Source organism: Oreochromis niloticus, linkage group LG8, assembly GCF_001858045.2.
Source record: "Oreochromis niloticus isolate F11D_XX linkage group LG8, O_niloticus_UMD_NMBU, whole genome shotgun sequence".
Taxonomy (NCBI): domain Eukaryota; kingdom Metazoa; phylum Chordata; class Actinopteri; order Cichliformes; family Cichlidae; genus Oreochromis; species Oreochromis niloticus.
Window position 1 is genome coordinate 25,020,971 of NC_031973.2, and position 139,944 is coordinate 25,160,914.

Genomic DNA, 139,944 nt, shown 5'->3' on the forward strand with positions numbered 1-139,944 from the left:
TTTAACATACATATTATATAAAAAGTGCGGACCATTAATTCACTTTATTCATTCATTCATTCTTACCACACTCCGTATGTATGTGAGCGTGGGCTGTAGCACAGCCAATCAAATTAACCAGATTTGAAAAAAACAAGAACAAAAACACTCGAGCCAAAAATGCTTCCAAGAGTAATTTCTTTCGGGTACATAAACTACGAAGTAGTCAACAAAAAACGAAATGCAATATGTAAAACATGCAAGAAGAGAATCACAGACAGAGATGGAACAACTTCCAACTTTGTCCGACATTTGAAGTTGCATAAAGAACGGTAGGTGGTGCTTTTTTTTTTTTTTTTTTTTTTGCTACGATGAGACAGCTGACTTAGCTAACTTCATCTTATTAGCAAATGTTCTTCGGGCTACGTTGATGATACTGTTTGGCTTTAACAGGTATGATATGTTTGTCATGCTATTTTAAATCCGGTCCTGCAAGCGCATCCAAGAATAACATGCAACTTGTTAGCTCAGAATTGTCGGTGAATGGTGAGCAGGGTCCGTTTCAGAAAGTGGGTTCTGTAGCTGTACTCAGTCTCTCTCCGTCTCCTCCCCATCATTAACCCCGTAGATTTAACCCAGTTTAGACTGACAAATATTTATTTTACCATCACATCACAATTCAAAATCACTGTGTTTAATTTGCAATTAGTGTATGGTCGTGTTTAACTTTTGCATGTCTGAGCCTGGGAAATTTTTTTTGGTTAGAAAATCTGGCCCACCTTAGTGTGTAATTGAGTAGTCCTGCTATACATGGCCTTTTTCTTCTGTCATTTATGTCAATACATCAAATAAAATACTTTGATCTTATATTATTAGCTGTCGTTTATTTGCAAAGGTTATTCTCAACAGGGATGCTAGACAAAAACGGCGTTTTCTACAGACAGCCTAGCATACGCTCTCCACTTGCGAGTGAAAAAAGAAAAAGAAAAAACACCCCTTCCCTATTGGTGTTAGAGTTTACCATGTCAGCCAATCAAAAAAATGATAAGGCAACATGTGACATTTGGTTGTTTAGGGAGAAGGGGAAGTTTTTAGGAGTGACACCCGCGACGGAAAGCGGGCGAGCGAAAGAAAGAGAGAGAGAGAGTTTTCATATGTGAGACATTAGTGACGTTTAGCGTGTTTGGAGGCTATAGTTAGTTTGTTGTGTAGTTATTGTTTTGTATTGTGTGTCGGTTAGACTGCTGAATTTCATATTTGATCTAAAAAAGCTGTCAAAGGCAGATTCCAGTGTAAACGCTGTCTCCACATAGAAAACTGGACTGTTGCACCTCCAGTTGTCAGACCTGCAGGGTTTAGGCCTGTGGTGTTCTCCTCTGTCTTATACTGAACACAAACTACATTTTTTGGACTGGCACAAATAATTTGTGTGCCTTCTTATTTGATGCAGCACACCTGATTGTTCTGTAAATAGATTTAAATGGTTATATAAAAAACGCCTGAGGCCTTGGCTGCATTTTTAGGTAAATAGTACCATATAACTTTGTTGTTTGCAAAACTTGTGCATAATTTTTAGAAATGTACAATTTCTATTTGCATTTCAAGTCATGAAAATGATTCGTTAAACATGTAAAAAAATATAACTTTTTTCTACTCGGATTCTGAATTTTTTGTCTGAATTTAGATCAAATGTGCTAATATAGTATACCAAAATGAAAAAAATAACTCAAATTTCAGATATTTGAGGTTGTGCTGTAAATAATGATACCAAACAAGGCAAGAAAAACATATTTTAAAGGTGAAATATAGAAGTAAAATCAAAAGTAGTCAAGAACGGCCAATTATACCCGGGACCCCAAAGGGTTAAAAAAAAGACTTGAAAGGACTTGAAATTCAAAGTTTCGGACTTGGGACTTGACTTGACTGTTGTCTGTCTTGACTTGCGACTTGACTCTGACTTGCTTGACTTTACTTGAGACTTGACTTGTGACTTGAGGATAAAGACTTGGGACTTACTTGAGACTTGCAAAACAATGACTTGGTCCCACCTCTGGCAATTTCCCTTGTAAGTGTATTTAAAGAGTTATATTTTTACACACATTTTATACAATTACCATGCTTATAACTGCATGGTAATTAGATACAAATAAAGTGTTTTGACAGTCTTTTGGGCCTAGAGGGAAGCAGAGAGCACCCTTATCTCTGAGTACCTGTCACTGACTTTAAACACTTATACAAGTAAGAAGTTGTGTGAAATAATATTTCATGTTAAAAACGGTATCTTTTGCATGTGATCATAATTCATTCATCATCATCATCATATATGGAAAAAATTAAGTTCCTGAAGTCTCTAAACAAGAAAAGAAAGACACAGATTCTGAGTTTGTCTCATTCAGAAAAGGCCTTCCTTTCTATGATGAAGCATCACTTTAGTGTGATCTTTATTAGTTTCAGACCAAAATACATTTCAAAAGATATTTTAGGGTGAAGAAAATACATTTACAACCTTACAGTGGAATGTATATCAAAGTATCCTTTATTTAAATATATTTAGTGAAATTATAATAATAATAATGATGATGATGATAATAATAAAAGTAACAACATGTTTTATGTACATCTGCAAAACACTGTTGAATTCAAACAAAACAGAGTCAAAGGTCTAGCAAGAATGAGGTTGTTTATTCATTTGCTTACAATATTTCACATTACGCAATATCTCACTATAAAGTAGCATTAACTTGACTTTGAAATTATCTGTCAGTGATACAGTAAACAAGATACAACAACTGTTTATGTACACTTGAGGTTTTTCATGTCTCTTTAACAAAAAAATAAACAAAATTCCCATTCAGAAATCTCTCTTCTATATGATGGTATGTGTGTGTGTGTGTGTGTGTGTGTGTGTGTGTGTGTGTGTGTGTGTGTGTGTGTGTGTGTGTGTGTGTGGCACAGTCCACTTTTTTTGGAAATAGGCTCATTCTCCATCTCCCTCACAGTTAAAAATGCAGCGTCTTCTTTCTAGATCCGTAGGTTAATAGGACTTTGGAGCGGGATCTTAAGGGATGGGGCGTGGCCAGGATTTTTGCTCGAGGCGCCATATTAGCAGGCCAAACAAATGCTTGCTGTGTGGTCCGTTGTACACACACAGACACGCATACACATTTACACACACATACCATCGTATAGAAGAGAGATTTCTGAATAGGGATTTTGTTTTTTGTTAAAGAGACATGAAAGACCTCAACTTAAGGTTAAGTGTATAAACTTGAACTTGAAACATCTTTATGATGCAACCAAAAGAATCATGAATCTAAAAAGCGACATTTCTGGATTTTATTTTTGTCGACTTATGAAGTTATATATGTTGTTTTGTATATTTTTGAAATTTCTTAAGGAGAAGATTGGTGTTTGGCTGATTGGTCCTAACCAATTACTGTATAAAACAGGGGTCCCCAATCCCAGTCCACGAGGGCCGGTGTCCCAGGTTTCAGATGTGTCCTTGATCCATCACAGCTGATTTAAATGGATAAATTACCTTCTCAACATGTCTTGAGGTTCTCCGGAGGCCTGGTAATGAACTAATCATGTGATTCAGGTGTGTTGACCCAGGGTGAGATCTAAAACCTGCAGGGACACCGGCCCTCGTGTACTGGGATTGGGGACCCCTGGTATAAAAGATGAACGACGCGACAGCACTTCCTCCCATTGTGCAAAAATGAAGCCAAAATATTCCACTTGCGGGAGCTGCCATGTTCCACTTTTGGAGCCAGAGTCTGCTCAGTAGTAACTCGTGGTGGAGCGTCTCTGCCCACACACCCACTGGACGTGACCGCGAACACGCCCCCTTACACTTTTTACATAGCCCGGCTGCTCTGTCTCTAATTCTGCAGGGTATGATGACTGCTATTTAAAGCTACTAATTAAATGTTTATTTAGATTAAAATGTATCATACAAAACATGCACTCAAAAAAGTTGCATCTAAACAAACCAGTTTGAATCAACAGGCCTCTGTACCCTGTGTATGCAAACAGTTACAACTTATGTTGCTGGAGAGCACATAGTATACATGACAGATTACACATCCAAGATTTAATCATCATGTCATGCCTGTGGGAGTTACCTGGAATAGATGCAAAGACTGACTTAACATTAGAGGAAAGCATGTTGTCCAACATCGGTCTAAGGTGTGAGCGAACCAGGTTTTTTGGTTGTCACTATGCAGTTTAATAATTTTTACACAAACTAATAATGTCATGAATCGCTGTGTGCGGCCAGGCGGTGAGGACTCAAAATGCAGGACTCGCAACACGGGAATGAACTCAAAAGGGTAGTTTATTGTAGACGCAGGAAAATGATACAACTGATGATGAACTAAACTAGACTGGAAAAATATAACCTAACGTTCCACAGAGAAGCACACAAAGGATCACACAGCATGAGGGACGACGCGACACGGAACAGAGGGAGACTGTGGTTGTATCCCAATTCAGGGCATGCAGCCTTAAAGTATGCAGCCTTAACGGTCCACAAGGGCCGCGTACTGAAAGACAGCTAAGGCCGGAAGTGAGAGGCTTGTGAGATGGGACGGTCTAGCCTCCGTCGCGCTGCCCAGATTGCCTAGCAACCATGACACCAACCGCTGGAAACGTTTCATACAGCATTATTTGACAGAAATGAAGGAGAAAATCTTTTGTTAATTTGTTTGTTTTCACATGAGCTTTGTGTGATTTGATAAGTATCTGAGGCTGAGACCACGGGACTGTAAAAACATGATTGTTGGGCTTCATTTCCTTACTGAACAGTCATTTTAAGATTAGTTAGTAAATAAAAATTAGCTAATGTTGTTCATGAGACTAAAGTCATGGTAAAATGGTAAATGGCCTGTATTTGTATAGCGCTTTACTTAGTCCCTAAGGACCCCAAAGCGCTTTACACCACATTCAGTGATCCACCCGCTCACACACACACATTCACACTGGTGATGGCAAGCTACATTGTAATGTAAATATAGTATGGCCAATATTAAAGTTAGTATCATATTAATCATGATTTATTATTACATCAGTAAACTTGAACTCTGTGTCAAATACTGAGCTTCAGTAAAGATTCAAGTTGCAGTTATTTATATTTCCTATCACTTTATATCTTCACTCAAAGGCAAGTATCTTTGGCAGTGTACAAATAGATATATTCAAGAGACAAATATTGTTCTTTTAATATGTTGACATTACTAAAATTTTGCTCAGTGCTTTTGTAAAAACAAAATGTACGAGCTGTGATAACTGTTTCTGATAGAATGAAGATCAGACTGATATATGAAATATTCCTTTATTGGGTGAGAAAATCAGACCATGTCATAACAGCTTTAAGTCATACAGAATAGATATCAGAGCCTTAAACAGGCTGACTTCTGCTAAATGGGTCAAACTGGGCAGAAAGTATACAAACACATAACATCCTTATAGAATATGATGTAACACTATAGATCAACTTAGCTCAGAATATATAAAGCATATAAACAATTACAGCAATATGATGCAACAAACACAGCAGTGCTACTGATCCAAAATACTCAAAGCTTCATAGAACTGAAACAAACATTTCTTTTTAGCTCCATCCTGCTGCTGATACATACTTTAGGTTTCTGAATATTAAACTTGTTGCTGCCTTTCATAGTGTGTAACTTGAAGGCCCTGAGTACTTTCTCCCACACTGAAAACACTGGGATGATCAAATTATTTGAACATTACCTAATAAGACTGATTCAGGACAGACAATTAGTTATGTTAAACTTTTCTAGCAGTCCTTCACAAACAGGGAACAGTCTGTCTATTCTCTCCATCTGTCAGCTGCTGCTGGCTCTTCCTCCTCCTCTTCCTCACACACTGCTGAGTTTGTCCTGGTGGATCATCAGGGGTGCAAAGCCTGACAGATGATGTGCAGCAGTGGGTCCAAATGTTTTCAAATTCAGGGAAATGAAGGACGCATTTGAAGGCCGCATTTCGAGCAGCCTTTGAATTGGGACAGCCTTCGGCGCGTCGCTTTGACGTAATCGGCCTTAAAATGCGGCCTTTGAGGCTGCAGACCCTTAATTGGGATACAGTCATAGTACCTACGGTTGCAGCCACTTGGCCCCGCCCCGTTGTTGTGACGTTGTTTTAAAAAAATTACAAAAATAAAATATAATAATAACAACACAATAACATAAAAAAATGTAAATAGGTATTGTGTTTTTCAGCACAATATCTTACTTTTCAGAGGAAAATAGGGAAAAATTTGTAGATGGAAAAATCTCCATAAAAGTTCTTTGTGCATTTTGTTTTCTGTTTGTTAGAAAATTTACTATTTACTATTTATTCAAGTTTTTACGGTATCTAATATTTTGACACCTAATTTCCATGATCTAAATATTTTAAGAATTAGATGTTGGTTTGTCAATTGAACGTGTGTAGATCTTGCATTATTATGATTATACATTCAGTGGCATAAAATGGTCTTAAAATGACAATAACATAACTTGTCGCAATTGTTTATGAGGCAATATACCGACCAACAAAAAGGTGTTATCGTAACAGGCCTACAAAACAGACGTTTTTATGATTGATAAACACAAAAAATTAATACATTTAATTTCTCTGATATTCAGTTACAGTTCACACCACAGTTACCTGTACTTGCAGTGCTATACTGTAAATTTAAATCTCTGCATTTAGCATCCAACTAGAAGAGTCACAGTTACTGTGCCTCTTTTTTTTTTTTTTTTTTTATTACCTGTACGATTACTAACACATTTACTGTTTTAATTTTAGCCTTTGGATTCAAATGCAGATGTCCTTAATGTAAGTTGTGCATTTTTATTACATCATATTATTTTTATTATTATGTATTTATTTTATTTTACATTCAAATATCTCAAGCTTGCTAGTAGATAAAGAATAGTTCACCTATAAATTGATATTCCCGATTAATTTCTCACCTCTGATTGAATGCCTTTGTTTGTTGGCCTTTTTTGACCATAACAAGACATTTTTCCAGGATATATATATGGTGAATTTATAAACATAGATACAGTCATAGTGCTTGACACATGCACAGAGCAGTAGATGGAACTAGCTAGAAGGGAAATAATTACAATCATGATGTTGATTGCTGATGTCAGTATATATATTTTAGAGGACTGGTTTTTTTTCACCCAAAATGAACTATATTGCTTCAGAAGAGATTTATTACCCTTACGGATTCTTATATATTGTTCTGGGGTTTTTTGTTTGTTTGTTTTTGTTGTTTTCAGGCCCAAACAGCCACTTCAATGGTGCGCCGTCTTCCCACTGGAGGTTTTGATCCACAGCAAAAGTAAACAGCTTTGAAAGTCAGTTCAAATGGTTAGCTAATAGTATTTTAAAAAGCCTACTTCTCTGTCACCAGTTTCTTTACCAAAAAGTACCCATAAAAGTTTCTCTCAATAGCATATCATTGTAGTTCAAATGTTTAGATGAACAAAGATCAGATTTTTGGAAATCTAAAACTAGTCAGACACTCAAATGTTCATGCTTTATATAGGAGGACAGAGCAAAACGGACATCGGCGCAGAGCGAAGAACTGCCCTTGATAAGGACACTATGACAGCCATATATAGTAAGCGAAGACTTTCTGTGTATCTAAAATTGCATACTGCACAAGTAACTTACTTTGCAACCATTAAAAACATTGCACAAATAGGTGATGATGCATTGTAGTGGTTGATCTCAGACAAAGAAGGTCAACAGATTTATGAATGCTGGAGGGTAAGGAGAGACGACCTAAAGGGGTGTTAGTGTTACTGTAATGTGAACTGGATAGTGTGTGTGTGTGTGTGTGTGTGCGTGTGTGTGTGTGTGTATATATAAATGTGTGCGTGTGTGTGTGTTTTAGAATGTTTAAGTATGTTATGAGAATAAAATTATAAAATGTATGTTCCTTGCTTGATTGATGCTACATGTATGTTTTAGACATCAAATAAAGGTTTTTTTCAGTTGTTACATGTGAATGTGTTTTCTTAGATTGAAATATATGAAGGGTAAAATATATATATTTTTGAATGATTTTAAATAATTTTAATTTGTAATTTGGAATATATTTTGAAATATATTTCAAAATATACAAAAAATGGCCAAAAAATATATGTGCTAAATTACATTTCAAAATATGTTATAAATATATTTCCAGATAACACACACCAATTAGTGTCACAACGGGACTGAACGGACTCACACGCAGGCTCTGAATAGAGAACAAAAGAATCTTTATAGGGCTTTGGAGCGTGATGTCACTGGAGGTGACCCCACAGGTGAGCTCCGCCCAGGCGGAGGGAGGAAGGAAAGAGAGGGAGGGAGAGAGCAGGAACAAAATCAGAACAAAAACACATGTAGCCACACTGAGCCAACCAGGTAGACACAGGGACCCTGACAATTAGTTAAACTGCAGGAATGTCTTAAAGACATAAAGAGCTGGATGGCCGCTAACTTTCTGCTTCTTAATTCAGATAAAACTGAGGTTATTGTACTCGGCCCTGAAAATCTTAGAAATATGGTATCTAAGCAGATTCTTACTCTGGATGGCATTACCTTGGCCTCCAGTAACACTGTGAGGAACCTTGGAGTCATTTTTGACCAGGACATGTCCTTCAACACACATATTAAACAAATATGTAAGACTGCTTTCTTCCATTTGCGCAACATCTCTAAAGTTAGAAATATCCTGTCTCAGAGTGACGCTGAAAAACTAGTTCATGCATTTATTACTTCCAGGCTGGACTACTGGAATTCATTATTATCAGGATGTCCTAAAAACTCACTGAAAAGCCTTCAGCTGATCCAAAATGCTGCAGCAAGAGTACTGACAGGGACTAGAAAGAGAGAGCATATTTCTCCTGTTTTGGCTTCCCTTCATTGGCTTCCTGTTAAATCCAGAATTGAATTCAAAATCCTGCTCCTCACATACAAGGTCTTAAATAATCAGGCCCCATCTTATCTTAATGACCTTGTAGTACCATATCACCCTATTAGAGCACTTCGCTCTCGCTCTGCAGGCCTACTTGCTGTTCCTAGAGTATTTAAAAGTAGAATGGGAGGCAGAGCCTTCAGTTTTCAGGCCCCTCTTCTGTGGAACCAGCTTCCAGTTTGGATTCGGGAGACAGACACTATCTCTACTTTCAAGATTAGGCTTCAAACTTTCCTTTTTTGCTAAAGCATATAGTTAGGGCTGGACCAGGTGACCCTGAATCCTCCCTTAATGCTGCAATAGACGTAGGCTGCCGGGGATTCCCATGATGCACTGAGTTTTTCCTTTCCAGTCACCTTTCTCACTCACTATGGGATAATAGACCTCTCTGCATTGAATCGTCCCTGTTATTAATCTCTGTCTCTCTTCCACAGCATGTCTTTATCCTGTCTTCCTTCTCTCACCCCAACCGGTCGCAGCAGGTGGCCCCGCCCCTCCCTGAGCCTGGTTCTGCCGGAGGTTTCTTCCTGGTAAAAGGGGGGTTTTCCTTCCCACTGTCACTAAAGTGCTTGCTCATAGGGGGTCATATGATTGTTGGGTTTTTCTCTGTATCTATTATTGTAGGATATACTGTACAATATAAAGCGCCTTGAGGCGCCTTGAGGCGACTGTTGTTGTGATTTGGCGCTATATAGATAAAATTGAATTGAATTGAATTGTGCACGCAGAAAAAGGTTTATTTAGAGCAACAGGTGGGATATATATATGCATACAGTGAATGTGAGGAGTGAGCTCCAGGGATTCCAAGGGAAGGTCCAGGGCTGGGGGTAAACTCTCTTAAACTCCTTTTCACTCAGCCCGTGATACGAAACACACTCGGTCCAAAATCCACACCATGCCTTACTCACACTCTAGCTCATCCAGGAGAGGCAAGCAGGGGTCCAGGAAGGTCTGTATGAATAAGATGGAGAACAACAGTTAGGAAGCGAACCAGGGAAGACAGGAAAGATACCCCAGAAAGCACCAGGGCTACACTACCTGAATAAATACAACGATCCAGCGAGGATCAACACTCCACCGGGCCCTTAAGTATTGCCTGAATCAGTCAGCAGAGATTAGCAGCAGGTAAGTAGTGCATGACATTTCCAAACATACCAAAACACAATAAAGTGTCATCCTGCAAAAACAGCACAGTAGGTGCCTTTCACAGTGTACACAGTACTGTCCTGGTGTTGTTTCTGAAAGAAAAAGTTTTTATACAACGTTAATTTAGCATAACCAGAAACAAGCTCACTTGTACCTTTGACACATTTTAAGCAACATATCTGTCTCTCACTTTCCTTCTTCCTTTTGTTTTCCTGTCAGTCATTTTTTTACCTTGGAAGGCAGTTTCACAGGTTCCCTGGGTGTGGTCTCACAGTTGGATAACTGATAATATAATAGATAATGATTGTTTTGTTGGGGTTTTTTTATGCCTCATTCTCACATCCTCTCGGAAGAGATACGCTCTCTGCCAAGTAAGTACTACTGCTTCTTGAATATATTTTAACTAAATCCATGTCCATGCATGTGTTAATTGGCTTAATGTAAGTAGATGTGTTTAGATGCTGCTAAAATAACCTGTAACTAATAGCTTCAGAAGTAACTTTTACCTAAGAAAAGAATGTTCATAGGAAAAATATTAAGTCTAAAAAGCGAAAGTATGCATTACATAAAGTTGCTTTTTTTCCCATTTTAATTTGAAATTTTCATTCAACTCTTTGAATGAGAATACTGTGATCTGTTTATGACACTTTAAATGCTTTCACATTTTTTCATTTTTATTTTTCTACCAAACTGATAATTATTATCAATTTTAGCTTTAAGTCATGAGTAACTTATTTTGGATGGAGATCTGGAGTTTGTAGGCTTTCCATTGTAGCTGTAAGCTGACTCTTTATTGTGACAGCAAATACACACAAGTCGATCAATACAAAGCTGTATTCCTAATAAATTGCGCACATACCTACTACCCAGGTAGGGGAGACCGGGGATAGTTGTAACATTTTTGACATTTCTGTCTGTAAATTGGAGCTCTTTTAAGGTAGTGGATTGAAAATTTAATGCAAAGTATTTACATGTCTCTGCTATTAAATAGTGCAGCTATTTTCTCTGCAGCACAATTACCCATTGCATGGTATGGTCTCAAACACAAAGAGTGAAATGTTACAATTAACCCCATAGTCTGGGTTAGTTGTAACATGTCCTGGGGTGAAATGTAACACAATGAAATAAGGGTACTAACAAAACATTAACATGTAATCTTTGTTTATTCAACACATGAATGCACTTAGAGCCATTTATGTAGCTATGTGTGTGACAGAATGCAGAAATCTAGCTTTTGAACATATTCCAACCCCCCAAAAAAGACAAATGATGGAATTTTCTGCAACTGAATATTTCATTAATTTTGGTTGGTCTTCCTTGAGTTTGGCCTCATTGGCTCAGTGGGCATTATAACCTACAACTCTTGCACCAATTTTGAACATAACAATGAAGCTGAAAAAATGTAGTTGTGCACCAGCATCGCAATTCCATTACTTTTTATCATGGCTTTCCTTGGTGTGGTTTAGTGCTTCAGAAAGATGAGAAAATCTGTTTCTTGCACCCATCCTGATTTATTTCCACTACCAATACTTCCTACTGGTCCATCTCTGACACAGTGGTCTGCATAATGTATGTGTGGGAACACAAACAGTGGAGGAATTGTGTTGCCAATGGCATTAACCGCATATACAAAGGCGACCAGTGAACCTCTCTCTGCTGATGTCGTTGCCCCAACTTGTTTAATATAAGTTAAAGTAATAGTGTGGTAAGTTGTAACATCTGCATTATTGTTACAACTAACCCAGACTGTTGCTGTTACAACTGACCCAGACTCCTATAGCCATGAACTAGCTAACATTACAGCCAACGGCTAAAACATTAGCACAGGCGACCTACACAGAATATATCCCCATAGACATACAAATAACATAATTTAAGTATGATGCATTTAACTGCAAAGCAGATAATGCTATTAGAAATTGAAATAAAGTAGAAAAACTTACTTTTTGGCATAAAAATTACTTTTTTTCGTATTAAATTGTCTGTGTTTGACAAAATGTGCTGATTTTTCACATGTGATAGCAGAACTGAATTGGGCATGCACAGGATGAGTCACATCATTTGAAAATTAGCCCTGATTGGAGAAATTGGAAGTGTTACAACTGACCCACGTTACAACTATCCCCGGTCTCCCCTATCTGTGGTAGGATGTTTTGTAAAATCGTAATCCCAGTAATCATTTGCAGTAGAGGAGGTGTCAGGGGAATACGGAGGTGTAAAGTACAAAACTAACAAAAACTCTAAATGAGCGGAGAGATTATTCTCTTCAGTTATTCCATGTTGTTCATCAGCATCTATAATCTGAACTGTATTAGTGACTATAATGACGGCTACAGTGGAGCTGTTGGCTTAGTCCTTCAATTGTTTGAATTTCCACAGAACACAGTCACAGTTGGAGTGACTGTACAGTGTGGAATGTGACTGAAGATGTATTAATGCCAAACCAAACGAACAAACTATAATTTAAAAAATGACACTAATGACTCACTGACAGCTCATCAGTGTGAAGTTGGCAAACACTGTAATAGAATGCCTTTTATTGTCACTATACACATGTACAATGAGATACAGAGCATCTACTCAGTGCAGACATGTGGGAAAAGAAAAGGGGGTGAGGTGCATAGTTCTGCTGCACTATATACATATGAACAGTATTCAAAAAATATCAGATGTACAAATATACAATCAGAAAACAATAAATATTTACATTGTGGGGTTTGGGCACGTAAATTAAATATTGCACAATGTTTTAGGAGTGAATTAGGAGAAGGTCACTGCAATATGGGTTAATTTTAGAGGATTCTGAAACAGCAGGCAAAAATAAAAGCAAAGAAATACCCAGATGCCATTATGTCAGGTGGAGACATTATTTCTGAGGTTCATTAGCAAACTCAGTCAGGCAGTGCAAACTCAGTCAGGCAGTGCTGTATATACTGTATAGCAGAGGTGGGACCAAGTCATTGTTTTGCAAGTCTCAAGTAAGTCCCAAGTCTTTATCCTCAAGTCACAAGTCAAGTCTCAAGTAAAGTCAAGCAAGTCAGAGTCAAGTCGCAAGTCAAGACAGACAACAGTCAAGTCAAGTCCCAAGTCCGAAACTTTGAATTTCAAGTCCTTTCAAGTCTTTTTTTTAACCCTTTGGGGTCCCGGGTATAATTGGCCGTTCTTGACTACTTTTGATTTTACTTCTATATTTCACCTTTAAAATATGTTTTTCTTGCCTTGTTTGGTATCATTATTTACAGCACAACCTCAAATATCTGAAATTTGAGTTATTTTTTTCATTTTGGTATACTATATTAGCACAGTTGATCTAAATTCAGACAAAAAATTCAGAATCCGAGTAGAAAAAAGTTATATTTTTTTACATGTTTAACGAATCATTTTCATAACTTGAAATGCAAATAGAAATTGTACATTTCTAAAAATTATGCACAAGTTTTGCAAACAACAAAGTTATATGGTACTATTTACCTAAAAATGCAGCCAAGGCCTCAGGCGTTTTTTATATAACCATTTAAATCTATTTACAGAACAATCAGGTGTGCTGCATCAAATAAGAAGGCACACAAATTATTTGTGCCAGTCCAAAAAATGTAGTTTGTGTTCAGTATAAGACAGAGGAGAACACCACAGGCCTAAACCCTGCAGGTCTGACAACTGGAGGTGCAACAGTCCAGTTTTCTATGTGGAGACAGCGTTTACACTGGAATCTGCCTTTGACAGCTTTTTTAGATCAAATATGAAATTCAGCAGTCTAACCGACACACAATACAAAACAATAACTACACAACAAACTAACTATAGCCTCCAAACACGCTAAACGTCACTAATGTCTCACATATGAAAACTCTCTCTCTCTCTTTCTTTCGCTCGCCCGCTTTCCGTCGCGGGTGTCACTCCTAAAAACTTCCCCTTCTCCCTAAACAACCAAATGTCACATGTTGCCTTATCATTTTTTTGATTGGCTGACATGGTAAACTCTAACACCAATAGGGAAGGGGTGTTTTTTCTTTTTCTTTTTTCACTCGCAAGTGGAGAGCGTATGCTAGGCTGTCTGTAGAAAACGCCGTTTTTGTCTAGCATCCCTGTTGAGAATAACCTTTGCAAATAAACAACAGCTAATAATATAAGATCAAAGTATTTTATTTGATGTATTGACATAAATGACAGAAGAAAAAGGCCATGTATAGCAGGACTACTCAATTACACACTAAGGTGGGCCAGATTTTCTAACCAAAAAAAATTTCCCAGGCTCAGACATGCAAAAGTTAAACACGACCATACACTAATTGCAAATTAAACACAGTGATTTTGAATTGTGATGTGATGGTAAAATAAATATTTGTCAGTCTAAACTGGGTTAAATCTACGGGGTTAATGATGGGGAGGAGACGGAGAGAGACTGAGTACAGCTACAGAACCCACTTTCTGAAACGGACCCTGCTCACCATTCACCGACAATTCTGAGCTAACAAGTTGCATGTTATTCTTGGATGCGCTTGCAGGACCGGATTTAAAATAGCATGACAAACATATCATACCTGTTAAAGCCAAACAGTATCATCAACGTAGCCCGAAGAACATTTGCTAATAAGATGAAGTTAGCTAAGTCAGCTGTCTCATCGTAGCAAAAAAAAAAAAAAAAAAAAAAAGCACCACCTACCGTTCTTTATGCAACTTCAAATGTCGGACAAAGTTGGAAGTTGTTCCATCTCTGTCTGTGATTCTCTTCTTGCATGTTTTGCATATTGCATTTCGTTTTTTGTTGACTACTTCGTAGTTTATGTACCCGAAAGAAATTACTCTTGGAAGCATTTTTGGCTCGAGTGTTTTTGTTCTTGTTTTTTTCAAATCTGGTTAATTTGATTGGCTGTGCTACAGCCCACGCTCACATACATACGGAGTGTGGTAAGAATGAATGAATGAATAAAGTGAATTAATGGTCCGCACTTTTTATATAATATGTATGTTAAATTTTAGATTTGGGTAAAATATCAAGTCTTTTCAAGTAAACAGGTTCAAGTCCAATTCAAGTCCCAAGTCACTGGTGTAAAAGTCCAAGTCAAGTCACAAGTCTTACAACCTTTTTTCAAGTCAAGTCTAAAGTCATAAAATTAATGACTCGAGTCTGACTCGAGTCCAAGTCATGTGACTCGAGTCCACACCTCTGCTGTATAGTATTCAGCCAACCCTCAGTTCAGATTTTGCTTCCAAGGAGCCAGACTTTAAAAAAAAAATTATTTCTTCTAAAAAGCGCAAAAGATCTCCAGGCTTTCAACGTTTTTCTTTCCAGATTCTTCCGGGCAGTTTTCTTCATTCATTTTTTACACTTGACCCTTCTGAGAGGAATGTTTGTTTTTGGTAAGCCACTAAATGCTGCTCTATCCAAGGATAAAAAGGCTATGTAACTCAAGGAAGAACCAGTGCAGTGTCTACACATAACAGAAAACTTAACAAAGAACCATTATACATTTTCTGTATAGCCACTTTGTTACTAGCTGCCTGTTGCAAAAATAAAAAATAAAAAGCGGTGAAGATAATACAGTTTGACAGACATAAAACAGTATTTTTGCACCAACAGGGTGATTCCCAAAGAGCCACTAGCCCAAAACTAATCTTGATTAATCATGGTGTGCAGTGTGTCATTGAGAAACAACAGGCCCAAAGACTATCTACAGCAGACTGAACAATATCTAAAAGTCGTGTTCTTAAGAATAGTAAAAAGTCCAGCCAAGACGTGACAGAGGAGCTCAGAAATGCAGCTGGCCCTGCAGTTGAGATGTCCTCTGTGGCAAGAGTAGGAAGGTTAAATGTTTTTCAGTGTCTAATGTCTCCGTGTTCCCCTGATGAGCTTCAGTGAGTAATACAAATTCTTAAAAACCTCTTTCTTTCTGTTGGCAGCAAACAATTTTACAAATTTTTTTATTTTTCTATAAGAATCAATATATGATCCTAAAACAGGACACTTACTCCATACTTGGAGATCTCATATCAAATTTATATGTGCAATAAGCTTAGGACTGAATTCTGCTTTTGTATTTAATCGTAACTAATCGTAACTCTCAAACTCTTAAACACCACAGAGTCTCCAGCTGAAAGAACAAAAACTGAAACTGTTGAGAGCAGGTTGTGCTTCTAGTTTAAATTACCTGAAAGCCCCACATTTTCACTGGTTCACAGCATGTTTAAAGCCTAAATCTTGTCCTATTTGTAAAATTATTGTATTCTATTGTTATGTATTATATTTTTTTTTCTGTTGCCATTTTATCATCATCATCAACATCTGATAGCATGTTAACAGATAAACAGAGAAAGTGGGTAACCACTGTTGTGTAGCCTTTATAGATGTCCAGGCATCTAATGCAAAGAAAGCGTGACTATGTTAAACATTATTTAGGTCTGGTGCACTAGGTGTAAGCAATTATTGGATAACATGTTAGCCTTAGCAGCTATATGTAAGTCTTAGCAGCTATATGTAAGTCTTTACAGCGTTTTGGAAACAAGAATATTTATATTGGTGTTTTTCCTGTTGAGAATGTTTTTACTTAAAAGTACTCAGATATTTTCTTCTTTTTTCCAGTTTCTAAAGACAGTGGCACTTCCAGGATGTTCTGCCTGTGGATATGTTTGAGTGTGTTTTGTGCTTTACCAAGCACTGTATCATCAGATCAAGGTATTTTTTATCCCTTGTACTATACTATTATTAAGACACTGGGACAAATAAACAAGGAATAACATCACTTATTGCTTTTTTCTCTTCCAGGCGTGTCACTGACGTGTAACGAGGCTGTCAACGTTACCGCTGGAGAAAATGTGATTCTAACCTGTTTCATAAATTGGATTTTAGAAGGAGAAGACTGTGTTGGTCACAGTTATGTCTGGCGTAACACAAATGGCACCAAACTCTGTGACAATGGCGTAAAATACGGCTGTAAATGGAATAATTATACCTATGTGTCACTGACCATCTTAGATGTGATAGAAAAGGACGTTGTCACAGTTGAAATCTCGACAACCTGTGGTATGGAGAAATCCCGTCCTATCAGAGTACAGCCAATCAGCAGTGAGTATGTTTCAGCATTTTAAAGTCCCTGTATGCAGAACAAGTTGTATTCAGTGTACCTGTCATGTAAGTATATTGTACTGTATTCTACAGGTGAACCAGCTGTATCAGATCGGTTGCAGGAGGAGTCAGCACATGCTGCAACCACTGCGCTTTGTGTTTTTGCCTCTGCTGCTGTTGTTGTGGTCATTTTGTGTTTCCTATATAGAAAATACAGATGCAGAGTGAGAGGACAGTGACATAGACTGCACCAGGGAGTACAGACGGACAAATTCAGATTGTTTTTATCAGTGAACGGGTGGATATGAATGTGTAAGCTGTTTGTGAAAGCTAGTGCTCACCATTGATGGCTCTGCTCCTAAACCGTCCTGTTGTCATCATTGTTTTGTCATCCGTTTCATTTTTAGTCTTTCATGAAATTCTTTCTTGTGTTTATGCTGACTGAGCAACATTCACATGAGGATTTTATGTGATTAACAGAGTGCTCTACATGACTTTCAGTCATGTCATATAGTTAAAAGAGGAAAATGATGATGAACCAGCATTGATGTAGATGTTGCACTGTGCAGTAAAGACTCTATGTTGGGATTTTTTTTTAACTTTCTGCCTTTAGTCTCTTATGTCTAAACACTGGCACGGTGTTCTTGTTTCTCTGTTTCTAAATTAGGTTTAATTGCATTTGCAAGAAACTTTTTTTTCTTTTAAGTTCTTCCTTTTTGCACAGTGTTGACATGAATTTATTTCCATTTACACTTCTTCACTTAGACCGTTTTAAAATATTCACTTATATCATATGATTTTGATTCAGCGTGGACCTTCACATATTTAATTCTGGCTCAGCAAAGCGTGAACCATGGAACTGTGAAGTTTAGTAGGTCATTCTTACTTTTAACCACTTGGGAAAGCTGTCTGTATTTGAACAGCCTGTGGCTCTGAAACTGATGACCTGAACCTGTGGAAACTGAAGGAATTTGAAGAGTTTAATGATTCAGAATCTTAGTAGTCTAATATGAGAGTATTTCAAATTCCGTGTGACGGGATCATACCAAAAGAGTAGGGTCTCAGACCTCAAAGTTTGCTGGTGACACTATTGTGTTTGGAGTCATTGCTGACAGGAATAAATCAGCCTATAGGTGTTAGGTGGAGCAGCTGTCCAGGTGGTGCAAAGACAACAACTTGGTCTTGTCCTCAGACAGATGATTCAAGCCTATGAAACAAGGATCAACCTGTGAAAGAACAGGTTAGATTCTGAAGCAATTATGTCAGTTAATGCTGAGTAAAGCACTCAGGCCGCAGTTTTCAACAGCAACAGGAAGGGAATGTGCAATATGTTGAAAGACAAGTGCATGAGATGATTTCACTTACTATCAAAAAGAAAGAGGTTATGTTTTTGTTGGCATTTGTGTGCATACAGGCATGTTATCTTTCTTTATCTGACAAAAACTTTGTAGGTGTGTCGAGCTGGGTCATGTTAATGATTTGGCTTAAAATTTGGCTTACATCCAGCAAGATCTTCAAGGTCAACTTTAATGATTTATAGGTTGAAAATTTACAAAAAGATTGTTAACTTAGAAACTATCATTCTTTTAAGTGTGATGTAAATTGGTAACATATAGAAAGTACTGTATAAAGATGTAAAATATCAGGTCACATTTGCCCCTCCATGAGTCTCCGTTTTACCATGGTGCAGAGGTTTGTGTGCCAGGGGCTAGGTTTAGTTTAAAATGAATTGTTTTGTGCTGTAATTCTGTATCTATTTATACTCTCGTTAGTTCCTTTTCCTTATTTTGTGCTTGTATTTCCCGCACTGAATACTCTCACCTTTGTTATCCTTCACACATTTTGAATTACTGCTCACTTGCCAGATGTGTTTCTTGTAGTGAAGTATTTTGGGGGCGATTTTTAGTTCTTTCTCTTGTCACTCCTTATGTTGACTTCCTCCTGTGCAACCTTTTGAAGTGTTTTTAGATTTTGGCTTGGCTGTTTATTGGATGCCTTCATGTGCATAACCACTGCCTGTTTTGGAAATACAGATTTTTATTGGTGGACTTTAAGTCTGTGGACATCTTTAGACTACTCCTGCTACCACTGCTACAAAAATAACTATTTAAAACATTTTTTAGTAATTAATCCCAACGTTTATATCTTTTTTTATTTAAAAAAAAAAAAATAATCAGTAGCAACTTTTCATTCATCTTACTTTGTTTATTCTCATATGAACTGTCCCAAGAGTCGATTTGAACGTTAATGTTTACAAACAGAGAGTACCAAAAACAACTGTTGTCATCGGGCACCTTTCATAATGGACACAAGAGGCCAGTTTTGTTTGGAAAACTGAAATAATTTTCATTTCATCAATGTGTTATGTTGTAATCTCAAAGTAGTTCATCTAAACTTCATGTTGAGCAACGTGTGTGCCTCTTACATTCCCTTCATCTCAGCAAATCAGTTATTTTAACTCTGCAGGTAGGTAACTCTGACAGGTGTCCTGTATCAACTCATAGCTGGACTGGCCATTGGGCATACCGGGCATTTGCCCGGTGGGCCGCTGGCGATTTTTTGTTTTTATGGGCCAATGGATTTTTTTTTTTTTTTTTTTTTTTTTTTTTTTTTAGGAAGGGTATATATAATGAAAGGTGTTGGATTGGCCAATTGGTCATGATCGACTCTGGGCTGGACCAATTACAGCCGAGGAGGCCGGATGCACCCTCCCCCTTGTTCAGCAATCTTATAGACGAACTAAAGAAAATGGAGAACAAAAAAAGGAAAGGAGGTGTTTATGAAAATATCACTAAATCTGTCATTTATTAATTTTAATATTAATTAATGATCATGTCTCACCTCTAGTGTTCTTGGTCTTAATTTAAGGTTTCTACCACGTGTTGTAGATAGGAGGTTAACTCGACCAAGCAGTCTATTTGTTTCCGCTATGTACTGTTTAAAATCCAGAATAGGGAGGATGGTGTAGGTTTAAGTTTATTAGATTGATACATATATACCAACAAGGCAGTGTACATCAAAGCAGTTGTTTTCATGCAAAGGCTTTATGGTTTTTCCTATAGCGATTGACAGATGACGTGACTTTCGCACACTGCATGCCAGGAACTCGTGGCAAAACAATCCAAATACCGCATCAAATGCAAGCATTTGCAGCACCGCAAAACGTTCATTCTCCGGTTCCAATACCTTCTTGGTTTTTCTTTGCTGCACAAAAAAGGAATGTACAAAACTAAGGAGAACAATGCCGGTCCGTACAAAGACAGACTCGACGAAAAGGCAAAGAAAAGATACGAGGAAAAAATCAAAGGAGTGAAAGGGTCAGACCCTTACGAGCACACAAAGTGGACAAAAGACGTTAGCGTGCTGCCCAACTTTAACCACGCTCAGATTTATAATTATACGGATCTTGGAGTGAGTGCGTACACTCATGAAGTTTTTAGTTACTTCAGGTCACTGCAACAAGCCCGGGTACAGTTTACCGACGGATGGGTACAGGACGTTGAAATGCACTGTGTAGAACGAAAGACCATCGTACAAACAAAGGTAAGTTTACCAGTCTCACAAATCGTCTTCATAAATACATAATCGTTAACCGTTTATTAATATAACCTTTGAGCTCAACGGTAATTAATTAGTAGTAGAAATAATTTCTGGTGACAATAATATTGTATGTTGTAATTGCACTGGACAATTAGTGATACAAAACAACTGTTTTATCCTGTGAATAAAAGTATATGTTTTTGTCAATGTACCGTGGTAATAACAGAAGTGAAACGCAATATTGTGTCAGGACAATTCACTATTTATGCACAATAAATAAAGAAGCATAGCGTGACAATTTCTGTTCAGCGCCAGACTTGCTTGTAACCTATATCACCAATTATGTTAAGAAAAATGACGTATTAAGTACTACAAAACACTGACCTTTGTGGGAATGCTTGGAGCAGACTAACATGTGAGCTGGAGTGTTCTGAGACGTTATATTTGGTATATCTAGACCATCCGTTGGCTCTTACTTCGGAAACATGGCTTAAAAAATTTCTCTTCAAAGACATCCGATAAAAAAACCCGATCTCTTTACCTGTCGGCTTCCCGTGGCTGTCATGCGACCGGCTATTGCAGTTAATAATACAACAGCTTCTTGCCATTTTTTGGGTTTCTTTTTATCGCTGTGTAACTGAGTTCAATTGAAAGCCTGCGTGCGCTAGTACCTCTTGCCTCAAGTTCCCAGAATCCTTTGCGGTTTTACCCCTGAATGACGTCACATTTTCAATCTCTATCCTGGTGGGCCGGTCTCTAGTCAAAATGCCCGGGCCGATTTTTTGTCCCAGTCCAGCCCTGTATCAACTGGATACGTTTTATTTATATATTTATATATGTTTTTCTAAGTCATTCTCAGATGCTCTCCAAAGAGTTTAGTTCTCAGCTAAATGAGTGTTAGTCCTTCTGCAATAGATGTTATAAATTGCTCCTTTTTCTGAGGATAACTGAATCATGTGCTTGGTTGTACAAGAGTGATGGAGAGCTGTTTATCCAAAAAATATTGTTGTCTTTTTTAACAATACCTGTACATGATCTACCAAGGAGTAGATACTCCATAATCTGGTTCCCCTTTCACAGCTCGATGATACCATCTTCTTTTGGCTAAATCAGTAACTATTTGCAGGGTATCAACATTTAGGGAAGTGTCATGGTTCTGGGTCATTTTGACCTAGCATTTTCAGTTTCTTGCATTTTTGTGTTTTTTTCTGTATTATGGTTTATTTTCTGAGTCTTTAGTTGTCCTGTTTTGAACATTATAATCCTAAAGTTTAGTGTTATTGTAGTTAAGAGTTTTGTCCTTAGGTGTAGTTCAGTGTCTAGTCTGTGCCTGTCATGTTTCCTGTTTTACTTTGAAGGTCTGTATCTCATGTTAGTGTGTCCAGTGTTACTCTCCCCTGTGTTGTCATTGGGCGTTTATCAATATGCGTACTTGTGCGTACTTGCGTTCTCGTGTACTCGAGAACGGAAGTATCAGTCGGAGACCAAGTACTGTTCCAATTCGAAGTACGCATCAAGCCGAGAACGCGAAAAAGTCCCGGATGTGTTCTCGATCCGCCCGTTTTATCGAGCATGCATCGGTGTGGACTTGGGACAGCTATATATCCCAGAATGCATTTCGTCCAAAACTCAAAAGCGGACTCCCGGCACATCGTTTTCAACCTCCCCCCCCGCTCGCGGTCTTCTCACTACTCAGGTTAAAGAAACTCCAGCAGCTGTCTATAGTATTGAGTGTCCACTAGAATAGAAATAAAAGCGTTCTAACATCTCACCTGCTTGTTTTTATTAAGGTATGTACACGTATGTACATGTACACTATTTTTATTAATAGAGGTTTCACTACTGAGGTTAAAAATGATATATAAGTCACTTAGATCACTTCTAAATGTTAATGTTTGGTTTATTTCAGTGTTTTATTTGTTCCTGAGTAAACCGGTTTGGCTGTGATTACAGTTAAGCTTCATAACATGTTACTCACAGTTAAATTAGGAGGGGACGGCAGTAAAAACTCCGGACCTGTGACATCATCACGTACGCAGGTGTTCCAATTGTACATATCGCGAGTCCGTGCTCTGCCTCGGACCGGAAGGCGTTGCAGAGGGTCGTGAAAACTGCCCAGCGCATCGCCGGAGCACCACTTCCTGCCATAAAGGACTTCTACAGGAAGCGGTGTCTGAAAAGGGCTGGGAAAATCATCAAAGACCCCAGTCACCCATCACATGGACTCTTCACCCTCCTGCCCTCTGGGAGGCGCTACAGGAGCCTCCGGACTAAGACCACCAGGTACCGGAACAGCTTCTTTCCTACAGCTGTCAGACTCCTGAACTCTGCCTCCTGACATCTGACCCACATTAAACTCATGGACTGAATATACACACACCCACAACCACCTACACACACACACACACAATGGACAACTGTACCCTCAAACACACAATAATAACATGGACTGAACCACCACTCACAACCACTAGCACTTTATATAACCTCTGTAGAAATTATCCACATATCTCACTTATCTTAACTGCATTACTGTATAGTTCTGTGTAAATAATCATTGTGTACATACGATAATTTTTAAACCTACAACTGTTTATAACTTGCATAGTTCACATTTCTGTATAACTGTATATCTCATATTTCTGTATAGTTTTTTATTTCATATTCTGTGTAGGTTTTTTTTCATATTTATATCCTGTTCATAGCCTGTACATAGCTTGTACTCACTACAGCCTGTACATACTTATAGTTATAGAATATTCATAACATACTTCATACCGTGTACATTATAACATACCATAATAGACCCATTTCTGTAATATACTTACATATCTATATTATTGCTAATATATATTGTAATATATCTATATCATGGCTAAAGCTCTTCTGGATGGATGCAAACTGCTTTCGTTGCCCTGTACCTGTGCATGTGCAATGACAATAAAGTTGAATTCTATTCTATTCTATTCAAGTGCAGCATTCAAGTTGCTGCCATTCAGTGTGATCACTGCCATTTGCTTTTGATTTTTTGTCTTTTTTTTTCTTTTTGTCTATTGATCCAATTAAATTGTCTGTTAAACATGGTGTTGACCATGAAGTAGGCCCGGCTCCAGATAGACCAGAGGTCATCTGGATGTAGCCCCAAACAGAAAGTCACGTGTATTTAATTCTGCCCCAGGGAAAGACAAACCATGGAACAGTGAAATCTCAATAGGTCATTCTTACTTTTAACCACCTGGGGGAGCTTGTCTGTATTTGAACAGCCTCTGGCTCTTGTGTTGAGCCCAAGGGGACATGATGATCCAGAGATGAACAAAAAAATGCTGAGTGAATCAGTAGAGAGACAGACAACCATTCAAACTCACATTCACACCTGTGGGCAATATGAAAATCCCTAGTTAACCTGACCCCATTAATTGCATGTCTTTGGAAGCCAAAGTACTTGGAGAGAACCCAAACAGACATGGAGAGAACATCAAATGCCAGACAAAAAGGCTCCAACCAGATGGTGGATTTAAACCCAGGATGTTCTTGCAATTAGCCAAAGGAATTCCTAATAATCACTAACCCAGCAAACAGACCCACGTGCCCAAAGTGGGCAACACAGGGATGTTGACATGGTGAGAGAACCACAGAGACACCGGCTCCAGTTCTGCCGTAAAATGTAGAGCACATCTCAGTCCAAATGTGGCAACCTATTGATCGGGCTGCCTACACTAAGTAGAGAGGGACCCCCAGTGGAGCCCTGCAGTATACCCACAATATGCCCACACTTAAGGCATGGGCTGCCCCTTCACAAACAAAATGTGGTTTAACAAACATTCCCATGAAAATGGTCAATTACAAGGCCTGGGCTCAGAATAAGTGAAAAGTAACCAATGTCCAAATTAAAAAATAATCTGTGGATAACTATTTTTCTATTGTTTTACTATTCTCTTACTTTTCTTTATTAATGACCCCAAAACTGGTAGCTGGTGGTTTTTTCTTACCTGAAGTGCCCCATTGGTAGAGTTCATGTTGAGCAACCTGTCTGCTTCTTACTTTCTTACTTTCTGTCTGCTTCTTACTTTCTTACTTTCTGTCTGCTTCTTACTTTCTCTTCTTTGGGTAACTCCCACTGGTGTCCTGTGGCAGCTGTGAACTGGATTAATGCTGTCTCTCCTGTTTTTTGAGTCATTCTCAGATACCCTGCAAGGCGATAAGTTCCCTGCTAAGTAAGTATTACTTCTCAACGATTTACTTTAACTGTCTGCAAGAGATGTTATAAATTGCTTCTTTTCCCTAGAATACGTAATGAATGACACGCTTGGTTTTATTAGTGTGATAGAGAGCTGCTGATGCAAACAGATTTGCTTTGATAATTTTAAACAAATATTGGGAGAAATATTTTATATTTAAGAAAAGTGTCTTTAGGTGAGTTTGTGGAAACAAAATGTTCCATATCAAAAGAAAAGTACCACTCTTACCTCTCTAATTAAATTTTTTTATTAATTTAGTCAAATATGCATTGCTTTGATCTGTGTAAGTCACATCCATGACATTTTATTATTTATTGTTTGTTTACTATTTCTTTTGCTATTGTTTGCTTTTATTACTTTTAAAAAATTATGCCTTTAAATTGTAAATGATGTGGATGCATGTGCAGGAAGCTGGCTGTTTACTATGATGACAGATGTGCAAACTTAGGTCAAAGTTGCAAAACGTATCATATTCCAACCATCTTAATGTGGATAGAATAAATGTTAGTTGAGGAGCTGTAACTGTCCGATGAATCCAAAGGTTTAAAGTACAATATTATTCCCTGAAATGGGAACAGAAGTCTGCTTTATTGGGAAATTAAAGAGAAAAAATTATTAAGGATTACTTTGTGCTGCGGAGTATTGTTGATCAGCAGAATCCTGATGAATGTACTGTGACACACAGTGATGTTAGTACAGCCAAAGTATAACAAAAGATCAGGCATCAAATCTTACAGACATGGAGTATCTATCAAGGAATATCTTCATACCTACTTTGGTTCCAGGTTTCTTTCATGGATCAGTTATTCCACTTTCCCTTGTTTTGCAGGCTATCAGCATTCTTAAAATTCTTTAAGGAAGCTGTCGAAACTTGTTACAATTTTTTGTAATTCCTCAGAAAACAATCATGCTTAGTAAAAGTGAAGTGTATTGTGTGTGAACGTTCCTTTTGAGATGCTCACCGATTGCACTGCTTTAAACAAACTAACTTGACAAACACTGAAGGTTGAAAACATGCATTGAAGGAAGTTGTTTGGTTTTAGTCTGAAATATGATACTACAGGAAATACTGGCATTCAGACTTCTGCATCTACAGTCGGGGTGGACAGTTACTTTTCCTAATGATACATGTCACAGCCTGGGCCTCTGACCCAGGGCTCTGAGTTTATTTTTTGTATTAGCTTTGTTAGCTTTGTGATCATTTGTTATTCCTATTTAGTTTAGGTTAAGGCAGCAATTTATTTATTGTTTCCTTGGTTTCCATGTTTTGATTCTTGTCTAGTTTATTGTGTGTTTTACGTCTGTAAGCTTAGTGTTGTCATGTCTAGTTTCCTGTTTTATTTTGAAATAGATGGTGTGTGTGTTCTGTGTTCATGTGGTTAGTTTTACTCTCCCCTGTGTTGTCATTATGTTTAATTCTAGTCAGCTGTGTCCTCATCTGTCTCCACTTCTCCTGATCTCCTCATGTGAATATTTAAGTCCTCAGTCTTCCTGTGTTCAGCATCACGTCATCTGTGTAACCTTCCCAGTTATGGCTAGTCATAGTTGTCACAGTCATAGAATTAGTCTTCAAAGTGTCATAGCTTTATCACAGTTTCATAGTCTGGTATAGTGTTCAGTATCATAGGTTTTTATAGTCTGTTCTCCAGTTTAGTTGTCTTGCCCGCTCTTGCCTTGTTTTTGTTTTGCCCTCTGTCATCAGCCATAATAAAAGCTCGCTTTTTGTTAAAGTCACGTTACGTCTCCTCGCCTCTGTAACAGTTATTTTAGTAACATCCTTTTTTTTTTTAAATCTCATCTCTAAATTGTGAAATAATGTACTGTATGTGCTCCTTGTCATTTTCCTTAATGAACTGTGACAAAAAGTCACAATGTTATTTCAACTTTTGTTAGAGCATTTTTAAATTTTGCTTTCACTCATTGTTTGCATAAATGACTTCTATGGTTGTTTTCTCTGATTTTACGATGATTTTAAATTATAGAATAAAAAAGTAAATTAAAACTACAAAACCCTGTTTCTAAAAGAGAGAAACGTTTCTACTTCCTTCCAGTTTTTAAAGACATTGAGGCTTCCAGGATGTTCTACCTGTGGATATGCTTGAGTCTGTTCTTTGTTCTGCAAAGCACTGTATCATCAGATCAAGGTAATTATACAATGTATCAAAAAAATATTTGATATATTGTATTGCTATTAACAGTAGCCAATGTAAATACATTAAGAAGAAGAAATATATCATTTGGTGCTTTTTTCCTCTTTCAGGTGTGTCAGTGAATTGCAACAAGACTGCAGAAGTTGGAAAAAGTAAAATGTACCTAAAATGTCCCATACATTGGAAAGATGGCTCAAACTGTAGAGTTCAAAATTATACCTGGAAGAACACAAATGGGCCCATACAATGTAACTGGACAAACTACAGCTGTGAATGGGATCCTCAGAAGTATGTGGCTCTCACCATTCAACGTGTCACGAAAGAGGAAAACGTTACAGTTGAAATCAGGTCAGACTGTGGTATGGCTAAATCAGGAGTACAACTACTCCGTATTGCAGGTTAGTAGGTTTCAGTAATATCATCAGAAATATACAGTACTGTGCAAAAGCTTTAGGCAGGTGAGGAAAAAAATGCTGTAAACAAAGAATGCTTTCAAAAATGGAAAAGTTAATAACACAAGTCAATCAACAAAATGCAGTGAATGAACAAAAAAGAAGTCTAAATCAAATCAGTATTTGTTGTGAGCACCCTTTGCCTTCAAAACACCATCAATTCTCCTTGGTACACTTACACACGGTTTTTGAAGGAACTCGGCTGGTAGGTTCTTCCAAACATCTTGATGAGATGAGCCTTTGTCCCTCACGTGGGAAACTAACCACAGATCTTCTGTGGACAGGCTTCCTCACATCCTTCTGTCTCTTCATGTAATGCCAGACACACACAATGATGTTAAAATCAGAGCTCTGTGGGGGCCACAGAGCTCTGCGCAGTACTTCTTGTTCTTTTTTAAGCTGAAGATAGTTCTTATTGACTTTGGCTGTATGTTTGGGGTCGTTGTCCTGCTGCACAATACATTTGGGGCCAATAATGATTTATATTTCTGAAAGCATTCTTTGTTTACGACTGCCTAAGACTTTGCACAGTACTGTACAAATACAAGAAATATGTCTAGGAATCAATATTTTGTATTTTAATTGTATTTCATGCTCATGTTAACTGTACTTTAATAAATGTACTTTACAGGAAATGGAGGAGGAATGCAGGAGTCACATGTGATGGCCATCATACTCTGTGTTTTTCCCACAGCTGTATACATTTTCACTCTATAGAAGTCAGACACAATTTCAGTGACAGATTCTGCACTGTGAATTAAAGGCTGATTGTTGTGTTATATGTGCACATATAGTTGTTGTTTATGAATGTTACTGATCACCACAGCTGGTTATCCACCTACTTCCCAAAAGCATTACAGTCTTTCCTACTCGATAGGTTTATACAAACTGAGCCAACAACAACGAGCACAGCTGCAGCTGAATATTGTGTTCTGTGCTCCTGAGAGGAGCTTTGTTACAAAAATACTGTTTACTTTCATTCAGTGATGTGTGAACTGTTACGTTCTAAGTCTAGGCGTGCCTTGAACGCAACAAGACGTTGGCCCCACTCACGCACCACCCAAGAAAGAACACAAACAGTAGTACCTTTTAAAGTGCTAAGCAGCCATTTATTTGCTTCAGCAGTGAGCAATGCCAAAAATAACACACAAAACTCCCTAAAAGTCCCTATGCTTTCATACACAAAAGAAAAACCAAAAGACAATTCAGTTACCTACCCTTCTAAATGAAAAACAGGAGAAAACTTAATCAAGAAAAACGGCTTCTCACGCCTACTAGCCCGCTGCAGTGAACAATAAACAAATTCACACAGTGAAAAAAAACAAAAAAAAAACAACTGCTACTTAACAAATCTATTTACAAGATCAAGATTGTAACGCCAGACACACATCAGGTTATACTTGCAAATCAACTGGCAAAAACACAGGCTCTTTGTTGGATGGTGGAGGCTAGGAGAGAGAGAGAGTCAGGTGGCTGTCATCTGGTGGTTAAATACTGGAGGTGATCAACCAATTATCCAATCCCAGGACAGGAACAGACTCCACCCAACAACTCAGCAGGCACGCCCCAGGTGTCCACTCCCTAAGAAAGAAAAAGAAAAAACCCACAGCCATCCTCTGGTGGGAGGAGTCAGACATAAAACAAACACTGATAACATTGGATCGTAACAGAACACTGCCTCTGTACAGGATTTATACTGTCAAAATGTACACCCCAACTAACTCCTGTTTTGTGTGAAGCCTACAATGTCTCCAGTTAATATAGGGATAGTGTGACCACAAAAAATTCAATTGTGTAATCAGTTGAATGTATTTATTTATTGTATAATCAATTTGTTTGTTTGTTTTTGGGGGGGTATTTTAAATTTGATTACATGTGGCATAAAACCTGAAAATCTCTCTATTGCCCCCCCCCCCCCACACACACACACACACACATACACACACACACACACACATTACAATCTAGCATCTACATTACCCAAACTGCAACTTGACTAGTGTACAAAGAGATCTAATTGTGTTACTGTAATGTGGCCAGCTGGAAACAGACTCTGATGATCTCACTGGGGTTATCACAGCTATGCTTTGAAAACCTGTGCTGCAATCTTGCTGGTTGTTTTACAAAGATCATAGCCACTCATTAAGCAAGAGGGAGTTATGAGATGTCAGGTAAATAGTCAGTTTTCAGTCTGCTTGGACAAGTACATATTGTTGTACAATATACGACAACAGATAATTCTTCCATTTAGCCACAGCTAAAAAAAACACAGCTCCGTTTGAAGCTGAAGCTCACGACACGTGTCAAAATAAAACCAAGACATATTGAGAGACACAGAGTCAGCGAGGAAGAGAAGATGTTCTGTGATTCCTAAGTAAAAAATAAAACACAGAATAACGTTATTGTATGTTTCTATTTTACTAGTTAACACACACACGTAAAGGAAGCACTGAAAACATGTGGTTATCCTAACTGGGCGTTCATAAAGTCAGCAAAGAGCCACAGAAAAGAAGATCAGACACCAGCGAGGGAGGATAAGAAAGACAGACGCAACAACGTTGTCATCCCCTATGTAGCCGGTGTATCAGAGAAACTCAGGAGAGTTTTCTCCAAGCACGACATCCCAGTGTACTTCAGACCCAGCAACACACTCAGACAGAAACTGGTTCACCCGAAAGACAAAACTCCAAAACACAGACTGAACAACGTGGTGTATGCTGTACAGTGCAGCGAGGAATGCCCAGACCTCTACATCGGAGAGACCAAACAGCCACTTCACAAGCACATGGCACAACATAGAAGAGCCACCTCCACAGGACAAGACTCAGCAGTCCATCTGCATCTTAAGGATAAAGGTCACTCTTTCGAGGATGCCAATGTTCACATATTGGACAGAGAGGACAGATGGTTTGAAAGAGGAGTGAAAGAAGCCATCTATGTCCACTGTGAGCGACCATCTTTGAACAGAGGCGGTGGTTTACGACACCAACTGTCTGCCATCTATAATCCAGTTTTGAGTTCCCTCCCCAGACGACTTAACGCCCACTCACATCCTGGGCCATCTGACCTCAGGAATTCACATGACAAGGTGGGGCCAGGTTTCACAATGAGCTCACCCGAAACCCTGGCTGATTAGGTCCCACACCCGCTTTCACACCTTGGCTCATGTGATTAGAGGATCACCAGGGGGTCCTTTGTCCCTCCTTGGAGGGGATACTCCCACTGGGTTTAAATCTGGGACTCTCGGCCATTTGACCTTAGAACTGAAGAAGCTTCTCGGATGAGAGGTGAAACGTCTTCAAGCAACTTAAAGAAGTCCAGACGCTTTTCTTTGCAAACTCCTTTGACTACGATGACCTGGATGACTGAGAACCTTCACAGACATCTAGCCCTGGATCAAAAACATACATAAAAATACACTATACATAAGAGTTAGAATATAATATATATAAATGCACAAGTCCACAGATTAATTACATAATAATCACGTTGAGGCAGTTACCTAACAGCAGAAGCATAGTCCCACCTGTTATAAGACTGTGTGATATGTTGTTATATATAATGTCATTTTTATTTCATTTGTTTAAAAACGTCAGGAAGTCACAAGCAAAGTCAGACTGATGTCACAGAATGTCACATGATATTAAATATAGGCTGGCAAGTCAGCATCTCTCGAGTCGGCAATCATAATAAAGCAGTTCATTTTAATTTGTGGATTAAAGCTGCTGTTTATATTTTTGGCCACCAGATGTCACCAAAGAAGCATGTGTTAAAAAGCTTCAGTAGTGAACCCTATTTCAATACAAGAGCCAGTGCTTCAGAAAGCTTCATTTGGCCATTACCAACTCTTCACAATAAGAAACAAAACGCCACAAGAGTTCATACCAGGCTTCACTGTTACAGCAAAGAATAACCCTTCCTTATAAAGCAGTCCAGCGAAGCAGGTGTGTGATTCGCACACGGTGTGTGGAGTCCAGTTTCTAGTTGCTAGTTAAGTGACGAGGATGGAGAGAGAGAGGACAAGAGGTTGTGGAAGAAAAGAAAGAACGAGTGAGCACATAGAGAAGTTAGGTGGGAAAAAAACATTGTTTAATAAAATGAGGATTTGTACAGTATGAATTCAGAAACTTAAAAATAATAAAAAGCAACTCTAATACCAGCTTACTTCATGTACAGGTATATTGAATGGCAGCCTGAGTTTCTAGTGTCTGTACTGATTAATGCTACTTTAATTGCTTAATGATTTGTATGTGATTCTGTGTGATTACGAGACTGAAATAATGTTGTGCGTGTATCTCATCTGATCTGCTTTGCCACAAATAGTTCTTTACCTTGAGACTTTGCCTTGGGTATCATAACTAAAGGCTCCACCCTAAAACGGGTGGATGAAATTGAAATCTCTGGTTATTCAGTCTGAATTATTCTTAGACACTACAATAGGTCATCCAACTGATTAGGCAGTTTTTCAAGATAGCATTATAATGTTTATCCTGTTGAATTGAGGTTTGATGATGAGGCTGATTACATTTGCAAACAGCATATTCCATTAATATTAATTACAAGGCACTGCATGCATAAAAGTTTCAACTTATTTGTCATGTAAAGCTCTAAAAAGTATGAACTTCTCATTTCAGTGTAGACCCTGATGATGCTGAAGTTGATGTAGCCACCATGATGTCGCCCATTTGTTTTAGGTTTTGCGTTTTTAGCTTCAGTGCTACCTCCTTGGCCCGCATAAATATTTAGAGGCGAGGCTAGAATGTATGTCATGAGCTAACATTAGCAAGTACCTCAAGGAAATACAGTTTCCTCTTTCATTTCTGGGATCTGCTGCTTGGTTAGCACGAGCATGCGCAAAAAGGTTTTTAGCATCTGGCTTCTACTACAACTCAACAACTTTAGTGCAGCTGGTTTTTACTTGTTTGTGTTTTTGTGCGCGATTTCCTGTCATTAAACTGGCTAACGAATAACATTATTAGCCAGGGTCTACACAAAATGTAGTATTATTACACAAAAAAGTATTATTTCAGTTCCTTCAAACGGTGTTCAGCACAGATTGAGATCGTTGACTGTTGATGTGATTGGCACTCTATCAGTAAAAGTGAACTGAATTGAAACAGTTTGGCTCAGCATCAGCGCTGGAGTCATGAGTAAACGTTTTTATTTTCTCTGTGAGATTTCTTATGCAACACCTGCCAAACTCACAAAGGCTTGGCACCTATTTCACTTATTTAAAAAAGAGGAATGTAAACCCTGCTTCTGTGAGTTCTGTGAGGTTTTAAATGACAAGCCAGCACCAAGGCTTCCTGGAGTTTATTATCACCTTTACCCAGAAAACTGGCTTAGAATCAAAAGCCTTTTCAGTTGCGTGGTTCCGCAAACATTAGCTTCAGCAGCTGTTTTGTTTGTTTTTTGGGGGGGTTTTCCATCAGTCATGTAGATTTATCATGTAGGGTTGTGCACATGTGTCATCCCTCAAGTGAATAATAAAAGGATACATCTAAACTTTGTATCATCGGTTCAAGTGGTTTCTGTATTACAAATGCAGTGAATGGTGGTGCATTGTTTAGTGCTGGCACTGGCCTTTTTCTGCAGAGTTTGTGAACAGGTCAGAGCTGTTGTTTGTTACGTTTCTTTGTTCTCCCTGTGCCTGCGTGGCATTTCCTCCTAGCACTCTGCTATCCTCCAAAGGCATGTTTGGCAGTTTAACTTGTGATTCTAAACTGGTTATGGGCATATTTGTGGGGGTGTATAGTGGTCTGTATCACTCTGTCAGCTTCACACTGTTTTGAGAGGATAAACGGTTAAAAACGTGGACGAATACACTACCAGTCAAACGTTTGGACACACCTTCTCATTTAATGGTTCTTCTTTATTTTTACTACTTTCCACATTGTAGATCTAAATATGTCCTATATTTTAGATCCCTGAAAGCAGCCACCTTTTGCTTTGTTCAGCGCTGCAAACTCTTGGCCTTCTCTCAATGAGATTCATGATGTAGTCACCTGAATTGCTTTTCACTTCACAGGTGTGCCTTGTCGGGGTTCATTGTATGATTGTGACCATCAGATGTGTTGTGAAGAAGTCAGGTTGGTACACAGCTGTGAGCCCTATTTGACAACTTAGACAATAATTAGAATTCAGATTATGGCAAGAACCAATCAGCTAAGTAAAGAACAACAGTCCAATAGTGCTTGCTCACAGGGGGTCATACTGAGAAAACCCTGTTTCTCAGTATGTATTATTGTAGGGTCTACCTTACAACATAAAATGCCTTGAGGCGACTGTTGTTGTGATTTGGCGCTGTATAAATAAAATGAAATTGAAATGAGTTTGATAATTAGTTTAAGAACTGAAGCTCCATGAGTCCGGAAAATTGCTAAAACTTTGAATGTGTCCCCAAGTGCAGTGGCAAAACACAAGGAATGAACATTAGATCGGTGAAAATCTGTGCTTTTGTCTGATGAGTCCAAATTTAAGATCTTTGGTTCCACTCGCCGTGTCTTTGTCCGACACAAAAAGAGATAAACAGATCGTCTCTACATGCATGGTTCCCACTGTGAAGCATGGGGTCTTGAGACTATCTCAGCTGTCTTAGGGCAGGAGGCCTCCCTCCCTCGCAGGGCTAACACAAAGACAATCTACACCTATGGGGAATTTAAAATCTCCAGTTAACCCAACTCTACATCTTTGGACTGTGAGAGGAAGCCAGAGTACACATAATTCCATATATGTTCATTCATAGTTTTAATGGCTTCACTGAGAATCTACAATATAAACAGTCATGAAAGTAAAGTAAAACCATTAAAGTGTGTTCAAACTTTTGTATATATGAAGGAATGAAAAAAACTCAAAGCAAATGCTAATTACAACTAAGTCTGTATGAGTTCCAAGGAAATAGCCTGATCCACACTCTTTTACCTTGAAATTAACTAATAAATTAAAATGAGTAGCATTATCAATAAAAACTACTACAAAAACTGTTTTTTAAATTCAGTCAGGTTTTTTTAATCTACCAACCACGCTAACAGCTGTTATTCAGTAAAAACTAAAATGGTGACTTTCATCATTTACCAAGCTAGTGTTATTCACTGACAAAGTAAAAAAAGCATTTACATCCCATTCATTTGTTCTGTCATAACTGAAAAGTGTCACCTCAGACTCTGTTTTAAGGAATGCATTTGCCTCTACTTTCCATTCTTCTTTGCCAAACAGTCCTTTAATCTTTCCAGGCAGTTACACGTCGCCTGCAAGAAACTCCCCCAGGTGTCGTGTGTCACCTCGACCGGATAATCTAATCTGCCCTGTTTTTTTACGACTCATTCCCAAATGTTCTCCAAAGAGAGACGTTCTCTACCAAGTAAGTATTAATCCTTCTTTTATATATTTTAACTAAATTATTTTCATGTTTGCTTTGTTTGGCTATTCCTCCTTTGAAAAGTCATGAATCATTCATATGGTTTTATATGCATTGCAAATCTAATAATGCAAATTGATAAATTGTATTTAAGAAAAGTAAGTTTAAAAAAAGCAAAATGTAAAAATTCTCATTATTTAAAGAGGCTAACTTTGGGTATCTATTTCAAATATGTATTACTCTGTTATTCTATATAACTGACTAAAACAATGAATTTATTTCCATTTAAAGAAAATTAATTCCATTTTGTTATTTAGTATTTCTTACAATAACCACTAAACTTTTTGCCCTGTTTTTACACAAGATTTGATAAGATGTAATTTACAGGCATTATCTTGTACGTATGTATGATTTCAATAAATATTAGGCAATAACACAGGTATTATGATATTATTGTGTCTCAGTGAACACCAAAAACTACTTTGGGGTACTTTCCACTTTAATCCAAGTGACAGGATTAAAGTGGAATTAACTGAACTTTTAGATCAGTTAATTATGAATCCTCTGAGGACTGTTAGACAAAAGCATATTAATGGACAAAGATAAATGAGAATTCTGCTATACAAAGCCTATACATTTTTACATTAAAAGGGACCAGTGGCATTATTTTAAACAGTCATTAACTCCATTTTGTTTATTTACACACCTGCAAAGTTATTTCAGTATTTTATATTTTGACTCTACTAAGGTTTGAATCTGGTTTCAGGATTGGTGCATGACTTGATAGCACATGACCTACAGTAGCCTCTGTTTGCACCAAACAGGGAGCTGTTGTGGAGCTGTTCAGACTTGTCACTCTCGCAATTGTTTGGATTCCACAAATAACACTAGCAGTTAGTGAGCACGAGTGCACGGTGTGGCATGTGATAAAGAATGCAGTTTTTCAATCCATTAGGACCATGTAAAAACTTCATTCTGCTGCTGTGTGGTGGACTACATTTGTTATTTAAAAGAGAAGAAGAAGAAGAAGAAAGATCACATTGAGTCAGGTGGAGACATTATTAATGAGGCCTATTAGAGTTCAGCCAAACTATATCCATAGCTGGTTTTGAATGGTAAATGAACTGGTTCTTAAATAGTGTTTTCCTATTCTACCTGAGCACTTAAAGCGCTTTATACAACATATTTCATTCACCCGTTCACACAAGCACCTTCTTTTTTCGATGTTTAAGTGCTTTCTATCTAACATTCACACTCCGATGGATGCATTGTAGAACTTGGGGTTAGTATCTTCCCATTAGTTAATGACCAGCTCCTGAGCTATAACCACCCAGTTTTGAAGTTCTTCAAATTCAGATCATTATTTTCATCGATGTGAATTTGCGAGTGCAGAGGATGGCATGGCCTGCTTGCAGACTTGACCTTGAACACTTGTGGGATGAGCTTGGGCGTGCTGTTCATGCCAAAGTGACCAACGAAACCACACTGGCTGACTTGCAACAAATGCTTGTTGAAGAATGGGATACCATCCCACAGCAGTTTGTGGCCAAGGTGGTGACCATCACGAGGAGTAGGGGCAAGGCTGCCATGGCTGTGTTTGGTTCTATTATATGCTACCAAGACCCCTGTTTGTTAAGCAAATCAGTTGTTAAATTGCCCGTATGACTTGTTTCATCAGACATAAAACGAACAAGAGTCAGTACCAGCTGCTTATCATTGGTTGAGAAGATCTGGCAAATGTTTCATGGGCCCAACCCACATGCTCAACTCTGCTGCTCAACCCAAAAATGCATTTGACGTACAAATGTGGCACCATTTATAAACCGTATAAGATTTATTGCCATGAAGCATTGTTACAATATAGATGTAATCAAGCAAACAAATTTTTTCTTTCTTTTTTTTACCTGGATAATTTCTTGGAGAGACAGTCTCAGATTTTGAGATGACTTTTTCATTAAAAACAACTATACAGGCAAAAACCAGGCAAACTCAATTCCTTGATTTTTCTAACACAGTATAAGTTTAGGTGATCCTAATACATTTTTTTTTTCTTTCCAGTAGTTTCAAGTGAAGTGAAGCTTTCAGAATGTCCTGTGTGTGGATATGGTTGAGCCTGTTCTGTGCTCTACAAACCAGTGTCTCATCAGACGAAAGTATGTATCAAAAAGTAAATATCTTACTAAAAGCATGCCCACTATAAATACATAAGGAAGAATAAATGTAATAATATAATAAATAATATTTTAATATTTTTCTCTTTCAGTGGTGTCACTTAATTGCAGTAACCCTCACAATGTTACAGTTGGAGAAAAACTGACTCTAAATTGTTACATAAATTCAAAAGGGGGCTCAGACTGTAGAGCTCTAAATTATTCCTGGATGAACCAAAATCATACCAAACTCTGTGGCTTGCCAGAATACAGCTGTAAATGGGATCCCCCGAACAGCTTGTCACTGACCATCTTAAGTGTCCAAAGAGAGGAAAATGTCACAGCTGAAGTCGTGTTAGCGTGTGGTATGGATCAATTTTCTATCAGCGTCCACTTACAGAGTGAGTATCTATCAGCATCTTAAAATTTATGTGTATGAATGAGTGTACGTTTTGTTCAGACACACATAAATTGTATTCAATGCATCTGTTAGAATAACTGTATTGTACTTTGTCAGGTGGACCAGCTCCAACACTAGGTTACATCATTAGGCCCGAGGAGTCAAAACACGTGACAACCATTGTACTTTGTGTTTTTGCCTCTGCTGTTGCTGTATTAATTTTGTATTTCCTGTATAGAACTTACAGACGCAGAGTAAGTGACAGGACAGGGACATACACTGCACCAGTCAGTAAAGACTTAACAGCTGTCTGACAAATTCAGATTTTGATTTTTGTCAGTATGTAGCAGAACATAAATGCATATATTTGCTGTTTGTGAAAAATTCGGCTCATCAGTTACCGCAGCTGGCTCTGCACATAGAGAATAATTTTTAGAATTCTTTGATGCAGCCTAATATGCATACAATAGTAGGATGTGAATAATAGAGCATTCCACGTGACTTTAGTTTGCTGAGTAGAAGGGAAAGACTATGGGTCAAACTTGGGAATGTGAATTTCCTGCCTGATGAATAAAAATTTAAGAAAAAATAGGACTGTACCTGTATGTGTTGTAAAACTGAGTCTAATTAATGTCCACAGAGTTGACTACTCATCCATGTTCTCATAATGTAAAGTGATGAGAAGTTGGATTACCTACTTACTCTGTAAATCCATTGATGTTTGTCCACCTTGACTTCTTCACATAATTCTGATCACAGCTCACAGTAAAAGTCATCCAGCAGTTGCTTTAGACTGTGATGGGCGGATGGACATTACATATCAAAAGGGGATGTCATGGTGGAAGCATAATTATTAATCAGTACAGTCTACATTTATACACTGAATGCAGCATTGTAAACATGTTATTATGGAAACAATGTGATTCCTCTGAGACAACTCTTCCTCTGTTTCATCTTTTTTTTTACCATTTCTTTCTGTGTATATGTGTCATTTGAAAGTGAAAATCATAATGGAAATAGGAATCATAAGAGAATGTACTGTGAAACTGAGAACTGTGAAAAGTGATTAATATCCTGTATGTGCTGCTTGTACAGATTGACTGTAAATCAAACAGTTTTCATACAATGGAACATCTTTTCAAATAAAGATATGTCAGTAACAAACTCTTCCACATCTTTGATGTAGCACATATGCACACACCCACGTGCAGCTGATAAAATAACAAGAGTCAGTGTCTCATTTCCTCTTTATGCCACATTTCTCTTTGTCACACTCGTTCATGTTAAAGTCAGTCTATCTGTCAGTCAGAGAGCATATGCGCGAGCCTGACTGCATGATGAAAGCCCACTGGTGGAGCTGTGTGCTGGGACTGCTCTGCATGCCTGCGGAGGTAATATTAGACATCGGGAAAGGTGAGTGTGTTTTGGAATTTTGAGATCCACAAAAATCATAAATTCATCTGAAAAAAAAAGTTTTTCACAGGCCTCTCTGCAGTCCTGTGAAAAACCAAGTGCATCCGATGATGTAGGAGCTTGCAGAAGCACTTAAGCAGCACTACCTCGCAGTTATGCTTTGTGTGTGTGATTTTATCAGTCTCTTATGTTCTTGTGAAGAAATTTTGAGCCACTCTTCTTTACAGCATTGCTTCAGTTCACTGAGGTTTGCAGTCATTTGGCTGCAACATGATTAAGCTGAAGTCTGGACGTTGACTGAGTTATTGCAACACCTGGATTATTTTGCTTCTCAGTCATTCTGTTGTAGATTTGCTGCTGTGCTTCGGATCATGACGCAATTTCAGCTACGCTTTGCTCTTAGGCAGGTTGCCTCACATTTGACTGTTAACTGCATTAGTACACAAAACAAGATCATTGTGTGCTCATTAACTGCAAAGTGCCCAGGTCCTGTGGCTGCAAAACAAGCCCAAATCATCACCCCTCCTCCACCATGCTTCACTGTTTAGTGTGAGGTGTTCACGCTGATATGCTGTGTTTGGTTTTCTCAGTGCCGTGCATCATGACCGAACATCCCCACATTGCTTTAACTCTGTCCAAAGTTCATCGTTCCAGAAGTCTAAACCTAAGCTCTTAAGTTTTTTGCCTATTTCTCTGAGCCCTGCACGGTCTGACCTCAGTGTGAATTTATTGGGTTTTCTGCTCATGGGAAAAAAACCCTGTTTTTTACATAACTGTAGATGTCATTGAAGATGAGTCTGAGTCATCTTTTCCTGTTTGTTTGCAGCTTCATCCTGTTTTGGGCCTCTTAGCAGTGTCTCAAAAAACCCATCATTGAAAAAGGTCTTTTTAATCACTCTTTACAGTAAATGTAGTGATGCACGAAAAATATGTATGTAGAAGTTACTTATCTACAAAAAGAAGGCCATTGCTCCGTTCAGTACAGTTGTTGGGGCTGCAGAACGGTAACCACAAAACCAAACTACACCCAGTAACTGTATATAAAGTGGCCTAACCTAGATTTAGCTGCAGCAACGTATTCCAGTCATGTCACTGGCAAATGACGAATTGGATCAGATTGTGCCTTTTCTGCTTTATTGCGATGAAAGATTATTTTCCAGTGCCCTGTGGTGGAGCTGAGGTATAAAGTATCAAAACAAAACAAAAAATTCTGCATAAGTGATTTTTTAAACAATCCATCTCTCCTTTGCAGCTTTCCAAAATCCTTCAACCATCTCTTTCATGAGAGTCAATTCATCTGCTGAGATCATGTGCACCACATCCTTGGCGAATCCAATGGGGCTGTACATGCATAGGCGTTTCCACAAGGAACAAGACGTTGTGTACCTGGACTTGAATGAATTTTCAGTCACCAAGGATACCATATCTAACAAATTCAAAGGCCGAATAAACGTAAGTCCAGCCAAGCAGATCACACAGGAACTACGTGGGTTCACTTTCCAGTTGTCTTTGCTGGAGCTCGAGGACACAAACTTGTATTACTGTGAGTGGATTTACACGGACACCAAATTAAACAAACTGCTCATGACCAGCAACGGCACCGTCATTATCGTCAGAGGTGAAGAGAATCATGCATTTCACTATATCCAATCCACTTCCATTAAAAGTGGTGCAACTTTCAATTTAATTGTCTATAACGTGCTTTTTTCTCTCTTTCACACAGAGGGTGGCCCGGAGGAACAATGCACAAACTCCATACTGGATCTGACCTTGATTTGCTCTATCGTCATAGGATTTACTGTCATACTGTTCCTCATCATTGGAGTGCTGATTATTAGGTGCAAACGAGTAAGTGTGAAGTAGATAGGCCTGCTGTCAAAAGTCAAGCAAAGAGGATGTGACTGTGTTCGAGTGAAAACGTTTCCTTTGTCTTCCTCCAGTATAAAAAGAAATTCAGACCTGCCGTGCCTGAATTACCACCAAGATCGGAGAGGCTTCGGCAGACCTGCTCTTGCCACCATCACAGTGCTTACTTAGTCACATCTCTAAGCACGGATGTCAACACAGACTTCAGGGGTCTCTTGTAATGCTCAGAGACGGTGCAGTGCTAATAATTCAACACGCGGTGATGCACAGTTAATTGCACAGACGGCTTCAGATGGCTGAACTCGTAATCTTTAACCTTTTGCTGTACTGCATCTCTCTTCCTTTTACAGAAATTTGTGTTTTATCTGCAGAAAAGTGATTGAGCTACCACATCCTGGTTTATGCTCAGTGTTCAGGTGCAATGTGTGAAGAGTGTGGGTGAAGAAAAACTGCAGACCAAGCACTTTTTCCTTTGATTTAGCATACACTGGCTTTACCTGTTGAGTTTTCAACAGCTGTGTGTTGTTTTGTTCTTTTTTCTATGTGAACGCTCAGAATATTTTGAACCATAGTTTTCTACCTGATTTGATGTGTACAATAAATCAAAGATATTTTTAACACTTTGCCATTCCTTTGAAAAATCTTTTTGCTTTGTTGTTGTTGTTTTTGTTTTTTAAAGGATAAGGGCAGCTCAATGGGGCTGAATTCAAAGTACTAGTAAAAGTACAAAAGTATTAGCATCAAAATATTCTAGAAGTGAAATAGTGAATAGTCAAAAATAGTGAATAATATTAGTCAAATAGTTAAAGTGCTGATATAATGCAGAAGGATTATCTTCACTGTTGAAACTGTTTCTAACTAATTAGCCTAGTAGACGTTCTACTGGGTAACTTAGCTCTATTAACACAACATTACTTATTAGTAAAGAAAAAAAGAGATGCTTTCAGCTGCTCCCTTGTCACATGGATTGCCAGAGCAGGTGCCTCTGCATATTTGATTTGGCAGAGTTTTACACTGGAAGCCACTGACTTTCAGCTGTGACTAGGAAACAGCTATGCCTACAACAAATATGCTGTCATGAGGTAATCCCAGTCCAAACAGTCCACTATGCAGCTGGAAATGTTCAGGGAAACTGCAGGGGTGGCACTGCTGCCACCTAAAATATGATTCGAAAATGTTTCTTGTCTTTAAAGTGAATTTCTTTCTTCTCCCCAATTCGTCTTATGTGAAAAGTGATGCTGCTCAAGAGTTTAAAACATAATTTTGATTAAGATTATTGTTTAATAAAGTTATTTTTTTAAAGCATTTAGACCTTTTACTTAAGAAAAAGTTATAATGCTGTGTGGCAGGCAAGATGAAGGACTCAAAATGCAGGACTCAGAAACAGGGAGTAATTTAGGACGCAGCTTTATTGCTGGGAAAACTTTTAAAAACAATAAACGCTACAAAAACAAAAACCTCAAATGCAGAACTAGAAACTAGACTAGGAACAGGAAGCTAAAAACTAAGAAGGTCATGGTAGGAAAACCTGACCGGGAAGTGATGAGAGAACACAGCAAAATGAGGGTACGACGTGACAACATGCAGAAATGACAGTGGACTAAAATATACAGCAGAGTAATCAGAAAACAGAAGGGAAACACAGCTGGGACTAACTGGGCAGGACAAGACAAGGGAAGCAAAACAGAACACACTGACATAAGACACGGACCTTCAAAGTAAAACAGGAAACACACCAACTGAACTTACAGACTCAGAGACACGAGCTTCACATTATGATAATACTGACACGGTACAGAGGGAACACAAGGACATGGATGACTAGACAGGACACGTGGGACCAGGGCAGGAACAGAGACACAGACTAGACACTGAACAGAAGGAGTATGGAAACCAAAACCTAAGAACTAAACTCTTAACAATAATTAAACCGAAACATAGGATAATACTAATCAAAACAGCTCAACTGGTGAATCAGAACATAGACCATAATACAGAATAACACCAGGACACCAGAAACTCAAAATGCTGGGTCAAAAGGAACCAGACCCGTGACAATAAGAGTACACTTAAAACACCTAAAGTTAATTTACTCATTATGCAGAATGGCTATTTTCAGATAATTATATAATGTTGGCTAGCTTGACCTATAAATGGTAAATGGTAAATGGCCTGTATTTATATAGCGCTTTTCTGGTCCCTAAGGACCCCAAAGCGCTTTACATATCCAGTCACTCACCCATTCACACACACATTCACACAGACTATAGTATTTATCTGCAAAATAAAAACTGAATAGTAGAAAGGAGATGGGGTGCAAAGCACAATAGTTACAATTAAAAACAGTGGAGTAGAAGTAGGATGGCACATAAATACCTACATAAACAACACATATTTTAGCAATGTATTTGCGTAAATGTTCTAAGTTACATTGTACTGGTACGTACTAGCATAAAAAGCTTTAATAAAAAGCGATTCCTTTTCTCCATTGAAGAAAATAGTTTTAAGCCTTGAACCAGCCCAACCAGCTACCAGCTATAAGGTAAATTGTCAAAAGATTTGAAAGATTTGACTAAAAATACTTTATTTGGATTTAAAATAAATAAATTTTAAATAAATACATACATACAAAAGTAAAAAGGAAACGTACAAGATTTTGCTTACAATTACTTTAACGCTGAAGGAACTAATCATCCCATAACCCACTGCAGAACCTAGACTCCACAGCAAATAACTCCCAAACGTATTGAATTTAGTCCTTTTCATTCTCGTAGTGATGTATTATTATAGTTTTGTATATGTATTATTATAGTTTTGTTGTTTGTGTTGTGTATGTGTAATGCTTTGTTCGGCTGGTTTCTTTAGCTTCGCGGTTACTAAGTATCCTGTTTCACCAATCACTGTTTCAATCTAGGTTTATGGGTAAAATAGTTCTTTTCCGATGCCTTACAAATAACTCATAATTTTTGTTAAGAAAAGGTTGAGATAAATACCATCATTTCACAATATCATAGCTAGACGTAAGTCTGATAGTCGAGGGTAAAAGTGAATGGAAGGCACTAATAAATTTATACTTAATCATGAACACCGTCATTGTGGAACTTTAATTGTCAATGCCGGTTTCCCACGGACTGTTGTGGCCGTAACGCAAGGTACAGCCTTGAAAACAGTTTTGTTATGATAATAATGTTTTACGTGATAAAGTTCATATGTGTAAAATAAATTAATCGCTATTAGCATTAGCTAGCCATTTGAGGGCACGGAGCTTTAAAAATAAATAAATAAATAAATGGCAGAGTAAAGATAAACGTTTTCCACCTTGGCTTTTGAACTCAGAGCTGCTCAGTGTCCAAAGCTCAGAGGAGAGGCAGCTATGCAGAGCTGGTCACCACGGACAAGGAAAGCAACGGAGAGGATTTAAGCGTTTCTTGCTTTAAAACGAGACAGCTCGTCTAAGTCAGGAAACGATGGGCGCTCATAAACTGCTGTTTTCCGAGCTGAAGCTGTGGACCTCAGGAAGAGGTGGATGGATAGCGCGACTTCACAAAGGTGGGCTATCCAGGAAATGTTTACTCGTAATACATTTAATATTCAATGTGGACGCATGCCAAACCCAGAACAAAATTTAGCCAACTTAACGTTCTTGTCGGCTGATCTACACACCTGCTTGAAGAAACTTTAACAGGCTGATTCAACTCAGCAATACGTAATATATCAAGCAACTCTCAGCATCAGTAAAACAAAATACTGTATAAATGCATGCCTTATTCTGCTTTCATTAAAACACTGTAGCTGTACACTACACTGCCTTAGCTTACTGAGACCCTTTTAGCTCACTAAGAGGATTTAATTCAAACTAAGGCCTTGCTGTTTTGCTGCAACTCCAGTGAGTTAGACGTGAACTTTTCCCTTGTCACGTGATTTGTTTTTGCAGGTATTGGCGCCTGTGGAAAGGCTTCATTGTCCTCATGCAGTCCAAAGGTGTGTATTGTCGGAAGCGGTCCAGCAGGTTTCTACACAGCACAGCATCTAATCAAGGTATGGACTGCTTGTTATGATGCACAATACAAGGAGTAATAGTAGGCAATACTGATAAATACCTCTGTGAATGTGTAGTACTGTGCCAAAGTCTTTAGCCACCCTTGATTTCTTTTTAATGTTCTTCCAAGGAGCCAGCCCTTCTTGTCATTTTTAAAGCGGTGCCTTAGTTCTCCAAGGTTTTTAAAGAGTTTTCTTTAAACTCTCATGTTTGGCCCACTTATTAGACCTGAACATCTTCAAAAAGTGCTTTTGTTTGCGAAACCACTTAAAAAGGCAGCTAACTCAAGGGATCGGCCGGCAGGGATGGCAGTGTGTGCAGTATGTCCTTTAAAAAAAAAAAAAAAACTGAGCAAACTCGGCAAAGTGGAGGACAAATGAATCAAAAAATCCACCAAAGATCTGACACAGGACCAGTGGTGTTGGTGAACTTGTTGATCTCGACAAAGAACAAAGCAAAAGGCAGCCAACGTCCAAAGAAGACCTTGGAATGAATGTTTGTGACTAAAAACAGATCTGCAGTATTGCAACATTAAGCCTAAGCAGCCCCCAGTTTTTCCAAAACCACCGATAACAGAATAGTGGCAGTGATGATGCTGCCATAGTTTAACATGGAGACACACAAACAGCAAAGAGGCAGGGCTATTAACAAGGTGGTGAGCTCAGGCGGAGTGAAAGAAGATATTTTTCTTTATAGTAATCACCATAAAAACATTACTGAGGAGAAGCTGGCAGGAATCCTGTATCAAAAACATAATCAACAAGCTCCACTGTGAAGGGAAGGGTATTTTTCAGCTGCTACATCCACCAGTTTGTTTTATATAGCAAACAAAATCTGCAGTAAAGCTCCAGAAGTTAAAAGCGTATGTATGTAGATGAACTCTTAATTTAGTATGCCACAGTGTTTAAATTACACAGCTTGCTGAAGACTGATAGCAGCCTCCCCACTTTCTGTCACAGTGATACCTACAGCAAGCAGGGGTGAGTCTAAAGGGGGGATATGGGGTGTATTGGACCATATTTATTTCAAGCATTATTTAACCAATTTAGATTAATAGAAATTAATTATATTAATTTAATGTTAATTGGTGCTCTTAGACTGGACTGTTTTCTGCTCCAGGAAACGTTGCATCAGTTCTGCAAGCCTCAGTTCTGAGAATGTTGATATCATCTTTTTTCCTCAGTGCAGAGACCGCATACTCTTTAAGAAGGTTACAGACATGCGTATTCACTCATTCACTAGCACACTCACACACACACACATAAACGTGTTAAAAACACACACACATGAACAAACACTAAATCTACCTCATCCATGTGATGCAATAGAGCCACTCTTTTTTTTTTCCCTCCTACCAATGTAAGAAAGCATTTTGAGTCCTTTGATTATTAACTTTGATTATTAACAATAAGACAGAAGTATTTCGTATACAATTTTACAGCTGATGGAATAATAAGTAGAATTCTCAATTACTAAAATCATCAATAGCTGCAGTCCAATTCTAAATGAATTTGCGAATGACGACTGCACAATTATTGCCCAATAATTATGTATTAATTCAATGTTAATTTTTCCGTGTGTGTGTGTGTGTGTGTGTGTGTGTGTGTGTAGATTAATATAAATAATATATATCAATCTAAATTGGTTAACTAATGCTACTTAAGCCTTGAAATAAATATGGTCTAATACACCCCATATCCCCCCTTTAGACTCACCCCTGCTTGCTGTAGGTATCACTGTGACAGAAAGTGGGAAGGCTGCTGTCGGTCTTCAGCAAGCTGTGTAATTTAAACACTGTGGCATACTAAATTAAGAGTTCATCTACATACATACGCTTTTAACTTCTGGAGCTTTACTGCAGATTTTGTTTGCTATATAAAACAAACAGTGGTGGATGTAGCGGCTAAAAAAATACCCTTTTCCTTCACGCTGGAGCTTGAATTTGCTAATGACTACTAATTTATTGCCCAATAATTCTGTATTAATTAAATGTTAATTTTTCCATTTGTGTGTGTGTCTGTGTGTAGGTGGTGGTGGGGGGGGGGGGGGTTTCTTGACGTTTCCTTTCATTAGTTTCTCCAAATCTGACCAGCATCCTTTAATGTAAAGTCAAACAAATGAGCATGCCTCTCCCTGCAAAGTACACAAAACCACTATGCTATCACACACTAACCAAAATATAGGCTTTGAGCTGCCTACTGAGTACATGCTCATACATACGACCGGAAATAACTTGCAGAGAATGCTGTCTTTGAGCCCAAGGTTATGTCATTGCAAGCTATGCCCCCCATACACAGGAGCATGATGTGCATTGGCCATGCAGCACTGTGGCTCTTTGATGTTTTTCATGTTGTGTACGTGTGTTTGTATGATTTTCAATTCATATATTAATTTTTGTCTGATTCAGCACAACAGACTTTAACTAATATAATATAATATAATATAATATAATAATCTGTTTCTGATGATTTTACATTTTTATTATGGGTAGAAGATCCATTTGAGCTCCAGCTGAAATCTTGAACCAAGTTAGTCACCATGATTTGTTCTTTATGCAGGAAAACCCCTCCACAAGTTTTTATCAAAATTTAATTTCATATATTTTGACATTTTTACTTTTTTATTTACTTTGTGTTTGTACTTCAGCAAGTTTGTAAAACTGTAGGCACAAGGAAGCTGCATTCGATACATGACAGTAATTAATATTACTATCACGGTCTATGTTCATATTTAGCAAGTTTCAAAAAAGAGTTTAGTGTGTGTGCAAATAAATAATGTGAACCAAAAGCTCAGAAGCCGGTCTGCTCTAAATGTGTTGTTTCTGTTGTTGGCTCAATGGCTGTCTAGAACCAACCTTAAGAGCAATAATATGAAGTAATAATTCTCTTTATGACTTAATGTTGTTTACATCATTGTGGAGGAACTGAAGCAGTGAAACGGTTCTTCAGTTCATTAAGATTTGTACATGTTTGTTGTTTTAAGGTCCCACCATACTTTTCAGCCAGGTTGGGTTCTGGACTGTGATTAGTCCATTGTAACACTTTGATTCTTTTCCTTTTCAACCGTTCAATTGAAGTTTTTCTGGTGCGTTTGTGATCATTGTCCTGTTGTGTGACCTGATTTTGGTCAAGCTTTAGCTGATGGACAGATTGCTAAAGAACACTTTGTCATACAGAGGAGTTCATAAGTGACTCATTTATGGCAAGGTGGCTATAAATCAAACCTAAATCATCACCCCTCCACCACCGTGCTTAACAGTTGGCGTGAGGTGTTTGTGCTGAGGTCCTGTGGTTGGTTGGGTTTCACCAAACATCACACCATGCATTAATGCCAAGCACCTGCACTTTGACCTCATCTTTCCAAAGAATCTTATTCCTGAAATCCTGTGGTTGATTTCTAAGCCCTGCTGCCATGTTCTTTTAAGAGAAATGACATGAACGAGCAATGCTTTTTCAAAGAGTTTTTTTGGTTTGTTGTTTTAAAAAAAAATGTAATTTAGATTATTTAATTTGTTAGTTTTCAGTGTTTTTTGGTTTTGAGGGGGGTTTTTTGGGCTGTGTTAAAAATGTTTCAAGACTAAAACTAAAGACATTCCAGTTAGTTTTGTAACCACACAATGTTGTTTTTGTTTGTTCTAAAGCCTTTATTAACAATTCAGTTAAAGCTTTGAATATTATATTTTGGATGTAGTTTGTTTTTTTTCTCAGGCTCGCCAAGATGTTGAGGTGGACATTTATGAGCGTCTGCCTGTCCCCTTTGGCCTGGTCAGGTTCGGAGTGGCCCCGGATCATCCTGAAGTCAAGGTGTCTGCCTCTAATAGATTTTAAAGAACAGATAATTGCCTCAAACCATTTTCTGGATATTACCTGTTTTTAAGCAAAAAAAAAGACTAATTTAAATAATAATCCAGTTTATTTCTCCTCATAAGTTCTAACACCAGATGCAGTGAATATCTTTTAACATTTGGATTGCTGTATTGTTTTAGAAAAAGAAACTCTTCAGACAAACCCGTTTCTTAAAGTCTGTTTAGTTTCGCCAGACTGTGTAATGAGCTGTGGCACCATTAATGGAAAATAAAAACCAGTCAGTGGTTAATGCAGACCAGTCAAACAGAAAGAGACACGTTAGATAAGTCTGACAGTAAAGTGAAATTGAATTGGAAGTGTGAATAACATCACAGTGAAAGGGTGTTATCACGTTTATGTCTGAGGTTGAATGCAAGCTTTGAAGCTCGCTATATTTCCATGTCGTCACACCGCAACTCACTGAAATGTAGCTGAACAACAAAAGCAATGTTACATAACCCTCCGCAGGACGCATATCCCAACATGCTGGAAAATATAATAACTGATAAATATTTGTTAATAACGAGTCTTGTTTCCCACAACCAATAATCTCACCTTCGCATGTCTGATATAATCGTGGTTAGGGATGTGGTTAGCCTAGCTCAGCAGAAATGCTACTTTGAAAGTAATACACCAAGACTTTTAAATCACTAGTGTGTCTTCTTTGTTCAGTCGATACTCGGGCAAAAATGTAAAAACACCAACAAGGTTCTTTTCGGTGACTTGCAACCGTTTCTTGTAGAGCAGCAGTTGATTTCATCTTTAAAGCACAAGTGAGTACATGTAGCAGTGCATGAATCCCAACAAGGCCATGTCTGATTATTTCTGTAAAGAAACAAAGTGCAGTATGTATCAAAAAGTGGGCTTTTGAACTTTGGACAGAATTAATGAATCGATCTAGTCTGGTCTGATATTTCTGCCGAACTCTTCCCTGCTTTTAATTTCACTTATCATAAAGGTAAGAGAGCGGTGCGTCCATAGTGTAGTGGTGTACACATTTGGGAAACATCCCCAGTTTGATCCCAGTAGACACAAATCTATTGGGGGTTTGGGCAGGAAGGGGTAACCAGCATAAAAATCTGCCAAATCATGTGGAGCGAACCCATGTGAACAAGAGAGCAGCCGAAAGTATCCTGTGACTTAACTGTCAGATTTGTTTGAATGTGATAAGATAAGATAAACCTTTATTAGTCTCACACATGGGAATTTTTTGGTCTTGGCATAAAGTACAAGTTAAGAACAGTAAGAGTTAAGAAAAACACAGCAGAATAGGATGAGATAAAATAAAAAAACTACAAAATAGAAAATGCTTTGGTACGGTAGGAAAAATTGGACTTGGTACACTTGCACATCAGGGAGACAGGGCAAAAGTTACAACTGTGTATGCGATGCGTGTGTTTCTCCAAAAGTTGATTCTGTTCATCTGGACGGAGCGTTTAGTGGATGAGTGACGAAACGTTTCTCCCACAAAACACTCCGTCCAGATGAACAGAATCAACTTTTGGAGATTTACTTACCTGGATGATTGAGCATGCATCAAGACGATGCGTGTTTGTCTGTCTGCACATGTGTGGTCGATGTTGTAGAGGCGATATCAGGATCAACTGAAATACTTGACAGTTTCAAGCTCAGTCTTGCTCTTTCTGGTAGTTTTTGTTGGTTTGTTTTTGTTCCTGATCCCAAATCTTAACATCACATTTTTCTCAGAACATTGGCTCCATAAGTATTATTGAGAGTTCAAAAAAATGTTAAAATTGGCTTTGTGATCTGTTCTGTACTTCAGTGATTCTGTGAGAGTCGTTTGCAAATGCAGAAATAGATAATACCACTGTAAATAAATGCACTGCAGCATTAAAAACTGGACCTGCATGAGAGAACACCGATGTCTGCTCGCGTCGGGTATCTAATTACACAGATATGAAAATGAAGCAGGTGCTGGCGTGTTGAATTCACAGGTAGAGCGTGGACGTCATGCGTCTTATCTCCTGCCCACTCTTTTGAGTCTGCGCCCTCACTTCAGCCAGAGTGTTCAGAGAACTGGGAGCGAATCTGAAGCAGGCTGTCCCATGCTGTGTGCTACATATGAGAAAGGGCAACACAAATCTGAGTTCCTGTGTGAATGTGGACACAGTAATGTATACTTCATTTATTAAAGTGAATTAGCTTTCCCAAATAAGTCTAATAAGGGTTTGAGCACTCTACAGGAGCTATAAAACTATAAGACAAGAACAATAAACCTTCACAAAGTGGAATATATTAAAGTTTTATGTAAATATTCTTAAATCGGAGTTTACTACAATAAACTTTAGTCATCTGCTGTCCTGAGGTCATTAACCACTGGATAGAGAATTACTCCCATAATAGGTGGAATGGAAATATAGATGGAGAGTCCAGCTTGCTAACTTAAATTTTACCGATTCTTGTCCTCAGAACGTCATCAACACATTCACACAAACCGCCAAGCATTCACGCTGCAGTTTCTATGGCAATGTGAATGTAGGCAAGAATGTAAGCATCACCGAGCTGCAGCAAGCCTATCATGCTGTCGTACTGGTAAGGATGTGAAAGCCCACTGCAGCTCCTTCACCTTAAACATGCCAAAATGAATCATCTATTTCCATTGAACTCTGTAAATTGTGTGACAGAGTTATGGTGCAGAGGGAAACCGGAGCATGGGAGTGCCGGGCGAAGACTTGGCTGGTGTGTACTCTGCCAAAGACTTTGTGGGCTGGTACAACGGACTCCCCAGCTGTCGAGAGGTAAGACTTCCAAGTAAGTGTTTCACATAAACACACAAGATGTTTCCATCCATCAAAAAGAGCCTCAATAAAGTCAGATGATGCCACAAGAAAAACTGTCAGGTGAAACTGCTTCTCTGTCTCATCTGTTCGATTTTTTTGTTCAGCTGAGTCCAGACCTGAGTTGTGAAACAGCCGTGATTTTGGGACAAGGCAACGTGGCCTTGGATGTAGCAAGAATTCTGCTATCTCCCATCGACATTTTAAAGGTGAGTTGGTTATCAGTAAATTTATAACAAAAGAAACAAAAACAGGAAGAGCAGACATGTTTCAGTCAGCAAGTCTTGAGTCCTCTGAGATTTATGAAAGAACCACTTAAGCGGAGGAATTTTATCTGCTTAAATAATAACAAATGTTTTGTTTGTTGGTTAGGCATGGAAAGCAAAACACTGTTGCTGAAACCTCAAAAATGTGTGTGTGTTTTTTTTTTTTTAAATGGTGTGATTGCATCAGCGTGAAGCCAAATGGAGAAATGTTGTGTCTTTGTCTGTTGTTGTTTCAGAATGCGAAACTAAACTAAAATTAACAGAAAATCATCGATAGATGAAGAAAAAAAGGGCGAAGATAAGAAATAGTGCTACAGAGTAGTTTCACTAATTTGACAAGTAAAGTTTGACCTTTCTAGTTTCCTGATCACAGTCCTCCACCTGACACTAAGAATTAATGGGCAAATATGACTGAAGAAGAAGAAGAATTATTGTAGGGTCATGCACCTTGAGAAGTCAGAATGTTTTCAAATAATGAAAATATTTTCTTTACCATGAGACAACATACCTGTCAAACACATGACTTTGTTAATAATTTCAGTTGGTTTCCTTTTAAACCTTGGGACCTGTACTGATAGTAGCTTCTGACCCCCTCGGGCTCAGTTTAAGTACACAGGGGTTGGCTTTTTAAGCTAGCATCTCTGAGCCTGCATGACATCATAGTTAGTACAGGAGCTAACCACAGGAAGTTTTCAGGGCTGAGAAACACAGCTAACGTCTTTTAAAAACTCTAACCCAACTAACCGTCTCTGAGAAAAGTCAGCTTTAATGGAGTCATTTTCATCAGCTTCAAGTTTCTCTGGTGTGTCATTTCATACAAAAAAACACTTGACTGGTAGATGTAGGACATCATGGTGTCAGTTATAATAGTGCAGTTTGATTTGTTTTGTTTGGAATAAATAGGTGATGAGCTGCTTTGTGAGACTAAAATGGGGAAATTGGTCATACAAATATCAAAAGGTGATACAAGAGCTCACATACATTTGTTGGACACAGTTCCTGTAGTTTTGCCTCTGTATACCAATAAAGTGAATTTTAAATGAAATGATGTATATAAAGCATAATATTTGTCAAGCGTGGTAGAGGGAGCATTATTGGTAAATGGACTGATTCTTATATAGCGCTTTTCTACTCTCCCGGAGTACTCAAAGCGCTCTATACAACATGATGAGCACAAAGCAAAAACGACAGGCTGACATTTAGTTTTGTATGGGAATGTATGGCTACCAGTGGAACAGGAAGGCTAACGTTTATCGATGATGTGACTGCTCAGAGTCAGTCAAATTCTGCAAATTGGTCGGCACTTCACAAGTGAAGCCCAAAGCATTATCCAAAAGAAAAACAAAAAGAAAAAAGGCCCTGGCAGAGCATCTCAAGAGAGGAAGCGCAGCATTTGGTGATGTCCGTGGGCTCTAAACTGCAGGCAGTCATCAAATGCAAAGAATTAAAAACTGTTCTTATATTTAAAATGATGTTAGCCTCTGAAAATTGATAAACATGGGTATAAATCTTAAACAGTTTATGTAAAAGTTTAGTAAAAGAATGCTGAATTAAAATTTAAAACCTGCACTTCAATCACATATTGACTGATTGTTTTTAAAATGTGTCTGTACGCCTGTGATGGTGCAAACTAACAGACGTTGGGTATTTGTCCAAGAAATTGTGAGTCAGAGTTTCTGTATGAACCAGCAATATGAGCTAACAATAAATATAAATCACATCACTTGACAAAAAACCTAAGCTGTTCAGTTTTCCAGCTAAAGATTTAATTTACTTGTCAAACTTGTTTTTCTGCAGAAAACTGACATCACGCAACCAGCACTGGAGGCTCTGGCAGAGAGCCAGGTCCGCAGGGTGCTGATAGTTGGCAGGAGAGGACCCATTCAGATCGCTTGCACAATCAAGGTGTGTGTCAGAAAGAAAACCGAACATAATAGGAAAGAATAACATGTTCTCTAGTGCCAGCCACTTCCTCAGGTCACAACTCATCTCCACACTGCATCTTCCAAAACCTTTGTTTCTTAACACCACAGACAGAATATTATTAGAAGGCTTTTTTATCACTTGGAGTGGTAAAAACTGAACCTTTTAGCCACTCTGCAAGTGTTAACAAACTGTTTAACTGCATTTTTGCCTAATGTTAATTGTTACTTTTTGCTGTTTTTAGCTTTTTTTTAAATGATCTGTTCACGTGTTAGCTTTGGCTTGCTTTTTTAATTCCACTTGTTAATTTTGGGGGTAAAAAATTAAACTATTTAACTATTAAAAGTTACGACAGTTCAGTCCAAGAATAAAAAGAATAAATAAAAATAAAATATGGAAAATGGTAATTATCTATAATAGTCCACTTTAAGAGTTCCTACATATGAGAGAAAGCCAGAGCACCTTCATGCACACTTGGTCAGTGACCTTGTATTGTTACTGCTGACGTTGGTAGAAAATGCGTCCTCTGCAGGGAGTAGCTTTATTTTGTAGTTTAAAGTGGAAAAAAAACAAGATCAACATCCCATCATTTTCTTTACCGCCCATATTATTTGAGCTATTCTTCGATCTTTCAGTGTCACCCTGTGCAAAAGCAGAGGTTCGTCCTGTAAAATGAACTCAGAAAACAGTTTGGTTGTTGTTGCCAGACTGTTTCAAACTTGTCTGATCATCACGCCTCTTATATGTTCGCTGTCATTGTTTGTACTGCAGTAAATATAATTTCCCCAGAATTTTACCAAAAGAGATTCTGTATGTTTTGAATGATGTTTTCATTTGGCCCAGCGAACCATAACCTATGCTCCTTTTCTACAGGAGCTCAGAGAAATGGTGAACCTGCCGGACACCAGGCCGGACATGGTGGCGGCTGATTTTGATGCAGTCAAAGAGGCTCTTAAAGGTGAGACCACATGCAGCTTTATCTTCATGCTTTCCCCTCTAACTGACCTGCTCTGTTTTCAAAACCAATTAAATGTTCACATAGTTCCGGCTGCCTTTATGATCTGTAAATTTCAGTGTTTTTACAATTTTTCTGGTGCAGCTAGAAAAGATGCCTGGTGTTTTTAAGTGAGCAGTGAAAATACGTTAGATATCTACATGTGCATGTAACACATGTGAAGGAAGAAGGAAGGAAGAAATGTAAGCTGTGGTTAACAACAGCATACCCAGCTGAGACCTATAGCATATATATACTGTGAGGTGAATGGAAACTGCCAACCTGCCCAGACTGCTGCTGCTGGCTTTAGTTTGAAAGATTTTCTGCTGTTGTGTGAGAACCTGCAGGTTAGGGTGCAAAACAGAATTGTGCAACACCCCCCCGCAGCATCGCACTGACCTTTTAGGTTGGCCTCGTCCTTGCCAGAGAAATGCTGCTGGCCTGATTGATGATGGCAGGCAGTCTTAGATTTATAACGATAACCTTGACTCTGGTCACAGATTACTAAAATAACCCTGAGCGTATGTTTCGTTTTAGTGAAGGATGGTAAAAGAAGCTGGCTATGTTTATCTGTGTTGTAATCGTGCCTGCTGAGCTTGCATTACAGGAGTGACAGGTCTGTGGTCGCAGCAGCACATCAGAACTTTGCAGTTACAGGAAATTTATAAAGACCAGTTACTTAAAAAAGCCATTTCTGATGTGTGTGCACATACAAGATGCATGCACAGCAACACTCACGTATCACTTACTGAAAGACCACATGCACACTTGTATGTAAAAAAACATATGCATTCTACTAGTCATGAGACCACAGCATGTGTCCATAAAGTTCACAAGTATAAGAGTAGCTGCTAGTGACAAAATTCTAAGAAGGTTGTTAAAATTATGAAGTTTTATAGGAATTTTTTCTAAAAATCAAAAGACTAAGTAAGGAGAAAGATAAGTTATTCACAAAGCATCTTAGCCTTAAGATAAAAACAAGTATAGGAGTGGAGATGGGGACTAGAGTTTCCTAAGGAGAGGGAAGAAATGGTACAAAGTACAGAACATTGATTGGTCACATCTCTCAGGTGTTGTGTCAAGTTTCTTGGGGAGTGTGATTGTGTCTGTCTCCACGTTGGGTGAGTGTTGAGTAATTGTATATGAGAGCATGAGGGTGGGAATAGATGTTTGTATCTGTGTGTGCCTGTTTGTCTGTGTCTATATGTCAGGTTGGGTATCAGACGCCACCTCTCTGGGGACATCTCAGGCCCTCCAAGGTTTGGAGGCCCATCTCCCCCCACCACTTCCCCTGCCGGTGGCGGACGCCCTCAGACATCGGTGCGTTGGTGGTTCTTTGTGTCCGGGGTGGGCGCCCAGGTACCCACCGGCTCACTCCTTGGCGGCTGCTTATCGGGGCATGGAGCCTGGGGCTCGCTCGGGCCACTTCGGGGATAGGGTGCCCTTGGCCTCTCGGCCCGGGGCTCGGTCACTCAGGCACAGCTGGCTGCCGGCGGAGCTCACGGGCACGTCACTGCAGCCCCCCCCGGCTTCTGCTCCGCGGCTGCTGAGTGACCCCTCATCTGGGACTCTCTTCAGCTCTTTCTGGGATAGTGACGCGGCTGCCCCTCTGTTGGTCTTCCTTGGTCTCTTGTGTTCTGGGGGCCTCTGGATGTCTGGAGTTTTGATCTCCTCCATACCTGCTTCATGCCCTGGAGGACGGGGCAGTGGCCCCCCACACCCTCTAGCAGATCATTACATGAAGGAACCTTTTAAAAACAAGCGCGTTCATGCTCACAGGTGTACACACGGGTGATCACACACACAAACTACACCCTTTTTGGCTCCTACCTCAAAGCACACTGTGCGCTGTCGATCTCACATGCTGCACAATAATGTTTAATATTTAGTATTTACTGTCATATTCCCATATATCATTGTGATCTTGTTTATTACTCTCGTTTTCTTCTGCTTGCTTTCTTTTTTCTTTCTCAACAGGTGATCCAGGTGATCGATATATGTATTTTTTGTCTGCTTATTCTGTTGGTTTTTGCCCTTTTTCCCCGTCCCTCTTCTCAGCTGTTTTTCTTTCCCTCTTTCTTTCTCCCCTTTCTTTCCCCCAGTCAAGTCTGTCCCGTATTCAGCAAGTGAAAATAAAATAAACAATAAAAGGTGAATCAAATGGACCATTACGGCAAGGCTGGGATGGTCAATTTGGTAAAGTAAATCCGTTGGGCATCTTTCTTCGCCTTTAGACAATAATTCTGATGGCAAAAGAACCAAACGGGACAGGTCAAAAAAAAAAAAAAAAAAGTTTCTTAAGGACATGATTTTCGGATTCAGTTCATCAGCTGTAGATTGATAAGTTAAAAGGCAGCCAATGTTCAAAGAAAAACTTTGAAAGACCTTCAAAAAGGCTCTTTAAAATTTACAAGACGTCTTGGCTCCATGCATGCAAAATATAAAGACATAAGGGATAACTCAAGACTTTTGCACAGCACTGTATATATTGTTTTCACTACCTATTCTATGCAAAACAAACTGAAGATTAAAAATTTGGACATTATAAATGAAAGCAAAGCAGGGCGATTTTAAGCTGAAGTATCTCTGCTGTGTCAGACTTGCCGAGGCCCAGAAAGCGTCTGACAGAGCTGATGTTGAAGACGGCCCTGGAGGTACCCGGAGAAAAGGAGCAGGAGAGACGGAGCAAGGCCTCCCGCACCTGGGGCTTTCGATTCTTCCGGAGCCCCGTGGAAGTTTTGGCCGAACCTAGCCACAGCAGAATAGCTGGCATTCGACTGGCGATCAACAAGCTGGAGGTTAGCAGGATTTGAATTTCCAAAAGTGCCTGTCACTGTGCTGCTGCTCCTTGTTAAAGCTGATATCCTCTCTGTGAGCAGGGTTCAGGTGAGGGAGCCCATGCTGTGCTCACAGGAGAAGTGGAGGACGTGTCCTGCGGCCTGGTCGTCAGCAGCATCGGCTACAAGAGCCTGCCCATCGATCCATCAGTGCCTTTTGACTCCCGCAAAGCCATCATTCCAAACACCATGGGACGCGTTAAACAAGCTGCAGGTACTCCTTAAACACTTTGAAGAACAAGAAATATTTTATAAATTACATCAATAATATTTAATGATTGAATTTTTCTTTGTAGGTCTGTACTGTAGCGGCTGGCTTAAAACAGGCCCCACAGGTGTCATAGCTACCACTATGAACAATAGCTTTGACACTGCACGATCACTTGTGGAGGACATGGACTCGGGAACGTTGGATGTGTCTGCTGCCAAGCCTGGATCACAAAGCATTAGTGCTCTGCTGGAAAAGAGAGGTATAAAATATGTGCTGTTATTCTATGGGCCAGTGTAGCGTCGTCAAAGTAGATGTGCAGGGACCAGAACAGTTGGACTAAAAACAAGGGAAAATGAACTCAGTGATGGAACAGTAACCAAAAAGTCGGGCTAGCTGTAGATAAGAGATTCTGTTTGAAGTGACTGTTTGTTGTTGATTACATGAGATGTAAAATGACGAAGAGCAAAAAAACAAAGACAATGACGTGAAGGGATTTGAAAGGGAAAACTACAAAACAAAACTACCAATAAATCCTGCATGCCACCAAAACATTTGCTACAGAGAGCCATAAATCAGTAGCAACAACAGCAGTGCAGTATGTCGTCATCATCTCAGTGCACACAGTGACCCGTCTGTTTCATAATCCTGTACTCTGAAGTTCCCACTAAGCCACAGCCAAATGTGATTTTTCTCTTCTGTAGGAGTGAAACCAGTGACTTTCTCAGACTGGGAGAAGATTGACAATGTGGAAATGAAAAAGGGTGAATCCAGTGGGAAACCCAGAGAAAAGCTACTGACTGTGGAGGAAATGCTGCACGTGGCTTGGACATGAAAGAATGAAACAGTTTTCATGTGAACAGGCAATGCTACCTATTGCAGTATGAAAATACTGCACTTGTTTTTAGGGATCTCACTGATTGATCACACAATAAAAATGACTATTTGAACTCCTTAACATGGATTTAATTCATATTGTACATATGGCACTAGTAGGAACTGTTATTTGCTACAGTGTGATTTAGTTACCTTGTTACCAATCCAACACACTGACTGACAACAACAAAGACTGAAAACTTGGTGCACTCAAGACCAAACTCTAATGGATCCAATTTTTATGGAATTTGTGCACTGTAATGTACTGTTAACTAAAAACTATGTGGCAAAGTGTTTTTGCTCTTTTATATAATGTCATTGAACATCTTAAATCTGTATTTGAGGAAATAAAATGACGTCTATGCTTTGATTCCTGTCTCAGAGCTTCATTTGTTACTGCTGTGATCCATAGTTGGGTCCACAAATGTCTGTCAGACATCTAAAATCCCAGAGTAGCTCTGAAGACCACTCTTTGTGCAGAAGGCCTAATACCAACCTGTACCAGAACGGCAGCATAAAGAGAATGCATGCTAAGCACTACATTTGAGCAATTCATGTTTGGGCATGCATGGTTTCTGGTGACACTGGATTACAGAGAAGACAAGTAGCTTAGCAATATAGCAATAGTAGCAATATTTTCTGTTCACAATGTAAACAAAATATTCCAAACTGACAGTCATTGGATGCAAGCGATTGTTGATAATGTATTGCAGTCGCTCAGTGTTAAGCGCTGCCCAATGTTAATCCAATATGTTGTACATGCTCTTAAAGCTTAAACTCTCCATCTCAGTTTCACATCCTTCGTGATGTACATTAATGAGAATTGTCTCACTGGCCAAGAAATAAAACTTATAATTGCAGTGTGAGGTATTTGGATGTTTGAAACATGCACAAGGTGCAGTGGGGATGATTTGAGCCACAAATATCAATCTATGACAGGAAAATGTAACAGTTCACTCAGTCTCAACACTGTCACCACTTTGTGTGACCTGACAAATTCACAAGTTTTCAGTGGTACAGCAGATGTTGGTGGTGTTATTGATGAAACCTGAATCGTTCTTACCCTGATAATAGTTTAAAGTATAAGCAGAGGTGGGAAGCAACAAAGTACAAACACTGTTACGGTACTTTAGTATTTTGTGATATCTTTCCTTTGAGTCCTTTTACTTTTACTCCCTACATTTTAACACATATCTGTACTTTCATGACTAACTTGTTACTTTAGGTTTAACCTGTTTAAGGGAAGTTTTTATGTCAAACACTGTATGCCTTCAAACATCAAGCTGATTGTAAATAGAGGGACCAATAAGTATAAGAAACAAAGTAACGAAAAATGCAAAACCATATACTTTATGCATCATTTATGGCACTATACTCAGTGTTTATAGTGGGCCAGAATGATCCAGAACTGCAATTTTGGTGCAGAAGTCCATAAGTTGTGGTCGGAGTACGTCAGCATCTAGATAGCACTGAGTTGAAATATAGCAAGTAATAGCAAACACACAAACTTGTTAGATAAGTAGTTTGTCACACAATGTGTCTGCTAAAGTTACAGCTGCTGTATGAGATAAAACTTAGCTCAGCAGCTTAGATGTCAACTTAGATGTTAACATAGGACCCTTTCTTTCATATAGCCTTCACAATTCTTGCATCCATTGAACTTGGGAGTTTTGGGAGAGTTTCTGCTTGAATTTCTTTCCAAGATGTCAGAATTGCCTCCAACAGCTCCTGTTTTCATGTGAACTGCCTCTCAATAGGGTTGAGGTCTAAGGTTAGGATGACGAGGTCAGTTATCCAGGGTTGCATGCCACTCATCAGTAAACAAGAATGTTTGAAAATTAATCTTCATGTGTTGGTTAGGGTTGGCTGAATGGTAGATTTATGCACAACTGCAAACCTGGAGGATCCTACACCTTGAGGTTCGTAGGACTCCAGACTCAACAGCAGCTTCAAATACCCATTTGCTGCATTTTAGCAGCTGCTCTCTTAATCTGATGAATTTGTCTGTTTTCCTCTCTGAATCAGACTAATTTCTTCACAGTACGATGATCACAGTTGAGTTTTTGTGAAATAGCGAATGTTTTCATACCATGTCCAAGGCATTGCACTGACACTTTTTGCAGCAGAGAGATCTTTTCCATATTGTTTGAAACCTGTGGCCTGCTGAATAAGGTGGAACAGCCTTCTTAAGCAGCTTTCCTTTAATTGGGCTCACTTGGTAACCTAATGATGACAGGTCTCTGAGACTGATATCCCAAGCCCTGACACAATACCATCCATGGGTTTAGCTAAAACAAAAAATTGAATGTTTGAAAGTAAAATCCTATTTGCATAATAATGTGGAACAGTTTAGATCTATGTTGTAAGTTTTTGTTTTTTTTAAGAAGGGGGGGGAAACAAATGGGTATACTGTTATTCAAAGTTTATCCTGCCAACTATTTTCATGCAATGTAAAGTATTGCATTATGATGGATGGGTACAGAACAGCTGTGCTGTTCATGATCAGTGTTGGTAATAGCAAGAGAGAAACCGACTGATAACTCACTGAATTTTACCTTTATATGAGCTGTAAGGTTCAGTACAAAGGCACTAAACAACACTATTGGTGCAGGTAGCAGGAATCATTTTGTGGTAGACTTTCGCCATCCTTTAGTGCACGCATAGTAAACAGGAATCGACACTTGGCTACTGAAGGTTGGTGGTTTCGTAGGTTAAAATGCATCTGCAAATTTAAGGATATGAAATTCCTTTAATAGAAACGAAATCTTTGACGTCTGTATCATTTTCACTTCTATACCAAAGACCAATGAGATTCCCACCTTTCCCTTTGATTCTTGGCTTGGAGTGAAAAAAGGGTTCTTGGAGTTTTGGCAAACTAGTTTTGTTAGTTTAAAACAAAAACGAAACAATGAAAACTGAACACCTACCTACTCAAATTACACCAATAATTTAATAGGGTTTGGATTACTTTTGAAACCGTTTAGTCATTGCCACAGTAAAGTCCCTTGATCACTACGACAAATAGGCAACATAAATTGAAGTTAAGCGCTTTATTCAAGGCAGAACAACGCAGGTATATGGATACACATTTTAGAGGCAATCTCAACTCATGCATGGTTCCTCAAAACTGTTCCCAACAATATTAAAGAACCCAGCAGTCTTCTTGCTATTGTGTCAGGACTGTGGAACTGGAATTAGTGTAGGATTCCAAGGCCAAAGTCAAGTCCTCCAGCACCAGCTTCAGTCGCTTCATATATATGCCGCCCGCCGTGGCGTTGGAGTCACTGTGCGCCGCCCCGTGGCGTGGAGTCACGTGCAGCCGCCCGCCGTGGCGTTGGAGTCACTGTGCAGGCCGCCCGCCGTGGCGTTGGAGTCACTGTGCAGGCCGCCCGCCGTGGCGTTGGAGTCACTGTGCAGGCCGCCCGCCGTGGCGTTGGAGTCACTGTGCAGGCCGCCCGCCGTGGCGTTGGAGTCACTGTGCAGGCCGCCCGCCGTGGCGTTGGAGTCACTGTGCAGGCCGCCCGCCGTGGCGTTGGAGTCACTGTGCAGGCCGCCCGCCGTGGCGTTGGAGTCACTGTGCAGGCCGCCCGCCGTGGCGTTGGAGTCACTGTGCAGGCCGCCCGCCGTGGCGTTGGAGTCACTGTGCAGGCCGCCCGCCGTGGCGTTGGAGTCACTGTGCAGGCCGCCCGCCGTGGCGTTGGAGTCACTGTGCAGGCCGCCCGCCGTGGCGTTGGAGTCACTGTGCAGGCCGCCCGCCGTGGCGTTGGAGTCACTGTGCAGGCCGCCCGCCGTGGCGTTGGAGTCACTGTGCAGGCCGCCCGCCGTGGCGTTGGAGTCACTGTGCAGGCCGCCCGCCGTGGCGTTGGAGTCACTGTGCAGGCCGCCCGCCGTGGCGTTGGAGTCACTGTGCAGGCCGCCCGCCGTGGCGTGGAGTCACTGTGCAGGCCGGGGGGGGGGGGGCCCGCCGTGGCGTTGGAGTCACTGTGCAGGCCGCCCGCCGTGGCGTTGGAGTCACTGTGCAGGCCGCCCGCCGTGGCGTTGGAGTCACTGTGCAGGCCGCCCGCCGTGGCGTTGGAGTCACTGTGCAGGCCGCCGCCGTGGCGTTGGAGTCACTGTGCAGGCCGCCCGCCGTGGCGTTGGAGTCACTGTGCAGGCCGCCCGCCGTGGCGTTGGAGTCACTGTGCAGGCCGCCCGCCGTGGCGTTGGAGTCACTGTGCAGGCCGCCCGCCGTGGCGTTGGAGTCACTGTGCAGGCCGCCCGCCGTGGCGTTGGAGTCACTGTGCAGGCCGCCCGCCGTGGCGTTGGAGTCACTGCTGTTAGTTTTCAGGGGGCGGGTTTCAGTTTTAACTTTGCTGGGCTTTTTCAAAGGCTGTTTAAATTTCAAGTTCTCAACTGATGCCTCAGTGTCCACTTCATTAGTTTCCTGTTGCACTGGAACAAAAAACAAAAAGGTCATCTTTAAGCTTTAGTCAAAACTGCACACAGTAATTGGTCCCAGACTTTGTGCCCTACAAGACTTTAACCATTTAGGTCACATGCAAGCATCCCTTTGCATAAATATCTACATTACATCAATGGACAATGTAGATAAGCATTTTTAAGTTCATGACAACATCATTGCTCTAACTACCGACCAAAGCCCTCATGCATGTGCCCCACACAATTGTACTGGCAAATACAACATAAACTACTTAAAACTGGATCTTGCTTACCTTCATCAACATTTTGACTCAATATTGACTGGAGCAGGGCGAGCGCTCTCTGTATAGAACCATCATTGGATCCAAGGCCTGTAAACAAAATTATTATACAAAAATGTTTAAAACCAAATATATACAAGAGGTTCTCAGGTTGGGGGGGGGGGGTGGGGGGTTTATACTACAACATTTAGCAGCTTTTAAAGGTTAAGAAATATCATCTTCATCCTAGTCTGTTAGCACTTAAACAGTAACAGGCACTGACATAAATGCATGTCTATTTAAATTATGACAGTGTGTGCTTTACATTTGTCTTTACACATAATTTAACCATTAAGTTCAAGTGTTGGCAACAACCCAATTCTAAACAATTTAAGCATTTTTCACTATCATTTTTCTTATTTAATAACTTCAAACGACATGATTGAGTGTAGCCTTGTCACAGAATACAAAAGATGGAAAACAAACAAAGTATGAGTTACAAGCCAGGGACCTGGCTCTATCACCAATCCCCTTACCTGTCTTTTCCCTCTGCAGCACTTCATCCCGTCTGTGATTTGATCCATTGACTGCAAAACAGGAGGAACATGTTTTACATTTGACATGTTTCTGTTGATTCTTTATGCTGTTTGATGCCAAAAGACATAATTTGCAGTAGCTAGGTGATATTTCAGGATCTTTACACCAGAAACCTTTAGCGGTATCAAGATCTTAGCTTATAAAAATCTACTCTTAAGTTAATTAACATAAATGTCAAATGAAGCAGAAAGAAACTACAAAACCTCTAGCAAGCCAAACAGTCAGCAGACAAAAAAGAATGGTCCAAACAGCTCCCATTGTTTCAGCAACCAAGCACAATTGGAAGTCACCTGTGAGGTTTAAAAAGGCCACAGCGCAGGTGTCACATCTGCAGCTCATCAGCTCTAATTATCTTGCTTTGGAAGAAAAAGAGGGGCAAAGACACACTCCACACCAGTTGCTGGCAGTAATGCACCATTCTGCTCTTTGCCAACCGCCAATAAATATTAAAAAAGAAGAACAGTCTCAAGGCTCAAGGCTCATAATAGATCGTACGGGGTTCAGTTTAACTATGAAGATTAATATAGAGCAATGTGGAAAATGCCAAGATAAAGAAACATGAGTTATTGAAATTTACCATTCATCTGAAAGGGATTAAAAAATGTGAAAACCACAAACTTTTGCAAATTTTCAAACATATGAGGGCATGTTGTACTTAAATAGTTTTATTTTTTGTCTTTTGTATCTTGCTGCAAGCCTTCACTCATCCATGCGGTTTGTATGAGCAGTTCTTGGTAAAGCTTAAACCATTGTTCTGATCAGACAGGCACACAACAGTTTTTAAACTAACTGCAATCCATCTAAACTGACAGTAAACAGACCTTTCACTTACACAAAGATGGGCAACTATAATTGATAAGTATATACAGGAAATACGAGTCATAGCTATAATCAGATTCTACAAGCTTTTGTGCCCCTCCCTCCCTTTTTCAATTCATTAACTATTCATTAACTATTGATGTATGTGGGGATCTGCCTAGCCCAGGAGCAGCTGTCAGTCCCCTCAAACCCTAAACCATCTCCCATTGTCTACTAGAAATGCTGTCAAACCTAAAATGAAGATGTGGAGCTATGTGATGTATTATATATGGTCTTTGACAAAGCAAAATATAAAGCAACACCAGTGCAGCTGAAAATTGCTTTATTTTTACAATCATGACATAAATATGGCAAACATTTTCCACATAGTTGTTGATGTTTTCTCAAATATGCATGTGTTTCATAACCAGTAGATTCCATAGTTGTGCTCTTTCCTGTCTCTGTATCTTTCCAGATAGCATAGGGGCTGCCAGTGAGAGTATTTGACACAGGTTCCCTCATGTCTGCAGGAGAAGATGCAGGAAAGCAGACCGTTAAACCCACATTACCAGCTGTCACAAAAATCCTGGCCCAACTTAGATGAACGCGTTAGAAAGATGTGCAAGTTCCAGCATGTATTGTGTTGTTTTTTTGCCATACCGTGACTAACTTAGTGTGTTGTGCAAGGTATCTGTCACAGATTGATTCCACTGGCATTGGAAGGCCAGACCCACAGGAGTCATGGTGAACTTTCTGGTACTTGCTGGTACTTTCTGTAGAAATCCACCGTCTTAAACGTGGGCTGCACCAACGAAAGGCTGTGTGGAGAGACGATACATGCTCAGTGTGTTTTTAGTTCTCACACAGTTTAACAGTTATGTGCCAACTCAATACATGTTTTAATCCGGGAGGTATTTAGAGTATTTGTGCTAAGTCGAGCTAAAGTCAACATGTCAAGACAACTGATTTCATTTTTTTTAGTAATATTCACAGAGGAGAGAGGTTATATTTAAACGTAAGGACTACTCTGCAAGATTTAATAAACTAAAAATGGAAAGCCGATCTGTAAAGTCCTTATTCGTAAATCAGATATTGCATCTGTATATGATGCAAGGTTCATTTTGACAGCAAATTTTCAATTTATTATGGTGATAGTCTTCTTTGACATTTAGTCATAATTTAGGTGTCTCGATTCTTTTAGTTTTGTCTAGTTTTAGAGGACCATACTGATCAGTGAAATTCACAATAATGTGAAGTTCTGTTTTTTCATATTGTGAAATGTCCTGAGAAACAAACTTTCTGTTATTCAAAGGTTTCATAAATCTACTTGGCAATTTAATTTAGGATAAACAGGTTAGTTTGCCCTGAAGTTACAGTAATGTATTTTGCTGGACTGGTGCGATATACACATTTTAGAAGCCATCTAAAGTCTTGCATGGTTCCTCAAAACTGTTCCCAACTTTTCCTGTCGTTGTGTCAGGGCTGTGGATACAGTCGAGTTTCAAGTGCAAGTTAGGTATCATTAGGCAACATGTCAGTTTAACGATCAGAGGTTGATGCTCACCCGAGGCATCTGTTTCATTTAGTTTATAGATGCTTCCCTTAGGTAGAAATATTATATGATGACCCACATTAATGAGTTAAACTGGAGAAATGTCTTAAAGACATAAATAACTAGATGATCTCTAATTTCCTGCTTCTTACTGAATGTATTACTCGGCCCTAAAATTCTAACCTGATATTTAAACCAGATTGCATCACCTTGGCCTTCAGCAGCACTATGAGGCCACGAAAAGTCTTATTGTTTTTTACCAGGATTTGCGAATGTTAAACAAATACGTAGGAATGCTTTATACCTCATAGTACCGTATGAGGTAATAGAGCACTTTGCTCTCTAATTGCAGGTTTACTGATGTTTCCCTGGATAGTAAAAAGTAGAATGGGAGGCAGAGCCTTCAGACTTTGCACCCCTTTTCTGTGGAATTATTTCCCAGTTTGGATTTGGGAGACAGACATCCTCTTTTAAGATTAGGCTGAAGACTTTCCCCTTTGAAAAAGGTTACATTTAGGATTGACCAGGTGACCCTGAATCCTCCCCTAGTTACACTGCAATAGGTGCACGCAGTGTTTCTTCTTCACTCAGCTCTTTTAACTTGCGTGTGTTTACTCCACTCTGCATTTGATGATTAGTTATTAATCTCTGTCTGTCTTCCACAGCATGTCTGTTATCCTGTCTTCTTTCTCTCTCCCCAACCAGTCACAGCAGATGGCCCCGCCCCTCCCTGAGCCTGGTTCTGCTGGAGGTTTCTTCCTGTTAAAAGGGAGTTTTTCCTTCCCACTGTCGCCACAGTGCTTGCTCATAGGGGGTCATATGATTGTTGGGTTTTTCTCTGTATGTATTATTGTAGGGTCTACCTTACAATATAAAGCACCTTGAGGTGACTGTTGTTGTGATTTGGCGCCGTATAAATAAAACTGAATTGAACTGAATTGAATTAAACCCCAACTGGTCACAGCACTGCCACCACCACCTCCTCTTTTTGTTTTCTCTTGCCTGCCTTGCCTTAGACATTATCATATTATACCACATATAATGTAATATCTGAAATAACACAAAAAGAAATGAATACACAAACAGATAAAAGATTCACATGAATAAGAGGAGCCTAGAGAGATTCTATATAGCTGTTCGTGCAAAAGCAAAATGTGTTCAGCACCACCATGCATTCAGATCACATTTCTGATTGCAAAAGCTACCAGACAGGACAACATTTTTTTTTTTAAAAGATGTCTGGTTCTGCCCTCTGTCTATTATTGTACAGGGTGGGCCATTTATATGGATACACCGTAATAACATGGGAATGGTTGGTGATATTAAAGTCCTGTTTGTAGCACATTAGTATATGTGAGGGGGCAAACTCCTCAAGATGGGTGGTGACCATGGTGGCCATTTAGAAGTCGGCCATCTTGGATACAACTTTTGTTTTTTCAATAGGAAGAGGGCCATGTGACACATCAAACTTATTGGTAATGTCACAAGAAAAACAATGGTGTGCTTGTTTCAACGTAACTTTATTCTTTCATGAGTTATTTACAAGTTTCTGACCACTTATAAAATGTGTTCAATGTGCTGCCCATTGTGTTGGATTGTCAATGCAACCCTCTTCTCCCACTCTTCACACACTGTTAGCAACACTGCAGGAGAAATGCCAGCACAGGCATCCAGTATCTGTAGTTTAAGAATTTACAATCAAATATGAGTCATAGTTAAAATAAGGTTTCTGAAAAGTTCTGACTCATCCGTGTGGTCTCTGGGGATTTTAACTCAGCAGTGCCATCTGCTGACATTTCTTCAGTATACGCTTCAGTATACACAAAATTAAGGATAATTACTCAAGATTATAGAGAGCAAGGCTTCATAATTGCAGCAATAAAAGTTTATAGTATCAAGTATGAATAAATGTATCTTTTTCTAGACGCTTTTAGACAAATTCTTGGTCTTTGACATGAATGTCTCATGGGCTTAAAACTATAAAAAGTAATAAATATTTGAGGCATAAAAATGTTACTTCTGTTACATTTTGACTTGACATGTACCTGCTTCTCATTGAGCTGTTAAATGTTGCTGACTTATATTTGGTGTTGCTGGCTAGAAAAATCCCTGCCAGATTATCATTAATAAAACGCTAAAAATTGATGTTTAGTGAGTATAAAATGTGCTTTTTTGGCAAAGGTAAATAAAATGCAGCCCCAGTCCAGCTGAAAATTGCTTTATTCTTACAATCCTGACATAAATATGGCAAACATAATTCCACATTGTCCATATTGTTGTTGCTGTTTCCTCAAATGTGCATGTGTCTGATAATCAGTATATTCCATAGGTGTGCTCTTTCCCGTCTCTGTATCTGTCCAGGTAGCGTAGGGGCTGCCGGTGAGGGTATTTGACCTGTGGGGGGTGGTACACTGGAGGCCTGATGAACTCAAACACGGGTTCCCTCATGTCTGCAGGAGAAGATGCAGGAAAGCAGACTGTTAAACTCACATTACCAGCTGTCACAAAAATCCTGGCCCAATTTAGATGAACACGTTAGATGCAGGAAACAAGTTCCAGCATGTATTGTGGTGTCTTTTTGCCACACCGTGACTCACTTAGGGTGTTGTGAAAGGTATTTGTCACAGATTGATCCCACTGACATTGGAAGAAGGCCAGACCCACAGGAGTCATGTTGTCCTGGTACTTTCTGTAGAAATCCACCGTCTTAAACGTGCGCTGCACCAGTGAAAGGCTGTGTGGAGAGACGGTACATGCTCAGTGTGTTTTTAGGTATCACACAGATTAACATTTATGTGCCAACTCAATACATATTTTTATCCAGAAGGTATTTAGAGTATTTGTGCTAAGTCGAGCTAAAGTCAACATGTCAAGACAATTGATTTTACTTATTTATTAAGGTTTGCGGTATACTAGGAGCGTCAGCCACTTGTCTGAAGCATATTTAATATGGCAGTTTTTGTGGTCTCCAATAACACGTGGTAATTCTGGTCCTATAGTGATTGTGCGATGCTAGTATTTCACAGAGAGAGAGAGATCTGTATCTCTATATCTCTAGCTATCTATCCATCCATCCACAACTTTCTTCATGCTGGTTGCCCCACAGAAACACAAGATTTGGTTTTAAATTTCCCTTCTCTGCTATGTGTCTGAGATGACCATGTTATCGATATGGTATATCACACTTAATGACATTTTAGAGCCAAGAGTAGAAAAAACACGAGGTAGCAGAGTGTTTATAGCAACCTGAAGCCTGAGAGTTTGGCTCACATGGGTTACTTGCACATAAAATGACCTCACAATTTGAATTGTGTTTAGTATATCCATCACTACAACAGCACATATACGCCAGGTTCGGGTGGTTCGGGAGGCAGTTGCTAATGCTACACTGAGATTAGTGTTATTCCTACCTACTGAGCACTACACGTTTCCTAGTCACAGGTATCTTGCTGTAACTTGCTGTTGGGATGGACTTTGTTATTGTTGTAATTCCATCCAAAAAGAATACATCATCCACCACTCTGTTTAGTGTACTACTCACCATGGCGAGGGCCTGATGTTTTCCTGGAAGTTGATGGGTCCATCCTGCTTGAAGAGCACGTAAATATAGCGATGGAAGCCTGTTCCTCTGGCAGGGAAGGGTGGCAGGTAGTGACACAGCTCCTCGCCAGCCTGGACTGCTGCGCCCGGTATGTTCCCCCTGCAGAGACATGGGTCATTCAAGGAATCCATGAATAACTCGAAACCAGATTTATTTAGCTTAGTGAATGGACTGTAATCTTTTTAGTGCCCATCCAGATGATCTGACCAATCAAAACATCTTACACTTCAAGTTAAGAGCAGTGAACGAAGCTCTGTTTTATTCCATTTCCTTTTTAGGGTTTGCCTTGCTGGGGAGCAAACAAATGCCCTACTTAATAGTTTGTCACCAGCTCCACCTTATGAGCCCCAGTCTTAGCATCGCCTGTGTTTCACCTTTGGCACTGATTTTTTTTTTTTTTTTTTTTTTTTAAATCTCTGAAAGTCTACTGGAGCGATGGAACACAATTTTTTCAAAAGACGCTCCATCATCTGGTGTTTAGTTTATGTTGGTGGAAAGCCGTTTCAAAATCTCTCACATGTATCACACCGAGTTGAGATCTGGTGACTAGGAGGACCAGAGCATATGAGCCTTTTCATTTTCATCCTCAAATCATTTAGTGGTCCTCAGTCCTGACAGAGACCACTCAAGTAAACACAGAAAGGTTTAACTGCAGGATAAAACTGATTACACAGAACAAACACATACCAATTTGACTGTGTGCTCAAGCAGACCCATACATGTGGAAAATACTAGTGTAAGAGGATAAAACTCCCTGCTCCCACAGCAGAACACAGCCACCAGATTCTCTTGCCGAAGGGGTTGTGCAGCAGTTGTATCCTCAGTTGGCCACAAGATGTCTCTTTTTTCATAAAAACTGTACTTAATACACTGATCAGAATCCTTTAATAATCAATAAGGAAATTATGTACTCGGATTATAAACTAGTTTTGACATCAAAATCTTACTCCTGTGAGACAAAGCTCTGTAAATGCGGCACTCTGCACCGTGAAGCTCACACAGTCAAATGAAGGAACTATAAGCACATATGTTTTGTGAAACTGGATGCTCATATTTAGTGGAAAACCTTATATTTTGGAAATTAGATCATTAAATTGATCTTCTTGACTTGGGAATTATCTGATTGCCCTTTTGAACCTCAGCATAACCACAGCATGGTCAACATATAGTTTTAAAGCTTATTTGACTGGTATGAGACTACTCACACAAGCCAGTGGACGTATTCTGCCTCGTTATCTTGAAGATGCTCATCTGAGGGGGGAAAAAATACTATTTAATTTGGACAGTCTGCAAAAGTAAAGAATCCATCAGTTATCTGTTTGGATTCATTTTTAAAAGTATTAAAGACAGCCAGTCATTCTTAAGACTGTCCACTGATCATTTTGTGTGTACCTGGACAGGTAAGCAGGAGGGTCCACAGGGAGCCCTCCTCTGCATTGAAGCTGATCTGTGGTGCCGTTGCTGCCTGGAGGACCACAAAGAACAGACAAAGAATATGGTGCAAGAAGATTTATAAAAGGTGTGGGGGGGGGGATAGAATCAAAATCTCTTAACGTACCTCAGTGGGTGTCAGTCGATTCCCATAGTGCACATGAGTGCCGTTATCCTGGCTGTAGCAGACCTTGAGTATAACCTGTGGTAGAAAATAAGCCATGGGGAAGAGATCTCTGAAGACCCCATAGTGGTCTGCAAGTCTTTTAACATGAAATGGCCCGGTTGTCTTCTCCCAAGTTTCCTGTACTTGATCCAGAGGGATCTTAACTGGTGGACAACAAGGAACCTGTTACCACAGGGTACCAAAACAGAGCAGCGGAAGAATTTGTTAGAAACTGATGTAAGCTTACACGTGCGTAGACGAGACGCCCTCTCCAGCTCGACGTTCTTCTTGTTCTCCTTCATCACCTGCCTCCTCTTCCTCACTTCTTTGGTCCTGCAGGGTTGATAGTAGGGCAGTCCAATGTCCACTCGCTCTGCGCCTTCAAACACAACAGAATTCTTTCATCCTATCTGGAGTTTTTACTGTTAAAAAATGAAATTTACGAGACATCATGTTGCCCCAATGTTCACTCCATCATCTCACCGTGCTCAGGGTTAGCTTTTTCCACATAGCTCCTGTAAGTCTTCCACCATACGTCCTTGTTCCTCGCCTCCGCCGCTTGCCTGAAGTAACGATTGTAGCTGCGATACTTCTCTACCGATGCCAGGTTTTTAACATCAATCTCTTCATTTGGCATCGGGCCCAAAGGAGGAACCCGTTTGCAGAGGAATGCTGGAAACATCCCAAACAGTTAGACACATCGGTTTAGAAAATGCTACATCTTTGCGCTGTTCTATTTCACCAAATTTGTATTCATTCCTGCAGCAAAGTATGGTTCTGTGCCTTTTGATTCTCAAAGCTACTGTGCCAAATTTCACAAATCTGAGTGTGGAGGTGGAAGAATCCATTACATTTTGATACAGAGCTGAATGACTTTGCCTACATCTGTGAAGTACACCAATGACTTTTGCAGAGGACTGTGCATCCTGAGTGCCCTTCTACTTTGTAAGCAAGGCTACGTAAAAACTACGGGCCAAATGTGAGGAAATGTGGTGGCGAGAAAGAACAAGAGCACGCATTCAAATCCCCTTCTTTAAAATTGAAAACAACGTCTTTAGGGTCTTGGCAGAGGATCAGACAAATGTCATGAAAAGTGAAGATCAAGTTAATTAACTGGGTGAAGAGCAGTGTAGTGCCTGTGGGGGAGTCAGACTTTGGAGCAAGATCACCCCTCATTTCTCTTTGTGTTATTTATCAGCTTGTGGCTGGTTTTAAAGCATGACTAAAAACTGCAAAACAAATGGAAATGTGCAAAGGACATTTTGCACTCCGAGTCAACTGTCAGTGAGTGATGAGTTCACTGTCTCGTACTTTACCCGTTTATTCTAAGGCAGATATCTTTGCACCTTTATAACTGTGGTTGTGAGTATTTACTGATAAATATGATAATCACTGGATAATTACACAACATACACAAAATTAAGGAAAAAAAAAAAGTAGCAGCTAATTTCCAGAAAATAATGTAACTGATGTATGAGCCGTTTAGCATTAAACGTGTTGACACTCTTACAACACCTCAGGTGTTTCACACCAATTTTTCCTGAGAAATGTTTAGCTTGACCAAATTTATTCGTCATATTTGTTTATGAGGTTTCTACCATGTCTGTAATCTGACAGCGTGTATCAGGGCTCTGCTGCAACTAATATAGCCTACCGAAATATTTTCTATATTTAAGACGTTCAGGAAGTATTTTAAAAATTGTCAAATATAGTTGGACTTAGTTAACCTTGCCATACCTGTCGTGACAAATGTCCTCGCATTATTGACCCCTAAATCTGTCCCGGTTCGTAAAGCAGCAGCACATACCGTGCGCAGCGCCATCTTGGAATGACTTTCCCCGCCCCTACTTTTTTCTTTTTTTTTTAATAGAATACGGTGGCCGAGAGGCAAAAAAAAAGAAAAGAAGACACTTAAAACTGAATATATGCAGTCACATACATTATAACATAAAAATTTAATACATAAAAAACATTGTAAGGATTTTTGAGGCGAATGTTTCAGCAAAAATCTATTCTACATTAATTAAACCAAAATCATTTGCTTTATTGTGCAAACAATAAAGCAAATGAGAGACATAAATTAAGTAGTATTGTCCTGGAAAGTTCACAGTGGAACAGTGTTACAGTTTGTCTCATAGCATACAAAATACAAAATATATGGTTCTTTTTTTTTTTAATTTCATTGGTTTGTTGAAAGCACGTGAAGGCGTTCCTTTTTGCGTCATACGTCATCCGGAACGCTTCATCTAGCGATATTCATACAGTGTTCTGCATGAATGTATCTGTTTACGTGGTAAGAATTTTTTTTTTTCTTTTGGTACAGTATCTTGCTGGTGAGCGTGTAATGGTGCTCCGTTTTAAGATAATATAATTTGACCATTGTAATATTTTGACGAGTATTCGTTTGTAACAGTCCGAGCTAACGTTGAATGACTTGAAAGCATGCTAACGCTGGCTAACATTAGCTTTTCCGTTCACTTGTGTGGTAGCTGACATTAGAATTTGGGACTGCTGCTTTCCTACTCGCCTGTTATTTTTCCCTATAAATGTTAAGGCAGTTCATAAAGAATATTTTCCTGCCCAAAAATAAAATACATTTTTAAATAAACGAAATGAAGTTGTTTGTCTTGAAAGATGTCATATTATGGCTAACCTCAGCCTTTTTTGTTTCCCTCTACAGAGATGTCTGCCATGTCTTCAGAGATGGAGTCTCAGAATGCAAACCTAAACTGTTCCATTTGCCTGGAGTTCTTCCGGTATCCTGTAACCATCCCCTGCGGTCACACCTTCTGTAAAAACTGCATCAGCAAGCACTGGGACATTAAGAGCCAGTCTGACATTGGCCCTCAGTGCCCCATCTGCAATGAGGAGTTCAAAACTAGACCTGTCTTGAGGCGTAATGTGTCCTTGTCGGTCCTGGCAGAGACTGCAAACAGCGCGGGCCCCTCATGTAAGGATCCTCTGGTGAGAGGAGGTGAAGGGGCCAGAGCCATGCTGCTGTGCGAGCACCATAAAAAGCCTTTGGTTTATTACTGCAGGCAGGACAAAAAGTCTGTGTGCAACGAATGTGAAAAGTCAGAGTGCGTGAACCATGAAAGGGTCATATTGGAGGAAGAAAGGGAAACTCAAGAGGTATACAAACACAAAGCCTCTGCAGATTTTTAACTGGGAGTGGATTATAGATGATGATTATCACATATTTGTATGACTGTGAAAGAGTAAAGGATTTTTTTCTTGATTTGATATGTTTTCATTACAGCTGCTGCTGGAAAGGAAGAATACAGATGTGGGGAAACTGCTTGAAGAGACGCAGAAAAGTATAAATGACTTGGCTGAGAATATCAATCAAGCTAAGGTAAACTCTCACTTTAAGCCTTTGTAAATGCTTCAGAAAAGGAGGCTTTTAAGTATAAAAGAAATCAATCAGAAATCTAAAGCGTTTGCCCAAATGAACCCAAGCAACTATTTTACCGAGCATATTTTAAATTAACAGGTAACTCTTGAGCAGACGTCAGCCTGGGTGAACGCCAAGTTTTCTAACCTGATGAAAATCCTGTCTGAGAAGCAGGAGGCAACAGCGCTTTTTATTGAGGTCCAAAAGCAGGCAGCCCTCACGGAGGCGGAGACACGACTAACCGAACTCAGTGAGCGCTTCCGCCTGCTCAGAGAGCGCCAAGACCAAATTGCGGCACTACATAACCTCCCTGATACTGACCTCATCAGGGTTTGTATTCCTGCCTTTACACATTTGGGAAGGGGAGGATTTGTTGCTTTATGTTGGTTCATTTTATAGTCCCAGTAGTTCGTGAAGGTAAGTATGTGCAGGTTGCTGTTTCATGTAACATGCACAAGTGGATGCGAAGAGCTTTCAGCAAGCTTCCTGCTGCTGGATGGCTGCACAAGCATTTTTTTTAAATATCGAAATGTGGGCTTAATTAAACAACACGAGACTGGTATCTGCTCAGTCACAGAAAACCTCAGTGTTTCGCTTCTTTCCTCTACAAAGTTTATCAGAGTTGTGGCCCAGGCCTTGCCACGCTTTTCCTATGAGCCACGTAAAAAGCAGATTGAGTGTCACAAGTAGCGCAGAGAGAATAAAGCAACTGAAATGAAAGATGTCTATTGCAATAATAGATTTATTCAAATGAGTATCCATGCAGATGATCGCTGAGCCATAGACCATAAATAAAAGCTGGAATTGCCTCCCAGAGTACAGCGAGTGCGAAAGTTTCTTGTAGTCCTCATTCTTTCTAAAGGCCAGCAGGTGGCGGCTTCACTGGCTGCAAAGAGACATCTGGGAAAATTAATGTTTACTTTATTTGTTATCTCATTAAGAACTTTTCACATATGTTTATTTTGTCAGATTTTAGTTCCAGGCCAGTGAATGCACCATGATGTTTATTTTGTACGTTTTTGCTCTCGATCTGTCTGGTTTAAAAGGCACAGAGAAAATATTCAACTCTCAGCTTCACAGCAATGCTTTCCTGACCTGTGGGTAACATCACAATGGCGTCTTTTACATATCGACAGTGTGTGGGCCAGACAAGTAGAGGCATTATTTGAGGCAGCTAGGGCAAGACTTGCACAGTTTAACAGAAACGATGCCTGAAATCTAATAACCACAAATTCTAGGAGTACACTGTAGAGGATCCAGACATACGTCATAATGCAGTGAATGGCAGGTGATTTTGAATTGTCATTCGAATTGAGTTTTTATTTCATTTAACAATTGCATACACATCTTAATCTCACTGTTTCAGTTGTGCCTTTAAGGTCAAACCAAAGTAATTAATCAGATATTGAAACTTTTGCCTATTCATTAAAGTGCTGCCTGAAATCCACGTCTTCACAGGAATCATCGCACATAGAAGTCCCCCGCTTCAAGGACATTTCCACAGATGTGACTTCGACCCTGCAGGATCGATTAAACGGCGTCACCGACATCCTCTCCCGAGTGTCTAAGCTGGTGTCTGAAGACTTGGAGAAAGCTGTGACCACCACTGTGGGTCATGACAGAGAAGGTAACCTGCCGCTAGGAAAGATGAAGCATGTTAGCTTGATCCGCCTTCAGACGGTCCTCATGTGTTCTCATGCATTGTCTTTGGTTTCCAGGTTCTCCTCAGGACAAGAGGCCAGTACTCGCTGTGGTTCCCAGCCCTGCTGCTCCGTGCCACCCTGTTGGGAAGGAGGGCCTCAGTGCTTGTGAGTTCTAAGAGACATTTTATAACTAAGGACCTCTAAGACTTTTCTGGATCACCATTCCAGCTTTAATCTGCCGGATTCATTTTCTTCCTTCTTACAGACCGATGCTCTCTGACCTTTGACCCACGGACAGCCAATGGGCATCTAGTTCTTTCCCAGGAGAATCGCAGGGCTGAGCACTTGACATCAGGGCCACGCGCTGTCCCCGCACATGAAGCCCGCTTTGATCACACCTGGCAGGTGCTCTGCTTTCAGGGATTCAAACACGGACAGCACTACTGGGAACTGGAGGTGTCCAAGCCTTGGGCCTACCTCGGGGTAAGGATATCATAATGCTGTGTACACTGTGGCTTTGTGACACATCGCTTTGTAGCAGGTCGCTAATGGGGACATTCTGGGTCTTGCCTAGTAAATCGTTACATGGACCTGCTCAATAGTAGATCTACTCTGATGTGTCTAATCAGTCGAGAATGTTTCAACAGATTTTCCTAAAGTGTTATACAGGGATTCATTGTTCCCACAGAGATGGCCACAGCATGCTAATGTTTCCCTTGTTCTGCGTATCCTCCTCTCCAGGTAACCTACGAGAGCATCCCCAGGAAGGAGAAGGGCAAGAGATGCATGGTGGGAATGAATGAACTGTCCTGGAGCCTGCAACTGGACGAGCACCAGCTTAGCGCCTGGCACAATGGCCGTCGGGAGACCATCCCCGGCAACTCCCATCACAGCCGCATCGGCATGCTGCTGGACTACGAGGCGGGTACGCTTACCTACTACGGAGACGGGCAGACCAGGCTGTACGCCTTCCACTGTGCCTTCACCCAGGAGCTGTTTCCTGCCTGCTGGATAGGAGAGGGGGTCAGCATCACCCTCTGCTCTTCATGAGCAGACTTGTAAAAGAACAAGTGGAATTCTAGGAATACTATGAATCATGGCCACAATCTGACTTGACATAAAGGACCCCCTCCTCCCGCCTCCAAACAATCTAGGAGCTTCTTTTAAATTCACTTTTCTCTTCTGGGACGACTGCCTTCCTACATTGTTTTTAGTAGAAGAACTGACTGACTGGGATTTTCTTTCCTCTAACATGTTTGCCATTTGGTTTTGCATTGTCACTTACCACGATGTTGCTAAGGAAACAGTTTATATGCATACATAATGTGCTTTTAAAAGGATTTACAGTTTTAGTTCACACTAATTCATTTTTTAACATGTGATAAATAATGTTCGTGTGTCCTATTTCAGGTAGGGGAAAAAGACAGTTACATTTCAGTGGGTCACACTTTTGAACTTTCATTACCTAAAATCATTTTTAGTTTTCCATTTTAAGATGGTGAGCACCCACAAAAGGTGTTCAAGCTTAGAGGAAAATGACTTCTCATGAGACACTGAACTCTGCATACATGCTGGATTATGTCTTTAATTAGGGCACACCCATGTTGAAACAAATGTTCTTTTTTCCAAAATAGCATTACAATATATGCTGTGTGATTAGTAAAAAGATACTTACTGAGGTGGAGGTGAATGCATCAGTAATACTGTGTTGTGTTTCTGTGCCAGCACAGGACGACAACTGAACGCACTCGGTCTTACACATATGTCAGATTTGAGTGTTCATGACTCTGCCCTAAAGAAATGCACTTAAGGCTACATGAGAAGGTGGATGAAACTCCAGTATTTGAAGTTTCTTATAGGTTGGCGAGGACCTGTTACGCTCATTCTATTTGAAAAACATGAATTAACTCTAAGGGAAATTTATGATTCTTTTTACCAAATGTGAAGATCGATATTGTCAAAGTTCAATTAAAGCATTATTTTAGTAGATTCACCTATTGTATCAATTTGAATATCTCGAGTGACTTCACTCATGAGTTATCGCTTTCATAAAGTTTTCAGGAAACTGGACTTTGACCTTGAGGTCGGGGTTACCGAGACAGAAACCAACAGAAAAGTGTAATGGGTCCACTTTTGTAGCTTTATGTTCATCATACAGAGTGAATTGTATCACATGGAAACTGATGAATATCTGCCTGTGCCACAGCATATGTCCACATACAAATGAAAACAGCAAATGTAAAGGGGATGCTTGGAAAAAAAATTCAAGGCTCAGATGTTTAGGGTAAATATTGTACTCATACATGTCCAAACTTTTCATTGTGTTTTCTGATAACTTTCACATGTATGCTGAGCTCATTCTACAGAAGTATGTGAGCTACTGTAGGTGAAACAAAAATGTCGCAGGCTGTAGCGTTACTACTGAGAACACAACTGAAAATCGAAGGCCGCGTTATCACATTGCGATCTGATCATGACTGTGCAAACAAATGGTGCTGACTGCTGACAGTGCTGAGCTGGAATCTGATGTATTGTACTGGTGTGTGCATTTTTTGGGGGCAGATAATTTTTAGATTATGAGGGTTTACAAATCTTAGCTGAGAACTTTTAGCACATTTAAAGTGGGTTACTGCTGTGAATTTGCACAAGTTTTCTGAAGATAAGGAACAGCTGAGGAAAAGCACATTTGGCTGTTTTGGCCTAATGATTGGGGGAAAACTTTGTCACTCTTCCTGCTGACTGTTGCATATGTTTGTTAGAACTGCTAATGCACTATAATGTGGACTATTAAAACTTGTGATAGCAATACTCTGCTGAAATAAAGACAGACACTTCTGAATTCTTTATTAAAATCCAGTCCAATGCATACATGCATCAGTTGAGCTCATGCCTTGTTTTCTTACTCGAGTTGGTAATTATTCAATAAATTAGTTTCAATTAAATACAGAGCTTTATTTTTATTTTACACACAGCCATGACGGAGCATACAGGAACCCGATGCATAGCATTCTAAAAGTGCAAAGAATCAGCCGCAGATGTGCCACAGATACAGTATATAGATTAGAGACCGCAGAGGAAGGAAGAATAGAAGATGAGATACTCAGATTGGACCTCAAACTGAAGAGTAATGATCACGACCACAGAAAGCAGAAACAGAAGAGTTCAGTGATGGTTCTGTTTGTGTATGTAATGTTAAAAATGTAGTGAAGATGAAAGCAGGCTGATGATGAGTCTGACCGTGCGTCTTCTCTAACGTCTGGAAGCGTAATAAAATAGGAAGTGACATCATTGGGTGACTGCTCTGCTCTTGCAACATTATAAAGATAATCCCTCCTGGCAGTCGGTCCCTCCAAAAGCCCAGCCGTCCTCTCCCCCGCTCTGATCCAGGATCAGGGATTGGCTGCTGTGGCTCAACGCCGCTCTAATCTTTGTGGTCCGCTTGTCGGCCAAAACACGTCAAAGCAGGTAGCGCCACCCTGCGACCCGCTCGTTAAAAAAGCTAGTTTTTCTTTAGGTTAGTGTTCTTGATAAAATAATGTTATTTTTTTTTTAAGTCTACATATTAAAAGCCTGTACACACAAATAATAGAAAAATAAAAGACTGCGTTCATTTCGCCTCTGGACAGGTTAGCAAAGTATTTACTATCATTTATCTGAGTCTAGTTTTATAGACAGTCACAGGACATCATAAGCACAGCTGAAGTTAAGGTTGCTGCACGATTCTGGGGAGGCTTCCAAGGCAAGAAATACTAAAATAGCTCATCAGGTTACAAGGTTTTAATCAAAAAAGCCCTCAAAACCACTCCAAACACTTTGGCCTGAACAATCTGTTCTTCCTCAGAGATTGCTACCAACACTTCTTCTTTGCTACTTTACATCACGTAAAGGTGCATTTGAAGAGAATGAAGCTGATTACAATATATGAGTCGTTACAAGGAATGCAGGCTGAGGCGGGAAAGCAATAGGATGACTTTAAGGTTAGATCAAAATGGAGATGAGCTGGAAGGAGATTAGGATGAAAAAATGGATAAACTTGGGGGGAAAAAAGAACATACTGGCCCTCCTACTGTCCGGTTAATGTAAGAGAAATAATGAGATCCAGCGGGATGGAGGACAGAGGACAAGGAGGAATGAGGGAGACATTAAGCAGGTCTACTGGTTCTTCTTGTCTTCTGGAGGAGAGTAGGGAGGAGGCTTGTCCTGGAAAGATAAGATAAGATAAGATAAGATAAGACAAACTTTATTAGTCCCACGCATGGGAAATTTGTTTTGTTACAGCAGTGGACAGTGCAAAGTTGCATAAAAAAATTAGAGAAAAACACTGGTATAAGATATCAATAAGATACTGTACACAATAGAATAAAATAAAATAAAATACTATATGCAATCGAATAAAATAGAATACAAATGCTATATACAATTGAGTATAATAAAACAATGCCAGATGACGATGTTTTGAGCATGTGAAAGTTGGTGCCATGTAAGCAGGAGAGTAGGAACACACAGTGGTCTTGGATTACTGACATACACAGACTGAAGCTGTGGTAAACAACTGGCTTTTAACCCCATAAAATGTGGTTTTATCAGTGACTTTCACTTGCTGTAACACCTTAACCATGTCATCCACCGATGCTGTTACTGCATAGCTGCTAGCATCAGTGACTGTGTCACAGCAAAGTAGAGAGAAAATAAATAAACACTGGCTGACCTTCTGCAGACTGATGCAGGTAGGGATGTTTCTGATGTTAATGGCTGATGGCCAATGCCTGTGCTGATTATTTTGCTGTTATTATGGATTTGTTGTCATTCATTGCTCTGTTTTTGTGTCAGGGGACAACACGAAATGTTACCTATGCAAAATATCTGACCTGATTTCTTTCACACTGAAAAAAAATTGATGTGATAACATATTGGTTATTCATCATTAAATGCCATTTTAACTGCCAATAGGCTGATATCTGTCAACTACATCGCTACATTTCAGTGTTTTACATTAACCGTAGCACTGAAACAAATTACACATTTCTCCAAAGTGGTGAAGACGGCTGCACGGAGGGCATCTCCTGTCTGAAGCTGTTGTCCAGACAGTAGATGCCCTTCTTGTTGCATGTTGAAGCTCTACTTGGAACCTTGTTAAGATCCAATCATGCAAAATATGATTTTTTAAGCGTCTTAAACTTTGATCAGGACTGTAGCATCACACAGTTGCTGGAGATCTGCTGTCTGCACATTAATGATATGAATCTCACATTCCACCACATCCCAAAACAAGACATTTTCACCCACAGAACTGCTCACTGGACCTTTTCTCTTTTTTGCTTCTTTCTCTGTAAACCTTAGAAATGGTTGTAAAGGAAATCACAAATTTCCAACCCAAAAACAAAAAAATGCTAGTGTGGCTCTATGAAAAAAAAAAAAACAGTGATATAAGTGAGATGCAGACAATACTCTCACCATGATTTTTTTTCTACACTTGGAAAATTAATCTGACTCGATGCCCCAGCTTAAATTTACCAATACGTTTAAATATCATGCAAATACACTGTGCTAAAATACTCTCCTCTGTATGCAAAAAGGCCCTCACTTTTCAAATTACACACCAAATGAGTTTATTTTGGATCTGCAGTCACTGTTAGTACAGCAATACTAGCAATGACTACAAACAAACAGATGACAAATGGAAAGGAAACACAGCTCAATTCAATGAGAAATGGAAATTCAAACAGACTGTCTCACAGCCACTGTAAGAAAATCATTGACAAGATTTACACTGTCATTTAAAAAAAAAACTTGTATAGCAGAAACATGAAGGGCAGCTCACCTGCGGCAGGTACACATGTGTAGGGGGCAGCGTGGCACAGCTGGCACTCGCTGCTGCTTCAGCGGCTTTGGCCTCCGCTGGGAAAGCGAGTGAGACAAAGGAGGGGGTCATTAATTAAACATGGGTCTTACTAATAACCCCTGGGACATATGAGATGAGAGGTGCTAAACGAGCTGCAGGTACGATGGTCGGTGCATTTGAGAGAGAAAAGAACGGCAGTTTAGAATCTCCCTGACTTGCAGATAGCATTTTTCCAGCGGGAAGTGTTTTAAATATTTTGGAGATCTGACATTAGCTTATCTTTAACCTTAAATTCCTTAGTACAAAGTCTCTGTGAGGCTGAATTAAGCTCATGTGATATCAGTGCAGTGCATTCATTGTTAGAAAGCAGGCAACATGTTGCAGTTCCCACTGCAACACTAAGTACTTCCAATAATGTACTGTATGCATCGCTTCAAATATCTTGAGGGGAAAAAAACTATCCACACTTTCAAAACAAATTACTTTTCTTAGTTTTCAATTTAAAGTTTACCTGTAATAATTCAATAAAGGAGGATATTTTTAAAAACAATCTATATACCACTAAAAAAAATATCCTAAAGACAAAAATGTTTTCCACAGCAGATATTTGACTTGGTGTGGCAGGAAAAGCAAAAATGTAACAAAAGACATTTCATTAACATTATACTGGGTCTGTATAATGTTTGCACATTTATGAAATGACAAAGGTATTCTATTCTTTTCTAACAAGACCTGTGTAAGCAGATCTGTTCCAACATGATATAGAAATGGTAAAGTATAAAATAGACTAACGAACACGTGCAGAAATTCAGCCTCCCTTTTTTCTGTTAGCATGGTGTTTTTATTTAGGCTGTAGCTGAAGTCAGAGCTTCTCTACTGGAGATTTTCACCTGCTGCTGAGGAGGGGAGGTCTGGATCATGTGGTGGCTGCTGACCCAGAGGAGCAGAATAAGGAGGTGGAGGTATGTATGCTGCAGAGGCATCAAACGCTGGAGGAGTGGCGTAGAATCCATCTGGAGTCCGAGAACAGAGAGTTGCAGTTTAGTTTTCACTTTCACGAGATGTGGAGCTAAGCTGAGGACAATTCTGAAAACTACCTGGAGGAGGAGGGTTAGGGTAGGAGTAGCCGGGCGGAGGTCCTGCTGGGTACATTCCATTAGCAGGGGGAGGTGGGTAAGCGTAGGCCCCATTAGCCATGTAGGGGCATCCACCAAAGCCAGCGGTTACAGGCTGACCTCTGGATGCTGAAAATGTGAGGCAGTAAATCGATTAATAAGTCCATAAAATATCAGGAACTGTAGTATTTCATGTGTTCTGCTTTGTTAACATACCCTGAGCTGCAACCTGCAACATGTACTGGCCAAACTCTATGGCTCCTCCAGCAGCAAAGATGAGCTTGAAAGTAGCACTGCCCTCCCAGCCACCTCCAAGAGATATTCAAGAGAGGGCTTAGAGACACAAGATGCTGCATGATCTATTACAGCATAACGAGGAAAAGGTACACCTACCTCCAGGCTCTGCATTGACTGTGCCCTTGATGTAATTGGCTCCCAGGACAGGCTGTTTGATCTCACAGCCCTTCATCAGGTAGAAAGGCATCATAAAAGACTGCAGTGCATCCCGCCCTTTAGCCAGGAAGATCACCTGGGATTAAAAGAAGAAACAGCATCATCTCAGCTTCTCCCAAACTAATCTTAAAGCTTAGTAATTAGAATGATAGAGTTCTGCTCTTCTGCTCTGCTAGTACTTGATGCGAATTGTGGCATCATTATGGCAGCACAAGGCTTCGTCTAAACAAAGAGGAAGACTTGGTGGTGTTGTCACTCACCCTGTATGGAGTCAGGTAGATGCTGCCCTTCTTGCTCTTTCTGAAGGCTTCGGGCAGCCTTTCCGTGTCACAAAAAACAAGCTCCACATTGTCATGATTCATCAGCACACTAGATCCAAAAACAGAAAGGAGACACTAGAACCAGCTGATTGTAGGAACCAGAATTTTGTGAACTTTTCAACATTTTTTGTGTGCATCAAAAAAAAATCAGCAATGTTTGTATGAGCATGTGACCTACTTTCATCTTAAAAGCTTAAAATTAGATCACTGGGTTATTGTGCAACTGTCCATTGCCTTTAGTACAAAGTAGTATAGGCAGAGGATTAACATGCCATCTAGTGACAGAGCTTACTACAGGTTCCGGGTTAGCTCTAATGGGTTTATCATTACACTGCAGCATGTTCTAGAAAAATCTGGCCATTATTTTGACTCGTGCTAATAAACAAAACAAATATTTTAGCACAGAGGCCAGGCCAGAGTGCAGACTGAAGGCTATGCAGCTATTGCACTGCAATATATGCTCAGCTATTCCTGCAATGAGGAGAAATAACGTTTTATCCTCGATAAATTAGACTTATTATAACATTTAAAAACCACTAAACATTTATGTAATCCTAGTCTGCGGTGATGATATAACAGGCTGAAGGGCCATATTTCGGCTAAGAGTCCGAGACCGGGTTCTGTAAGATGCGACGCGAATATTAGATTAGAAAATATGACGTTGAAATAATTAATATAGCCATGCTAGTCGTGAAGCACTCAGAGGTTTATTTTGTATCGCCTTGCATTGATTAGGAGCAGCTCTTCAATTCGGACTATATGATATAAAAGGCTCTTTGTAAAAAAAAAAGATACTGTAGTCAAAAATGAAAGCAAAACGATTATTTCACGGTGTTCGGCAAAGGCTTTTATACATATGTTTGTTTAAAAAAAATAAGCTACCAAATGCTAAAAGTTAGAATTTCAGTGCAGCGTTTACTGTGTGGCAGGTGTGTCTGTGTGTATTAACCGAATAATAATGTTGTATTTGCAGTGCAGCTGATATGTAAACTATCTCCATGAAACGTCAGAGCCACATTATTTTTGAATGAGTCTGGTGTGACGCTCGTCCCAAAGAGCGGGTATAACTTATCTGTGGCTGGTTAACTGTAACGCCTAGCTAACAGCTGCTAACTAACGTTACCTTTCACTGTTGTTGATGATGACACCACCGGACTCCGAGTGATTCTGGTTCAGAGTCATGTCGACGGCCCTCCAGATTGTATGCAAAAAATGAGATACTGTTTTATTCAGTCAGGAAAACGTATCCAAAGGCCTCTCTGGATCCTCGGTGTCTTCCCTCCGCGCGGATAACGGTTGTTGTGATACAGAGCCTGCTGAGGTTACCGCACCTGCCCTTCCGCCATACGTGTGAAACGCCCACGGCGTGACGTCACGCCCCTTTAAAAAGTCGGCTTTTCAAAACATTCAGTTCGATATTAAATATTTCTTTAATAAATTTACTATCAAATGTCTATGACTGAATGACGTTTGAATGAGCGACACGAGCTGATATAACAGGAGAAAGTTCTACAAGGTTCTACCAATTGCAATATAGCTTCTAATAATAGTAATAATGCCAGAAAATCATAATATACGTAAGACTTTTAATGTGTCTACGCCTCTATAGTTAGTAGTACAGTTAGATGTAAAAAAAATAATAATAATAATGATAATTCATTAATTCGTTAATTAAAAAAGAAAGAAAGATTTCTTTACATGATGAGTCTGGCTGATGTACCTATTATCCTAAATAGAAATGTATTCTTACTTAATTGCTATTAGTACCTTCAGGGCAGGGCCAGCCTTACCTGTTTAAGGGACAGATAATTTATTTCAAGTGAGTCAAAGGCATTGACAAACAGAAGTAAGTCCAAAATTCTATTTGTAGTACAAATATGGCAAGATGATTTATATATCCAAGTATTGAAATGCCTCTTACATTATGTAACAGAATGAGTCAGGAAAAGGTGAGTGGTCAGGTTAGTCAGAAGCACCCACATCCTTGTAAAAGATGCAACAAGTGGCAAATCCATGGTGTGTGTTGGCTAACAATAGTTGACATCTATGTCTGACCCTCTCTTTGTATCGTTCTCTAAATTCCATGCACAAACCTATTATATGAGCCAGGAAAACAAAGAACAGATAATAGATTACGCAAAGCTGTTAAATAGAACAGATGGGTTAAATGTCACTTTTCACTCCAATGTGCTAATACACTGGAGGTGATGTAACTACCCTTACTGTCAAAGTTTACTGCTATCATATGAAGCTCTAGGATGCGATCATGGAACATCTCATACCTGGATCTAAGCTCATATAACTTCAGTGCTACCATACAGGTAAAATCTCAATGCCTACACATGAAGCTGTGTGGAAACACCTGGCTGATGCTTGAAATTTAATCTAAAATGATTGATTAAGAATTCTTTACAATTATAAGAACTCAACCACCTCAACATTAACATAACTAATTTTTTACTTCAAGTAACTTTCAATTAAAATTCCCAAATATTCATTAGCTGTGTTTTTTGCTGCACACATGCTAATAAATTTATATATTGTTTGCATATTATTAGTCTAATAAAATCAAAATGCCTTATTAATTTTATTTGATTGAACATTTTATAAACCAAAGATTTTGAGATTTCATTGAAAAAAGTCATCAGATGCACTGTAAAACTTGATATACTGTCACCTTAACCAGTGTGTAGAATGCAAAATGTAGCTAATTAGCTATAAGCTAAACTAGCCTTTTTAATCTAGCTAATTTAAAAACGATGTAGCCAGCTGAAAATAGAGTATATGTAATACAGTGAAAGCAATTACTGAAACAGTTTAAGAAAGGGTACCTTAAAGTAAAGACTGAGATATGGTTTTGTATAGAATGTGATGTCTTTGTGATTGATAGTGTTACAAATAAGGTTTCTTTTTAACATTAGTTGCAATTGTATGCTCATAATAGAGTTGATACACTCTTCATTAGAAGTATACAAGCTTTACTAACCCCAAGGTGTGAAGGGTTAACTAAGAGGCATGGAAAGAGTTGAGTGTTGAAAATAAATTGCTTCACCTTTACACAACACAGTTTCAGACAGGATGGGCTGCTTGGCTTTGGGTGTCTGATAACAGGGGGTTCTAGTCGACAAGACATGGAGACTTTATTGTGACAGGACAAGATCCCTGAGTGGAGGTCAATGACCGTTGCCATCCAGAAGGACCACGAGAAGAACAAATCAGGGTATGTTGAGTCTAAACCATGGCATTTACCCATCAATAGCCAGTCACAAAAATTGTGATTGGCTATTCCTAATTCTAAGTATATACTTTGAATTAGGAATTGTGCTTCACTTCTCCATGTGCAGAGTGCCCCAATAGAGGTCCACAGCTATGCAAGCCAAATCTTTAACTGCCTGATAATAAAATACTGCAAATAGTGTCTCCTGAACTTCTCTCAATTAAAAAAAACACCACAATAGCTCATTAGCCAGTCTAGCATTGTGTGCTATATAGACATGTCTGGACAGGCACCACTCTGTATTTCTTAGGCAAATCCTATTAGAGCTGTAAATGCTAGCCTGTGACCACAGAGCCCACTAAATGATGTCAGGACCTTGCCCCATACTCATGGAGTCTGATTCAATTCAATTCAATTTTATTTATATAGTGCCAAATCACAACAGAAGTCGCCTCAAGGCGCTTTATATTGTACAGTAGATCGCACAATAATACATACAGAGAAAAACCCAACAATCATATGACCCCCTATGAGCAAGCACTTTGGCGACAGTGGGAAGGAAAAACTCCCTTTTAACAGGAAGAAACCTCCGGCAGAACCAGGCTCAGGGAGGGGCGGGGCCATCTGCTGCGACCGGTTGGGGTGAGAGAAGGAAAACAGGATAAAGACATGCTGTGGAAGAGAGACAGAGATTAATAACAGATATGATTCGATGCAGAGAGGTGATCAGAAATATGTAGGCCAGACAGTGTCCAGCTCTCCCTATTTAATTTTCTGGTACCTCCTCAACATTCTTCAGACTGCATTAAATGTGCCCTCCTGGAGAAACTAGATTACCTGTGCAACCAAAATAGCCTGCAGATACAGTCTTACGCTACAAGTAGTGACAAGGACACTAGCAAGAAGCAAAACAAGAGAATAATATCACAGGTTTAGTCAGCTGTAAAAAATTTTGGGCAGCGTATATTAACTCATAGTGGAGTAATATAATGGAGTAAGTCAACATTCTAAATAAACACAGGTAAAACTAACCACACTCCACAGACAGGCTGCACTGTCTCATGTTACACGCAGTTTCATTATTTAATTCATCATGTGTCAAGTTATGGAAAATTTGCTCCCAGGACATACAATTTTATATGTCATCAGTGAATGTAACCTTTAAAGCTTGATTTATAACAAAGCATAATGTCCCGAAATGTAAAACGCTGTATGTGTGTTGATGTTTGTATATGCAAAGGTAACAGGGAGTGAGACCAGTATTTTGTATTCAAACAAAATGTGGGGCACTAGATGAAGAAAAAGTCATCAGTCACAGTCATTGACGTTACCACCTTCTACAGGAAGTGATGACTTCCGGCTGCTGTGTGACAGTTCATCGAAACACACCAAAGCACTCAGCTTCCCTATATCACGCACACTAGACTCAGCAGCTCACGAGGCAGGAGTCTGATGATCTTAGATTCGCATCAATATGTCAAGTCAAAGTGAGCCCACGAACAAAGGAGACAATCTACTGCAAACACCTGAACAGGTAAGGACTACAGTGCATTTCAATATGTTGGCACGACTGTAGACTCCACAATATTTATTTAAATTTGATTCTCCGTGAGTTATTAACTACTTATGTTACACGGTGATCGGGTAACAAGCAAACTGATGATCCCTTCAAATATTTCTGCTCTGGGTTTAAAAGATTTTCCTCGGGTTTGGTTTTCAGTAGCTTGTTATACTAGCAAAGCTTTTTTGCATTTTAGGCTAATTATATGAAAATTAAAAGAAAAAAAACATAAAATGGCAGCTACAACAGTGCTGTTGCATCTGAAGTTGAGTCACTGTCTCCAAATGGCTATTTCGAGATGCTGTGACTATGATTCATTATTATTTTCGGGGGAAAAAAACATCAGATCATGAAGAATGAAACATATTTTTCACAAAAGACGCTATTTCTTCACACTGTTTTGCAATCATTTACTTTTGAAGGGTTTGCTACATTCGTACATAGTGAAAATGCTGTACTGGTGTGCGTGTGCGTTTGTTGAGGATGGGTACATGTGTATTTGCATAATTATTTTTAGACTATGTTTATAATGATTCCCTTTCAAGTGAATTTCCTGGATTGTTGGTTTGCTTTTGCTTCCAAGTCAGTTTCATTATCAGCGACAGAGGAAGTCTCTTGCATAGGCAGGCCTTATCAGAAACTTTAAAGAAGCACTCGCATTTCTTCAGACCAGCATTGATGTATTTTTTGCACAGGAAGAACTTGTAGCGAAGGCTGCAGTGACTTGAGATCACATTTAAATTCCTGTTAGTTTCAGTTTGATTCAACTGAAGTAGTTGCTTTCTTTCCGTCCATTTAAATGTCCAACATAAGCACCTTTCCCTTGTTTTTTCCAGGACCATGGCTTACCAAGACTCAAACAGGTAAAACACACAAACCGTAATGAACTAAACCAGTGTGTGTGTGTGTGTGTGTGTGTGTGTGTGTGTGTTGGGGGGTAAATTTAGCTAAACCAAACCAGCCAAACTGAAAGACCAGAGCCTAATGACTCTGTATCACTGTTCTCAGCATGTTCACATTGTCATATTTATAGATAGTTAGATGTGTAATGGTTAGCAGGTTCATTGCTAATTACCACTCAAGGCTAAATAATGGAATGGACTGACATTTATGTAGTTCCTTTCTGAAAGTGCTTAGACTACATTAAGTATAGACTGCAACTACACAATTTACCTTTCTGTTATACGTGATCACTGTTTTTAGAAGTCATGTGATGTAAGATTTATTGATCGGCAAAAAGAACAATCACTCGTTGAGCTGCTATTGAGATGTCTCTCTCGCTTTCTCGAACCTTAGCTGCTCCTGTTGTTCCAAGAGGAAAAATAATCCCATTACTAAAGTCATCATGCTATACTTGGTACAAAATGTACCCAAGTTATTTTACTAGAGGAGATTTCTTCCTCTTGTGACAAAAACTGTTGTGCAAAATTCTAAGTTAATCCCTCCAATAGCGGTCAAGAAATTTCATTACAGATCAGCTTGGTTGCACTGGTTGAGAAAGAGTCAGATATCCCCCAAGAATCATTACGATAAATCCTTTAAGAATATTCATCCATCCATTTCCTTCTGCTTATCCAATGCGGGAGGAGTTGGAGCATATCCCAACTCCAACAAGGAAAAGTCAGGGACAGGTTGCCAGTTTATTGCAGGCTTACAAACTAGATTTGGCAAAGGGAAACTAACTCACATATGTCTGGACTGGTGGAGGAAGCTAGAGTACCCAGAGAGAACCCGTGCAGGCAACGTGAAGAATATGCATTTTTCACTTAACATCTGCAGATCTTGTGCAAGTTTGTCCTGTAGATATTGGGAGAATTTGCTAAATTACGTTATGGTGACACTAGAGAATAAATCTGTAAAATTCATCTTTTGAGGAGCATGAACATCTGTGCAGAATTCCATTTCAATCCTTCCAGTCTTTGTCAAAACAGCCCCTTCAAAAGTCCTCAAAGTCATTAGCAAACGTTCTATATGGACAATGTCAAAATGTACAAAATTTCAGGAATTTTTATAGGGAATGTACTCAAAGAGCTGCCAGTGTGACAAGTAGATATTGGATTATTTTACTGAATATGTTAAAGCCAGGAGGTCTTGTTATCAGTTATTGATATGTTTGTTCATAAACAGCTCACTGGCTTTGGTACAGGAAAGTCCCCTCATGAACAGGGATTCCCCAAAGTTACTAGGACATATCCTCTTTGAACAATGGACGTCAAAACATGGATAATATTGTATAAGTCTGTGAAATAGATGTTGGATTATTTTACTAAATAGGTTAAAGCTTTGACACTGTGGTGGCACAATCGGTGTCATCCTCTGTACACAACAAATGTCTGTATAAAATTTAACCTAAATCTTTCCAACAGGTGTTGAGAACTGTGTTTCAGAATTCAACCTGGAGGTATTGCTAAAGGAAAAATCAAGTTACAGACAAACCAGAACACGTCCTATAAGAACAATGAATGGCAAAATATGCCGAATTTTTGTGGTAACTAGTTATGTAGATACAAATGTATCTACCTAGGTTACTAAGAACTAAGATATCTACATGTGGCTAAAAAATTGAAATTTGGAAGCTTTGATATGTTGATTCTAAAGTAATATAGAGTAAGTTGCATCTTATGAGGATAATGAATGAATTTTATATGTGTGCATAATTTCATGGCAAGTCCTTCAAGTTGAATCTATATTTTTCACTGTACAGAAATGATGACATTTTAGAACGTAGTTAATATACGTTCACAAACTTGAAACTCACTGTGATCCATTGTAATCACATATCACTGATATAGTTTTAAAATGTTCCTTTCATGTCTGCTTTTTGACGTTTTCCCTTCTTTCTTCCCTTTCCAGTTTTCACCTGTGCATGCACGTAAACTGGGGTTGACAAGGAAATTGAGAGGGAGGGTAAGTCACCCTGCATGTGTTTTAAATGCCTAAATTTTAGGTTAAAATTATGCATGATTTCCATATTTATCAAACAGAATCATGGAAACATAGTTTTCCTGTGTCTCCTTTAGGATTTTAAAGAAGATGAAAATCCAGAAGAGAAAGCAAGGAGACACAAGGAGATGGAGGTATAATCACTTCCAGTATATGACTATGTTCAGCATATAAAATGGCATTTTCCAACAACGTTCTCAATGTGATTATGTCTGTTAAAAGCTCAAGCCTCTGTATAAGGAGCTACTGTACACCATCGCACACAAAATGGGTAAACCGTCTTCAAATGAGGTTTTCACAGATGACCAGCTTCGACGGTACATCCGAGAGGTAAAAACGTAAACGCGTGTATAACAGCACTCATAACTTTCCAACTGCGTTGGTGTGCAGCTAGATGATTGTTCAATCCATCCTATCTACCAGGCTTTCACTATGACAGAATCAGAGCACGACAGTCTGCTGGAGAAAGTACAGAGCACAGAGGTGAGAAAAGGAAGTCTGCATACTTGTTCCAATAAATGCAATGCTGAAGACCACCAACATCTATTAATAGTAGTCATAAGAATTCTATTTTCCACCACCTTTACTGTGGCAGAAATTACATCATCAGTATGTTTAATGCTGCAATAAGTTGCTTTATTATCTAACCCTCTTATCCGTCCAGCCCCCAGTATATTGTCTGATGGCCACTGTCAAGGAAGCCAAGGGAATTCTGGGAAAAGACATCAGTGGTGAGTTTTTGCCTTTCCCGTACAGACAGGGGGTTATCACTTTTCAGTGATATGATGATTGAGACTCCTTTTAATGAGTTTCTTTTTTAGCCACAGATTCTATATCGATGTCGATTTCAGCTAGACAATTGGCTAGACTTCACAGATTTGGGCCAGAGGAAAATATCTACATCATCTCAATATATTTTTATTATTATTTACTTTTTCTTTTCTTTCTTTCTTTTTTTTTTTTTTTTACAAATAAATATAAAATTTATATGAAAGTTATTAATCAATCAAATTTACTGTGTGTGATAACCTAAAAAAATAAAACACTAAAAGTGCCTAAAAAACACAATCATATAAATTTAATGCAAAAGTAGACATAGTTTCCAAATGGTAAATATTGGATGGATTGACATTAAAAAGTACTACTTTGGGTATTCCAGATTTTCCCTTTTGAGCTGGAATGTTTTGGAAAAGCTAAACATTGTACCACTTTACTCCCATCTTTCCATTGGTTTTCCCAATACTGTGGATTATAACTAAAAGCCCCAAAACTCATGATATAAAATGATGATTTATGTCCAAAAATGTTATTAAATACTAGCAACTTAATGCTGATGAATGGTAGTGTTTCCATTGTCATTGTTACCTTTTTAGCATTTAGCTTGTAAGCTACAATTGAAGTTTCTTACATGATGGTTTGGGGGATTGTTGTCTGCCATGTTCATGATACAACCATGCTAGAAAAAAATCTGTATGCCCTGATTGGTTAGCGGTAGTTCCTGGAGAATTCTGGTTAATTTCGTAAATAGACTGCTATTTATATAGTATCTTTTTACTCAGTTAAGTCTCATCAAATTGGGTTCTGCATCTTACCCAAGGAAAACTTTGGGATGTGGACTGGAAGAATCAGGGATCGATTTGACTTGATTTATCTTGTACACAACCCTAAACCCTCACGACCAGTTGCTACCAGATGGTTATGCACCAGCCCTGTGTGATGCTCCAGCCCTGTGTGACTGGGGTCTGATTCATTGTCGCCATGATTGTCACGAATCCAAAATGCCAGACTAGTTAATGTCATATGGTTAGTGTTCATCTGTTTGCAAATCCTGAGTAGGTTAATCGTCTATAGTTTATAATGAGCATAATTCTCAAACTGATTATCCTCAGAAAAAAAGAAAAGTGAAGATATTGTGCCTTCCTTCTAAGATTTTTCTCCTCTACCAAACTTGATTCATATTTGAATTTACTGAGTTTACATTGTTATGATTGGTTAATCTCTTTTTGGAGATGACTTGAGTTAATCAAAAACTGTTTGTTTTGGACAGGTTTGAGTGATCCATACTGCTTGCTCACTATAATGGAGGATGAGGAGGAGAGTCGGACTCGCCAGTCCAGAGCCAAACCCCTTAAATCGGTTGTAAAGGATGCAGTATCACATGATAAAATCTACCAAACAGACATTAAAAAGCAAACTCTTAACCCCATCTGGAACCAAACGTTCATACTGTGAGTCACAATTCTTGATAATTTCTGCTGAAGTAGATTGAAACGCCCACATTAACTTCCACTGTTTCTCTTCCTTTCAGAGAATTTGGACATTTTGCAGGTGCCAGCTTCCACCTTGAGATGTGGTGAGAAAAACAGAAACCTTCACTTTGTTTGTTTTAAAGTTAATTAGTCATGATTTTCCTTATCTTCTGTCAAGTATATGGAGTTACAATAATTAAATTAAATGTGGTCAAAGTATCAAATGATGAGGTGAACGTGAGTTTGTGCTACAAGTGACCCTAAAGCTCGGGCTTGAGACTACTGTCCTCTCATGCACACAGAGCTCTGGCTGTGAGAACAGAAGCCCCACCCACCTGCTGTTCCTAGCTTTTGTTTGTGAGAGGCAGCCAATCAGAACAAAGTGTGCTTGAAGGGGGCAAAAATGAGCTAAAACAGTTTATTTCACAAAGACGGTTAGCTGAAAGGATTAATAAGGATTAGCTTGAACTGCTCGTCATGCAAAGCTGCTCTAGTAGGGTGCAAAAACAATAATATGGCATTTGAGATGAGCATATTAGATTCCCTATAAAATGGTCTTTTCACTGCATTCCCCTGTGCTGTGCCTTTTCTGCTACAGGGACAAGGATGAAGAGGTGTCACTCACACAGAAACTAGAGGAGTTCACAACGAACCTAAATAACTTAAGAAGGTATTCTACTTTCTCTGTGACTTATACAAAAAAATTGATTATGCAAAACAGCTAAGTGTTTCTATTTGTACTTGTTTAGGATGATCAAGGAGGCCAAAAAAGAAAAAGGAACAGATGACTTTTTGGGAAAAGTAGTCATAAAACTGAAGGTATTAAATGATCTTATTTTTGTATCTTCTGTTTTTGCTCAGCGCTCTCTTTCCAGTCTAGTAACCATTTTCTATCCTCACACTACAGGAGCTACACTGTACTGAAGACAACTGGTACACTCTGGAGCCCAGAACAGAGACTTACCCTGATCGTGGCCAGTGCCACCTTAACCTCAAGTTCATCCACAAAGGGGTAAAAAGATGCCCTCTTTGCAGTCCCTGTGTAGTTTTACAGAGCGTAGATTTACAGAGCGTATACACAGTCTCTGTTAGAATAAATGAAGAAATGTGCACTCATGAAACCTCTTTGATGTCTAAACTTGCTCAAGAAAGAGGAAGTGGACTCAGTAACAGTGAAGTTAATGACACAATACTCTAATAGGAGAAACATGCGCTTCTTGCAGGACAGAGAACATAGCATTTATATGTCTAACAGAAAATACTGGCTATGTGTTGTGTGACTGACAGAGAGATGGGACCCTGAGCGCCGGCCGAAGTGCTTACGTCAACTACTGTGGCATTCTGCAGCAGTTTGTCCAGGCTTACATCTCAAAGCAACAGGTTAGGCAAACATCCTCTCAGCTCTTCTCAAAATCCTTCATCAGTCTCTTATTTCTCTCTCTTCGTGCTTTCGTCTTTTTCTTCTTTAAAGGGACAGTTCACCAGAAAATAAATGTAAAGATGTGTACTTTTGCTTAATTACGTAGTTGACCCTAACCACTTCCCCTCTAATGCTCAAGACAGTGATGGTGACCTTTTTATTTATTTTATTTTATTTTATTTTATTGGATTTAGCCATTCTGTTCAGTAGAAGACAACTAACTTTACAGCTGGGATCTCCAAAAGTCGGCAACTCACAACAAAGAATATTTAGAGGAATAAAGCTTACTATAGTACCGGAAATGTCTGTCTGTCTGTCTGTCTGTCTGTCTGTCTGCAAACTACACATTCAAGAGTTGCTCAACCAAACTTGGCACCCTACATCGAAGGCCCCTTAGAGATATCAGATATGTTAATGCCATCATGATGTTATTATCCTTTCTGATGACGTCAATGAGCCTTTATCCACCAACAACACCTTAAAAAAGCCTTTTATCATTTTAAGTACATGACAAAAACGTCTGATTTACGTCTGAAAAAAGATGAATTATGCACGTCATATCATGATGCTATCTCATTACTCGGAAACCACTTATCAGCAGGCTACAATGACCTGTTTTTAGTATTTATGCACCTATCATGCCTTAATAAAAGCTTCATAACATTTTAATTTGACAGGATCTCATTTATATCCACAAAAGTTGAATTATGCAGGATATGTTAGGATGCCATCACATTGCCTTTACAACCAAGTTTTAGCTTTTATGCACCTGCAACACCTTATAAAAGAATCATGTTATTCATCTTTATATTTAAACAATCATGGACAGGTGAAACAATACTGCAGCACAGGCCTGTAGTAGTACTAAAAAATGTCTGTATTTGATTTTAGGGTGAACTCTCCCTTTAACCCTCTGATCTTGTTTTGTCTCTCTCAGAGTTCTGCCCCATGGAAAGGGGAGTTGTGCGGCGAGGCCCAGACTCTGCTCGAACTGTACGCTACGCAGAATGACCTCTCACCTTTTCTTCAGGACCTGGCGTAAGCACCATATTTAACATGTTGTATATTTCATATGAGAAGAAGATAAAACAAGCCCTGCGTTAGCTGAAGGGAATCATAAGTTTTTATCATTTATCAGCTTCCAGTGATATTGCATCAGAGTTATGATGAACATATTATAAGTCAGTGTCATCCAAGTCAAAGAATCCCCACAAAATGTAACTGAAACCTAATTACATTCATCATTTTGGGATTTTACCATTACACACCAGTTAAAGCACAAAATTAAAAGACTGTGTGCCAAAAACAAATTCATTTTAAAAATTGTCTTTCGAGTACATTAGTGCGGCTGTTAACCTTAGCCACAAGGTTCTTACTGCTGTGCCAGCTTTCAGTTGTGCTTCTGAATAAATGTGGATGTGTGTGCCCCGACAGGAAATGGGTGGCGTACAGTAAGTTGTACCAGAGCTTAGAAGTGGACTCGTCTGTGCTGTTACAGCAGCTCACGAGTATAGAATACCACTGGCACCAGCAGGAGCTGCCCTACCAACAGGTATAAGTGCTCAACTCACTGTCACACAGCTGCATAATTCAGAAGCAAAAGTGCTTTATTGTGAGAATTTCTGAAAAGCAGGGGAAGAGCTTTAACAGCACAGGGACCTGCATGCTTTCTCCTCTGCTAATGCAACCTAACTATGTCACCTACTTTTACTCGTCATCTTGCTTTAATGATGATTTTTCTATCCTGTGATAGTCATTAATAAAAAAAGTTGAAAGAAGCCAGGAGCTGACTTTTAATGCCAGAAGTGTTGAGGAAGGTGTTGCACTCTGTTATCAGAAACAGGAACTTGGGGACTCTCTTCACGGCTTCCTGCAGTACGGCCTGTGTCTGGTGGCCAAATACAGAGACATCTTCCCTCCAACACCCAGTGCTACTCCAAAACTACACAGACTGCTCAGGTACACGTGGTTATAAGTGTTTACAGACTCGACGGCAGAGCTGTTGTAGTTGAGGACTTTGATTATAAAGTACTTGTGCTTTTTTTAGGATATTGGTCCAGATCTGTAAGACACAGGCTTTTCAGAAATTAAATCCAGCTCAGTTTGACCTTCATGATGAGGTCAGCGATGCCATACAGGTCAGTCATCATACTTGGGAGATTATTACCATCTTAATGTTTAGTACATCATATAACTGTAAGCACTCATCACATTACTTTTATATCAGAAAGGTACAGAGGACTGGTTCATCATCAAAAAGGGTCTGCATCAGCCGATGACTAAGGTAAAGTCAAGCACGTCATGAAAACCTTACACGGTTTATCCATTTTATTGCACTACACTTATTATTTTTGCACTACGCTGTCATACAGGACCTCTCAGAGATTGGGAGCGCCCTCTCTAGGTTAATTGGGGAGGTGCAGGAAGACATAAAACACAACAAGGACGTCTGGAACAGAGTATTTGTGAGGTAAGAAGGCAATTAAATGTTATTTTTGACTTGGCTTACAGTAGCTTGAAATTGATGAAAACCTTCCCTGTTCTCATGATATGTTTTTATCACAACAGTGCTGTGCAAGTTGATGTGTTCACTGTCATCTATAAGAGGTTTGACTCCATGGTAAGTAGAGATGGAACAGTCCCATCAAGCCCCGTCAACCTTCTTTTTAATGAAAAGGTCATTTCTCACCACATTGTCCTCTCCTTTTCTCCACAGATTGCAAAAGAAGTGAGGGAAACCTTGTCGTTAATGGAGGATCAGATGGAGCAGCAACTAGCCAACAGCCTGTTCCCAGTTTATCTGAGCTTGCAGGCCATCTACAAAGACAAAGCTTTCTTACAGAAAAGGTCAGAAATCATCACACTCAGTGATCTATCTTATATGGCAGCCCAAGCTCGAGCACCCCTTCACTTGTCCCACCGCTCATGCTCCAAATGTACCACCCTGTTTCTAAAACAGCTGCTGGAAAACCTCACAATTATTCATATCAACTGTTTCCTTATCAAAAACTGTAAAGATTGTGTCAATTACATTGTCTTAGATACAAATGATTCCAATCACTGCCTTTTAATTGTATTAACATTACACATGTGGGCCAAAATGTCACAGAAACCGGGTTGTATTCATGTTTTTTAAAGTGGTGCTGACACTTCAGTTAAGCGTTCAATCCATTTTTTAATCTGTTTATTTTTTGGTTTTTGATACAATTAAATGCCAATGTTTGTTCAACTGAAGTTTAAATTCCTGCTGTCAGTACTTTGGAGTTTAATGCAAGTAATGTAATAGAAGCTCAAGAGCTTGTCTGTCTTTTTAGGGGAGTGCTAGAGCTGACAAACTTTCATGAGGGTTTCCGAGAGGCTCTGCCTTACTGGCTGAACCAGGCGTTCAGCACCACTCAGGACAGGGTGGAGAGGGCTGTCCAGGTGGATCAGGTGACAGAAGACTCTTATTGTAATGTACATTTCTTCCACAAAGAAAAATGTCAATATATATTTTTTAAACCCTGTCTTCTTCTCAGCTCCAACCACTGCAAACTGGTGTTGTACCAATAAAACACAGCTCCTCAGCAGTGGACCTGGTGGCGTGCATCCAGCCCATCTGCCAGGTGTGGGACCAGCTGTCCTGGCCTGACCCCGAGGAGGCTTTCATGCTCATGGTCAAAATCACCGAGGTGCATATATCAGATTGTAAACTGGTTACATTACGTGATTATTGGGAAGATTGTTGGTTTTATATCCTGGCTTTCTGTGTGTTTTCAGGATGTTTGTAAGATTGTGGTGAACTATTGTAAAATCCTAAAGGAGAGAGTCAGGGTGCTGTCTGAGAACTCTGACCACGGCTCTGCTATTAACATGGTAAGAAGAAGAAAACAACAAATATAATCTTTAGGAGCAAATGAATGCTACAACCAGAATATCCTCCTCCTCTCTGTGCAGTTGTGCGTGGTTGTGAACGACCTGGAGCACTTGCGGACTGTGTTGACCCGACTTCCCACGCAGCTGAACTGGGCAGGGCTTCGAGACAGGACTCACGATGTGATAGGAGAAAGCCAGTTCAAAAACACGCTGCCATCACAGCTCCAGCAGGCCCAGAGCATCTTGGGCCGAGAGATCCGATCAGCTTTAGACACTCTTGGGAAGAAGGTATCGAAGGTTAAAATGGAAAACTGGACAGTTTTTTAAAAAACGCTATGTTTCACACATTTAAAATGAAATGTCTCTTCAGTTAAACACAGACATTGAAACACACGTCAGAAGCATGTCGACCAGACGGAGGATTCCCTCCAAATCCACAGAGGATGTAAGTGATGCCTGCTCTCTTCCAGTCTTTTGTCCAGTTTCCCTCACCTCATCCCCAGTTGGTCACAACAGACGGCTGCCCCTCCTCTGCCAGAGGTTTCTTCCTGTTAAAAGGGAGTTTTTCCTTCCCACTGTCACCAAGTGCTTGCTGATAGTGGGTCTGATTGCTTGGCTTTTCTCATTAACTCACAATATAAATCACATTGAGGGGACTGAATTGAATCGAATCGATTTGAACTGAATTTCTGTGTTTGTCTAACATTTAGCCTCTTTACTGTTTTTAGGCTGCAGCCCCTCTTATGCGCTACCTAGAGCAGGAGCTGCAGTACATGAATGAAAACTTAGTTCAAGAGAACTTCAACAGGTACTGATTCTAATGTCTGATAGCTCTGCTTGTGTTGTGTATTTTCCGATTGTCTGTTTTCAGTGTCTCAAGAAAGTTTTCTAAGGAGTTTCAATTTATTTTATCTTCTATATCCAGTCTCCTGACTCCTCTGTGGAATAACTCAGTGAAAATCATCCACCAGGTGGCTAATCAGCATCAACAGCAAGAGGGGCTAATGGTGTTCTCCCAGAGGTTACTATATACACTGCAGGTTGGTCCACAGCCACAGAAAGCTGTCTGGTAAAGTCTGGCTGTCTTGTTATTTCTTTGAGTACTCTTCAGGAAAAGTTCTCCAATCCTCCTGAAGGACATTCCAAGTTCTTCTTTGGATGTTAGCTCCAATCTTCAGTGATGTTGAGCTCTGAGCCAATTCATAAATGATGGTGTTCCACTGTGTTCAATCTATGTGTTTGTTCTATCCATGTATGCTTTCGCTAAAGACTGTTATCTCTCTCTCATGCATGACCTCCTCTGTACATACTAATGACGATTTGAACCTAAAATATCGAATATCGATCCATCACTCAATAAGGCCTGTTGTCACTGATTTTCAGGCTTGTGTAGTTTGGCATACCTCAGCCTTTTTTCCCCTTTACCCTCCGTGAATATGGCATCTTAACAGCCACCCATCCACTAAGAACATTTCTGAGGTTTTGCTGAATAGTATATTAACCAAGAGCTTCTAAAGGGCTCTCTCAGCTCCTCTAAGATCTTTGCTATATTTTGTCCTCTTTCTTAAGTACATTGGCTATTCTTTATCATCCTTTTTGACTTAAATGGGGACCACTATTTACTAAATGATCATCATGTTGTTTCAGTTAGACTTTAAATTAGTAATTGAAACTAATTAGGAAGGGTACTGCGGTGTACCCAGGTTACAAATCAATGAAGCGGACGGGGTGTTTTTTTACAACCAGAGGAGTCGTGACTGCTGGTCATTACAATAGCACATTTTTAGCGGACATCATCAAAGTTAAAAAAAAATTTAAAAGCTTCATAATTTGTTTTTTTATTTCTTGTAAATGTCAGTGCCTTGAGCAGTGCTTCCACGCTGAGGGAAACGGACTTCCTCTGAATAAACTTCACTCTGATGAGTACAAGGTGAGTCTCTGCAAAAGACAAATTGTTCATTTCACCGAAAAATGTAAAATGATTTGACTTTATTATTTCACTCTTGTGTCTGTCGAGGCCCTTAAAAGTCACCTCACTCACCACTCCCTGAATAGCCAGCAGCTTGTGGAAAAGTACCTTGAAGGGAAAGTGTTTGAGCAGGTGAGTTTTGCAATAAACACTTATCACACAAATTTCTTTTACAGCTCTATTAGACTGTCACTGTCTCTGCTGATTTACAGAAAGCATACAGTGGGGAGAAATACGGCGCTGTCACCCTCCTAGCATCCTACAGAAAATCAGACCAAAAACTCCGAATTGAGGTGCTGAATGCAGTCAACCTCCTACCAATGGATTCTAATGGTAAGAACAGTTACAAACACATCCTGTTGATACAAACAGGTGCTGTAGATCCATGATAAGTATACAGTGATGTGTGCATTGACGGCAGGTCTCAGTGATCCATTCGTGCATCTGTGTCTGGAGCCTTACCACATCTTTCCCGAGGTAGAACCTCGCTGCACTCAGATCAAAAACTGCGATCTCAACCCCCTTTTTGACGAGGCCTTTGAATTGTAAGTAGTTCACTCTCATAAGTGAGCCTGTGCGGCTGTCTTCTTTCTACGTGTTTCATCTCATGTATCTGCCTTCCCTCCTCTGTCGTAGTCTGGTTTCACTGGAACAGTGTCAGGCCCACAGTGCTTGCCTGGTGATCACAGTCCTGGACCACGACACCTTGAGGTCAGACGACTTTGAAGGCGAGGCCTTTCTGTCCCTCAGATCAATACCGGGAGTTGTTAAAGAATCCAAAGGAGATGGACTCAGCTTACAGCCAAATGACGTTCCTGCTCAAATCCGCCTGCCGCTGATGCATCCTAAACCTAATGGTACGTCAGTATGTTAAAGTGACATCACAACAACAGTCGCCTCAAGGCGCTTCATATTGTAAGGCAGACCCTAAAATAACACATACAGAGAAAAACCCAACAATCATATGACCCCCTGTGAGCAAGCACTTTAATACTTGCCTATACCAGAAGGTTTGCTGTGTCTGCCAACACAGTCTCAAAAGCATGGACATGCTGTAGAGTGCCATAGAACAGCGGTCCCCAACCTTTTTTGTGCCACGGACCGGTTTATGTCCGAAAATATTTTCACGGACCGGCCTTTAAGGTGTCGCGGATTAATACAACAAAATAAAACCAGTACTGGTACCAAAAAAAAGAAGATTTATTCATAACACGCGGGAAAAGACCCAGGGAAACCTAACAATAAAAACAATAAAAAATAACGCTAAAAACCGATTAAAAACCCTGAAAACCGTAAATTTCACACCCGAGCCTCAACTCTCGCGGCCCGGTACCAAATGACTCACGGACCTGGGGACCGCTGCCATAGGTCTTTAACCTATCAGCAGGACCGGTATCTGCTCTTTCATGCAAGGAGGAAAAGGATGAGCACTGCCAGAGATACAAAATGATCTCCAGTAGGCCACTGATGTGAATGTCTCTGACCAAACAATGACAAACAGACTTATTGAGGTTGGCCTGAAGTCACCACTGGCTTTTCATAGATGAGAGCAGGTTAACCCTGAGCACATGTGACGTCCGGAGATGTCGTGGAGAATGTCTAACATTGTTGAGGGTGACCAGTTTGGTGGTGAGTCAGCGATGGTTTGGGAAGGCATATCCATGGGTAGATAGATACATAGACAGACTAAGCAACAGCAACCTGACTGCCATTAGGTATCAGGATGAAATCCTTGGCTCCATTGTTAGACCCTACGCTGGTGCATTAGGTCCTACGTTCCTCCTTGTGCACGGCTTAATAAGAGTATGCAAGCAGTTCCTCAAGGATGAAGAAATTAATTGCATTGATTGGCCCGCACACTTGCCTGATCTAAATCCAACACAGCACTCTTGGGACGTTATGCCACCAGGTTGCGCCTCAAACTGTCGAGGAGCTCATTGATGCCCCGGTCCAGATCTGGGAGGAGATCCCTCAGGACACCATCTGTCAGCTCATTAGGTGCATCCCCTGATGTTGTCAGGCTTGCATTCAAGCACGTGGTGGCCATAAAAAACTCGAGTATCATTTTGACTTGCTGCAATGAAATTTATACCAGCCTGCTGTATCACTGTTTCACTTTGATTTTTCTTTGAATTCAGCCCTCTGTAGGTTTACAAGTTTCATTTCATTCACACAATGTGGCATCTTTTTCCTCCCTAACCCATTAACCATACCATATCAGTACAGATATCAGCATCACTTTTTTCCCCATTGAGATCTGATGTGTTTTTAAAGTGTTCCTTAAATTGTAAATCATCAGTAGCACTGAAGCCTAACCCCTGTTTGTGTGCCTTTCTGTAGACAACAACATCCTGCGGTTACTGGAGTCCAGGAAAGGAGACCGGGAGGCGCAGGCTTTTGTAAAGAAGCGAAGACAGAGAGAGAAACAGTCACAGGAGGCCATTCAGTCATAATGAACACACAGAAACAAGCTGTTCCTCCAAAAATATACAATTTGTTTTAATGATCTGTACCAAAAACAATGAAAAAAATCCACTCAGAGGGAAACACTGGTGTTGCATGAGTTGTGTGTGGACCTTATGCTGAGCATGAGTTTACTGAAGACCATCACAGTGATCATGAACACTTTGAGCCTCACACAGCTTTACATACCTGTATGCTTCCTGATGCTTTGTCTAATCAGTGCAAGAGATAAGTATGACATCACTTAACTATGTGTGTGTGTGTGTGTGTATCCATATGTGTGTGTGTGTGTATCCATATGTGTGTGTGTGTGTGTGTGTGTGTGTGTGTGTGTATGTGTATATATATATATATATATTATATAAGACTACATTTGACGCTGAAATGTCAAAGATTACTACAAATGCTAAAATATTGGCAGAGAAACCTGTTGCGCGTTGATTTAAACACAGCAATGGGGCCAGTTTTAATAAAAATACTTATGTCTGAGTTAACATGAAAAAGTAAAAATTAAAAATATGTCTTTTCAAAGAGTACACAAGTTGACTATGTTTGCCTCGATTGTGTTAACATGCTTATTCTTCCAGTTTATGTAGAAGAATATTAGAGAAAACCTGAGTGCTTTAAACAGAGGCCATCTGTTGTAAATTCAAACAAATATTCCTACTATTGTTTTTACATTTCTGTTAATAATGACCAGTAAATAATTTTGCTTAGCTAAAGAGAGGGAGAAAAAAAATGCAGCAAAATCTAGAAATGTGATCTCAGTAGACTGGGATATCCTCTTTTTGACTGTAACAATATAGACTCGTTGCTAGATGAAACTAACCATGCCCTTTAAGTGTTCTCATTCAGACCTCTTGATTTTTGTTAGGATGGCTCAAAAATATTAAACAATAAATAAAACAAATAAAGTAAAATAAATTGCTGACCTGTTGCACATGGATGGAAAACACTCTGTTCAGAGTAAAAAACATAATTGAGAACTATTTGTGTAAATGTTTCATAGCTAGGGTTACACAAGAAATGACAGCAGGTCTTAAAGTGATTTTCACAACTCAAGGGCAGGTGGAAAGAACAGTGTTGCTGGTCAAAAGCATCATCTAGATAAAAAAAAGAAAAGAAATTGTTCCACTGGTAACACTGGAAACATTATTCAAAGTTCCACATTAAGAGCTTTTACTTAGTGACTACAGCTCACCAAGCTGGCAATTTGTAAGTAAATCTCATCTTAGAAGTACACAACTAGGTCAGTGCTTGATTTGTTACCAAATAACAAAATGACCTCTGGGTAATTCTGAACTGTTGCCACAATTCGAGGCTGGTGTCTGTGGAATCAGGACTGACTGGTCTGGAATCTGTGGTGGTCCCACTGAATTGTGAGGTCAAGAGAGCTGCTGTTCCAGGCTCTGTTCAGGGCACAGTGGGCAATCTGTAGAAGTGGAGCAGCTCTCACACTGTAGTCCATGGCCACAGGGCAGCGACACCGAGCCCTGCTCTCCACACGTCACGCAGCACTGTCTCTGTTTCCTGTACACCACCTTAATAAACACATATACATGTTTATATTCATATACACTGTTAGTAAATCATCCATTATTCTTTAATACCTTCCAATCATTCTACCAGGTTACTGGGTGTTTGTCAGTATTAGTCATTTATACATGTAAGTTACTGTCACACATGTATGCCATTCAGTACCTTACAGATATGTCGTTTTACAAGTCTTGCTGTAGTAAAATGCTTTTTATCTATATTAATTTGTATCAGTCTGAATAAAGTTAAAGACAATCTATCATTCTTTCCTTTATTTTCTGCCATATATGGATGGTTACAATAGTGGAAACTCAGGTTAAATACAGGTAAAGGTTCAAATAATGAAGCCAGCACATATAAAACTAGTTCTATAAACAAAAGTTCATGTTTAAAACTTAAATCTCTGTATCAGATACTTCTTTTTTTGCTCTTGGCTCTGTATGATGTCACACAGAGACAAGATCTCTCTAATATGGCTATGTCCTGAATCGTTTCCGAGGGGCAGCCAATCAGAAAAAAAGTGGGTTTAAAGGTAGAGGGAAGGGAAGGAAAATGGAAAAACTGATGGGGTAAATTTAGGTCGAATATAAAGATAAGATGAGCAAGAATTACTTTCAACTGTGATCATACAGTTTACTCTCACAGAGCCTAAAAATACAGAGCTGAAAGTTAGTATAATAGGCCAAAAAAATGTTTTTGTCTAATTTAGGCCCCCCGCCCTCTAATTTAAGTCGGGCCCCCGTCACACAAACCTGCTCAGTGAACCAATGACAAAAATGTGTATTCCCAAACCAGTTGGTGAGAAGCTGCTGGAGGCTGCTGGCTGTCTCTAGGTGAGACAAATCTCCTCGTGATTGCTTTGGTTGCTACAGCCACAAACTGGAACTGAGAATGTTTGCCTTCAAAGTAAAAGTTACCACTGAGACCAACACATTTCAAAAGGCACAACTTTTACTATGAAGGCAAATATTCTCCACTCCAAGTTTGCATTGACAACTTTGTGTCTTCCATACAAACTACAGGCAACTGTGGCAACCTGCTAGTGACAAAAGCAATCACAAAGAGGTCTGTGGTTTAGCACCATATACCCCTTTGTGACCAGTTTCACCCGGCAACATCAAACAACCACTCAGCAACTGGATGTTGAATACACATTTTTCCGGAGCCATCGGTGGGTACCATTGGCTCACTGACTGTCCTCTAGCTTCCTCAGACCAGGAAGAAAAAAAATGTTATTCTACTAAGGAACATGTTGGATTACATTTCCATTCCAATGTCCGTACTTCAGCAATCAGAGAGCAAAATGAGGCGTTTACCCAGAGCTGTGGAAGTGGGGTCGGGACAGACTTTAGAGCAAGAAGGTGAAAGTTCAGATGGAGGACATAACAGCTTTTGAGAAGCCTGAACTGGGCCAAAATGACGACACCAGAGTTCATTATGGATAATAACTATTGTGTAAGCTAGGGCTTTGAAGTTGTGGGATTTGGTTTCTCTATTGCCATACAGGACACCGGCCTGTGACAGGTACATCAGGGCATGCTCCAATCTGTTTAAGGGAGCTCTGACTTTCCAAAGGGCTTTATTCTCCCCCCCCCTTACAAGTGAGATCAACATAATTACTTTGATGGACTGCCTAATCTAGAAGAATCTGTCTCAACTTATTGCATTGAAGTGAGGACGCGCTCTCTGGAGTGATGAATCGTGCTTCTCTATCTGGTAATCAGATAGATGAGTCTGGGTTTGGCAGTATCCAAGGAGAACAGTACTTGTCTGACTGCACTGTGCCAAGTGTAAAGTTTGGTGGAGGGAGTTGGCTGAGTCCAACTGTTTCCGCAGTTGGACTCAGCCAGTGAAAGGAACTCTTAAAGCTTAGCCAAGACATTTTGGGCACTTCCATGGTCCTAACTTTGTGGGAACAATTTGGGGATGGCCCCTTCCTGTTCCATCATGACTGCACCAATTCATAAAACAAAGCCCACAAACACATGGATGAGAGAATTTGGTGTGGAAGAACTAGACTAGCCTGCACAGATTCCTGACCTCAACCTTTGACCTTTGGAATTAATTATACTGGAGACTGGAGCTGTTATAGCTGCAAAGAGTGGGACAACATCATGAGATGTCATTCAAGTTTTGGCAATATAACATATGGTGAAGAATGTTTTAGTTCCAGAACGTTTTCAGTTTTGATGCTACCTTCAAAAAAATGAACATTTCCCTCTTGTTTGTGTGACTTTTTTTCTCTAAAACCCGGTTGCTCGTTTTCTGGTTGTGGGTGGCGCTGTCCCGTTTTCATGTTTCATGCTAAAAAACAATTTCAACCCAATTTCAGAATTATTTTAATGCTGCTTTCCTGGCAGATGTGAGCACAACCCTCTGGTTGTATACCTAGATTTATGTTTAGCTAATGGCCTCAAATTTGTGGTCATGTAGCCAAGATTTCTAGTTAAAGTCTAAGTGTGTGGTGGAAGTTTTGATAGAAAATTAGGTTCACAAATAAAAAACATGATATCACTAATTAAACTGCTGCACTTCTGCTGATAAGAAGACAAACTGGAGGATTGTGGTGCGACTGTAACCCTCACTGTGCCTCGTACTGCTTCTGATACTGAGGTAAAAGCATCCCGAACAATGACCCTTCATCTACCATTTTTGTTCCATCTTTGAGATAGGCTGGCCAGCTTTGTGTGTTAGCCTTCTTACATGTGCTATCAGATATGAAATATCGCTTAACTGGGACATTTTCCTTTTTTCTTTTAAGCCATAGACCTCAAAACATTGATACTATTTGTTTTGACTGGTAAGATAATAATTAGGATTAATTAGCTACACACCTAAACTCCTTAATGTTCGATGGAAACATGTGGCCAAAAAGTGTTGGCTAGCTAGAACACTAGAGTGGATGCTATTCGACTTAGGAAGGAAAACAGCCGAGTCAAAACAAGCAGTGTGAGGCTAACAGGTATGTGGGGGTTGTGGGTATTACCTGTTCCACAGCATGTAAGCAGGTACAAAGCTGAGCCTGTAAACTGAGGACTGATTCCAACGGCAGCCGGTGTAGTAGCTGGAGTTGGTGCAGTGACAGATGAGGATTATCTCCGCTTCTTAAGCTCTCCAGCGCCTCCTGCAGGAGAGTAGCTTGTCTCTGCGCCTCCTCCTCAGCCTGCCTGGCTCTTTCTGCTTCCACGGCTAACCGCGTTGCATGGGCACGTGACTCCTCTGCATCCGCTTTCAGTGCCGCAAACGACTGCGAGAAAAAGCAGGCGGAACAAATGACGTGCAGCCCAAACTGGGATTCGTTTCTTCCATTTCTGCAGGTCACGGCACACAAACTGCTGTTTCAGGGACACGCTCGCATTTGCATGCCCCACTACCTACCTACCTGAGCTGTGTGTCTCCAGCTGTGACCCCAGTGCTTCAGTGTCCTGTGAGCTTCCTCCAGCTCCTGTTTGAGCCTGGAGGTCTCTGCACAGGGAGCAGAGGGCAGCAGGGTAGGAGGTGTACCAGGAGACCCCTGGCCTGATGGGAAATGCTCCCAGATATTAGTACTCATACCATTCAGACCTACGAAGAAACAAATAAATAAGCAAAATATGTTCTGTATGAGACTATTTGATAATTTAAACAGGAATCTACAGACCTAAAGAGCTATGAGATGGTCCCAGGAAGCTGCTCTCTGATTGGCCAGGTTGGGACAGATGAGTAGAGAAGAACGGTGAAGCATGCGGCCTGACTGGGGGAGATGGTGAAGGTGAGCTAAAAGCAGCGGAGCTGCTAAAAGACCCTGGGATGTTCACTGGGGCAGAACTCTGAAGCTGGCTACCTCCTGTGCAGGCAAGGAGAGAGAAAAAAAGAATTATTTTTACATACATGTGCATAATATTTGATGTCGGACAGATATTCACATGTCGATAATTCTATGTGTGTTCATGCTTTCAAATACCCAGCATGACTCCCACACTGGGCAGGGCGGAGCTGCTCTCCAAGCTTCTCTCCAACGCCGACACACCAAAGTCATTCAGGTCGAGATCATCCAGGGCTGATTCTGTAACACATAAAACACCACAACTTACATATCTACTGTCACAACTGCGAGATATGAGGATTTTCTTTTTTTCACTTTTACTCACCAACAACTGATTCCACCGTTTCACTAGTCGGGTAAAAGGGCAAGGCATTAGCATTCATTCCAGAGGATATGCTGGATCCTGGGGGTCCAAGAGGAGCAGGGCTAGGCGGTGTGGCTGCCAGACTAGAGGGGATACTGGAGGACAGACTCAAAGGGCTGCCAACTGGCAAAAACACCTGAAGGTCCTTATGAAGAAAAAGTAAAAATAAAATAAAATAAAATAAAAAATAAACGGTTTTGTTACTTTATTTATGTCCTTCACACAAAAGCATTAACAAATATATAAGCAAGAAAATACATTTCAAAATGTTTGATCGTATTAGAAAACAAGAAAACCTGTTTGTTCTGAGTTGATGCTAGTTCTCTGTGTCGCTGCTCTAGAGCAAAACCCCTTTGCTTGGCCTGAAAAATAGCGACTTTAAATAAGCAGGAAAAATATTTTGCAGTAATGTCTTCATTCTAGAGACGATTTTTCTTCAGTATATCTTAATAGGAACTCATACGACCATGTTCCCTTTTTCCTATGTGTGTTCTTCTCACCTGATCTTCCCTCTCAAACCCAGGTGCCCTGCCGTATCCTCCCTCTCCCGCCCACGGAGACTGAGGCTCTGCAGATCCACTCATGTCCTCACACAGAGACAAAACGCTACCAAGCAAGCCCTGCTCTGCTACACATGAGCCTGCAGAAGGAGAGAAGGGGTCCGAGATAGAGCAAGACCCCATGTTGTGACTACCGGGACTGGCAGAAACCTCCTGGACAGGAATAGGGTCTGGAGGCCTAGGGGGTGGAGGGGAGCTGGGGTTGGGGAATGATGGCTCCTCTGGAACAAAAGGCTCTGGAGGAGGAAGAAAAACAAAAATTGCAAGTTGACTCATCAGGCGCCTCTGGTTTCTGAGACATGATCACGGGTGTTTTGTGGGGATTTACTTTCAACATGAGCAAAGGCACAGAAGGGCCCTCTGGGACAGCTGCCACACTGCTGCATGTCATTGCACTTGGTGGATTTATAGATCTGTAACCAAAAAAACAAAGACACTGCTTCGCATCTTGGGTGATTTCCAGTCAAGTTCTATAAAATTTCCTCTAAAGGAGACAAACCTCTGGGTGGAACTGTTGTTCTGTTCTCGTGTGGCAGTACTGACATGACTCAGCTCCCTCACATTTACTGGGATCTCCCCACTCTTCACTTTGCTTCACCGCAGGACATGGCAACGCTCTGCGGTGGTAAGAAACAAACAACAATTTACTTAAACATTTGAGCCCCCAATTGAGCAACAACAATAGCCTCATGTTTAAATGCCTTCTTTCTTTAGCACAATGAAACAGAGCACCTGTATTTGTGCTTGTGTGGGCTGCGTCTCCTGTCTTTGCTGTTGTGATAATACGGACAGGCATAACCTTGACGACACAGGCGAGGTGGTTTCTTACAGAGCTCTGTCTTGTAATGGGACAGCACGTAGTCATTATCTGAGGAGACACAGAGAAGAGAGGAAAGACACAGTGAAGCAGGCAGACTGTAAGGGCAGGTCAGGGAAATTAGGTAAAAATATTTGACCTTACAGCAACTGGAAATCTACAGAAACAGACAATCTCAAAATACAGCCCAATATGGATGGTGATTGGACCTGAAAGGATTCAAGACTTGTTCAAACCTGTATGTTATCATGACCTTTGAAAAACTGATATATACATTTAATTAAAGCAAAAAACATGTTTTTAAATAACATTTAAGAGGTTTTTTAAAAACACAACCTAATTTACTTCACACCTGTAAGCTCTGTTTAACAAAGGGCATCATATCAGATTTCTAAAAGGATACAACAGAGTTTTGGAAACTGAAATCTCTGCAGAAGATTAGAAAGTTACAGTTTGTGCTGTAACTCAGACTAACCCATTGGAATAGGTTCATGCAAACATGCATAACTCCAACCAAGTTGAATTGTTGCAAAAACACTATAGCAGACATATGTTAATAAATGTACACAAGCTAAGGTAATCCTGTTTTTCATGTTCTTATGAGAAAAAAAACTGCAGAGAACCAGTTCCTAGTAGTCCAGTTATTTGTAAATGTTAGTCTGTCTGCTTATCGGTTCCACTTGCACTGATGCTACAATCAGCTGATTTCAGTTCATGTATTGGAGGAAAATAGTGGCACAGTCTACAGCATGGATATTTGCATTATGCTGCTAACACAACTTCAGCTCTTTGCAAGCATCTGCACAGACAGCATGCTAACGCTAAGCTAGCTAAGAACCCATGGTGACGTTAAAGCAGAGTGAGTGCTGACCCCAGCCCACCAGCCAGACCCTAAGCTTCAACAAGTAAACTGATGAGCAGTCAGGCTACAGCCTCTGTTTCTACCTCTTCATGCTTCTAGAATCACTGTGGTGATCCCTTTAAGACTCCGTGTGCTGGTTTTCATCTTTGCTTTGTGTTCTATTAAGAGAGGGTTTGTGTAATACTAAGAAAATGATCTACAGCTACTAGCTACAGCCCCACACACCAACACAATCCATATCCTAATGACTACACACGTATGACCTTTCTCTTAGTACTTAGGTAGGAACACAAAGCCGATAGTACATAGCAAAGATTGAGCAGTGAGCTGTTTTTCTGCCTGAATTCCTCCTGAAGTGGTGTTCCAGATGTTACCTTGCCAGCGTGGCTCCTCACTCAAGATCTTCTCTATGAGGGCTGTACTCGCTGCCTGTCCCGACTGCCCATCTCCTCCACCTCCTTCCGTGGTCCCTGAGCCTCCTTGAGACTCCATCACCTGCATTTCCCTGTGTAGCACGTAATGAGAAAAAAAACTTTGTCAACACACAGCCACACACATAGAAACTACTTCAAAGATGGCTTCCATGTTTTATTTGGTGTACCTGATATCATAAACAGGGCTGCGCAGGTCATGTGATCCGTGAGCAAATGCACAGTGGGAGCCGTTCTTGCTGCAGTGGCCTTTTGCATCAGTTTCATGGATACACGATCCAGTTTTATAGTAGCGGAGATGGTACCTGCGCTCTGTGTCACCTGCTGTTCGATGCAGAAACGGGCACCTGGAATGTAGAAAAATAAAATTCAAAAATGGTAAATTATTTATTTAAAGGCATGCAAATCATGCATGCCTTTAAAAGTGTTTTTTAATTATGAACCATTTTGTATGGATAATACTTCAAAAAAAAAAAAACAGGTAAAGAAAAACACACTTCATAATTCTTTGTTTGTAGGAACTGCTGCATGGATGTAAATGGGATCGTCAGATGTTTTAAGCACACAACATTTAAAGCATACTTTTGTATTCTGATTTGAAGCTCAAATCACAAAATATATACCCTTTGCACCTTTATCCATGGGTGCCAACCAGGACTGGACTGGTAATCAGGCATGACATGTAAATATAATTTTTTATGTTTTTTGTGTCCATATACACACAGCACACAGGTCGGCTTGATGGGCCGATGTGCACCCTAACCCTATCCTACAAGCACTGACAGCAGCCCATTGGTTCATTTTTATTAGAATTTGGATTGCCCCATCACTGGCTCTCCCCTACCTTCCCTGTGGACCCTTGCACCTTGTAGAACAGAGTTTAGTGTGGAAGAAGTAGTTCATAAAGATGGCTAAACAAAAGGTAAAGCATGGAGCTGAAAGGCTGAGGGAGAAAAAGAAAGAGAAACAAGAAATAAAGGCAACAAAATGTGCCAAAGTAAGCAATATGTTAGCAGCTCCACCGTCAGTAGTACCAGCAACAACTAGTAAGAAGTCCTCGCAGTCACAAACAGTTGCTGTTGCAAGCTTTGGAGAAGTGTAAGAGGAGGGACATCAGTCCCAAAAAGAGACTTATGAAGAGACAGAGGAAGGTGTCTGTAGTAAGAAAATAGGTGGCGGGACATAATTACGTAAAATAAATGGCTACTTTGACCACAACTAACCACAACTAAGATGCCATTATATGATGGGCTGCCTGAACCAAAAATGTCACAGAACAGGAATCATGTTGCAGCCTTTAGATCTCCATTTTCTTTGTTAATATTAACAAAGATGGATTGTCATTGTGAGGATTGAGGATTGTACAGCACATTTCATTGGAGGGAGACCCTCAGAGTGAGAGAACAGGTGCTAAAGCATCTACTAGATATGCATCCATACGGTTTTGGCCCATTTTTGTTCCGAATTACCACTTTGATGCCTTTAATGGAGATAATAAAGGTCTATTGACATTCAGAGACCTACACAATTGCACAATACGTTTCATAAAGAACTTGAATTTGACATTCTCCTGACAGATTAAACTTGAAAGGGCTGCTAAAACAACAACAAACCTGAAAACGTGGACATTTAGTTAAATACTACATCTTTCTGTTTAAATTAACCTTACAGAGACTATACATACCCCTAATATAGACCTTCCCAGACATGGTGTGGTCACTTATGCCATTCAAAAACAAAACTGCCCCCTTACACAAATCCCTGTTTTTGTTTCTGTTCTAAGTATAATCAAGGCAAACATCTTGTGCTAAACTGAAGCCTTTGTTACACTCACTCATCTCCGTCGGGGCAGGTGCCTGTTCCCTCATCATATTTGGTACAGTAAACATCTGGGCTGTAGTTGAAGGTTCCGTCCCGTCTGCGTATTGGTCTGCGGCGTCGCTGGTTCAGGAAGTGCCAGTGGAAACAGGAAAAAGGACGGTGCTGTGTACATTTATGTTGTACGAACAGGGGACACTGCTCCGTTCTAAACTCCTTCAGATATCTGGGAAAGAGGTGAGCAGCGAGAGAGACTGAAATAAGTTGTTGTACGGTGTCACCATATTTTGAAGTGGCCTACACAAATAGGAATATATTAATATCATTGAGTTTTTCACGAAGATAATCTCATAATCTCAGCAAAATTCCTCACGGAGATGGGTTTTTTTTGTATATGTACACTTTCACTAAACAAAGTGCCGTGAGACACACACAACAAAGCACTTAAACGATGCTCCACCGTACAGCCTGTAAGAAATGGCTACTGTTACTGTCCAACGTTAGGCCTCTTTATGGAGACCTACAGCGCTAAATAAGCACATTATTTGCTTTGTCCATTTTAAGCACGTTTACTATTCATGGAGTTTCCTTAAATACATTTTAACAGTTGCTTTCTGTGTTTAAGTGCACGTGAGGTTGTGTACACTTGTGTACACAAGCTAATCCCGCTAACTAGCTACGTACGTGTAATGTTGAGGTTTCTCGGGCTGCACGTTCAACACGGTTGCAGGAGATGTTGACCCCCCTGCAGACGAAGACGAAGAGGACGAAGAGGGTCCTCCGGCAGTCGTCGCTACCGAAGATGACGGGGGCTGTGGATACGTTTTAGACATTGTACCCTTCTAAACCCTAACAACAAGAAGCTTGTTTTTAGCTTACTGGCTAGCTATTCTCATTAGCTTCGAAATCCGCATTCTGTGGCGATGTGAGCCTGCGCAGGGCAAGAGGAAGTAATAGCAAAGGGACAACTAATAACACGGAACTATGGGACTTGAAGTTCAGTTATAACGTGACTAAAGCTGTGATTCAAAACTAAAGTGAAAGTCATAAAACACTCAAGATATTAACTGTCACATTGTCACAGAGTTATGGCATTTGCACAAAAGTGAAACTGAAGAAAATAAGGAATGATCGAGGTCACGTTTATTTTTTTTATTTGCTTGCTTCTATTGGCTGTACCTTATATCCATTGAGCCAATCAGTGTGCAGTGTTGTACAAGTATGACGTCACGACAAAGTATTAATAGTCGGCCTCGTTGCCCTCTGTGATAGAAAACGTTTTCGGAGGTTCCCGTTTTGTAGGTGTTGTCTTCGTGATTAGTTTCACGCTCAACTAAAGTCGAAAGGTAACGTGAGTATTTCTTCTTGCTAATAATACGTCTAATGATTGTATTGTCTTTGCTGTGACCTGTGTTGTGATTTTTGTTTTGGGTTTAAGTGTCGGCTTGCTAACGATAGCCTTAGCTAAAAACAGAACAATGGAGTGTCTTGCGGTTTGTCGTTTAATGTCGCCATTGACTCGATAAAGTGAAGTTAGAAATCACAAACGATGCTAAAATTGTTTAAATGTTACGTGAAATTTGAACGTGATGTCTTTACGAAATGGCTAACAGCTTATATAACCGTTTGTGCTAACATTGGTAGAGTTGAGTTAAAGCAATGTTGTTTGAGGTACAACGAGAAACTGAAAATGGCGAAGTCGAAAAGCAGAGACTGGCTGGGCTGTTTCGGGCTCCCACTGTTTTGACGCCATTGTTTGCGGCTACATTGGGCCGTTAGGATAATTTTAATCATTCGTGTCAGTATGTTAATAAACGCGTTAAGCGAAACGTGTTAAAGGACATCATCACTAGTTCGCTTTAGTGGAAACTGTTACATAAGCTGCGGTGGCGTATAAAAGTAGTGTTGCTTCTGTTGGTGTTGGCCGCCTTGGGGGAAGGGGAACTGACGATAGCCATGTAGGCTAGGCTAACACGCTAGCTTGACTAATTGGTGTCGTACCAATTGTTGTTTCTGCCGAGCTGCTTTAGTCATGTAGCAGTTTCTGACCTGGACCTTTTGGGATTTTTTTTTTTCTTCTCTTTTATCCTAAAAGCTAGTACAGAATGGCCCGTACCAAGCAGACTGCTCGTAAATCTACTGGAGGAAAAGCGCCAAGGAAGCAGCTTGCTACCAAGGCCGCCAGGAAGAGTGCGCCATCCACGGGAGGCGTGAAGAAACCCCATCGTTACAGGTGTGTGGCACTCTGGTTGCTGTTCACAGAAATAAAGATTTACTGGCCTACAGTGTGTTGAATATCTGCTCGATTCATCTGCTAGGCCTGGAACTGTGGCTCTGAGGGAGATCCGTCGCTACCAGAAGTCCACTGAGCTGTTGATCCGCAAACTCCCCTTTCAGCGCCTGGTGAGGGAAATTGCTCAGGATTTCAAGACTGACTTGCGCTTCCAGAGTGCTGCTATTGGCGCTCTTCAGGTAAGTGAAACATTTACATTTCACCTGCAGAGTAATGGGACTGTAATGAGAAGCTTATTTATAGATTTGTTTTTTCTGTGTCCTTAAACAGGAAGCCAGTGAGGCCTACCTTGTGGGTCTGTTTGAGGACACAAACCTGTGCGCAATCCATGCCAAGCGTGTCACCATCATGCCCAAAGACATCCAGCTGGCACGTAGGATAAGGGGAGAGAGGGCCTAAGTGGCTAGTGACTGCATTGTCATGACAAATGATCCTATTTATCATACTTAACCATTTTGTGGACTCTTATTTTCTTGGCTTTTTTTTTTTTTTAAAAGTTTCTTTTTTACTTTTTTGTTTGTTTGTTTTTTAGGGTTGACACAAATCAATCATTCCGCAAGTGTGAGCCCCTTGCAGACATACAGCTGTCTATCATTAGATATGGACCAGGTTTGCTCTGTCCCAGCTTCATTAATGCAAGCAATGGTTGAGAGCAAGCTATCATGCATATGATTGTCCTCTGAGCAAAAGGGTTGTTGCTATAAATGCAATACGAACTATCAGCACTGACTAAAGTGTAGCTACTGTTTGAAACAATAAGTTCTCCATTGTCACAAAGGGGCAAAGCCCAACAATATCCTCCGATAGCCAATTGCTCTGCATCCCACTTCTATTCAGTTGGAGCTCATCCCTAGGAATTCCTATTGTACCTTGCTGTGGTGGGATTGGGCAGCAGCATTATTCTCGGGAGCTGAGCAACTCCCAAAGCTGCACAAGCAGTTGTAATCTTGTGCGCCCATCTGATAACGAAGTTCACTTTGAGAATGAGATTTACATGTCACTACACAAACTTTTGTGCTCACTCAAAGTACCATCAATGGGGACAGAGTTTGTCTGAAGGGGGCTTCAGATTATCCATTGTGGGTCATATCATAAGATGTAACATCACTTGACTTTAAACTTGTTGTGGGTGCCCGGCTCCTTCTGGGAATGGGTGCCATCTTCCATGGGGGGCAGGATTTTTAATCCATTTACCACAAAATGCCAGCATGTCATGCTCAATAAGGCCTAGTGTCGGGTGTTGGCTACCTCAGTTGATTCTCTATACTTGGTAACAAAGAGCATGGCAGACCCCTGCATATATTCTTGATGGCTTTTTAACATGTTTTTTCCAACATAAAATCTTGGCAGCTACATTTAATACTATTTATGAAATGTTGTCACATGTCTTTCTATTAAAGGTCTTTATGAGTAGTAAGAGGTGTGTCGTTTTTTTGGGGGGGGGGGGGTTGGACTATACAGACAGTGAAGAGGTCTGTGGTCAATACACATCTTTTATTTACAACACATAGTTGGTCACAGCTGGTTTGTCATACAAACCATTCAGTATGCTTGAACCCAGTGGCTGTAGGAGGGGAAAATACAAGTGTTTAGTGTTTGAGTGACACGCCTGTAAGCACATGACTGCGTCTGAGAACTGCGATGCCTCACCAATCCTGCAGACGATGTCTTCGCACTCCTTGATGCTGCTGGCTCGGAGCACCACACAGCAGAAGCCTGTGGACTGAGGGGTTTCTGGGGAGTCTCTGTGAACACAGCCAATCATGTGCTTAGATGACATGGGGGCCCAGCCAATGACAAGGCTTATATATTGCATCATGACATCCTGTCGTGGGCGGAGTGTGAGCTAAACTACAAGCAGCCTAGTTTAACAGGGATGTGTGGAAAAGCCTTTAATAATAAAATAGCTTAGATTATGGTATTTTGCCAGGATGTACTGCAATATCAGTTAAAGGCTTTCATATAAAATGTGATACTTACGCCACACAGAAGGCAAATACTGTGTAGTCTGGCTGTGCATATCTCCCCACGCATGAAATCTCGGGATAATGGTGCTCAAACAACTCCTGATGAGAGAAATGAAGACAAAACTTCAGGAGAATTAAAGTACAGGCAAAGGGAATCTTTACCAGAGATATCTACTTACCAATTTACTGTTTTTGTCTGTGCACGTCAAATGCGTTTCCTTCAAATCTAAAAGCACTTCCTGCAGGGAAAATTACATGGATTATGCATATATAAGTGCTTTGCAGAAAATTGGGGAAACAGCTTTCATTACCTTGCTGGGTAGGTTTTTCTGCAACACCTGTGGGATTGCATGCTGGAGCACCTCCTTTCCTCCAAACTGAGAGAGGCAGACAAATGACAGCAGTTACAGGAGGTGTGTGCAGAATGTTTGAAAATGCTGTAAAAACAAATTGTCATTTACCATTCCAATGTTTGCCTTTCCCAAGAATTGCACTATGTAAACAATCCTGTGGAACAGAGGTTGTTCAGAATGTACTTCTCAAATGTCACATCATGATGGCAGCTTGAATACAGATCACAGCGATGGCGTGTTAACACTTGCCTTCCCTCTTTGAGACACTGTGATGGAGGAGGCTTCTGGTCTCTGCTTGCTGTCTGCTGGGAGGAAGCAGGACCCAGCTGCAGGGTGGGGTTCTCTGTCCTCAGGGCCCGCAGGAATTTGATAAGGGGTCTATACACTGTTCCGTCGTGGGCCCTCCATCTTATAACACGGATGGACAAAGGGCAGCCCTTAAACCGAGACAGAACTGCAGCGGCCTGTGAGTACAAGTAAAAAAGGTCTGGTAAAGAAGTGTGTATATATATATATATATATATATATATATGCAGCACCTTTCCATGCTGCCTGGCAGCTCGAGCTTCAATATCTACATCTATCTATCACTACTTGCTTATTGCTATTCTTCTGTCAAAAATCCCCCCTGACATTCATCTCCACCCACTCCACCCTGCTTGCACTCTCTTCTTCACCTCTCTTGTGCACTATTCATTGCTTTGGACATTTAAACCAAGGTATTTAAACTCATCTCTATTCCTCATCTTTCCATCAGTCTCCCTCTCATCACATATATGTATTCCGTTTTGCTCCCACCAACTTTCATTCCTCTTCAGTGCGTACCTCCATCTTTCCAGACTCTCACTATAGATCACAATGTCATCATCTGCAAAACATCATAATTCACAGAGACTGCCCCACACCTGGATCTACGTTATTTATTAAAATATAGATGATCCACAAACATCATGAAATATCCACAGATATTGCATGATATATTTAACATGAATTCTTTTTGCTGGATAATTGTGTGATGAAAATGCAATATCACAACAGCCCTAATGCAGTACGGCACTGTATATCTGAGGGATTTCTCACATGTCCACTTTTAGAATTCCTCAGCGAGGTCCCATTGATCTCATCGATGATGTCACCAGCACAGATGAACTTGTCGACGTCAGCCTGACTGCCGGGCATCAGGTCGAGAACAAAGACGCGCCCGCTGAGATACCTAAGAAGCAGATCCATAGATGTTTTTTTACTAGCCCACGTGCTCAGTGTAATGGAAATATTTGTGGACTGGAACATACTAACCTCAGAACCAACCCTACCTCCCGACAGGGCACGACTTCATATATCTCACACACCTAAAAGCAAACAGCCAGCAGTCAGTCTTTCACCTCCTTAAGATTGTACTTTTTTTTTCTTTCTATGGATTTTTGGACATATCCAAAGACAAATAACATAATAACAGTGTTACTGTGATGCTCTTACCGGCAGGAGCCAGCTCTCATCCAGAAAACTGCAATTCTGTATACAAGAAAAGAAAAGTCTTATTAGATCGGAGTTCAAAGTGATTGAAAAAATCACAGTAGCGGCTCTGACCTCCATGTCCAGTTTGAAGTCCATGTGTGAGAGCACCAGCAGCAGCGACATGAAGGGTTCTGGAAGAGGAAGAACAGCAGCTCTTAAGATTTTGTTGTTGACAAGAACTTCCTCGGTTTTGTTCAAGCTGCTGTAACCTCACCCACAAATTCCTCATTCCTGAGAATTGATAAATCTGGGCTGTACCACTGGAGGAAAGAGAAACAATGTTAATCACAACTATGCAAGTCTGTTAGAGAAACACACTTTCTAAAATCCCATTTTTGTGTGGTCAACACTGGGGAACAATGCATCTGTCCATGTATCAGACCTCCAGGAGTCTGGCAGTGTGCAGCAGGTGTGTGAAGAACTGCGGCAGGACCTTGCGGCTGAGGGCCAGCCTGAGCAGGTAGCGCCCTCGGCCCTGAGCTGAGAGCAGCTTCCTGCAAACTCTGGTCTGCTCAACTGCCAAGGACAGAGCAGACAGACTGCACGGGAGAACACAGACAGAGAGGTGACGGGCATTAATGAGTGAAGCTGTCACTAAAAAAACCAAAAACTTCCCTATCTGCTAATCTAAGCAGGATATAGTTACCTGCCACAGGCATCTTGATGGGGTAGCTGTTCAAAACAGTGCCAGTAATCTCTGTGCACCAGACTGAGAACTGGCTCTGGAGAGAAATGAAACACACCCTGAGTGAATACTGCAAAAGTCTCCTTCAAAATGAATTCAGCTACACAAAATGATGATACTGACGCTGGAGTCCCTTCCTGAGGACCAGCTCCAGCAGCTCACAACAGGAGGCGAGGTGAGGGTTGGAATCTGTCACCCGCTCTCCATCTGACTGCAGGTTCAGGACACACACTGAGTGGGGAGGGGGAAAAAACACGCAACACACATTGGATCTGTTGTCATCAGCATGACATAACTGCATTTTTGCAAAGCATGTGATCGCCATTTCACTCATCAACACTAAAACAGAGACTGTGTTGACAATAAAAAACGTAGCGGAAGCTTTTTATTTGGCATAAAAAATAGTGCGCTGCAGGGTCTCAGAAATGAAACCCAATTCTAGTTGTACGTTTTATTATGAGTACGTCACGATCAGCTGCTTACTGAAATTGTGATCCAATGGCATCGTACCATCACTCATCTATTATTGATGCTTACCTTTGAGGGAGCCAAGGAGAGGGTCTTTGGGTGCCATGTTGATCGTCCAGCTGTGATCAGAGCCTGTCCTTGATAAGAGACGCGCCGCTTCTATCCTCCTGTCATTTAAGCACGCTCTGGGGACGCGCGCTGTATACACACTTCCGTGAAGCTAACATATCGAGAAACACCTTCCAGTTCCACTGTACCTGAGCGAGGACGGGCGATGTCTTGCTGTCATTAAGTTATTATTTTAAATAAATAGCGAAGGAATATTGAACCTGCAAACACAAGCGCCTGAAATAATAACCATGTACACCTGCGCACTGACTGACAGTAAACCTGTCGTGCTGCCTTCAGAGACCCCGCCTTGTAGACCAAACAAACTGTAGGTTCGTGTTTACAACCTTTCACTTCAGTAGCTAATACTTATTTATATTTTAAAACGTGACAGAAGCTATACAGGAATGTAAAGGAAGAAAAGAAAAACAGATAAACGGAATCTTAGTCGTTAACTTGAGATTTTTATGGACATGATAATAAAGACCCAGCGAGTTTATATGGTTAAGGTCCTTCTAGAAGCGAAGCTCACCATTTGGCAGACATGTATTAGTTATTTGGTCGGTGATCTTGCAGCCTTATCTAAATACTTTGCGTCTGTCGCCTATAATATCTCCGTCGGTAAACAAAGGCGTGTGTTCGAGTCCACCCCGGGCTGTTTGCTCTCGCAGTGCTCTTTCTAGACTATTTTACGCTGACTTACTTAGATTGGAATAAATAAATAAAATGTATTTTCGGGCTAAAAAAAAAAAAAAAAGTAAATGAATCTTTAAATAGAAAAAAACTCTGCGACGCGTCTGTTTCCGTAAAGCTAGTTGGCGGCCTCTAGTGGCCCGCCTTTGGAACTGCCGCTCAGTGGAGGCGGTGGTTGATAAGAGCACCCGCGCTGTCTCTCGTGCCGCAGTTGTGGATGGGCGAAGGAAGCGGTGAGGCTTTGGAGGATGGCGGAGCACTAAAAAATCAAACCGAGTTTCGCGAAAGCATCACAGAAAAGCCGCGTAGAGTTTTCTTCGGAAAAGAAATTTATCCGTTACAAGGTGAGATGTTATTTATTTTCCTCTAGAGCGAGGTGATTAAAAAAACAACAACTGGTAAACTGGTTGCATTGTGCCGGTGCACAGGGCCTAATTACATGAAATAATGTGTACGCTTGCTGTTGATTATGTCCTTTTTTGTAAACATCGCTTCATGTGCAAGAGGCCTCATTTTTTTAACCTTACAACACTGGCATTTCGAAATTCTGTTCTATTTATTATTAAGAATAATATTTTACAAATTGGGAAAATAATAATTAAATTCGGTGTGTATGGATACACTGTTGTACGGTAACGTGAGCCTGTTGTTGTGCAGTGTGTTTGTTCTGATGCCAACTTGCATGCAGTGATTTGTCACTCACTCCCAATATAGAAAGTCACTACCTGCGTTTGTACAGCACTGATAATCCCGGATTTCCTCTAATCTTGCAGCTCCTCTGTCACCTACACGCTCAGCCTCCGCTGCCAGAAATAAACCCACCATCCAAACATGAGTCAGTTACAGACAAGCAACGCTGTGACATCTGCTGCCCTCATATATAGTGAAAGAGAGATGAATAAATACAACAAAGTACAAATCAAGATGCATTAGTGTGGTTGGTGTGGGTATCAGACCTGCGCAAACTCATGATGGTGTAAATAAATGTTTAAAAAGTATAGAAGGGAGTAGATTTGCCCCCTGAAGTTATAGCTGAATAACACTGTATACTGATTCCAAACCCCTTTCCATAAAAACATTTCTAACAGTTCAGGGATGCGGGTGGAAGAAATTCACATGCATACTCAATAGCCAGGAAGCAGGCATACCTATGAATGTCAGATTTTGCTCACTAAAAGGTCAACTCAGTCCTGAGTTTGTGCTCCTCAGTGTTTGTTGCCTCCTTTTTTCTTTTTTCTTCTTCTTCTTTTTTTTTTTTTTAGCTCTCCTGCTGCCTCTACATCACAGCAAGAACAGCAAATCCCCTCTGCTTGTCAGACTGACTGCTGATTCAACAGCAAACTGGTCCAAGGACCCCCCACCCCCACCCCTCCTCCTCCTCCGCCCCCACCGTGGCTCCACGGTGTTTTTATTAAAAGCGCTCTGCTGTGCTCACGTCTCCATGGGAATAAATTTCCACTTTCAGGATGCATCGATCCACGCACATGCAGGAAATCCTGTTACTGTGCAATATTTTTTTTTATGTTGCTACATCTCTGTTTGCCACCCACTGTGTGGTCTCATGGATATATATATCTATGCGGAGTGAGTGGGCTGAGCGAGTGGGCTCAACACCCAATGATAGCTCGGTGGGGATCTTAATGAGCTCTCTGTGGACTCTGAGTGCAGAGCTGTGATAAAAGTTCTGCAGTGAGTGCTCCTCTCTCCGCCACCTCACCTTTTTGCCACCTTCTCGCGCGTTAGCCATTTCTGCACCCTCATCGATTTGTGTGGGCGACGGAGTGCAGTCAGCTCCAGCTCTTGACAGAATGAGTGCCAGCGTGCTAAAGCTTTTTTATTATCATACCACAGGGCATCGGCCCCGCACTCCAGCTGCCAGCATGATGAAAGAGTGCCTGCAGTTCCTCATCGAGCCAGCCAAAAAGCTCAAGATCCGACTCAAGGTATACAAACCCTCCCACAGTAATTGCTGCGGGGGCTAAATGTTCTGGAAGTCATGATGTTCTTTTCCCTTTTAATTTTCTGTTTCTTTGCTCCAGGAATCTCGCAAAAAAGTGAAGCTTGAGAAGAAGGAGCCTCTGGTGGAAAGTCAGTTGTTTATTATGGAGCTGGCCCGGGAACTCAACAGAATCTGCCAGGTAAGCTCTTCTCCTCGCTCCCTTTTTGCTCTTTATTACTTAGAGTCTTCTGCATTTATTCGCATTGCCTTTGTACCTCAGAGATCAAATATCCTGTGTCACATCTGGACTGGAGAGGACATCTGGACAGCCAGCGTGTGCCGGGAGTTCATTGTGGAATGGGCTGCTGTGCTGGAGAAAAGAGTGCAGGTACGAGATAGCAGCCATTTACAGAAATAAACTGTGTTTTTTATGGATGTTCTTAAAATTCTCTATTCTTTATTCAGCCAAGGATAATCACATCCGACTACCAGTACGAGAAGTCTGAGAAGAAGGACTGGAAGGGACACCTTCTTTGCATGCTGGAGGCAGGCGGCGAGTACGATATGGGCCCCCATAAACGGGTCATCATGGATTGGACACGGAGTATTAAAGGCAGACCTCAGGTGACTTTCTTACGGCACATGGCTGGTTATTAAAGTCTGACCCAGTTCCGTCGTTGCATCTGATAAAGATGATTAGGCTTAATCTTGCCCTTGACAATGATGTCATGATAATCGGACAGTGCTTGAGCTCTGGCCATAAATTAGAAGTAACTGTTTCTAAACCCCTTTTTTCAGCCCACTGTGTGGCCAGGTGAGCCTGTGCTCATGATGCTGGATGACCTGGAGTTCCAGTGGAAGAGGGGCCGTCTGCCCAACCTGTTCCCGGCCATGGAGCTCGTCATGCTGGCCGTGCTGAACGCCGACAGCCCCATAAAGGTCTTGATATCTGTCGCTAAATGATCATCATTAAATGTTTTTGTACTCTGTGGTGTAATTTATGGGAAGCATGCTAACTTAGGTGATTTGAAACATTAACGACACTTGCATGACATTCTCACATCAGATTTCTGGGCTAAGTGTGTCAAGCATGCTGCATATACGCTGGACGACAATCATGCTAATCTGTTTATCTCTTTGTTTATCTCACCTTGTCCTGCTTTATGTGTCCACTGTCTACCTCGACATACTCTGCATGTGTGTTTGTGTCTTTGTAGGTGGATGTGACAAAGCAGTGGCTGGTGAAGAAGCAGAAAAGTCAGAAGATTGGTGAGTGGATCTCATCCAGTTTAACAATATGAAACAAAACATCCTGATCTTGCAAAGTGGTCATGAGTCAGAAACCAACATTTGTACGATACCTGTTGCTGCTTCGACCGAAACCTTGTTTTGCACAAGTGAAAAAGGGATTCTCCCCATCATTGCCAATTCAAAATAAAGTAGGGAATAAAATGACAATACATTTGGTTTAATTAATTAAATTACGAAGAATAGGGTCTTTATTTATTTTTATTATTCTGGTGGTATTGTAAAAGTACCACCACCACTTAGTCAAGCAGAGAGTGAACAAGTAGATAAATATATATAACAAATGTTAGATAAATCTGTTTTTGTTTTGTTTGTCTGAAAGAAAAAAAATTGATATTTTTAGCCTCATGCACTAGCTCAGGCTCATTTCCCACCAGAGGGGGCTTTCCAATATCCAGCATCAGTAGCTAGGGTTAGGACCACCGCCTCACAAACACTAGTCTGAGCAAGTACTTGAGGTTGAGAGATATCTGCTACATACAGTTGGGCTCAGCTTAATGCACAGCTTGGTCTCTAGAACCAGTCTCCTGATGAAGGGCTGGACATTGTTCCAATCTGCAGTTGCTCTTGGGGCAGGTGTAGATTTTCTTGTATCCATGTACATTGGGAGGGTCAGGGAATGGGTCCTGATTGCCTTTTGCCCTTATTTACTCAGATACACTTCAGAGTACCTAGCCTTCTTAGTGTCTCTGAGTGCCCCACCTGGAATCTCCATTGTACTACTAAGAGACGTCAATGCTCACATGGGCATGGACAGTGAGACTTGGAGGAGCATGACTGGGAGGAACCGCCTAACTGATCCTGATTTGAAGCTGAGTGGAGTTCTGTTATGTTCTCACTTGATGTATGTGAAAAATCACAGTTTGTCCATAACAAACACCATGTTCAAAAGGCGTTCACAAGTGACACTCAAACAACCCTGGTCACAGGTCAGTGATTGATGCTTGGTTCTCCTGTGGGACTCCAGAGGCAGCTGTCATGTAGTGGCAGGCCAAGCAGTGTGTGGCTCTAGCAGGAGTTCAAGCAAACTCTCATGTGTGGGAGGAGTTCGGTGAGGCCACGGAACAAGATTTTTGGTTGGCCTTGAAGCGATTCCATCAAACTGTCAGACATCTCAGGAGGGGAAATGCTGCTCTGCTCACACTGCTGCAGTTGAGGAATACTTTGAGGATCTCCTCAGCCACACTGACATGCCTTCTGTAGAAGAAGAACTTGCATTATAGCCTCAAAGTTATATCACAATATTTCCAGAAAATTTGTGGTAACGACATTTCTGACAATACAGAAAAAATACTGAACGTCTCTTTGATGCTTGCAGCTTTGCGCCATTTATAAATATTAACAAATGAAGAACAGTTTCCAGTGAGCTACTGTCACTAATGACACACTACCTAATTAGAAGTGTGAGTGCAGTATTGTATCCAGTTTCCTCAGTTTATCCAGTTTTTGCCTGAAGTGGTGAAAGAAGTCATTGGAGGCTGACACGATACAGATATTATCAGTGTCTGTATTATATAGCACAGCCCGAGACCGCAGTAATTATTTTCCTGATAAATTTATGGGCTTAGTCACTTACTTCACATTTTAAAACCAGAAGTTCATCAAATAAATAAAGAATTTAACTGAATATATCGTCTAGCTTTGCAGTAATTCTACCATTAGTCTAATGACCAGTTTAAAGCTTAGACCAGTGTGAAGGAGTTCAGACCTGTTTATCACTAGTACACATTTATTATCATGGTGAGACATAAATCCTTGAGAGGTTCCAACAGGAAAGGGCCACCTGCCGTGTGACCCCATGTGAATAAAGGAACAGCTGAAAGTGGCTTTTGTTAAATTACATATTAGCTCATAAGATTAGCATTTTTCCATGATGAGGCAGTGTTACTTTTCATAGGCTAAGTTGCCGGGGTTACAGCCAGCTAGAACTGATGACCTTTTTATCTTTCTCTATGTAATTAAAATAATGCGAAAATAACACTTGACACATAGTTTGACTACCTCTGACTTCAGAGCTAAGGCCAAACTAAAACGTAGCCGACTAGGCTGAAGTGAGGCGCAGCTATAAACCCTCACAGACGACTGAGTGGGTGACATAGAAAATGTTGGTCTCAGCACAAAAACCACTTGGCAAAATCAGGATGTGAAAGGAGTCACACAGTCACTCGGTGATGTGGCTGTTGTGTGTGGTAACAGAATACCCTGCAGTGAATATTTAATTAGAATTAATCTATAAACATGTGATTGGAAGCATGTTAGGAAACAAGCTTGTAGGAGAGTTTGAGTTGTGAGTGGAACACTTGTCTGTCTTTAATCAGGTCTTTGTTCTTTCAGACGCTGTGCGCTACATTCCCCACGGCGGTAAGTCCAGCAGCTCACTGTAATGAATAGATGAATGACCCCTTTAATGTTTCTGTATAGTTGCATACATACATGTGGTCTGTGGCTTTGGGGCTGGATTATATGATCTGAAATCTATAGTATGTAACAATAAACTTTCAACTTGATTATTAGTAAATGCAGTCATTTTTTTAATGGTTCACAACTGGATTATGCAGTTGATCAATTTTACTATATGTCAGTACAGTCTGACTGTTGGCTGGTGACTGTGGAGGCCTTTGAGTACAGTGAAATCATGTTCAAGAAACAGTTTGAGATGATTTGAGCGTTTTGGCATGGAGGCAGTCCTCTGAAGATGGGTATCCTGTAGTCATAGAGGAAGTCACCCGTCCTCAGGCTGACAGTGCTTAGTTGGCACAAAGGGGCCCAAAGCGTGACAAGAAAACATTACACCACCAGTGTCAACCTGAACTGTTGATACAAGGCAGGACGGATCCATCCTTTATGTTGCTTAACTCAAATTTGGAGACTTATCAGACCAGGCAACATTTTCCCTTTCTTCTAGTTTCCAATTTTGAGGAGTCTGTGTGAACCGTAGCCTCTGTTCTTTCTGAGTTTTCTGAAATCCTCAGACACATAAGATTAACTGAAAAAATGTTGATGCCAAATGTCATAAACTAGATCCAAAATCTAGCTTATGTTCAGCATGATTTTTTTCTACACCCACCTTGGAGCACCTGTATCATAGAATATATCGTAGTTTGAAAACTGCACCAATTTAATTTAAATATGGAACAGAATAACAGAAACACTGGTACTCTGGATGTTTGATAACTTTTCTGGTAATTCAATGAGAAAACTTAACAAAGTGCCGTGACAAGAAACAGTTTTCCTTTTACTCCCATGTTGATATTGGGCTCATTTTCTAGCTGTTATTCTTCTTTTTGTGAAAAGAAATTGCACGTATAGTTATATTTGAACACTCATGCATACATTGGACTTTTCATGCTCTGTATAATAGTTTGGACTGATCACACTGAACAACTTTAAGCCGTGGACTAGTTTTCAAAATGTTTCCAGTGGGCACACAGAAGGCTCTGGATCACAGCGGCTGTGAGGGGAGTGGGCGTAAAATTCATTTGGTTGCATTTTTTTTTCTACAAAGCATTAATGTGTTTTTCAGCTCTTGAAATTATATGTAGTTATATTTATACTTATAAAGTAATACTTCACAAGTACTTCAGCCCCCTTTGTACTTCAGGGCTTTAAGCACAGTGGGGTGGGTGTAAGTTGCTTGTGTGTTTCTTCTGGACAAAGAAAACGTGTCTTATCGTGTGGAAGTAAAATTTTGCATGCCTTCTTTAAAATACTTAAGTCGCTGTACAAAACAATGAGCAAACAGAGTTACTCTTCTTTTTCTTTGCAGTGTGGAACTGGATTTGTGATGCAGCAGGTATGAAAATCTCTTTTCTGTTTTTCATCTTACTGTGACATCATTTTGCAGTTTGTAATCCCGCCCTTTTATTCCACAGAGGACGTCGCCCTGGACTCCGAATCGGCCCACCCAGGCCTGCTCATCTCAGATGATGAAAAACGAATGCGGTGCGGCCTGGAGCGCCGCGACATCCCACGATGCCCCCGACGCTTCGATGGCTGGTGGTGTGCCGTGGGCCAGGAGGGCTACGCCTCTGGACGCCACTACTGGGAGGTGGAGGTGGGCGAGCGGGACTGGCGGCTGGGAGTGGCCAAAGCCTCAGCCGTGAGGCAGGGCTTCCGCTCGCTGAACACAGATACGGGATACCTGACCCTCCGTCTGGAGAGAGGCACAGATCTGAAAGCCCTGACGGTGCCCGCTACGCCTTTACCTCAAAGCCTGGTGCCCAGGAAAGTCGGCATTTATCTGGACTATGAGCAGGGCCAGCTGTCCTTCTACGACGTGGAGAAGCGCTCCCATCTGTACACCTACACCGAGAAGTTCACAGAGGAACTGTACCCTGTGTTTGGGACTGTGGAGGTGGTCAAAGACCTGGTGATCAGGCCTGCTGATGCGAGACAGCGGTGCCTGTGCCCGGGGCCCTGCCTCTGGAACTGAAACGGATCAGTCCTAATCCTCGGCAGCTCACAGAGCTCACGCTTTTATTCTACTGATTTAGAATCTCGTGTGCTGTTTCTGGACTAAAAGTCTTTCTGTGAGGTGCCTCGTGAAATCTCAAACAGGAACTGCTCTTCTTTCGACATGTTCATCTGCTAAACACTTTCCTGTTACTCTGCCTTCATAGAAACATACAGTATCTGATTCTTTATATTTTAAAAATGAGCATTTAAAGAATGAACAACACTTTTCCCCATGGGTTTAAACTCCTCTCAGACTTTATTGGATAAAGTTGGGGATCAGTTTAAACCTGTGATGTAACATTCATCCATTTCTATTTTTATTTTTTACATTTTTTTTTTATTGTTGATGACAAATAAACATCAAAAAGTTACAGCATGAGCGCACTGTGAATAATGATACTTTTAGCTTCAGTGCAGTGAAACAGTGCCGCTGACGAGGCCTTGCTAAGACGGGGCAGATATTTGCAGACCGGGCTGACGCATGCCACTAGTTGAATTATAGATTATTTGATTCTTTGTCTCAAGCTTCCTGCAAACATTTGTCAGGCATGAGCTTGTTTTTGCAGCTGTGTTTTTGTTTATTTGTGCTATATAAGACATGGCAGTGCTTTTCTCTCTCTCTCAATAAATCTTACTATTAATTCCAGAAATCTCTGAAAGTCTGTTCTGTCTCTTCTTCGCTCCTGCGAACAGCAGTGGATCTGATCTGCTTCAGACTTGGTGGGTGTGCTGCTGTGAATGCAAGCAAGTCTAGTGCTGATTTCGACCTAATTTGGATGAAGGGTTCTCAAATTTTAAATAAAAGTTGTTCCCTGTTACCCAGTGTTTCCTCTAGAGCAGGGGTAGGGGTACTCGAGGGTTCAAGGGCCGGAGTCCTGCAGGTTTTAGACATGTCAGCTTTAAATGGCTAAAATACCTCCTCTACATGTCTTGAAGTTCTCCAGAGGCCTGGTAATGAACTGGTTTTAGATCTCACCCTGGGTCAACACAGTTGCATCAAATGATTAGCTCATTACTAGGCCTCTGGAGAACTTCAAGAGATGTTGAGGAGGTATTTTAGCCATTTAAATCAGCTGTGTTGGATCAAGGACACATCTAAAACCTGCAGGACACCGGCTCTCGAGGCCTGGAGTTCGACACCCCTGCAATAAAACATTCCTAAGCTTCTTATCTCAAAGTTTAACCATCACAGATCAATTCCAAACTCTTAGCATAACCTAGAGTCAAGTTCTAACCCCCACACAGGCCCCTAATAGGCACCTATTGTTTTGTATTTGTATCATTATCATTATTATTATTATTATTATTATTGTTTTTGGTTCACTTATTTTTGCACAAGTTTGCACAAACCATCAGCCAGCACAAAATCATTTAAAATCTTTATTATGTGCAATAAAATTGGTGTATGAAAAAAAATAAAAGTTCAACTGTTAAAAAGGAAGAGATACATAATTGATCAAAAGAACAGGAAAACTCTACTGAATATGTTTTTTGGTGAGACGTTTATCCACTTATCCATTTTCCTACCAAGGAGTTTCCCTCAAAAATGTTTCACAAAAGCATTTTCAAAGAAAATATAAAGCCAAACATTGTAGCACTTGCAGTAGAAGCAAATACAATCTTTCTGTCTTTACCTCATCTCCAAACCTCTATATAAAAACTATGAAAAAAACAATATATTATAATATAACATAATGTGAATGAAAAAGAACCATGACAATGCTATAAAAAGCCCAGTACTTATGTCTTTACACACATTTGTACGGAGGCCTGGAGATGCAAAATATAAAATAAAACAAAACACAACAGGCACCAGGCAGTATAGACAATTACAAATCCTTATCACTCTTAAATGCAACAAATAATATTTTACTGGTATACCTTGCTTTCTTACGAATGCAGATTTCCTCATGCCTCTATGCTTAGGCCTTATTCTTGATTTCAAGGTTTGAATGGTGAATATCCTTTGTGAAAATATTCCCTAATAACTGCAATCTCTTCCACTCTTTCAAGGACTAGGACTCCTTCCATTAAAAAATGGTCTCCCAAAATTTTTATGCAAAGTGAAATGTTTTTTTTTTCTTGTTATGTTTTGTGTTTCTGTTTTGTACCTCAGGGCCACCGTACACATATCTTACTGTCAAAAACTTCTTAAAATGCTAAACACACGGGGCAGAAAAAAAACTTTAAGCATGAAAAATACCAACTTAATTCAAATGTATGAAATACAAAAACATGTTACATCCTTTATATTTTTGATCATGTGCCTGCAGTAGAAAAATCAGGCTTTTGCCTCGTTAGCAGGAAATGTGCAACACAAAGTGAGTTCATAGACATAGCTTGATATTTGATAAGTATGGATATGTTAAAACAAACAGAACTTATAGAAGAAAATGACAGCAGTTTGTAACAGACACGAGTTCTTATGTGGAATGTAATTTTGGTTGCAAAGTGAAAGCTACGCCCCCTCGTACATATACAAAAACACTCTCAGCACTGTGAAGTCGACTCTTTTTAAAAGAGATTCTCAAATATGATTTCTCATTATGTCGAACATTTGGATGCCAGTTTGTCAAACACGCCTTTTAAGATTCATAAAACATCTTCTTTGTGACAGTAGTTGCTCCCATGACGCCCCTCTGAACCACCTCCTTGGTGATCTGACGAGTCACCATGCCGCTAGTCTCTGTGTGCTGCGTAGTCATCATCATCCCATCTGTTGGACAGACAGTGGTACATAACAGTGAGTGAACACATCCTATTTTAAAAAGAAGACAAATAAAGCTTAGTTTATTATTTTTGTACCTGAGAAGAAGGGGTCGTCGAGCATGGTGTGGGAGATGTTAGTTCGTGTGCTGACTTCCGTTGGCATGTGGAAAACCTCCCGCCGTGTCATCGACTGGCTGCTGTGCTGGGACAAAGCACCTACACGAGGCAAGGAAGGACAGAAACAGATGGATGAGAAGTCTGTTATCTCCAAGAAGGAGTGACAGAAGTGCATTGAGCATTACATTATCATATAAGCTTAAGCTATTTCATCCTATATGAGCTTTTAGTTTAACAAAACGTTTACCACCAGAGGGCAGCATTCTACGAGTGGTGTTGAAATGTAGCTGAAATGTGCACTGCTGTTTAATTTCTGACATATTAGGAAGTGTTATGTTTTGGCAGGCTGCCTTTATGCACAAAAATGTTATCTTAATGGCTTGCCTGGTTAAATAAAGGTTCTAATAATTAACAGCACCATCTTGTGGTGTAAAGTGATATTACACAAAAGCCGAACTCTAGGTTCAACTTAGCTGATATCTCCTCAAGATAAGACATATTTATAACTTTTTTGAAATGCAGGTATTTACACTGTGTAAAAATTCATAAAACCCAGGAGCACACGCAAACCTCAAACCCCTGAACTTTAGAAAAAATGTAGACAGAAAAATGTAAATGGCGCCCAAACAGCAGTACAAAGAAGAGCATGTCTCATGCCTCTTTAAAAACTGTTTCAGCTTATATTTAAAAATAACCCAAATCAGGATCTACTTTTAGTTCCTCAAATAAGGACATCCACATGTTGATCGCCAAACAGGAAATGCTGTTTGTTCAAATCTGACAGTTACCGCTGCCCTGCTCTGAAGAGACCTTCAGTGACTTCGAACAGCTACCAAAATAACATTGCAACTTCAAGGCGAGCGACTAAAGCCAAAACAATGAACACCTCGGAGAGTTATCTAGGCAATCTGAATCTACAATGTCCTCTAGCTAACCATCGAGCACAACAAGATGTGCAACTAGCCAACTACTTCCTGTGTGGACGCCCTTTAACTCATTCCCCCATAAAGACGACATTTGGCGAACTCAACGGTACCCTTAATGACGGGTGTTGACACCTCGGTATAAATCAATAACCACGTGATTTAATGACCATCAGGACAGGTTCTGTGTTTTTCCTAGAGTAGCCCTAGTAAGCTGTACAGGCAAAGAAACTTTTCATTTTGACTTTTTGGAACTAAACCGCTTGCAGTATTTTACTCTCTATGATTCAACCAAATGAACTAAACTAGAAGCACTTTCTGTACATTTTCAATCCTACGCAATAACACTGGAAGAGCTTTCAATTGGAAAAACTGAGTATATTAGTGAATCCACAGCACTTTTCATACTTTGTAAAGCTGTCCAATGGGCTGGATCGCGTTTTTCTTTTGGGTGTCATGTAAGGTTCCCTATCTGTAAGTGTAACCCTGAGGTCAACAAGCACCTGTCAATCTTCAGATTTAACTCAGTAACTTCTATTGTGCAAAGCAGCACAACAAAATCTTGTTTTCTTAATGTTGAATCTAAGTTTTAAAAATTTTAAAGTGCATATTAACTCATGGAAATAATAATGTCAGTCAATTTATGCTAAAAAAAGAATTGCTGGACAAATTTCTATCAATTCTTGATGGATCACAGAGACCTCTGCACCTTTGCAGCGCCACAGTCATGCCAATATTTCTCCTTGACTGAGAGGATCATAAATTAGCCCCAGAGGTTCCCAGAAGATGGATCTTTTTTGGTACCAGCTTTAAAATTCATCCAGCATATTCCTGTTACATAACTCCAAAATGTTTGCTCTTGCATAGCCTCAGTCTAAAATGTCAACTCTGTACAGAAGCTGCCCTGCACTCCAATATAGACAAAGAGACTGACATTTACGCTTCTGAGGGGATCAGCTTTTTGTCTATTTCAGGTTCTAGCAACAACCGCTGGGAGTTTTTTTGTTGTATTTTTAAAATTAATATCAGACACCAATCTGTCAGTATGGGCTTCATCTTACTTCCATCCTGAGATTCAATGGTGATGATGCCCTCCCTCTCCGGACCGAAGCCCTGTGTGGTTCGAGCTTGGACCTTAAACTTGTAGGGCATGTTTTCAGTCAGGTTGGGAACGGTCAGACTGGTTTCAGCGCCATCGCCATTCACCTGGAAGGAACGCATATCACCTGCAGGAAACAGGAAACAAAGGTCAAACCAAATTCACACAATTTAAAATGTAACAGTTTTACAGCAAGTGACCTTTGTGCAGAAAGCCTCACCTCCGCCATGCAGCTGTTCGCAGGTAACTACATATCCCAGGATTTCTCCGTTGGGCTGGCGTGGTTTCTCCCAACTGAGCTGCAGCGAATCAGGACTCAGAGCTGTGAACACCAGAGGTCCTGGAGCACTGGGTGTGCTTAGAGTGAAAGGTGAACCTGGAGGAAAAGGTGACAAGCGACAGCATGAGGAAGGAGAAATATTAGATCGAGTGCCTTTGTTAAGATAAGCAGATGTTGTTTTTGTGGGCTGATCAGTGAATGAGCACCTGGCACCGGGTTGAGGGGGCTTTTGGGGTCGACAGCAGACTCGATGGTGATGACGCCCTCTCTTTCTGGACCCCAGCCCTCCTGGCTCTGAGCCTTCACCTTAAACAGGTAGGAGTGATTTGGCAGCAGGTCCTGGATGATCACAGAGTTCTCAGCCGGGTTTGTCACGTTGATACGCTTCATCTCACCTACAGGGAGCAGAGCGTGGTCAACAACACCATCGGAGAAGACGTCAACTGCCTCCATAAACAGGAAGTGAATACACGCACATCCTGTTCTTACTCTTCCACATTAACGTCGTGCTCCTTGCACTTACCTCCATTGAGGAGCTGGTAGAGGACGCAGTAGGACAGGATGTCTTTCTCACAGTGGGGCTCCTGCCAGCTGACTTTCAGAGCTGTTGGTCCCAGAGCAGAAAACACCAGTCTGCTCGGGGTGTCTGGAATGCCGGGGGCGAGTCGTGCATCTGAGAGATAACACACAAAAACATGAGCATCCTAACAGATGTGTAGTGTGTCTCCAGATCAGAGAGGGGACTGATTAGGTTTAAATGAATTTTCTAATTTCACAAAGCCGTTTATCTCCATTACTCTGAGTGCTTTGCAGCAATGTAACTGATTTTAAGACTGTCACAGATTATATATTGCATTATACATTACAGCTCTTGAGTAGTCCTAATAGCACTGCAATTAAAGGCAGCAGGATAAACTGTATTTAACATCAAATTCCCTCACAGACCTTTTATGACATATGAGTTTTGGTAAAAATATAATAAACCCAATATTCATCTCCACCAACTCCTGAGAGATACTCTATTTAATTTAATTTGATTTAACTAGCGCCAAATCACCACAACAGTTGCCTCAAGGTGCTTTATATTGTAAGGTAGACCCTACAATAATAGATACAGAGAAAAACCCAACAGTCATATGACCCCTTATGAGCAAGCACTTTGGCAAAAGTGGGAAGGAAAAACTCCCTTTTAACAGGAAGAAACCGCCGGCAGAACCAGGCTCAGGGAGGGGCGGGGCCATCTGCCGTGACAGGTTGGGGTGGGAGAAAGTCTAGCTGTTAAGCAAATTAATAAATTCACTAAAAAGCAAAACTGTAGTGTGTTTGACTATTAGCATCCCTGCTAGGTCTGAAAAAAGTGATGCCAAGGCACAATTCTTTCTAACGGCCAGCAGGGGGCGACTGCAATGATTGCAACAAGGAGTCAGTTTGTATGAAAATCTAAGCTCTCGATTCCCTTTGTCTGTGAGGCTGGTGATTGAGTTTATGATATCAATTGCTAGCCTCAAGTCTGTTTTATGAGTGTGTTCCCCTTGAAATAATGATGTGATACGTATACATGAATAAAATATTGTGTTAATCTAAAACAAAAGGGATTTCTAGTTGTTAGAACATCGGATCTCAGAGCGAGGCAAAGTTCCACACATTTAAAGAAGCAGCGAAGACTGAAGAGGGGTGCTTTATGCATCACACCCAGCAAACCCTTCCAGTGCTTCCATGCTTGTATGTTGCAGACTTACCATGGAGAACCCTGTCCAGACTATACAAGGCTTCATTGACGTCTGAAGACTGATTCCTGGCCCTCGAGCCCTGAGACAGGCTGTAGCTGAAGTGACTCTGAGAGCTGCTCTGCATCCCAGTGTAGCCGAACCCACCTGATGGCGCATTGAGCAGGGGAAAGGAGGCAGGGGTAGAGGGGAGCAGGACACCAGGAGGTAAAGAAAATGATGGAAGCAAAACAGAAGAGGGAGGAAAAGCGCATAAGGAGGGAAGAAAAAAGAGGTAGAATACAAACGAGGGTAGGGAGAGAGAAACAGCGATAGTCAGCTTAGCTCCTGCAAAGTCTGCTGTGCAGCCAACAGCCCCAACCCTGCTAACAGATGTCCAAACCAATGGGCTCATGCGCTTGCACAGTTTACCTGCCGAGGCATCTTGACTGTTGCACTCCAAAAAAATTAAAAAGCGTCTCTCGTGGCCAAGAACAACAGAAATAATTCGTTCTCAATTTCTCTAAATTAATTCAAGCCTCAGTGAAGACTTACCAAGATCTGGGAATTTGCTTGACAGGTCTCCCATGACGATAGAGTCACGGATATTTTCTTCCATGTAGCCTCGGTTCTCCGAACGCTTCCTCAGGATAACGTCAGAGGTGTGGACACCTCCGATCACATCCTGTCTGCGAGAGCCTCCTGCATGAAAGCAGAGACGGATGAAGGATAAAGACTTGCGGTTTTATTAAGTTTTACTTTTTATCAGCGCTGCTCCCGCCCGTCCATCATACCTGGCCCAGACAAGTAGGTGGTGGTTGTTTCTGTGGTAAAGGAGCCGCCCGCCCCTCTGTAGTTTGAGCTCAGAGTGGACATAGGAGAGGACGATGCTGACAGGTTGCGTGTTCCTGACCCTCCGGGAAAAAGGAAATTCTGTTCCCACTTCCCATTCATCATATAATCTGTGACACATGACAGCAAGAGCCGGGGTTGTTAATAACACAATATACAATCTGCAGCATTCATAGCGTTCATTCACTCTCAGTGCCACTGATGGGAAGCAGCCTCAGCCAGAACGCGGAGAGTAAAGCAGCAACAGTTTCAGTCCCGCTTATGTGCAATAAGGAGGTGAGCGCTACAACCGCACTTTGTCATTCAATCAAACTGAAATCACTTCTTTTTTATTGCTAGAAGACTGTATTTTTCTCCACATGTTGTGCTTACTTGTATTGCAGCAGGTTATAATGTCATATTTTGAAGGAGCTCTATTATTTTGTTAATGTGATGGACGCTCACCTTAAACATGGCCAAAGTTACAAATCATGTCACAGTATGTACAAATAATGGATGTGAGCCAAACTCGGGGATGGCACAGATTTCCTTATATGGTCGTTGTATTGCAACACCAGTGAGTATCCAGGTGTACAACAACTTGGGGAAGCCAGGTAAGGAAGAGCCAGTCAGAAGATAGCGGGCTCAAAGGAAGGGGAAGGCTTTTTTTACAGCATAGAGATTTTACTGATTTTGTTTAAGCTTGTTGGTAAAAATAAAAACATAAAAATCACAGAAATAAAACAGCAAAATAGAACTCAGGTTAAAGGCTAGGAAGCTAACACACACTAGCAAACACAGTTATTATATAATCTCAGCATGTTAGCACACATAACTTCTTAGTGTTACAACACTTCCCTTAAGCTGATAAGAAATATTATTAGTCTTAAAGTTTCGCCATTCCAAATTAATGTAGTTAATATTGAGATATTTCATTGACCTGTGGATGAAGTAAAGTATTCTATGATGAAACTAAAGTACTTTCTCTATAAGCAGGTAAAGAAATGAGCATGTCTTCATCTACAGAAGCAAAACTGTTAATGCTGTCGCTTAATGTGTCGAAAACATATCAAATACTGGCAGCGTCCTCAATGTGAATAACCGAGCCGCAAATGTAAAAGCACATTCGAAAATAAAAGCAAAAACAGCTGCAAGAAAAGTGCTCTGCAGAGATGAAACTGTATTTCAATTATTAAAACCCCCCAAAAAGCCTGTTTATTCTGTGCTTCTGCACAATAACTAAGCTTTTAACACAGCTTTATACCACAGGCAAGCTGCCTCCAGATCACAACCTCCCCAGTGGGACACAAAGAGAATAGACCCGATCATCAACTGGAGGTGCAGCAGTTGATGCCAGTGCTCGTCTCTGGGCAGGATAGATGGGGCAGGTGCCGACTAAGGACAAAGGGTAATATTTGAGAGTGATTTAAACCACGACAGCAGAGAGAAACGTAGTTGCCTTGCTGGGAGCATGACTGGCCATGCGTAACAGCTGGCATGCCGGCTGCCTATCTGCGGGGTCGGATGGAGTGGTCTTCACCTGGCAGGGGTGTTTTGGTGTAGCTGGGGTTGGGGGTCTCATCTGAGCTCGTCTCTGTGTCTGTGCTGAGCCGACTGGGGATGACATCCACTCGCCTTTTCCATGACACCTTACGGAGATCCAGGTTGGACCCCACCAACTTCACATATTTCCAGCCTTGATTTGGTGGTTACAGTGGAGAAGCAAGCAGGCCAAGGGTGGGTTTGTTTGTTTTGCTATAGAGTACTTTACAAGAGAAACTGCATGCATGTACTGTACATCTGATTATATAGCGCTTAAGTGCAAACTATCTCGGAGGCGAGTAGCAACTTTAGCACTGCTGGAGAAAAATGAGGGCAACACAATGGCTGAAAAAAGCAGGAGAGTGACAGCAGACTGAAGACAGTTTGGTTTGTGATCACAGAGACATCTACTGCATATTTCTGCGGATGCAGTGGAAGCAGACTTTTGCTGCTGCTTGACTGGGGCGCTGCCTGTAGGAAAAAAAGGACGCCAGATGGAAGCGGTATTAAAAAAGCATGACAGAGCCTTGAGAATACGTTTCTGAGTTTCAGAGCTCTTGTAGGTCTTCCTAATGCTAATGTTTTCAGGCATTTTACACTAAAAACCTGAAAGAAAATGGGAAAGAACCCAAAAAAGGGAAAGTATGTATGTTCCCTCTCTTTCAGAGGGGCCAGCATATTTTGCACAGAGAACACGCTGCCTAACACACGATGCCTCGGAGCATCCAGAGTATGGATTGAAATAACTGGATCCACGTCACAGTCACAGCTCATTCTCTGACACTATCAGCTCTTAAGATGAGCTCGTGCTTTTGGCTCTGGATACCTACCGTCACCAGACACACTGGGTGTCTTGGAGCCTACAGGTGACTTCAGCACCTCGTTGCTGTACATCAGGTAGCCGTCATACTCATCTCCCGCCTCGGCATCCACAATGGGGACATCTGGAATGATGGGAACTGGGGACAG

General features: G+C 40.4%; 11 protein-coding genes and 3 long non-coding RNA genes across 18 annotated transcripts in view; 8 read left to right on the forward strand and 6 right to left on the reverse strand.

Annotated features, from left to right (window-relative positions):
* Positions 1–10,440: 10,440 nt before the first annotated feature.
* Positions 10,441–19,651, forward strand: LOC106098401 (uncharacterized). The gene is made up of 4 exons (XR_001224617.2): positions 10,441–10,479; positions 16,689–16,781; positions 16,872–17,171; positions 17,265–19,651. It is a non-coding gene; the product is annotated as an uncharacterized LOC106098401 (long non-coding RNA).
* Positions 19,652–24,788: 5,137 nt separating this feature from the next.
* LOC102081619 (uncharacterized) lies at positions 24,789–29,940 on the forward strand. The gene is made up of 4 exons (XR_265725.3): positions 24,789–24,925; positions 27,001–27,093; positions 27,210–27,497; positions 28,183–29,940. It is a non-coding gene; the product is annotated as an uncharacterized LOC102081619 (long non-coding RNA).
* Positions 29,941–38,691: 8,751 nt separating this feature from the next.
* On the forward strand, positions 38,692–41,357 carry LOC100692312 (uncharacterized). The gene is made up of 4 exons (XM_025909718.1): positions 38,692–38,871; positions 40,124–40,489; positions 40,595–40,719; positions 40,812–41,357. Exons 1-4 carry the CDS (start codon positions 38,709–38,711, stop codon positions 40,956–40,958), a joined length of 801 nt encoding a protein of 266 aa, XP_025765503.1. The 5' UTR covers positions 38,692–38,708; the 3' UTR covers positions 40,959–41,357.
* Positions 41,358–43,874: 2,517 nt separating this feature from the next.
* fdxr (ferredoxin reductase) lies at positions 43,875–58,893 on the forward strand. Its single transcript, XM_005447969.3, has 13 exons — positions 43,875–43,889; positions 44,074–44,286; positions 44,672–44,775; positions 48,484–48,579; positions 51,052–51,174; positions 51,267–51,380; positions 51,527–51,628; positions 53,483–53,590; positions 54,482–54,566; positions 57,201–57,400; positions 57,482–57,653; positions 57,736–57,909; positions 58,352–58,893. The coding sequence occupies exons 2-13, from the start codon at positions 44,205–44,207 to the stop codon at positions 58,480–58,482; spliced, it is 1,491 nt and encodes a 496-aa protein (XP_005448026.1). The 5' UTR covers positions 43,875–43,889; positions 44,074–44,204; the 3' UTR covers positions 58,483–58,893.
* A 2,665-nt stretch (positions 58,894–61,558) lies between these two features.
* On the reverse strand, positions 61,559–64,153 carry LOC106098420 (uncharacterized). The gene is made up of 4 exons (XR_003221431.1): positions 64,003–64,153; positions 63,739–63,789; positions 63,236–63,313; positions 61,559–62,954 (listed from the first exon to the last, which is right to left on the reverse strand). It is a non-coding gene; the product is annotated as an uncharacterized LOC106098420 (long non-coding RNA).
* Positions 64,154–68,351: 4,198 nt separating this feature from the next.
* mrpl38 (mitochondrial ribosomal protein L38) lies at positions 68,352–73,227 on the reverse strand. Its single transcript, XM_003438670.4, has 9 exons — positions 73,085–73,227; positions 71,831–72,019; positions 71,595–71,726; positions 71,309–71,511; positions 71,143–71,215; positions 70,956–71,001; positions 69,691–69,849; positions 68,747–68,883; positions 68,352–68,599 (listed from the first exon to the last, which is right to left on the reverse strand). Exons 1-9 carry the CDS (start codon positions 73,167–73,169, stop codon positions 68,463–68,465), a joined length of 1,161 nt encoding a protein of 386 aa, XP_003438718.1. The 5' UTR covers positions 73,170–73,227; the 3' UTR covers positions 68,352–68,462.
* Positions 73,228–73,479: 252 nt separating this feature from the next.
* trim65 (tripartite motif containing 65) lies at positions 73,480–79,773 on the forward strand. Its single transcript, XM_003438669.5, has 8 exons — positions 73,480–73,640; positions 74,028–74,479; positions 74,607–74,702; positions 74,841–75,071; positions 76,200–76,368; positions 76,460–76,549; positions 76,650–76,867; positions 77,126–79,773. Exons 2-8 carry the CDS (start codon positions 74,030–74,032, stop codon positions 77,432–77,434), a joined length of 1,563 nt encoding a protein of 520 aa, XP_003438717.2. The 5' UTR covers positions 73,480–73,640; positions 74,028–74,029; the 3' UTR covers positions 77,435–79,773.
* Positions 79,322–85,481, reverse strand: wbp2 (WW domain binding protein 2). Its single transcript, XM_003438668.5, has 8 exons — positions 85,238–85,481; positions 84,055–84,163; positions 83,735–83,870; positions 83,558–83,650; positions 83,324–83,470; positions 83,117–83,239; positions 82,206–82,282; positions 79,322–80,584 (listed from the first exon to the last, which is right to left on the reverse strand). Exons 1-8 carry the CDS (start codon positions 85,294–85,296, stop codon positions 80,537–80,539), a joined length of 792 nt encoding a protein of 263 aa, XP_003438716.1. The 5' UTR covers positions 85,297–85,481; the 3' UTR covers positions 79,322–80,536.
* A 3,230-nt stretch (positions 85,482–88,711) lies between these two features.
* Positions 88,712–103,951, forward strand: unc13d (unc-13 homolog D (C. elegans)). The gene is made up of 34 exons (XM_003438511.5): positions 88,712–88,865; positions 89,729–89,755; positions 91,746–91,799; positions 91,913–91,969; positions 92,058–92,165; positions 92,259–92,318; positions 92,500–92,566; positions 93,883–94,063; positions 94,144–94,188; positions 94,683–94,754; positions 94,834–94,903; positions 94,992–95,096; positions 95,372–95,464; positions 96,442–96,542; positions 96,939–97,056; positions 97,342–97,463; positions 97,552–97,642; positions 97,732–97,788; positions 97,877–97,974; positions 98,073–98,124; positions 98,221–98,351; positions 98,819–98,936; positions 99,023–99,175; positions 99,264–99,359; positions 99,441–99,647; positions 99,730–99,804; positions 100,088–100,167; positions 100,285–100,399; positions 101,218–101,289; positions 101,377–101,460; positions 101,541–101,661; positions 101,750–101,873; positions 101,965–102,185; positions 103,669–103,951. The coding sequence occupies exons 1-34, from the start codon at positions 88,806–88,808 to the stop codon at positions 103,779–103,781; spliced, it is 3,348 nt and encodes a 1,115-aa protein (XP_003438559.2). The 5' UTR covers positions 88,712–88,805; the 3' UTR covers positions 103,782–103,951.
* unk (unk zinc finger) lies at positions 103,896–115,047 on the reverse strand. The gene is made up of 15 exons (XM_013272827.3): positions 114,669–115,047; positions 114,001–114,210; positions 112,337–112,513; positions 112,110–112,240; positions 110,789–110,924; positions 110,556–110,673; positions 110,385–110,469; positions 109,997–110,292; positions 109,793–109,858; positions 109,458–109,641; positions 109,271–109,372; positions 108,968–109,153; positions 108,710–108,891; positions 108,314–108,574; positions 103,896–105,332 (listed from the first exon to the last, which is right to left on the reverse strand). The coding sequence occupies exons 1-15, from the start codon at positions 114,815–114,817 to the stop codon at positions 105,177–105,179; spliced, it is 2,439 nt and encodes an 812-aa protein (XP_013128281.1). The 5' UTR covers positions 114,818–115,047; the 3' UTR covers positions 103,896–105,176.
* A 143-nt stretch (positions 115,048–115,190) lies between these two features.
* Positions 115,191–117,694, forward strand: LOC100691772 (histone H3.3). 2 transcript variants are annotated; one of them, XM_005447967.4, is made up of 4 exons: positions 115,191–115,326; positions 116,075–116,217; positions 116,303–116,456; positions 116,548–117,694. In XM_005447967.4, the coding sequence occupies exons 2-4, from the start codon at positions 116,090–116,092 to the stop codon at positions 116,674–116,676; spliced, it is 411 nt and encodes a 136-aa protein (XP_005448024.1). In that variant the 5' UTR covers positions 115,191–115,326; positions 116,075–116,089; the 3' UTR covers positions 116,677–117,694. The 2 variants fall into 2 exon arrangements, with proteins under 2 accessions (XP_005448024.1, XP_013128312.1); XM_013272858.3 differs by having other exon boundaries at positions 115,211–115,335; positions 116,080–116,217.
* Positions 117,695–117,752: 58 nt separating this feature from the next.
* si:ch211-250n8.1 (uncharacterized) lies at positions 117,753–122,112 on the reverse strand. Its single transcript, XM_019362081.2, has 16 exons — positions 121,335–122,112; positions 120,921–121,028; positions 120,759–120,834; positions 120,495–120,651; positions 120,327–120,372; positions 120,185–120,243; positions 120,074–120,109; positions 119,894–119,946; positions 119,678–119,810; positions 118,847–119,061; positions 118,706–118,751; positions 118,556–118,621; positions 118,424–118,483; positions 118,258–118,343; positions 117,928–118,022; positions 117,753–117,841 (listed from the first exon to the last, which is right to left on the reverse strand). The coding sequence occupies exons 1-16, from the start codon at positions 121,369–121,371 to the stop codon at positions 117,807–117,809; spliced, it is 1,308 nt and encodes a 435-aa protein (XP_019217626.1). The 5' UTR covers positions 121,372–122,112; the 3' UTR covers positions 117,753–117,806.
* Positions 122,113–122,234: 122 nt separating this feature from the next.
* zgc:194990 (uncharacterized) lies at positions 122,235–130,418 on the forward strand. The gene is made up of 10 exons (XM_003438665.5): positions 122,235–122,410; positions 123,918–124,009; positions 124,106–124,204; positions 124,286–124,393; positions 124,471–124,629; positions 124,804–124,944; positions 125,223–125,274; positions 127,648–127,674; positions 129,080–129,106; positions 129,186–130,418. The coding sequence occupies exons 1-10, from the start codon at positions 122,284–122,286 to the stop codon at positions 129,743–129,745; spliced, it is 1,392 nt and encodes a 463-aa protein (XP_003438713.2). The 5' UTR covers positions 122,235–122,283; the 3' UTR covers positions 129,746–130,418.
* Positions 130,419–131,134: 716 nt separating this feature from the next.
* itgb4 (integrin, beta 4) overlaps positions 131,135–139,944 on the reverse strand; it is a 27,169-nt gene continuing 18,359 nt past the window's right edge. For 3 of the 4 annotated variants that reach the window (XM_005447962.4, XM_005447964.3, XM_005447963.3), the window contains exons 33-42: positions 139,806–139,934; positions 137,397–137,564; positions 137,158–137,304; positions 136,636–136,770; positions 135,420–135,569; positions 135,103–135,291; positions 134,837–134,992; positions 134,579–134,743; positions 132,574–132,693; positions 131,135–132,484 (exon numbers count right to left, since the gene is read on the reverse strand). In XM_005447962.4, coding sequence (XP_005448019.1) covers positions 132,354–132,484; positions 132,574–132,693; positions 134,579–134,743; positions 134,837–134,992; positions 135,103–135,291; positions 135,420–135,569; positions 136,636–136,770; positions 137,158–137,304; positions 137,397–137,564; positions 139,806–139,934 — 1,490 coding nt within the window. In that variant the 3' untranslated portion in view covers positions 131,135–132,353. The remainder of the gene's footprint in view (positions 132,485–132,573; positions 132,694–134,578; positions 134,744–134,836; positions 134,993–135,102; positions 135,292–135,419; positions 135,570–136,635; positions 136,771–137,157; positions 137,305–137,396; positions 137,565–139,805; positions 139,935–139,944) is intronic. The other variant, XM_013273617.2, reaches the window with a different exon arrangement.

Excerpts from the sequence above, each read along its gene's own strand:
- LOC100692312 (XM_025909718.1), top strand. The coding sequence starts at position 38,709 with ATGCCACATTTCTCTTTGTCACACTCGTTCATGTTAAAGTCAGTCTAT. Across the intron at positions 38,872-40,123 it reads AATATTAGACATCGGGAAAG|CTTTCCAAAATCCTTCAACC; the intron begins GTGAGTGTGTTT and ends TCTCCTTTGCAG. Across the intron at positions 40,490-40,594 it reads CACCGTCATTATCGTCAGAG|AGGGTGGCCCGGAGGAACAA; the intron begins GTGAAGAGAATC and ends TCTTTCACACAG.
- fdxr (XM_005447969.3), top strand. The coding sequence starts at position 44,205 with ATGGGCGCTCATAAACTGCTGTTTTCCGAGCTGAAGCTGTGGACCTCA. Across the intron at positions 51,629-53,482 it reads CTCCCATCGACATTTTAAAG|AAAACTGACATCACGCAACC; the intron begins GTGAGTTGGTTA and ends GTTTTTCTGCAG. Across the intron at positions 54,567-57,200 it reads AGTCAAAGAGGCTCTTAAAG|ACTTGCCGAGGCCCAGAAAG; the intron begins GTGAGACCACAT and ends CTGCTGTGTCAG.
- mrpl38 (XM_003438670.4), bottom strand. The coding sequence starts at position 73,169 with ATGGCGCTGCGCACGGTATGTGCTGCTGCTTTACGAACCGGGACAGAT. Across the intron at positions 71,727-71,830 it reads AAAAGCTAACCCTGAGCACG|GCGCAGAGCGAGTGGACATT; the intron begins GTGAGATGATGG and ends TTGTGTTTGAAG. Across the intron at positions 68,600-68,746 it reads TACCTTTCACAACACCCTAA|ACATGAGGGAACCCGTGTTT; the intron begins GTGAGTCACGGT and ends CTTCTCCTGCAG.
- trim65 (XM_003438669.5), top strand. The coding sequence starts at position 74,030 with ATGTCTGCCATGTCTTCAGAGATGGAGTCTCAGAATGCAAACCTAAAC. Across the intron at positions 76,369-76,459 it reads TGTGGGTCATGACAGAGAAG|GTTCTCCTCAGGACAAGAGG; the intron begins GTAACCTGCCGC and ends TTTGGTTTCCAG. Across the intron at positions 76,868-77,125 it reads AGCCTTGGGCCTACCTCGGG|GTAACCTACGAGAGCATCCC; the intron begins GTAAGGATATCA and ends CCTCCTCTCCAG.
- wbp2 (XM_003438668.5), bottom strand. The coding sequence starts at position 85,296 with ATGACTCTGAACCAGAATCACTCGGAGTCCGGTGGTGTCATCATCAAC. Across the intron at positions 84,164-85,237 it reads ATCATCAACAACAGTGAAAG|TGTGCTGATGAATCATGACA; the intron begins GTAACGTTAGTT and ends TTTTGGATCTAG. Across the intron at positions 83,871-84,054 it reads TCTACCTGACTCCATACAGG|GTGATCTTCCTGGCTAAAGG; the intron begins GTGAGTGACAAC and ends TTTTAATCCCAG.
- unc13d (XM_003438511.5), top strand. The coding sequence starts at position 88,806 with ATGTCAAGTCAAAGTGAGCCCACGAACAAAGGAGACAATCTACTGCAA. Across the intron at positions 95,097-95,371 it reads TCAAGTTCATCCACAAAGGG|AGAGATGGGACCCTGAGCGC; the intron begins GTAAAAAGATGC and ends TGTGACTGACAG. Across the intron at positions 101,662-101,749 it reads CCTACCAATGGATTCTAATG|GTCTCAGTGATCCATTCGTG; the intron begins GTAAGAACAGTT and ends CATTGACGGCAG.
- unk (XM_013272827.3), bottom strand. The coding sequence starts at position 114,817 with ATGTCTAAAACGTATCCACAGCCCCCGTCATCTTCGGTAGCGACGACT. Across the intron at positions 110,674-110,788 it reads CCACACAAGCACAAATACAG|AGCGTTGCCATGTCCTGCGG; the intron begins GTGCTCTGTTTC and ends TTACCACCGCAG. Across the intron at positions 105,333-108,313 it reads GCTTACATGCTGTGGAACAG|GTGGTGTACAGGAAACAGAG; the intron begins GTAATACCCACA and ends GTGTTTATTAAG.
- LOC100691772 (XM_005447967.4), top strand. The coding sequence starts at position 116,090 with ATGGCCCGTACCAAGCAGACTGCTCGTAAATCTACTGGAGGAAAAGCG. Across the intron at positions 116,218-116,302 it reads AAGAAACCCCATCGTTACAG|GCCTGGAACTGTGGCTCTGA; the intron begins GTGTGTGGCACT and ends TTCATCTGCTAG. Across the intron at positions 116,457-116,547 it reads CTGCTATTGGCGCTCTTCAG|GAAGCCAGTGAGGCCTACCT; the intron begins GTAAGTGAAACA and ends GTCCTTAAACAG.
- si:ch211-250n8.1 (XM_019362081.2), bottom strand. The coding sequence starts at position 121,371 with ATGGCACCCAAAGACCCTCTCCTTGGCTCCCTCAAAG. Across the intron at positions 120,244-120,326 it reads CAGGAATGAGGAATTTGTGG|AACCCTTCATGTCGCTGCTG; the intron begins GTGAGGTTACAG and ends TTCCTCTTCCAG. Across the intron at positions 119,947-120,073 it reads ATGAGAGCTGGCTCCTGCCG|GTGTGTGAGATATATGAAGT; the intron begins GTAAGAGCATCA and ends GTTTGCTTTTAG.
- zgc:194990 (XM_003438665.5), top strand. The coding sequence starts at position 122,284 with ATGGGCGAAGGAAGCGGTGAGGCTTTGGAGGATGGCGGAGCACTAAAA. Across the intron at positions 124,010-124,105 it reads AGCTCAAGATCCGACTCAAG|GAATCTCGCAAAAAAGTGAA; the intron begins GTATACAAACCC and ends TCTTTGCTCCAG. Across the intron at positions 124,205-124,285 it reads AACTCAACAGAATCTGCCAG|AGATCAAATATCCTGTGTCA; the intron begins GTAAGCTCTTCT and ends TTTGTACCTCAG.